Source organism: Sarcophilus harrisii, chromosome 1, assembly GCF_902635505.1.
Source record: "Sarcophilus harrisii chromosome 1, mSarHar1.11, whole genome shotgun sequence".
NCBI lineage: Eukaryota > Metazoa > Chordata > Mammalia > Dasyuromorphia > Dasyuridae > Sarcophilus > Sarcophilus harrisii.
In genome coordinates, this window is record NC_045426.1 from 655545140 (window position 1) to 655689318 (window position 144179).

The 144179-nt window shown below is 38.6% G+C and overlaps 4 protein-coding genes and 1 pseudogene across 5 annotated transcripts; 1 reads left to right on the forward strand and 4 right to left on the reverse strand.

Moving 5' to 3' along the window:
* Positions 1–306: 306 nt before the first annotated feature.
* MRPL54 (mitochondrial ribosomal protein L54) lies at positions 307–7037 on the reverse strand. Its single transcript, XM_012542023.3, has 3 exons — positions 6873–7037; positions 2886–3045; positions 307–806 (listed from the first exon to the last, which is right to left on the reverse strand). Exons 1-3 carry the CDS (start codon positions 6988–6990, stop codon positions 674–676), a joined length of 411 nt encoding a protein of 136 aa, XP_012397477.1. The 5' UTR covers positions 6991–7037; the 3' UTR covers positions 307–673.
* Positions 7038–9648: 2611 nt separating this feature from the next.
* On the forward strand, positions 9649–16847 carry APBA3 (amyloid beta precursor protein binding family A member 3). The gene is made up of 11 exons (XM_031947864.1): positions 9649–9842; positions 10508–11246; positions 11340–11379; positions 11834–11979; positions 12513–12599; positions 13453–13608; positions 13871–14047; positions 15032–15244; positions 15754–15873; positions 16175–16315; positions 16430–16847. Exons 2-11 carry the CDS (start codon positions 10602–10604, stop codon positions 16499–16501), a joined length of 1797 nt encoding a protein of 598 aa, XP_031803724.1. The 5' UTR covers positions 9649–9842; positions 10508–10601; the 3' UTR covers positions 16502–16847.
* A 237-nt stretch (positions 16848–17084) lies between these two features.
* On the reverse strand, positions 17085–76691 carry TJP3 (tight junction protein 3). Of its 2 annotated transcripts, none has more exons than XM_031947863.1 (21): positions 76557–76691; positions 35433–35489; positions 34863–34987; positions 33097–33199; positions 32529–32895; positions 30643–30746; positions 30135–30297; positions 28363–28471; positions 27120–27157; positions 26629–26701; positions 26007–26163; positions 23642–23750; positions 22844–23069; positions 22309–22523; positions 21997–22092; positions 21396–21466; positions 20932–21142; positions 20032–20132; positions 19417–19671; positions 18602–18648; positions 17085–17798 (listed from the first exon to the last, which is right to left on the reverse strand). In XM_031947863.1, the coding sequence occupies exons 2-21, from the start codon at positions 35478–35480 to the stop codon at positions 17696–17698; spliced, it is 2721 nt and encodes a 906-aa protein (XP_031803723.1). In that variant the 5' UTR covers positions 35481–35489; positions 76557–76691; the 3' UTR covers positions 17085–17695. The 2 variants fall into 2 exon arrangements, with proteins under 2 accessions (XP_031803723.1, XP_031803722.1); XM_031947862.1 differs by lacking the exon at positions 76557–76691 and adding an exon at positions 57163–57508.
* Positions 76692–127393: 50702 nt separating this feature from the next.
* On the reverse strand, positions 127394–128247 carry LOC100931211 (annotated as a pseudogene).
* Positions 128248–130661: 2414 nt separating this feature from the next.
* On the reverse strand, positions 130662–131619 carry LOC100930948 (vomeronasal type-1 receptor 4-like). The gene is given in 2 exon segments (XM_003762915.2): positions 130662–130772; positions 130774–131619. Coding segments are annotated over 2 exon segments (957 nt in total).
* Between the last annotated feature and the right edge of the window lie 12560 nt (positions 131620–144179).

The window sequence follows — 144179 nt, forward strand, 5'->3', positions numbered from 1 at the left end:
AGGGAATTGAAGGGCCTTGAACCTCATTATAACCATATATTTCCTCAGGAAACTATCACATCCCCCCAGGAGTCGAAGGGCTCTTAAGTGCAGGAGACTCCAAGGAAATTGGAATTGGTTGGTTCACTGGGGGAACAAGAGAGTGGGGTCTTTGGGGAAGCAGAGGCAGAAGGGAGGGGGCTGTTTCACCATTTCTCCCCTTACTCCTGTGAGTTCTCTATACGCTAGAACAATGAATCCCCCATGGAAGATGATCTCCTTACTCCCAAACTCCAGAGTCACAAGAGAGGATACTATGAAAAGGTGTCATTCTGCTCCCAAAGAAACTACTGAGAAGGTTTTTATTCACCTGCCTGGGCCCAGGTCCTTCTCAGCCAGCCTCAGCACAAGGGGCTGCTGGGACATTCAGAAAGCAAAATGAGAGGGGGGCCTGAAGAATTACAGTCCAAGAATAGAAGGGAAAGCACTCTCTCTTCCACGTCTTGCTCTCTTTCTGCACCCCCCCCCCCCAATACAGAGTTCTTGGGAGAAAACCCTTTTCTCTATGGCCTCTGCCCCCCTCCTCCCCTGCTGCCCACAGTCCTGTTCTGAGGAGAGGCTCTGTTTAGTGAGAGGTCCCCAGAAGATATCCCATCACAGGAACAGGGAGGGATGCTGCCTACAATGTCCTCTGTCACAGTTTCTTGTTTTTGTGTAACTTGTTGTGCCTCCAGATGTTCTGTTTGCGCAGGAGTCGCCAGTATTCCTGGCTTTCAGGATCTAGCTCCTCCAGTGTCTTGGGTGGCCCCAGGTTCATCTCAAAAAGCCTGAGGAAAAAAAGAGAGTTACTACCTGATCAATAATACTCCATGGCTCCCCATAGTCTATAGCAGAGAGGGGACAAATGCCCATCAAAGAATGATTTTTTACATTTAAAATACAATAAAGCTTTATCTAAAAAATGGAAAAAACAAATCCTAACTTGCAGCCTTATTTAAGCAAGAGCTATATTTGGTCCCAGAACTTTCATTTGTTAATCTTTGGGTTATAGGATAAAAACCAAGTCAAGTATTTGAGGTCTTCCACAAGTCAATTTAGTCTGCTCTACACTACCCCAACCCAGCCAGCCTCTTTATCATTCTCTATACATCCCAGGACAAAGCCTGCACTTTTCCCCTATCCAAATCCTTTGAGCTCCAATTCAAGTCCCACCTGCTAGAGGAGACCTTTAATCCAAATCAACAAATAATCATTAAGTACCTACTATTTGCAAAGTACTCTGCTTTTGCAGGTGCTAGGAATACAAGGACAAATAAAATACCCTCAAACACCCTTCCCAAACTCAAAGAGCTTACATTCCATTGGAAGGATTCAACACATAAACAAATGAGGGGCTGCCAAGTAATTGGCAAAAGAAGAAAGAATTTGAGGGTATCAGGAAAGGATTAAAGGAACAAACTTCCATCTTCTCTTAGGGAATATCCCTGTCCTTCCAGTAATTCAGATTTACAGTCACAGAGTCATACTGGACTATTCCCTCTCCCCCACCTCTCAGGTTCAAATGATTGCTAAGTCTGGCCCATTCTGCCTGGGTAACTTCTCTCATCTCCATCCTTTTCTATCTACTCACATGGCCCTCACATGCTTCAGGCCTTCATTCCTTCTGTATCAGACTATTTCAAGACACTCCTTATCAGACTCCTATTTCTCCCCTCTCCAATCCACTTTCCATTCAGCTACTAAAATAACCTTCCTAAAGAAATATGACCATGTCACTCCTCTGCTCAATAAATATGAATGACTCCCAATTGTTTCTATAATAAAATATAAACCCCTCAGTTTGCCACTTAAAGCCCTCTCCAATCTAGCTCTAGTTTACTGGTCATCACTCCCCTTTGATGGGGGTATGAAATTGTGTTCCTTTTTGATCTGTAAAATTAACACTCTGAAATTCTGTCCCCTTTGATTCCTGGCCTCCCAAGCTTTATGGAATCTGTAAGAGAGCTTCTCAGGCAGGGCCATTTCTAAAGCAAATCACCTCCACTAATAGCCCGATATCTATTCAAATAAAGGCTGAAAAAGCCTTCAAAATAATTTCAATAGTGAGATCCTGGTCTGATCAGTTCAAACTGCCCTCAGTCCCCCACCCCACCTCACCCCCCTTAAACCCTCCTCTCAATCTACTCATAAAACAGATTTCTGTTCTCTCATTTCTTTGCAGAAGTCTGGAGTAGGGCTGCCTGTCAGCACTCCTGGCCACTGAGAAGACGTTTTCTTCTCAGTGCCAGACTCCATTTCCTTAATAGGACTTTGCCATTGAAGAAGTCAGTTTTCCTAGCAAATCTGACTCCACATCCAACAATAAACTTCCATTTTTGCCACTTAAAACTCTTCGAGCTTGTGAATTCTTTCACAAAGGACCTGCACCAACCAAAAGGGGATTTCCACAACTCTGACTGCCACTAGAACCCATCACCTTCACTCACTCAACATTCTAATCAAACTAGCTTCTCCATTTCCCCTCTCTTGGCCTCTGTAAGGTCTAGTAAGCCTGCAATTTACTCATCTCCATTTTTTACAATCCCCAGCTTCCTTCAAAGCTCAGCTCAGGAGCTATTTGTTACACAGAGCCTTTCCATTTTGAACTGGATTGGAAATGAGTCTTGAAGGAAACAAAAAGTTCTTTTTAAATTCAGTAAGCATTTATTAAGCACATACTACCGATTCTAAGAGGTAAGGAGGATACACTGCAGGATTGAAGTGGGGGAAGAGCCTGTGCAAAAGTAGGAGACAGAAGGCCGAGTTTGGGAAACAACATCCAACTATGAGTGGTCTTCCCAGTTTTCAGGTACCAAGTAACAGGCATTTCTCTGAGGTTTTTTTTATGGGGCTCTCTCTTGACTCACCAGTCGGGATACTCCGAGTCCGGCTTTAGAGCCACTTCAGGGCCCTCTTTGTAGATGTTGACCCCCATGGCATGAGTAGTGAGCATTACTGGGTCCTTACATACATCTGGGTCCTTCAGGGCCTCTGCAGGTAACCCTTTGCCTTTGCCTCCTTTTACCCCTGTAGAAGAGAATGATAGCTCAACTCAGCAATATGCCAGAATATCCCAGAGCAGAAGTTTAGAAACATTTATTAAGCACTTACTATGCATCAGATACTGTGCTAAGCGCTGCAAAGTTTTTAAAATTTTTTTATTAAAGCTTTTTATTTTCAAAACATATACACTGATAATTTTTCAACACTGATCCTTGCAAAACCTTGTGTTCTAAATTTCCTTTCTTCCCTTCTCTCCCTCCCTGACTTGGCAAATAATCCAATATGTTAAACATGTTAAATCCAATATATACATACATAATTATACAATTATCTTGCTGCACAAGAAAAGTCATACCAAAAAGGAAAAAAATGAGAAAGAAAAAAATGCAAACAACAATAAAAAGAGTGAAAATGCTATGTTGTGATCCACATTCAGTTCCCAGTTTCTTCTGAGTGTAGATGGCTCTCTTCATTACAAGATCATTGGAACTGGCCTCAATCATCTCATTATTGGAAAGAGCCACACCCATGAGAATTGATTATCATATAATCTTGTTGTTGTGTGTAATGATCTCCTGGTTCCGCTCATTTCACTCAGCATCAGATCATCAATTCAAGTCTCTCCAGGCTTCTCTAAAATCTTCCTGCTGGTCGTTTCTTACAGAACAGTAATATTCCATAACATTCATATGCCATAACTTAATCAGCCATTCTCCAAATGATGGACATCCACTCAGTTTCCAGTTTCTGGCCACTACAAAGAGGGCTATCACAAACATTTTTGCACATGTGGGTCCCTTTCCCTCCTTTAAGATCTTTTTGGGATAGAAGCCCAGTAGAAACACTGCTGGGTCAAAGGATATGCATAATAAGGTCTAGATTTAGGGAACCAAAATGAGATCAGGGTTGCTGGTGGTCAGGGAGTTAAGTAATAAGGTCTAATGGCAGGTTTGGGGTTCAGGGAACCAAAAGGAGAGGTTTGGCTCCTCTGCAACCCCTTTGGATTTGGCGCAAGGGTAGGGAGTTTTGGGGACTCCCTTCTGGTAGCGCAGAGATTCTCTGTAAAGGAATTTACAGACCCCAAAACCTACATTGATAAAAGAGGTTTAATTATAGGGATTGGGGAGAAAAGTTAGAAATCCTAGAGAGGCATAAAGTCTTGTTAGGGAAACAGGTGAGGGTAAAGAGAGGATGACACTGGAAAAGAATATTTCAGTGGACAGAGGCTCCTTGACATTCCAAGCATGACATAGCTGGCATGTTTGGAACCCCTGCAAAGAGATTTTAGTTTGGCTCTTTTATATTGAGTATCTTAGTGGGGGCTGGGACAGCAGAAGTTGGCTCATCAGCTTGGGCTGGGATTTGAATAGAATTTGATGAGTGTCAGGACTGAACCGACCCCACCTACATAACAAGAAAGAAACTGGTTGTCTTTTGGGAGGGGTCCTTCATTGAGGCAGAGTTGAAGATTTTCTCCTTCAAGGATTTTTAGAGTTTCAAGGTCCCCTCTTCATGCAGTTTGATAACTCCTTGGACATAGTTACAAATTGCTCTCCGGATTGGTTGGATCAGTTCACAATTCCACCAACAGTGTATTAGTGTCCCAGTTTTCCCACATCCCCTCCAACATTTGTCATTATCTTTTCCTGTCATCTTAGGCAATTTGAGAGGTGTGCAATAGTATCTCAGTTATCTTAATTTGCTTTTCTCTAATCAATAGTGATTTAGAAGTGCTGCCAAAATTTGAAAAGATTAGTCATTCCCCCCATCTATCTTCACTCAGCAAGCATAAGGTGGATGACAATGAAAGCAAACATTTATATAGCACTGCCTGGTAATACACTAAGAGCTTCACTAGCCGGTGGAGGTCGGTATTATCCCCACTTTACAGCAAACCAAGGCTTAAGTGACTGGTCCAAGAACTTCCTGCCTCTAGGTCTGGTGCTCCATCTACCTCACCTCCTTGTTATGGGGTAACTTCAACAACTTTTTCTGCAAAGTGGACGATATGATCTCTACAGCCACTTCAAATTCTGACTATTTGATATGTCCTACAGTTCTTGTCATCCCAAACAGTCTAATACAGGTCCTGAGTGGCTATGGCACTAGGCAGTTGAAGCAGTGAAGTGGACAGAGCAAGCTGGACCTGGAGCCAGGAGGACTTGAATTCAAATCTGCCTTCAGTCACTTCCTAGCTGGGTGACTCTGGGCAAGTCATTTTGACCAGGGGAGACCTCTAACTTTCTCAAGGAGAAAGCCTCCTTGAACCGTGCCTCTGTCCCCTGCCCAGGACAAACAGGATAATCAGCTTTATTCAGTTATCCTGAGACCACCCCCATTGATAACACTCTACTGATTAAGTTCCCTAAAGAAGTAAAGATTAATCTACAGACACCCACCCCTTCAATTCTAAAACTCTCCATTATTTCAATAGTCTCAAGCTCTAGGATCTGCCCATAAAACTAAATATCACCAACAAACCTCTTTACAAAATCTCCTGATTATAGGGGCTTTTGTTCACCAAGAGAGTCTCTTTCTTAGAGATATCCAGAAATAAACTTTCCTATTCTGTGTCACAGATAACTCGGGTTCCTGAATTCTTGCTCTGCCTTTCTTTCCCTTCTTCTCCAAGCTCAGCCTCACACCTCATCACCTTCACCATTGCCTCAGTTTTCTCATCTGTACAATGAGACGAAGGAGGAGGTGGCAAACCAAAAAAACTCCAAATGGGCCAACGATGAGTCAGACACACTGCGGTATCTCCCCTTGGGTCACAGTGGCACAAAGAGCGATGGATTTGGGAATGAACACGTCCCAGTCTGAATCCCAACTTTGTTACTTCCCAGTTTACTGTTTACTTCCTAACGGGTCATTTCACTCTTTCTGAAATCAGCTTCCTTTTGTAAAATAAGATCACTGAACCAAATCATTCCCAATGGAGCAGTAATGAACTGAACTAGCTATGCCCAGAGAAAGAACTCTGGGAGATGACTAAAAACCATTACATTGAATTCCCAATCCCTATATTTATGCCCACCTGCATTTTGGATTTCCTTCACAAGCTAATTGTACAATATTTCAGAGTCTGATTCTTTTTTGTACAGCAAAATAACGTTTTGGTCACGTATACTTATTGTGTATCTAATTTATATTTTAATATATTTAACATCTACTGGTCATCCTGCCATCTGGGGGAGGGGGTGGGGGGAAGGAGGGGAAAAATTGGAACAAGAGGTTTGGCAATTGTTAATGCTGTAAAGTTACCCATGTATATATCCTGTAAATAAAAGGCTATTAAATAAAAAAAAAAAAAAAAAAAAAAAAAAAAAAAAAAACAAACTTGGAAAAAAAAAGTAAAATAAGATCACTGGCCTAAAAGTCCCTTTTATCTCAAAAATCATACGCCCCACCCTTCCAACTGTAGGACGCTTAACAAATGCTTGCAGAACGAGGGGAGGGAACGAGCATTTATTAAGCTCCTACTGTATACCAGATGCTCAAATGATTGGTTAGCGTATCTCCTTCCTTAGGCCCAATGCCCTTAAAGGCCTCTTTCTCTTCTAGCAGTCAAAGCCTCAATTCAGGGGACAAGAGGCCCGAGAGAAAAGGAGCGCGGGCCAATACTAAGGCGAGTTCTGTCGCGTCCCCGCTCCCTTTCCCGAGCCCGAGGCCCACAGCCAGCGCTTGCGTAGTGCGTTGAGCGAGTGTGACCCAGGTCCATCACCGGCGCATGCGCATTGAACTGACAGGTCTCGGTACTTCCGGTCGCGGCCCGGGTCCTCCCGCACGCGTCGGTGCAAAGTCAAAGCTGATCCCCGATCTCTGTTATTGCCCAGTCCGGGCCAACTCACCCGGCTTTTTAGCGTACCCCCGAAAACAGAGGCCGCAAGGGGCGCTGAGACCCCGGAAAGACGATCCACGTAAGCTCCCCAGGCTCCAGGGAGCTCCGAAGACTAAGCGCGCAGCCATAACGTCCTCCCGTCGCGGGTCCTATTAACGTCATAAGAGGGTGCGCAGCACTGAGGTGGCCGCACAGCATTTTGGGAAGTGTAGTCCGTACTAAGAAAGTCGAGTAGTTCCCAGATTACAGAATTGGGAGGGGTCTCCATTAGCTCTCTAATCTCTAACTAAAAAAAATAACAATAAATTGTAAATCGGGCAAAAATCTTCCCGGGTTCCCGAGTAAAGTCTGATATTCAGGACCTTTCATAGTCTGGGAATTTACACTTTACACATTACTTTCCCAGCTTAATTTTTTTTTTGTCCTTTCTCCATTCTTCAAGGGAACTGTCCTGTTCTAAATTATAGGCTCCAATTCTCCGTATTTTTATTCATGCTGTGCCTAAAATGCCTTCCTGCTTTCTTTCCCTCTTACCCACAGGGTTTAAAACCAGAAAGGTTCTATAAATTAGGTCTTTTATTTTACTGATAAGCAAATAAGACCTAAGGAGCTTAAGTGGCTACTGAAATCGGACATCCCCTTAAGTAACGCCTCTCCCAGGAAGTCTTCCTGGGTAACGATCGACCTTTTAAACACTTCGTTTCTTCGCTCCATCATCACCTGAATGAAAAGTCTTTATTAATAGAGCAGTAGTTATATGTGTTTGCTCTCCCCCCAAACCTAGGAATGGTTTTCTCTTTTAGTTCTCCACCAGGGGGCGGACCTGTCTCTGACGCTTGTGGTTTGTGATTATGGGGTATTCCCAGTGCCTGGGAAAGCCCCCAAATTTATGGATTTTGGTGAATCTGATGGATCGTTCCTTTAGAGCTCCCTACATCAATGAAATCAAAATCAGTTTTTTCTTGCTTCTCCCCACTCCCCAAGATGTTTGTATGGAAAAAATGTGTAGAGGCAGAGGAACCCGCCCTAGACTTCAGTTCAAATTCTGCTTCAGACATTTACTAAGCTGTATAAGCCATTTAACTTTCTGCCTTGATTTCCTCAACTATAAACGTGGGGTATAAATAGTACTTCCCTCTGAGGTTGTTCTTAGGATCAAATGAAAAAAATATTTGTGAACCACTTTGCAAATCTTAAAAGTACTAAATTGATGCTAATTATTAGTTACTGAAGAATAAAAATGTGATGACAGGGAATTGAGGCAATTCAGATCTGATTTTGAACAAGACGTTGACAACAGAAAAATTGGTTTCATACCATGAAAAGGAGTTTTTTTGTCTTTTGTTCCAAGTTTCAGAGGTCCTCCTGGCAAATACACACATGTATATATACACTATAATACAAAATAAGGTACATACAAGGTCAGTGCTTAACAAGTTCCAGGACATCCGTGTGATCCAGTGAATTAAGCGTCAGGGTACTTGGGTTCCAGTCCTGGATCTGGAACTATATTGTAGTAGGGCTTGGGGTAATATGGTGGAAAGAACTCTGGATCTGGAACTATATTGTAGTAGGGCTTGGGGTAATATGGTGGAAAGAACTCTGGATCTGGAACTATATTGTAGTAGGGCTTGGGGTAATATGGTGGAAAGAACTCTGGATCTGGAACTATATTGTAGTAGGGCTTGGGGTAATATGGTGGAAAGAACTCTGGATCTGGAACTATATTGTAGTAGGGCTTGGGGTAATATGGTGGAAAGAACTCTGGATCTGGAACTATATTGTAGTAGGGCTTGGGGTAATATGGTGGAAAGAACTCTGGATCTGGAACTATATTGTAGTAGGGCTTGGGGTAATATGGTGGAAAGAACTCTGGATCTGGAACTATATTGTAGTAGGGCTTGGGGTAATATGGTGGAAAGAACTCTGGATCTGGAACTATATTGTAGTAGGGCTTGGGGTAATATGGTGGAAAGAACTCTGGATCTGGAACTATATTGTAGTAGGGCTTGGGGTAATATGGTGGAAAGAACTCTGGATCTGGAACTATATTGTAGTTAGGGCTTGGGGTAATATGGTGGAAAGAACTCTGGATCTGGAACTATATTGTAGTAGGGCTTGGGGTAATATGGTGGAAAGAACTCTGGATCTGGAACTATATTGTAGTAGGGCTTGGGGTAATATGGTGGAAAGCTTTCTGGATTTTAAGTGGGAAGAACAAGTTCTGTGGTAGCAATGTTGAATATATATATTTATATATATATAATGAATGAGCCAATCCTAATCTTTGTTTTGGAAGTGCCAAAAGTTCCCAAGAGACAAGTCATCCAGTCTGAAACTCGTTTTCCTCATCTGCAAAATAAGTATAATTCCCGCAGTATTCATATGTCCCATATACCATAAATTATATATAAAATACATATCACATAATCACGTTATATAACAAATATTGCATATAACAAAAATTATATATGTGAGTGTGTGTGTAAGATTATAATGTGTATATAATATAATACAACAATATATAATATAATAATGTATATATAATCTATAATCTATATATAATATAATATAATCCTCAGTCTGAAGACTAAGTCACACAAAGTTTCAGAGCGCTCTATGAAGTTAGATGCCGGGGCTTCCAGCTCTGACTTTCTCCCCTTCCTTTCCCCAGGCGATTTTCCCTCAGCCTCAGACTAGCAAGGAACTACGTTTCCCGACAAGCCCGGGGATGGCGCCGGCGCAGTGCGGCGCGAGGACCTGGCCTGGCTGGGCCGGGCTGGGGCCGGGCTGGGGCTGGGCCGGGCTGGGAGCGGCTGCGGTGGCGGCTGCGGTGGCGGCAGTGACCCGGAGTCCGGATCCCGCGGGGAAGCCAGCGCCGAGCTCTGCGCCCCGGGTCCGGGACCGGAGCCGGGGCCGCCCCAGGACTCCGGCGCCGCGGGGACGGAATGTGGTCCGGCCCGGCTGGAACCCTGAGCAGGTTTGGGGAGTCGGGGCAGGGGTGTCAGGGAGAGGGGAGGCTGGGCTGCGGGGGAAGGGCGGGGGCCGGGCCGACTTCCGTTCTGCTCCCTCCCAGGAGTCCCTTACCCTCGGCCTCAGTTTCCCCGTCTGCTGTGCACAGAGTGCGGGGCGGGGGCTCGGGGAGACCCGGCCCAAACGTGGCCTCGGACGCCGGTCAGTTCGCCCCGCTTGCCTCCGTTTGCTCATCTGTACGATGAGCCGGAGGAGGGCATGGCAAACCCCAGGATCTCTTCCACGAAAGCCCCCAAAGGGGCCCCGCGGAGGGAGCACCCACCAAACGGGGATAACAACAGCCCCGCTTGCACTGCCTTGTTCCCGGGCGGTCCGGGGAGCCCCCGCGGGGTGCTTTGCTGTCATCTGCACGGCCGGCTGGACGTTCCTGTAGTGCCTTAGAGTCTGCGGAACACGCTGCAGATGCCTGAGAGCCCCCCGCAGCCCAGGGAGGAGGGTACGGTTATTAGCCTCCTTTCGGAGGTCTGCGTGGCGATCAGTGATCGTACAGCTCAGTGTCTTGGATGGGTTTGAACTCCTGACTCCCAGCCCAGGATTGCCACCTGCCCCATCTAGCTGCCCTCCGTTACTCACTGTTGCTTCTATGATTCATCCAGCTTTCTTGCTTTACAGATGGGCCGGCTGAGAGCCAGAGACTTCGCCTTTGCCAGGTCCCCTAGTGACAGCCCAGGACCCAGCCTGCTCCTTTAAATACTAGCGTGAGAACATGGACTCTGGTGTGTCTTCCTCGGGGCCGCCCGCCATGGACCTGGAACAGTCAGAGGCCTCCAATCCTCTCCCTTTTGGTCCTCCACCCCCAGCTGCTACTCCCTCAGAACCTCATTGCCCTTGGGACCTGGCAGTCCCTGAGGCAGCTCCAACCAGTGACCTTGAAGGCACGGGGCCCGAGGCTGTGGGGAGCCAGAACCAGATGGACTTGGACGAAGACCCCAGTGGGCAGGAACTTCAGGACCTGGTGGGCCAGTTCCAGGCTTTGCCTTTAGATTTGCCAGAAGCACCTTCCCAGAATGGACACCCCTGCCCCCTCCACATCGCCACTGGTCATGGTTTGACCACTCCTGAAGCCTCAGAAAATCATGGACTTTTGTCATCTGAAGCCAGGCATGAAGATCTGATCAATCTGCTGTGTGGTGAGGAGGGAGCCCCTTTGACTCAAACAGCACCCCCAAGCCCTGAAGGTCCCCAAGGCCCTGTCCCTTGCCTTCTCCAGCCCCCGAAGGACTGTGCTGAAAGGACAGAGGAGGGGTCTGTGGATGGAGAGGGTAGTTCTAGTAGCTCCCCAGAGCCCTGGCTGGGACCTGGTCCACTGGTCCATTCTGAGGATCTTTCTGCCGATGTTGGCGCCACTCAGGTAAAAATGATTTTCCCATCTCCCTCAGCAGAACTTAGAACAAACTAGGAAATCTTGTTGCTAAGCTTCCTCCTTTCTCATGTCTCCTTTCAGAATTCTGAAGCCTTAGCATCCTATCCTACTTTCCAAGAAGGTGAGTGTCCTCTTCCTCCATTCTACCAACATGGGACCTGATGGGAGGGGTTTTAAAGGGGAAAACAAGAACCATCTCTGCTCGAAGCTTAGGTAGATACTCTGCAGACTAGGTGGGAATGGAGAGTTCTAGATTGGTGAGTAGAGACCACTCAAAATAGACTTTAGTGAGGTTATCTTTGCTTCCAGGACCCATCCACTATTCTCTAGTTGAGTACTGTGAGCTACTTTTAAGTTTCAAAAATAATGCGTAGGTCAGCTTACTCGTGGCGTCTGGAGTCATGGGTGATACAGGTTGCAGTTAAACTTTGGAGGGGTGGAGTGACAGGTTTGGGATCTCAAGGTTCATAGCTCCATGACTACCCCAAAGACTTCAGGGGAGAGCTGGGGACCAAAAGTGGGGACTATGAGGACTCACCTACTTGACCCTTGTCCTTGCCTTTCCTGTGTCTTAGTGGCAGGACCCTGTGACCCAGAAGATCTCCTGGATGGTGTCATTTTTGGAGCCAAGTATCTAGGCTCCACCCAGCTCGTTTCAGAGCGAAACCCATCTCTAAGTGCCCGCATGGCCCAGGCCCAAGAGGCTGTGGATCGGATCAAGGTAAGACTAAAAAAGGTGGGGAAGGAGACAGCAGGGGAAGAATATGATAGGTGACCATTTGTCACCTTAGCCTTGAGATTCTACATACCTTTGGGGAAAATCATGGGGGGAGTCTAGGGCCTTATCCCATTAAGGCTTTGTCCTTGAACTGAATCAATAGGGTAGATGTCACCCAGTTAATTACTTGGTTTTATTTCCCTTCTTTACTGCCTGATGAAAATGAAGTTGCCCTATCCCAATGTTCATTTTTTCCACCTCCATCTCTACCCTGCACTCCCCACCCCCATTTTAATGTCTTGCTTAAAGTCAAACAAGTATTTAGTGAGAAGAGCTAAAACTCCACTAATACAAATCCAATACTCTCTTCTCTCAGTCTCTGTTTTCTTTTATGTCAGAGGCCAGGGACATCTGGGTTCCATTGAGGGAGGAGAGGATTGGATTGTAGCAGTAGCCAGGGCTTCCTGGCTCCTGAGAAGGAGAGAAGCTGGGGTGGAGGATGGCTTGGTCTGGTTCACTCCCCTCCTTTTCTGCAGGCTCCTGAGGGAGAGACCCAGCCCATGACCGAGGTTGATCTCTTCATCTCCACAAAGAGGATTAAAGTCTTGACGGCTGACTCCCAGGTATCTGCCCTGGAGCCTGGGGAGGGAGAAGTAGGTTGGCAAGGAGCTCAGGCTTGAGTGGGGGCTATGAGGGATGAGGGACCTAGAGAGGGAGATTGGGGTCAGGTCATGGAGGGCCTTCAAACTCCAGGTGGAGAACCTTGCACTTAAGCCTGCCAAGTAAGTCACTTAAGCCCTTTGGGCCACTTTCTTTTTCTGTAAAAAGAGGGATTTGGACTGGGAGGACCCCCAAGGTCCCTTCCAGTTCTGACTCTTGAACATATGGCTCTACAAGCAACATGGAGCCAAGGAAGGTTCTTGAAAGGGAGCGCTTGAAAATGAAGAGCTGGACATCAAAGGAAGAAATGGGGGAAAGAGGTCATCCTAACGTGCTTCCATAGTGGTTGAAAGTCTGCAGGGTCCTTTCCTTGCTACAGCTGTGTATGGTCATTATCACATGTGTTAGCCTGTTGTTTTATATTGAGGGAGCTAGCAGTCGATAGAGCCCTGGGCTTAGACTTAACAAGACCTGAGCTCAAATCTGGCCTGACTCTTGCTGGGGGTGTGATCCTGGGCAAGTCACATAACGTCTGCCTGCCTCAGTTTCCTCATCTGTAAAATGATATGAGAATAGCATCCATCCCCAAAAAGATAATGTATTGAGATACAGAAATGCTGCAGTTATTATTCAAGATGGAAACAGCAATGCATGAATGCTGGTTATCATTGTTATTAAAAGATGAGGAAGCTGTAGCTTAGAGGATAAATGATTTGGCCACACAGCTACTTAGTGTCTGAGCCAGGATTCAGGCTTCTGGCCTGGGATGGGCCACTGGGCTCTGAGTCTCTTGTCTCTGGCCTTTGTCCCCACCAGGAAGCTATGATGGATCACTCCCTGCAGACCATCTCCTACATCGCTGACATTGGCAACGTGGTGGTGCTGATGGCGCGAAGGCGTCTGGCGAGGCAGCCTGGCTCACAGGAACGGCGACTCTACAAGATGATCTGCCATGTCTTCCACTCAGCAGATGTGAGCTGCCCGCGGGAGGGGCAGGGACAGGCCCGGGTCTTTTCTGAGGGTGACACAGACTTAATCTGGGGCTCAGCGAGAATCTGGTCTGAACCTACCCTGTGTACTTCTCTGAAGCCCCAGGCCAAGCCTTTGTCCTCAGTGTCCATCCTGAGGGATGATTCCAAGGATGCATGGACAAGGGGCTGCCCAGTGGTTGGGAAATGCCCAGAATTGGGAGCTTAAGGAGAGCAGGTTATCATTGTTCTCTATGCCCTCCCAGGCCCAGCTGATTGCCCAAGCCATTGGACAGGCCTTTGGAGTGGCCTATGGCCAGTTCCTTCGGGCCAGTGGCATTGATCCTAGCCAGCTGAGTACCCAAGACCATGGAAGGCCGAAGGAAGGGGACCTGCACAATGGAGACCTGGCCCACTTCTCCAATCAGGAGAACTGCAGGGATGTGAGTGAAAGTGAAGTCTCCTCACCAGCTAATCATTCCCCCCCAGCCCTTTGCTTCCACAGTCCACTCTCCCAAGATTCATCCCCTCCCTTTTTTGTTCTCATAATTTCCACCCTTAGGTCCTTGGAGTCCTCAGTGTTTTCTGACCTATTATTATTTCTTGACCTTTAGACCACCTAGTACTTCATTTTGCTCTCAGGCCACCTTGAGAAAGCAGTGAGATGCCCTCACCCTTCTGGGCTTCATGTTGCTTTATCTGTGGAATAAGGGCTGAGGGGGGTAGACTTGGACTGATCTCAAAGTTCTGATCAGCTCAGATAATAAAACAATTTAGGGTCTGAACTTCCTCTCAGTTTTGACAGTTTTATGTTCCAGAAGCTTAAGGTTATTTTCACCCTAAGGTTTTGATATAACAATAAATATTTTAAAATAACAGTAATTGACATTTACATAGAACTCATGCCATATAAATTACAAAAATGGGTTCTGTCCATTACCTCATTCTATTCTCTTCTGCCCCAAGTATTACTAAAGCCTCTTGCCCAAGGTTAGACAGCTAGTGATGGTAAAGTTGGGATTCACACTAGAGTTTTCAGAAACTAAATCCACTGCTTTTGTCCATTATACCACAACTACTTCTAGAAAGCCATTTTGTTCTCTTCTCCCCCATTAAAGCAGCATGGTGTGTTGGCAAGAGCCTGATTTGGAGAATATGTGTTCAAATCTGGACTCTGCTCTTTTGACTACCACATGATCTGGGACATGCCCATTAACTGCTTTGAAACTTGATATGACTGTGAGATAGAGGGGTTGGACTGGCATTTAAGATCTCTTTTAGCTCCAAGTATGTGAGAAAGTGATTATCCTAGATCATTCAGTCTCTTGGGCCTCCTGGTCTTTAATCCCATTTGCTCCCCCAGGTCAGGAAGCAGTGAGGAGGGGGGATATGTGGCTCTGTGCCTGACAGCTCTTCTCTCCTGACAGGTATGTATTGAGAAACAACGGGGAGAGTGCCTGGGTGTGGCCCTGGTAGAATCTGGCTGGGGTTCCCTGCTGCCCACAGCCGTCATCGCCAACCTGCTGCATGGTGGTCCAGCTGAGCGCTCTGGGCTGCTGAGCATTGGGGACCGGCTCACTGCAGTCAATGGCACCAGCCTGGTGGGGCTGCCCTTAGCCTCATGCCAGGCTATAGTCCGAGTAAGTGTCCTTTGGAGTTTGGGTTGAGGGCCTGCTGCAGACCCTGAGTCAAGTATAGCAAATAGAGGTTGAGTCCATGTCCCATTGGGCTGAAGAACCTTTGGAAGACTAGGAAGGATCTTGGAAATTGAGACCAATAGTTCTCAAACTTTTGTTTATACGATTTAAATTTATACTATTATACTATCAATTATTGAGGATCTGTTCAGAGGTTTTGTTCATGTGGGTTATGTTTATGGATATTTACCATATTAGAAATAAAAACTAATTTTGAATTTGTAGACTCTGGAAGGGTTTCAGAGACCCCCTCTGGACTACACTTTTGAGAACTACTGATTTAGACCAGCTCCCTCAGTTTTCAGATGGGTAAAGCCCCAAGAGGAGAGGTGACTAACCCCGCACCACATGGTAAAGCCAAGATTAGAAACCAGATTTCTTAGGATCTAGTTCTTTCCTCCCCCATACAGCTGTTGGGGTCTAATTCTGAGCTCTGCCCCTCTCTTCAACAGGAACTAAAGTCCGAGACTTCAGTAACACTGAGTATTGTGCACTGTCCACCTGTCACCACGGCCATCATCCGCCGACCTCATGCTCGAGAGCAGCTGGGCTTTTGTGTGGAAAATGGCATTGTGAGTGTGGGGAGCTAAGGGCTGGGACTGCCCTTAGACTGAAGGGTCCTGGAGGTCCAGAGAAGGTTGGGAGACTCATTCTCTGGTCTATGTGGATACAAGTGGGCTGGTGGGAGTTGGTGAAAACAGACAGATGGCCTGGATCTCTGGGTCCTGGGAATTGCAGGTATTCTACTTCTGGGCAGGATTGGCCTTCTCCTCCAGGACCTCGGAGGATGTAGGAATGCATGCTGGGAAGAGATCTAGATTTTGGCCCTTGGGGAGGGCCCCATAACAGTCATGTCCTGATCTCATCCATCAGATCTGCAGCTTGATGCGAGGAGGCATTGCAGAGCGCGGCGGAGTCCGAGTTGGACACCGGATCATCGAGATCAATGGGCAGAGCGTGGTGGCCACCCCCCATGACAGGATTATTCAGCTGCTTACCCAGGCCCATGATGAGGTGGGCACCTTTCCCTCAGAGCTCCCCGTTTCTTTCCCAGGCCCTCAGACTGGGGTTGGGTGGGGCGAATTTCCTTTATTGGGATATGCACCTGAACCTCCTTTTTCCTACCAGGTCCATATTAAGATGATGCCAGCCTCCACCTACCGCCTCCTCACCGGCCAGGAGCAACCCGTCTATCTGTGACCTGGGAGGGGGGCCCAGCCTGGCCCCCCTGAATGATTACCCCAACATCCACACTCTCAAACCTTGCCTCTCCTGGAAATCTCGTGGCCAAGACTTTCTCCTGGGCTTTGCCCACTGTGCCAAGGCCATTTCAGTGCCTTATGCTCCCGAGGGCCACTTTGGGCCTCAGATCATCAGGCCGGAGCTACCACAATCCTAGACTCAGTTTGCCTGCCTACCTTCTCTCCACCCACCAAAGAGATGTGTCCCTTTCTGGAGGGGAGGGGCTACAGAAACAACTGTCACTCACATGGGATTTTTAACCTATAATTTTGGCTGGTAAAGATTAAACTATGTAGTGGAAAGAGCCTGAGTGCAATAGTGGACAAAGCATCGGATTTGGAGTGAGGCTGGGAGTTCCATTGTCATGTTGGGGCCAGCGGGAGCAGGCAGGGTGAAGAGCAGCTGAATCCCTGGATTTAGTCATGGTCTGAATGGATTTGGAGCAAAAAGAGGTCCCAGAGATTACCACAAGACCAGGGTATGGGGTTTATAAACTCAGAGGGATTATAAATAATTTCAACATACAAAACACACACACACACATAGCATTTGAAACCCATCATCCAGGAGTTGGTACCACACAGCTCATTGTACCTAACTCCCACACACTTAGTCTGGTGAAACTGATGGATTTCTCAGAATATTTTTTAATAAAATAAACAATGCAGGATTACCAAGAAAACCAATTGTATTGAAATATAGTTATCAAGTAATTAAATCCAGAACTTTTTTAAACTTAAATCCAGACCCTTTGTTTCAATGACCTTTGTTTCCCCACACAAAACTCCCAAGAGTTTGCCTTGACTCAGTGGTTCTGGGAGAATGAAAACATGTTCTATTAGTACAGTTTTTAGGACAAGACTGTCCTGGAGGGACTCATGGGAATGTTTTGTGACACTGACAGACGCACCCAGAGAAGGGAGTATGAGGGATGGGGTAGTGTCTTCCTTCCACGTCCTGCATTCCCAAAGGAGTGGGATGTACAAAAATCCAACTTTCTTAGAAGTAGGCAGGTTTGGAGATGGCGTTCCCAGAATGAGGAGGTAGAAGCCAGAGTGAGTCCCCTTCCTTGAGGCTGCTGGAATAAGGCAGGAGGACCTTTCAGATTCCCTGAGGTGACCTTGGTGTTGGACAGGTCAACATGCCCCAGGGTCACAGGTCAGTGGCAGGGCCCCAGTCATAGCCATCATCCTCATCCGACTCATAGCTCCGGGCTCGGGTGAATTTTTTTCTCAAGGCTTCTCGCTCATAGGTTCTGGGGAGGGCAAGAAATGAGAACCTGGTGGCTGGCTATGTGACCACAGATAACCCTTTCTTTGGATCTTTTTTTTTTTATTTATTTAATAGCCTTTTATTTACAGGATATATACATGGGTAACTTTACAGCATTAACAATTGCCAAACCTCTTGTTCCAATTTTTCATCTCTTACTTCCCCCCACCCCCTCTCCTAGATGGCAGGATGACCAGTAGATGTTAAATATATTAAAATATAAATTAGATACACAATAAGTATACCTGACTAAAACGTTATTTTGCTGTAGAAAAAGAATCAGACTCTGAAATATTGTACAATTAGCTTGTGAAGGAAATCAAAAATGCAGGTGTGCATAAATATAGGGATTGGGAATTCAATGTAATGGTTTTTAGTCATCTCCCAGAGTTCTTTTTCTGGGCATAGCTAGTTCAGTTCATTACTGCTCCATTAGAAATGATTTGGTTGATCTCGTTGCTGAGGATGGCCTGGATCTAAAATTTCTAAACACAAAGCTGTTGAGAAAATTTCTCTAGGAGAGAAGGCCTGAATATCAGTGGGGAGATCAAGATGATGTAGAAAGAGCATTGGGATTAAATCCCAATGCTCTTTCTACATCATCCTGGAGTACATGTGATTTGAATGAGTGAATTACTTCCCTTTTTTAAAAATAAATTTTCTTAACTTTAGAAAGAGATTTTTAGCCTTAAATTCACCCTGCCCCTATAGAAATATACTCTCCAGAGTTTCCCTTAGCACCAACTGTGCCCCTTCCCTTTACCCATGTACGAGAAACGGCCTTACCTCATGCTATCTTCTCTCCACTGGCCTTTGGCAGATAGATCCCTGGCCTGTAGGGAGTCAGTGAAGGTTAATGGGGGTAAAAGAGTAGATTTACAGTGGAGATAAGTTGGGGAAATGTGGGCAGGAGGATGGGGGAAGGGGAGAGGATTGTTTTACCACACCCCAACCCTCACTCTCCCTTTCCAGGAAACACAAACTGCTAACAAAAATACATGGGAACAAAACCTGTCAGTGCAAAAGGGACTTGGGTATCAGTGTTGAAGCAGGGAAAGGGAAGAAAGAGCCCATGGTTTTAGGAAGAAACATGCCATTTTCAAACAAGAACCCTATCAGTAAGAACTTCATTTAATATTGAAGGGAGGCTAAAAAGACAGGAAAACATTCCCCCATGTGTGCTTTTAAAGTTAAAACTAAGCACCATCAAAATCATTGAGAAATAAAAATACCAGACATTTGTTTCATTGAAGAAGGGAAAAAAGGAAGGGAAATGGAGACAAAGTGGAAAGAATCATATTAGGGCAAGGAGAGATCTTAGAAACAACCAATAAGGAAAAACTTGTCCAAGGATATATGTACAAGGAGAAGAGAGAAAGAAAGGGATGTGGAAGGAGGGACAGTAAGAAAAGAAAACTTGAATTTATGGAGATATATCACCCCTATCTTTTGACCTTTACAACTCAAGATAAAGAAAATTGTATATTATCTTTTGTGTCTGTTAGATGTAAATGGTAACATTCTGCTCAAGGTTTGCCCCCATACCTAAGAGACTGGCAAAGACTTCTTCCTTCTTGTGAGTGAAAGGAGCTTTGGCTTACCTGGGCTTTTGGGTATGTTGAAGCTGGCAGTGTCTCTTTCCTCAGATTCTCTGCCTCATCTATTTCTACTGGTTCTGATGAACGAGCCAATGCTGGTTCTGTGGGCTCCTCCTCCATGTCATTGTCCGTGTAAAATCCACCTTCTCCATCTGTCTCATAGTCACTATTGACACGACTGTCACAGCTGAGATAGGCATTGCTCCCCCCAAAGTCCTGGTGGGGCAGGTCCAGATTCTCTTCGGCTGCATTGTCAAACTGGGGGAGGGAATGATGTAGGAGATGGACATAAATGGTCTAACTTTGGGAACTCCCATTTAGGAGAAACTGATACAATCCAGGAAAAAGATGTCCTTGGTGATTCCTAACACTGAGCTTAGCTATAGGATCATGAAGAATTCAACTTTTCCCATTGACGCATCATGCTATGTTACATACCAAAGAAAATATGCCAGTCTTCTCATAAGGGTGAAATAATTCAATATAATCTCACCTTTCTCACTACATTAATGGGGTTGTAATCACCATTACTACCATTATTTTCTTTCAGTCATTTTCTTTCCCTTCGTACCCTCTGAAGGCATATAACAAAAGTAGACCCTTGCTAAGTAGGTTTACCTGGTCTTCAGCTGTCCAGATGGGTCGGGATTGCTGGGTTTTGATGATATCTTTGAGCTCCTGGTACCAGCCATTGTTGGTCCCCTTAAGTTGAATGGTAGCTAAAGATAAGTGGATATTGGTAAGAGAAATATAATCCTCTTCTAATGACAAATCCCAAGAGATCAGTCCATTAGAGGGTTTTCTGACATCTTACAGGTTCAATATAAAAATTGTTAATTAATGATGAGCCTTAACAGCTACAATCTCAATGAATCATCATGAGCCCCTTAAGACTTGGGTCTGGATTCTTTATTAGCATTTCCATATTGGGGTTTCATATTAGATAAGGGGAATTCTCTTCCTTTCCCATACCTCAGGAAAAAATAGGCAAATAACTTAACTGCCCCTAGTTCTATTTTCTAAGAAGAGTACTAAGATTCCTTAATAACACTATAATCTTCCATCAAGTACTATCATGCTCATTTTTAGGTAGGGAAACAAGCCCAGAAAAGGAAAAGTCATACAGGAAGTCAATGGCAGAGCTGGAACTAGATGGCAAACCTCCTGGTTTCTAGTCTAGAGCCCTTTTCTCTATGTCAGCCTTCCTCTACCTCCCTACCTCTACCACCTTTGAGTTTCTGCCCAAGCCCTAAACCAAAGAAGTCTTCCTTTCCCATCCCAATTTCTGTTTATCTGTTATGTCACATCCTCCAAAACTAATAATGGTCCTTTGTTATCGGATCATCACATCTCTGAGAGATGGGTGCTATTCTCAGAATCATTTTGTAGCTGAGGAAACCAAGGCAGACAGGCTGAGCAACTTGCCACATAGCAGTAAATGTATGAGGAGGATTTGAATGCAGGTGTTTCTGAATCCAAGGCTGATACTATCCATTGACCCACCTAGCTTGGTCTCACCTGTGAATAGATGACTGTGGTACTTCTTCAGCTTGGTGGCTTGGGCATAGAGACGGCGAGAACTCTTCCTAGAGGTGGGTGCCAACCACTGGCGCAGGGATTTGACGCCTGTCCGGCTTTCAGGGGCACAGAACACCACAATAGGGTAATACTGCACATAATTGAGGCGCTCCACAGCAGAAGGCGTCACATCTAGCAGAGTGTGCTTGTCCTGGTTCAGGGAGAGAACTAGATGCAATAGAAACCCCAAGCTTGGGTCCCAACCATACCCTGAAGCCTTCACTTCAATATTTTTCTTTGTAAAATAATGAAATTGGACCAGATGAACTTCATTGTATCTTCAAAAGTCTGTTTTTTTCTGTAGATCCATCCTATAAAATTCTGTACTCTAATGCCCTTCACAATTCTATACCCTATGTTCTCAGCTTCATATCCTTATCTTTTTCCCTCTCTGCTCTACTCACCTTCTCAGCAATCACCCGCACTGTGTCCAGCTTGACAATCTTTGAGGGACCCTCCATTCTTGTGACACTCTCTGTAGGGATGAAGGCAGCTCCTTCAGTAAGAGTTTGGAAGGGTGGCAATCATTTCCCGCCCCCTCCCTCTCTGTACCAGCTGCTCATTTCAGTCAAGATGGAATCAGTCTTTAGGAGAACTCTCCTATTGGGAATTGTACTGGGAAGCTCCTGAAAATACATGATCATTTGGATTGCTTATTCTTATAGCTTCCTGATGAAACCTTCAGAGGCTCCTTATTGCTCTCAAGATTAAATTAAATCCCAGGTATTCAGATACAAGATCTGTCTTCAGTTCTAATCTCCAGCTTCATTTCATTCTCATTCCTGAAACTCCATAGAAGCACCAGAGTCCTTCCATTGTGTGACAGGATCATTTCAGACTCTTCTCTAAATTCTCTGCCATCTTTTAAATCCTACCTCCAATCCTACCAACCCTACCATCTCACTAACCAGCCTACCCCTCATGCTCTTCTGTGAGTTCCTTTAGCTGAAGGTGGAATAGCTGGTGAAGAACACATGTGAATCAGAGAGGGCCCAGGTTCCTCACCTGCAACTTCAAACTGATCAGGCATCTCAGAACACAGCTTCTGCATGGCAACGTCAGCCACAGGGCCCATGATAACCACAGGACGTTTGAAGCTGGCTGGGACAGAACAGGCAAGGAATTAGCAGATGCAACTCATTTTTTTTCTCAAACCTCCTTTTATCCCTAGCTCTGATCCAAGATTTCCCACAGTATGTCTTTAAGTCATTTAGGTCCACTCCTTGATTACAAGAGATAATTAAATATTCTGGAACCTTGCTGCCCCCCCCCCCCCCCCCCCCCCCCCGCCCTCCAGCTATCCATTCCATAACTAACCTTCCCTCAGTACTACCCGCTCATAGGGTGGATAGTTGCCCTGCTTTGTCAGTGCTGACAAGTCCTCACGGCTTTGGCGCATATGCTTCTTGGCACCTATACGCAGGCCCCGAAGCTTCCAGAATTCAGCTCGGGCTCCTGTGGCAGCTGAGGAAGAGAAAGGCCCTGAGCCCATAGCCCTCTGGGCAGCTTCCAGCGATGCCAATTGCTCAGCCCTGTGAGATAAAAGGGATAGTTAGCCAGATCAGCAGGATCCCCAGGAGCCTAGTCTGTGATTCTCCATTTAGCCATTGCTGAAGTTCTCTTCCTAACACTGACCTTGAGAGTACCACAGAGGAACAGGAGGCAGGCAAATTTCCCTTCTTTTCCCAAACACTCTTGAGTTTATAGGGAAAGGACAGGATAGATAAGAGTCTCCTTGCTTAGATCCTTTTTCCTTCCTCCTCAAACCTTTTCCCTCTCCCACATGACTGTTAACTTGATTGCTTGCTTTTCCCCCCATTTCTGGTCTTCTCCCACCTATGTAGGGTCTCACCTGCTTTGGTTGGGAATAATACCCCGATCCTGTTCTGTCAGGTCCCTGCCCATGCGAACTGCCAGCCAGCTGCCACCTCTTCCCTTCTCAGGGTACAATGTGTCCAAAACATGGAAGACGTCCCCTCGGGTAAAGCCCAAGCCCAGAGGTGGAGTAGGTTCCAGCTCAAAGTGGGTACGGATATAGAAGGAGTCACCTACACCTGACTTGACCATCTTCCTAAAGACTAAGGTTCAAAGAAATCAGGTTAGGTAGCTAGCATTTGTAGAGTGCTTTAAGATCTGCAAACACTTTATACCTATTATCTCACTTGTGTAAAGTGAACTAGAGGAGGAGTGACCCAGCATCTATATACTAACCCAAAATAGACTGGATTATTGGCTTCCATTCCCCATTGAGCTCTTTTTACAGACTTGCTTGACTGGGGACACACAATCTTTCTCCCCTCTCCTAGGAACTGATTCATGGATCACAGGGTGAAGTGGGAGAACTGGGATTAGTCTGGGAATCCAGGCCCCTATTCTGGGGGACTCAAGAGAGTTGAGGAAGGCAGAGTTATTGGTCTCCCCACTTGGGTGTTCCCAGGGACAGTGCCAAAATCCATACTTTCCACTTATCGAGCTCATCATGGGGAAGTCTAAGGATGCAATGGCCTTAGCACATGGTCTGTTTTCAGGTTTAACCCACTCAATGAGGATTTTGACTAAAAGGGTTCCCTGCCCTTTGCCTCTAACTTCCAGTAAAGATGTCCCCAAGTTTCCCCTAGGCAGGACAGCCCATCAGCCCATCCGCACTTACTATCTTGCTTGCGCTGAGTAAGCAGCTCTATTTCCTCTCCTGGGGGCAGCTCCAGTAAATACTGAACAGCCTCCTCCCTGGTCAGGTTCTGGAATGACTGCTCATTCACCTGTGGAGTGGGAATAGGGTGGGAAAGAGGGGAAGGAATAAGGTGATGATAATTCTAAAGCTGGATGATGGCTATCTCCACCTACAGGCAGAGTAGGCTTGGCACAAGTAGGTACCAAAGTGGAAAGAGAGCATTGAAATTTCAGTTAGGAAAACCCAAGTTCAAATTCTGCCCCAGGTTTTCACTGATTGTGTGACCTTAGTCCCTCAGACTCAGTTTCCTCCTCTGTAAAATGGGGATTATAATAGTACCAACCTCCCAGGGATTGGTGAGGATCCACAAACCTTAAAACATTATCAAAATGCTAGTTGTTATTGATTATTATAACTATTAATGTTATTATTATTATTATTCCTGAAGTGGCAAGGCTTGGGAAGGAGGGAGAGAAAAAGAGAATATTACTGTGTAAGGCTTAATGGATATTCTGGAGTGTGGTCCATAACCTTTTTCGGCTATATTAAAAAAAAATAGAGAGGAAGATCAAAGAAACATTGGATCGCTACTCTGGGTGGATGGCAAAGAAGGCCTTGTGAAGGTTGAAGTTTCTCTACTTATGCTGTTGTCATTTTCTCTGTCAAGGAGAATGATCTTGGGTTAGGGGCAGAGCTGTTGTCCCAGGGAAATGGAAAGATGGTAACTTTCTCTGCTCTGGATGTGTGCAAGCAACCACACCCCAAGGCATTGAAACACCTGCTGGATGTGATTTCTTTTTTTGACTTTTAAAAAAGCTTTTAATTTTCAAAACATATGCACATATAGTTTTCAACATTCACTCTGCCCACAAACAACTGACAATCTAACAAGAGAGACAACAAAGTAATATGTGCAAATAAATTAAGTACAGGATAAATAGGAAATAATTTTAAGAGAGCACTAGAATTCAACGCTGGATGGTGATGGTGGTGGTATTGGGCAAAGTTTTCCTGTAGAAGATAGGATTTTAGGTAGGTCAGTAGAGTGATTAATCAGGCAAAGCATTTGAAAAAGTCTCTCATCTTATTCTTGAAGAAAAGATGGAGATCTGTGGAGTGGATAACAATAAAGTTAAATTGTGAACCAGATGAATAAAAAGACTCAAAAAGTAGGCCTCATCCACATCAGTTTGGAAACAGATTTTCAAGAGATACCCATGGATCTGTACTTGGCACTATGATACTTAATATTTTTATCAATGACTTATTTGAAAGTATGTTTGGCAAAATTTATCTAATTTACAGATTACATAAAACTAGTAGTTTAATTAACATCTTACATGATAGGGTCAGGACCTCTAAAAGATCTTTGCAGGCCAAATCTTTTTAAAAAATGAAATGTATAAAGAACCACAAAAACGTTTTTCTATACTTTGACAAAACTCCCAAAACAATCTCACAATTGCCAAATGGGGGAAAGCATAGCTAGAAATTCATTTTTTAAAAATCTGGAGGTTTTGATGTTACTGCAAGCTCAATGTGAGTTAATGATGTGCAATGGGAGTCAGAAAAGCTACTTTAACAAAGTGATAATGTCTAGGGCAAAACCAATGTGTACTCTGCTGCAGTGCCTAGAATATTGTGTTCAATGTTTAGGGTATGATATTGGGGGAAGGAAATGGATAAGCTGGAGAGAATTCAGGGAATGGCAAAAAAGATGATAAAAAGCATCTACTTCATGACATATAGGCATTAATTGAAGACACTGGAAATTTGTAAAGCCAAGAGAATACTGGGAGTTGGGGTGGGGAGGGAATATGATAGTTTTCTCAAAGTGCTGAATGGACTATTACATGGAAGATTAGATTTTTTTTTCCCTTCTGTTTGGCACCAAAGGGCAGAATTAGACTTGATTAGGAATGACTCCCTAATGCTTAAAAGAATCTCAAAGTAAAACAAATGGCTTGTCTCCCAGTGACTAGAGGGAATGGGTTCTCTGCTCCTTGGAAGGAAGTCTTTAAACAAAGGGATGATGGATATGTTGTAGTAGATTCCTGTTCAGGGATGGGTTATAACAGATGAGCTCTAAGGGGCTTTTCAAGTATGAAATTCTAATTTCTATAAGATTCTTTATAGAGAAAAAGGGGAAGAGGGCATTGTATTCCCTCTAAACCAAAATAACTGAACTGACAGAGGCTGAACCCTTGGTCAAGAATGCTTATCCTTTAGGTTGGTCTAATGTGGGGCTTCTACCAGGCTATCAATTTCTAAAAGGATAGGGACAGGGTTTTCATCTAGCTTCCCATTGCCCCATCCTTCTTTGGCTCCAAGCTAACCTATATACCTGTAGGATCTGGTCTCCTTCCTGAATTCCTTGTCCATCTGCTGGGCTCCCTTCTTGCACGCCTGATACGAAAATGCCAACGTCATTGCCCCCAGCTAAACGGAGCCCGATGCTGGCACCTTTGGTGAAATAGATCACCCGAGTGTCTGGGCTATACCTGGGGAGGTAAGGGATTGAAATGTTAAGCTCATCAGGGACTCATCCAGGCCTGTATTGGAAGTTGAAGAGACTGATTCTCTAAGTGTTTCTGAGTAGGTCTTTTCCCTTTCTTGATACAATTTCATCATCTAAAAATTGAGAGGGAATAAGATCTTCTTGACTCTGACTCTCACAACCTGCATTCTACAGGTGCTATTGACTTGGATAGGGGATGGAATGATAGAAATGGGTGGTGCTTTTAACAATATTCTTTATGTCCTCTCTTCTAAGCCTGTTCTGCCATTTGTAAAATGAGGCATTGGACTATGGGATTTCTAATGGCCTTGACTATTCATATATGGATTCTCTGGCTTCCAAGAATAGGTGACCTTTGTACTGGAGTAATAGTAGCAATGGAGAAGTATGAGTATGTGTGTGTAAGGGGGTCACAATGACAGCAGGGACCCTAGATTAGGACACTTACCCATAATCTTGTTTTTGGCTAGTGGGGACCCGATAGATGTCGTAACTGCTTTTTCTCAGGGTCTCCCGAGTACCTAAAAGGGAAGAATCAGTCCCTCCACTCTATTCTTTGTCTCACCACATAATTCCCCTTTCTTTCACAGAATGCCCTGCTCTTCCCTCCATCCTAGCTAGATTCTCCAGGCCCAACTCATGCCCTAAACAATCTGCAAGTATGGCCTGAATAATGCGATTCCTAAAACTTTTTTATTTCTTTTGAGCCTTTTATAGCCTTTAAAATCTGGGCCACACAGTGTCCCTGGCCAGGTTTAGACCAAAGTAGATGGTCTGGGCCTTTGGCCTCAAACCCAGAGAGCTGCTATTCCCTCTCTACTCAGATGAGTAGAAGCCCAAAACTAGAGCTCCAAACCTTCAAACACTCCCAGATAGTACCAGACTTAAGTCTAATGGACAAACCCTACAGAAATACCACATAGTTGCTCTCTCTCTCACCTGATTCCCGAGGGGATCCTGGTTCCACTGACTCCTCCCTGGTAAAACAAAAAATTAAAGTTAAGATGGTATAGGGTCAGCTTTAATAGTACCCCAGGTGTGTGAGAAGAAGAGGTTGGGGGTGAGGGGGGAAGGAAAGAAGCTGAGTCCAGCTGTAACTGCAGTAAGAAATGATTTCTGAATAGATCATTTTGATTGATAAAGAAATAATTATCCCTTCCTTAATACCTTCTTCCCCCTAGAAATCATTGTACCCCAACCTTGTAGACAGTTTTCTCTGTAGCTTTCTGCCTTCTGAGTCATTGCATAGGAGTTGATGTAGTATACACAGACCAAAGGTTCTTTTTTAAAGATGGGGGATGGATACAGGAATTTCTCCCATATTACTAGAGGAGTTTCTAGTTTCTAAGCAGGAGTTACTTCTGTTCATGAGGACGAAGGACCCTAAGTGAGACAGATTCATTTACACAGATTCTTGTACTGTGGCTCTAATATCTGCCATACCTTGCCATCATAGCTCCCTAAATATTGATTTCACTCCATGGGGACAAGGATCCAGGGCACAACCTGTCTGACCAGCTGCACAGGTTGGGCATCCCTGCCCCTTTCTCAATCTAGCACCTGCTCTCTCCCCACAAACACAGCTCAAAACTTATTTACTTCCTCTGAACACCGATATGGTTGGGGTACACACCAGAAATTAAGACACTGTCCAGGAAAATGAACCAGAAGCCCTCCTCTTCCACACCTTCTCTAATTTACACCACTAAGTTCTGAGCCCAACTTGATGACATTCTCATCACAGACTGACCATTTTCTCTGTTTCTAGTCACTGACCCAAAACTTTCAAATCTCTGGATATTCAAAATATTCACCTTGTCATCAGTACCTCAAAAACAGGCTTCTTTATAACCTCTTTATAGATTATTTTTATAATAGCATATCATAAAATAACAGATTATCTTTATAATCTCTATAATTATAGTTCTCTTATAGTTGGGGAGTGGGGATTATGGCATTCTGGAAACTCTCTTCCATATTTCAAAGACTTTATCACCTGATAATAGGTGGAGAAGAACAGGGCTAATATTTCCCTCAAGATCAGTCACTGGCAAGGGTTACCAGAAACAGATTTAACAACCCCCTTCCCCCCAGCTCCCAACTATTGACTATGTTGAGCATCCTGGAAACAAACAAGCTCCAAGACATTAAAAACAGATGAGTGTGTGGTGTTAGCACTTACGGAGGAGACTCTGTCCAGCTGGCATCAGAAACCCGACGTTTGCCACCAGGTGGTGGGGGCACGTGGGATGGGGGTGCCTGGGAAGGCTCGGAGCCAATGTCAGAGATGTCTGTAACAGCAAAAGAGCATTGTCACAAGCAATCACTCCTTGCCTCATTTCCCCAGGCTCCCTGGGCCTTCCAAGATGACAACATCAGTAAAATCAATGCCATCATCCCCAAGAGGAGAGAGAGCTCACAAAGAGGCTGTCTTCTCAATTGTGTATCTGAATTTGATCGGATACAATTCAAACACTTTCAGGGTATCCACTTTGTACTGCAACATGATAGTACTCAGGGACACAAAAAAGATACAAAGTGTACACAAAACTTGGTCCTTCCCTTTAGGTTTGCGCCCAGTAGAGGGATGAAACACAAACACAGAACATTCATTGTATCACATCCTTCACATTCAGCAGGGCAAACACAGTGCTATCTATGTAAAGAATAGCATTACTAGCTATGGACAGCAGAGAAAGCTTTCTGCATTTGACTTAGGGTTTTGAGAGGTTGGGGTTGGATGGAGGCTATAAGGGTGGTTCCAAGAATCAAGTATCCCATTAGCAAAGGCAGAAAATGTGCAGGTGACACAAGGACCTAAGGTGAGTATTCAGATTAGCTAGAATGTTGTTAATGGTGTAAGATAAGGCAAGATAAGGCTGGAAAAAAAGGGGTGCCAGATGGTGGGGGGCCCTGGAAGCCAGGTAATGTAGTCTGGATTTTACTTGGGAAGCAGCCAGGTAGCTGTTAAAGGATTTTTTTTTTTGAGGGGGAGGGAGGAGTGGAAATGACATCATGAGACTTATGCAGGAGGATTAGTCAGGCGGTGTGTAAAGGAGCATTATTATGGAGAAGGGGGAAGGGAACAAGCATTTATTATCTATGTATCAGGCACTGTGCTAAGTGCTTTATAAATATTATCACTTTTGATCCTCACAATAATCTTGGGAGGTAGGTATTATGATCACCAGTGAGGCAATAAAGTTTATTAAGTACCTATGATGTGCCAGGCACTGTGCTAAATACTGGGGCTGTCAGAGATTAAGTGATTTACCTAATGTCATACAATCACACACAAGAGAAAGAACTTTGAATCCAGATATTCTGGGCTTTGAGGCTTGCTCTTTACCCATTAGACCACAAACTTTATGAAAAATATCTTTATTACTGACTTTTCTTCCTAGTTACAAACCCACATCTTTATCTGTTTATAGGTATATAAGGACTTTGTACTATATATAGTACTAAACCATTTATAGTATTGGACTATATATATGGGACACCAGCATGTTCTACCAGTACCATATAATTAACAGAAAGAGGGCTAGACTGGGAATTACTGGTGCTCTGAGTGCTCTAGGTAACTCTATAAGAGTTAAATGTCATTTGCATTATTAGGAGTCTCCCAAACCAATGACCTCTATTAGAAAGGGGGCAGTTGAAAGCTTTGGAGTGATTGAGACTGCCAAAGGAGAGAGCACAGTAAGAAGGAATGAGGACAGATCTTTGGTAAATATAAAGTCACTAGATTGGGGAAGAGGGGAAAATCATTGAAGAAGATTTAGAAGAGAGGATTAGAGAGTTAGGAGAATTTGAAATATATGGTGTCTGGGAATTCAAGTGAGGAAAGATGGTGAAGAAAGGAAGACTAGCTAGGTTAAGAGCAGAGCTAGGAACTGGAGACAAGCAGGTGCAGAGAACATGTTCCTCCCCATTCCTTCCATTGATCCTTACCCTCCAAGCCAGAACTCTCACTGTCACTGTTGACTGCTGGGGGGATGTTCACCAAGAACTGCTGATGATCTCTGAGTACCAATAAGGTCAGGGTCCCTTCTGACCTCTCGATCAATTGTCGGGTATCATTCAGGGACAAGTTTTGGCTCGACACTCCATTTATCTGAAAGGTTCCACCAGATTGCAAGGGTTGAGGAGAGGATGGAACTAAGGCCCTTGAAAAATATTCAGATATCGGGTGATCCTAGGAAGAGACAATCTTCTGGGAGGATCCTAACAGAGACCCTGAGAGGTGGGGGGAGACTATCTTGGCCAGACATGAGATCGGACAAGGAGCTCCAGCCACAGAGTATGAACCCATGAGGAATAGAGTAAGGGGTGGGATATAAAGAGCTCTTACTGCCCAGCTTTCACATCCTGTTTTTAGTGACTGAGGGAGAGTAGAGGGTGGTAAAGGAGCAGCCCCTTAACCCCAAGGAGGTTCCAATTCACCCTTTCCAGAGCTCACCTTAAGAACGAGATCACCCTCCTTCAGCCCCTTGCTCTTGGAGGCTAGGCCTGATTCTGTAATGTGCTTGATGAAGATCTGACTGCCGAGCTTTACGCCAAACTCTGCAGAGGCCCCAGAGAAGAAAGACTAAAGCATGACCAAGGGAGTGTGGGTTAAGCGGTTAAGGATGAGGGATGCCCCTATGGGAAACAGACTCTGTAGACAAAGATTTTTTAGGGAGCTAAGAAGGTTGGGAGTTAAGTCTCTCAACCTCTGAATAGTAGTGAGGAGTGCAGAATCATATCCCTGGATGTGTCTGGGAGTTTGGGTCCTAGCATCTGAGCTTCCTCTTGTCTGAAGGCCCATGCCAGCTACCTGAAGGGTCAGAGAGAAGCTTCAGACAGGTCTTTAATGTTTACTCAAGAGGTTAAAGAGGTCTGGTCTTGCCCACTGAGTAGATAAAGGATGGCCAAATGAATCAAGCTGCTTCCTAAGAGTCAGAGACAGAGGCTTGGGCTTGGTGGTGCTAACTCTGGGGAAGATGATATCAGGGTATTTCTGCAAGATTGGGACCATTCATGGGAGAGGTGAAAAAGACCTGAGAGATCACCACTGGAGGAACAAGGCCTGGATTCCACTTCTACCTTTGAAGTTCACACCTTGACTGAGATTGGGCAAGCCATTTCCCACCCCTGTGTTTCACTTTCCTTTTTTTTTTTTTTTTTTTTTTTTGCAAAATGCAGGAATGAGCCCAGACGACATTTGTGGTCTCTTGAAGATCTGGTCCAAGACCTTTTTATAGAGCAGAGGATGTATAATTGGAAGGTACTGCAGAAACTATCCAAGTACTTATGGTTTTATACTGAGGACTCTGAGGCTAGGGAGGTACCAGAGTGCCCTGCCAAAGGTAAGTCACTGAGAAGAGTCCTTTGATTTCTAAAATGGTATTCCTTCCACTATCTGTTACTCTGTCTCTGCTTTACATGGGGTTCTAGCTCAATCTCAGACCCCTTTCATATAGGGTGGGCTGAAGGCAGACTATCTGAAGCAGCCACTTTGGGGAGCCTTGCTCAACATAGACCAATCTGGCAAGGGAGCTGAGTGGCATTGAGTCAGAGGGCAAGGGAAAAATTTTGCCTTTAGAGTCAATGATCTAGGAGAAGGCACTTAACTGTGTCCCCATGTTTTCACCTGGTCTTATCAAGATAAAATGTAACTAAAGACAATTCTCTTCCCAACCTCAGGGAGAATGACCCAACAAGACACTGCACCTGCCTTCCCACAAAGACACTCCTCTGGTATCCAGAGTGATAATAGCATCTCACATTTATTCACTGCTTAAGGCTTATAAAAATGTTTCCCCAAAACAACCAAAGGTGGTAGGCTGTGTTAACATTAGACCCATTTTACACAAGGAAACAGGGTTAGAGGATAACTGACTTGCAGACTCTTGCTATGTGATCCTGGCAAGTCACTTCACCCATATCAGCCTCAATTTCCTCATCTATAAAAATGGACATAATAACAACAAGAAGAAAATGCATGTAAAGTACTTTATAATTATTTAACTGCTCTATATCTGAGCTGATATTATTACTCATTTATGGCTGCATTATTATTTGTTTATTGTACATACTACTATGTATTAGTATTTGTTGTATTATTACAGATCACAACTGAGTGGCAGAATCAGTTGGGTTCTCCAACTCTTAAAGCAGGGCTCTTTGGCTTGAGGACAGGCAGCTGGGCATTGATCATCATAACATTTATGCCAAATGTAGTACCAGGCATCATGATGTGGGCCGGGGTTATTCTAATGCCTATTCTATTCCTCAAAGTGGACTAAGGCCAGATGTCAATGAACCAGCCCTTTGGTTCACCCATAAATCCAGAATTTTCCTCACCCTCACTCTCTTTTTTCTTCACCAACACCGATTCCACTGGCTTCATCAATACATCATGCCTTGGTAGTCTCTTGAAGCCAGAGACCAGGGCCAGCCCATTGGATCCATCTGGCTGATCTACCCGGCTCTCCCGACTGTGACCTCTGCGGCTACCAGCTCGACTTCGCCTCCGAGAACGCTCAGTCCAGCTGTGGCCTGAGCTGCGCTCACTGGAAGAGTCACCCTCATAGCCCTGGCTGTGATCCAATTCCTCCTGGTCCTGGTGGTCCCATGGTGGCCCCTGATTCTGTGAGTTGTGGCCCAGGCTTGAAGTGGGATAGCTAGTCTTGGTGGTTGGTAGCTGAATTTTTCGAGGTCTTTTTATGGTCTGTTTGGGTAGAGAGGGGAAAGTAGATATAAACTCAAAATCATAATCCCATAATCCTTGCCCCTTAAACATTGACTGTTTTAAGGATGGACCCTGTAGCCCAGAGTAATTTCACACCAGAAACTCTGATACTATAAATTGCCTGCCCACCCACCTTCCCTGTCCCTAATGTCCTCCCACCTAGGACTAGGGCCAACTCACAATGTTGGCAAATTTGGTGCAAGCCTTGAGGGTCTGTATGGCAAAAGTTGAAGACACATTCTCCATGGAAACCCCATTCACCATGACGATATGGTCTCCAGTCCTGGCAGAGGAAGACATGGTTCTGAAAGGCAGCCACTGGCAAGATCTTAGTTAGGGAGTTTTGTGGATTAGAGATCCAGAGGCAGGTAGAGAAAGAGACTTTTCCTCAATGCATTTCAATCAAACTTTCCTTCCATTTCAACTTCAGTTTTTCTTTATCCCCAATCTCCTTTTTCCCCCTTCAACCCTTCTTTTTCTCTTACTTGTTATTTCATTCAGCCCCTTTCCCACCCTTCCCCCTTTTCTTTCTTTCTCCCTCTCCATTTCCTTTTCTCCTTCCCCATCCCATTCTGGGTCTTCTCTTCTCTCTCCCTTTCCGTCTCAGTCCTTTCCTTCCCTTCCTTTTTTCTCCCTCTGTTACTTTTTAACTCTTATTTTCTCTTATGCACTTCCTCTCCCAAGGGTTTGTTTACCAATTCTGGGCTAGCTTGGCAGGGTGGGGCCAGGGCAACGTCACCACCATGGGCCGGTTGCTTTGATAGCCTCAGTTACAGTGGGTGGTGTTAACTGATACCCCATTCTGTCCCAGAGGCCCTCCTGGTAGATGAGATGGAGAGAGAAAAGGAAGGGAATCTGAGCCTACTCATTCCCTTAGGAGAGTCCTAGGTTGATTGTGATTGAGAGAAGACCTTGCTGCTATAAAATAATTAAGAAAAAAATAGCCTTTCAGGGATTCTTGCTTCAAATGTACTCTAGACTTTTATTTTCTCCTGCTTGAAAATCCTTAAAGTGTTGACTGAACTAGAAAAATGCCAGGTAATGGAGCTGAAAGGGATCTTAGGCCACCGAATATTAAAGCTAGGAGCCTTGGAATGTAGATTGTTGGATATGGGAGGGGCCATAGTACATAGAATGCTAAAGCTGGGCCCCACCCTTCCCTTAGAACCTAGAATAGTGTAATTAGGGATCTTGAAACAGAACAAATATCAATGTCAGAAATGAGAGACCTTAGAATGGAGATTGTTGGCTGCCGAAAGGGTCATGAGAACAGAGAACAATCAAAACTAGAGTATGTCATAGTTGGATGGACTTTAGAATGAAGTATATCAGAACTGAGAGGAAGCTTAGAACATAGAACATGAAATATCATTATCTTAAGAGCTTTTAATGAAAATATGGTCCAACCAGTTACAATAGTCTTGTGATAAAGAAAGCCATCTGCACCCAACAAGAGGACAGTGGGAACTGAATGTGAACCACAACATAGTATTTTCATTCTTTTTGTTGTTGTTTGTTTGCCTTTTGTTTTCTTTCTCATTTTTTTCCCTTTTGGATCTGATTTTTCTGATGCAACATGATATTTGTGGAAACATGTCGAGAGGAATTGCACATGTTTAACATATATTGGATCACTTGCTGATTGGGGAGGGGGGAAGGAAAGGGAAAAATTGGAACGCAGGATTTTGTAGGGGTGAATGTTGAAAGTTTTCCATGTATATATTTTGAAAATAAAAAGCTATAATTTAAAAAGAAAGAAATTATGGTCCAACTCTCTTATTTTTTAGAGGAGGGAACAGCTAGCTGCCTAGGAGAGAAAGTGTCCCGCTCAAGGTGACAATCCAGAATTCCTGACTCTTGCTCAAAGACTCTTTCCCCTGAAAGAACATTACATCCTCTCCTCTCAATGGCAATACACTAGGTTATCTCCCACCCTAGGTACTCACTGTAGCCTGCCCATAGCTGGTCCTCCTAGTACTACATCGGATATTACTACTGATCCATTACTGTTAGCACCACTGGGTCGGTCACGGCCTCCTGAAATGGCAATCCCAAAGCCCCTTCGAGGATCCTGGAAGACAGGAGAGTGTTCATAAGAATTCTAAGATTATGATTAGAGCTGAAAGGGACCTTAGTAAGCTCTCTTCCCACCCCCCTCACTTTATAGACAAGATAGCCAAGGCCAATGGAAGAGAAAAAATTTGTCTAGGATAACTGAACAAATGGAGAACTTGGGCTAAAATCCAAACTTCCAAGGATTTTGGATAATTCCAAGGTCTGGGCTTTTTCTGATATGCCCCCATTTTCCTCAGAAAAACCTGTGTCCTTTAAGGTAGGCTCAAACTCTGGTTCCACCATGGTCATCTATTCTTCTGAGCCTTCCTGTTGCTCTCTGTTTTGCTTACTAGGTTCTGATTTAAGGCCTGTGACTGCAGACTGGGCAGGGCCCAGGTATTCCAGCAAGCCCAGAAAGGGTCTGGAAATGAACCACAGAAGGCCCCTTTCCTTTTACTCACCCTGCACAGCGTGGTGGTATGCTGCTCCCAGATGGTCATCTCTTCCATGTCCAAAACCTGGGTTAATGAAAGAGAGACAAAGGGACATATATGAGGACAGGAATGCTCAAGGCTATCTCAGGGAAACCTGTCCAAGGCAGCTTCCAGGGCTGGCTGGCAAATTTCTTCAAGCTGGGAGGAGCCAAAAGAGAAAGAGAAGGGGGAAAGAGGAAAATAAAAGGGATGATGGCTTTCAGAACTTCAATGGCCCAGACATGGCTCTCTGCAGACTCTGTCCCTTGTAATCAGGCCACCAAGCCCAAATCCTTTTAACTTAGCCCTCTATAGCCAACAAGACTCAAGAGTCCCTACTTATCTAGGTTGGGATGTGACATCTGCCATCTTTTCTTCACAGAATAATCAAATCATCTTGATCAGAGGATCAGCTTTAATTGCTACAGAGAAGGGCATGATAATCTACCATTCTATGGCTTCCAAATTCTTTTTCTTCCTCTCAGAGGTCTAAGTGATTTTGAGCCTCAGGCTGCCTAAACAGGTGTTAGTCCCTCCCTTATTTCTCAAACTCACCCAAGTCTGATCTATCTTTCCCACTCCATATTCCTCTCCACCCTCCCCTTTCTACTATGCTTGGAATCTGTTCTATTAACAAACTACCTTTCATATTAGACCTCTTCCTCTCACGGTCCTCCCAGATGACAATGTATTCCTGATTACCTTTTCCAATGCTGAATGAGTCCCTTATTTTTTGCCCCCGGACATACAAAGTCAAAAGAAGCAGACATATTTCTTGCTGCTCAAAGATACTTCTAGGCCCTCTTTCTGTCATTCAGTAACTTCTGCTTTAAGGTTCATCTTATTGAGTTCCTGCAATTATCTACAGATCCTCAGATAAGTCTTACAGACTTGTTTCTGGTCTTCTAAACTTTGACTGTTGGCTTATATTGAAACTTCCTTCAGTGCCTCTTTGCTTTGGATCAACCTCCCACCCACCCCCTGTACTCTGCTCACCCTGAAACATTCAAGGGTTTCCTGTTCTTTCTGTTATGGCTGGCTACCTCCCGACTTCTGACTTCTCCCATCTTCTTTTTTCCCAGTTTCCTTTCATGTATCGTCACCCTCAGCACCTAACAAGCCCCAGCATATAGTAGATATTTAATACAATTTATAAAATTAAACTGGAGATCATCTATACAATCTCCTAACTTTTACAGATGAGAAAACTGACGGCCAGAGAAATCAGGTGAATTTGTCCAATATCACCCAGGTGATATATAGAAGAATCAGAAGCTGAATTTATATCCCTTGATTACAAATCCAGTGCTCTTTCCATCAAAATTCCAAGAGCACAGGAAACTTAGATTTTAAACCTCAGAGATTATTTACTATTTTTTTTTACCCAAGGCCACACAGGGCAAGAAAGCAAAGAGGACTCAGAACTAGTTTTCTTTCAGTCAATAAACATTTATGAAGTGCCTTCTTTGTGCCACATCCTGTACTACCTACTGTGGATACCAAGAAAGGGAAAAGACAGTGTCTGCCCTCAGAGCTCAGTCTAATGAAGGAGACAAGCCAACAACTATATATAAGCAAAATATAAGGATAGAAAAGGGATTAGCATTAATGAGGATCAGTAAAGTCTTGTGGATGGATTTTAGCTAGGACTTGAAGGAAGCCACAGAGCTAGGAAGTGGCCATGAGGAAGGAGAGCCTTCTAGGCCTGGTGGAAAGCCAGGACAAAGTCAGAGAAGGGGGAGAGGGGAGTTTGTTGTTCCAGGAATAGCAAGGAAGCCAGTGTCCCTTTCCAAGAATACTAGTACTCTTTCCAAAATACCATATTGCCTCTTGGGCCAATTCAAATCAATTCAATTAATATTTAATTATCAAGTATTTACTTAATGGAGGAGGGAGGGAAAATGTCATAACTTCTTTGGGCTGTTTTATACTTGTAAAATGAGAGACTTGGTCTAGATGTCTTTTAAGGGTTACATGTATCTATTTCTATAATTGATAATCTGGAACAGTCAACAATCATTTATTAAGCCCTTACTATGTGTGCCAGATACTGGGAATACCAAAAGAGGAGGGGAAATGGTCCCTTCCCATTGATGGGAAATGGCTTAAAAAAACCTCAGTCCATGAATATGAAATTTTACTGAGCTGAAGTTTAAGAAACATTGAACATGATTAACACAGGTAAGCATAGAATGACTTCTGTGAATGCAGTGAAGGAAATAAGTCAAGAAAACAATGACTACTGTGATATAAATCAGGGGTGAGGAACATTATTGCCTTACCAATAAGGCAACTGCAGGGGAAGAACTGGAAACTATGTACAACAACCTTCCACTGATTGAGTTCTATAAGTTAATATTTTCGTATGGCGAGGAATGATGTTATAAATATCTAAATGATCCTTGGCAGAAAAAAAGTTCCCCACCCCTGATAAATAGAAAAATTGACAACATAGAGAAAGTAAATGTTGCAGAATTTCAAGGTTTAAATTCCATGGTTGTGGCACATTACATATATTTTCAGACTTACTTGATATATTGATCGATTTTGCTGAATGTTTTCCTTATTTTTCTTAAAAAAAAAGTTTCTTCTATGGGATAGCTTTCTAAGAAAGGGGAGTGTGAAGGATATTTAGGTGATATTAAAATAAAAGATATCTGAGGTGAATAATGAAGCTGGGACTGTTTCTGTAATTTCTATGTGGTCATATAACCCTGTGTGTATGTTATGAGTTAGAATGAGTAATCTGCAGCTCAGACACTGAGAGTAGCTTTCATCAAGACTGAAGAAGAAAACTCAGGACATCATTCTAAAAATTATGGAGAAAAGTGTAGAAGTTAATCATGTAAAAGAGTTTATGATTGAGAGACCAGCACCTGAATTCTAGGATTTGAATGAAAAGGCATGAGCACTCAAAACAAATTCTCAGTAAGATCCCAGATAAAATCAATGAGAGTAAGGTTCCTTCAGACAATCAAAGATATCAGTAATGCAATAAAAGAACTTCTGGACATTATTAACATCTTTTAAAAGATATCAATACAGAACTGACAAATACTGAACACCAATAAAGTACTCCAAATGTTTCAGTGACATTCTGAAAATCCATATTAAAGATGGAAAAGCAATAATGTGTTCATAAGTGCCAATTGACTAATTCATCATTGATATATCAGATGTTCAAGATTATGCCCTGGAAATTGTATATGTTAATTCATGCTGAAGGTATCAGATCAAGGATGCTGAATGAAATTATTGCCATTTTACCCCATATTTTTCTAAATCATAGCTTAATAATAATCCTACACCGGAGATTTTGCATCACTTTTGCTATTATTATTCTTTTTAAGTCAAAGGAGGTGGAGCCAAGATGGCAGAATAAAGGCTGAACTCAGCCAACATCTCCCCCAAACCATTCCAAATTCCTTTAAATGACTCTAAACAAATTTTAGAGTGTCAAAAAAACATAAAAAGATGGGAGAGAACATTTTCCAGCTAAAAGCAGCTTAGAAGCTCAGCAGAAAAGGTCTGTGACACCAGGGTGGGAGTCTAAGATGCAATCCTGGTTCAGACCACACCAATGTAGTCTTGGTCCCTACCCTTGCCCCTGGCCCTGCCCCTTCCCTGACCAGACCCCAGTGTCAGCAAGGTGGGACCTTTAAATCTGCAGCAGTGCTGGAGGCTTCTGGACCTCTAGGGAGGACTAGGGAGGACTTGGAAGGTCAGCAGAGAAAGTCTGTGGCTCTGGGTGCGAGTCCAGGAAGCAGATCCTATATAGGTCATACCAATGCAGCTTGGGCTCCAGCTCTGGCCCCTAGGTAAGCAAAGTAGGACTCTCTTGCTTTAGCACAAATCTTACAGCTATGGTGGGGTGGGGACCCTCCTAACAGCTCCAGGGCAGAAAAGAGTGCTTGTGGTCAGATTCCTAGAAGGATCTCTGAAAACAGCTGCACGAAACCCCTGAAACTTGGGACAGTGCATCCTCTACCCTGGATACAAAGCCCTACTTTAACAAAGAGTTAAAAGCATAGTAATAGGTTAGGAAAATAAGCAGGCAACAGAAAAAAATTCTGATCACTGAAAGTTATTATGGTAATATGAAAGATCAAAACACACCCTCAGAAGATTAACAAACTCAAAAGTCTTACATCCAAAGCCTCTAAGAAAAATAAGAATTAGGCTCAGACCATGGAAGAACTCAAGAAGAATTTTGAAACTTAAGTAAGAGAGATGAAGGAAAAATTAGGAAAAGAATTCAAAGTAGTGCAAAAGGAAATACAAAAAGATAATGAGGAGAAGAATGCCTTAAAAAGCAAAACTGGCCAATTGGGAAAAGGAGGTACAAAAGCTGAGGAAAATAATTCCTTAAAAATTAGAATAGAGAAAATGGAAGCTAGACTTTATGAGAAATCAAGATATAATAAAGGAAAACCCCCCAAATAGAAAAAAAAAGTGAAATATCTCACTGGAAAAACAACTTTCCTGAAAAATAGATCCAGGAAAGATAATTTAAAAATTATTGGTTTACCTGAAAGTCATGATCAAAAAATGACCTTGCATCAGCTCTGAAGTCAAGAGCACCTGAATTCAAATCTGCTCTTAGACACTTATACATCCTAGCTGTGTGACCCTGGGCAAGTCACTTACCCCCAAATACCTCAACAAAAAAATTAAAATAAATAAAAATGAGCCTGGATATCATCTCTCTAGAAATTATCAAGGAAAACTGTCCTGATGTTCTAGAGCCAGAGGGTAAAATAGAAATTGAAAGAATTCACTGATTACCTCCTGAAAGAGATCCCAAAATGAAAACTCCAAGGAATATTATAGTCAAATTCCATAACTTATAGGTCAAGTAGAAAATATTCAAGCATCCAGAAAAAAAAATCAACTATAATGGAGTCACATTCAGAAGAACACAAGATTTAGCTGCTTCTATGTTAAAGGACCAGCTTGGAATATGATATTCTGGAGAGCAGTGGAGCTAGGATGACAACCAAGAATCACCTACCTAGTAAAACTGAGTATAATCCTTCAGAGAAAAAGGTGGTCATTCAATGAAATAGAAAAATTTCAAGAATTCATGATAAAAAGACCAAAGCTGATTGAAGAATTATAAGGAAATAATTGGGAAAGTAATATAAGGGACTTAATAAGATTTACCTGTTTACATTCCTACATGGGAGGATGATACTTGTAACTTATTAGAACTTTCTCATTATTATGGCAGTTAAAAGGAATGTATATAAAGACAAAAGGCACAGGTGTGAGTTGAATATGAAGGGATAATATCTTTTAAAAATGATAAAATTAAGGGATGAGAGGAAATACTGGGAGAAAATGAAAGGGAGAAGTGGAATGATGCAAATTATCTGTTATAAAGAGGCAAGAAAAAGCCTACAGTGGAGGGACAAAAGGAGGGAGAGGGTAAATGAGTAAACCTTACTTTCATCAGAATTGGCTTGAAGAAATAATATGCATACTCAATAGGGATAGAAAAATCTATCTTATACTGAAGGAAAATAGGAGGGGAATATGATACAGGAAAAAGGGGGAGGGTGATAAATGAGAGTACATATTGGGGGAAGGAGTGGTGAGTACCAAAATACTTTTAAGGAGGGACAGGGTAAAAGGTGAGAGAATAAATGGAGGAGGTGAATATAGTTAGCAATAGTAATTTTAAAAAGAATTTTGAATCAAGTTTCTCTGATATGCCCTCATTTCTCAAATACAGAGAGAACTGAGTCAAATTTATAAAAAATAAGAGTCACACCCCAAGTGACAAATGATCAAAAGATGTGCTCTGTGCCCAAAGGGCTATAAATTCATACATATCCTTTAACCTAACACCACCGCTACCAGGCATGAATAACAAAAAAGATAAAAAAAAAAAAAAAAGGAAATTGAGGGGATGCCCATCAATTGAGAAATGGCTCAATAAATTGTGGTATGTGTTTGTGATAGAATATTACTATTCTATGGAAAATGATGAGCAGGATGCTCCCAAAAAACAAAACAAAACAAACAAAAAAACCCCCAACAACCTGAAAAGTCCTCCATGAACTCAAGTAAAGTAAAATGTACTGTACATAAAGTAACAGCAATATTCTGGGACGATTGGCTGTAAGTGATTTTGCTACTCTCAATAATACAATCATCCACGATTACTCTGAAGTACTTATGATGAAAAATCCTATCCATATCTAGAAAAAGAACTGATTGAGGCTGAAAACAGATTGAAGCATTCTCTCTTTTAACTTAATTTTTCTTGAGGGTTTTTATTTCTATTAGGGTGGGAGATCTATGTTTTCTTTCACAACTTGACTTTTATAGAAATGTTTTGCTTAACTTCACATATGGTTTCTTAATTATAGATGGGGATAAAAGAGAGAACCTGAAAATTAAAAATTTTAAAAACAAATGTAAAAAATTGTGTTTTTTGAATGTAACTAGGGAAAATATTAAATAAATAAATAAATGCTAAAAAAATTTATAAGACAAGAATTTCTATCTTATGGTATCATTATGTCATATTCCTTCAAAGAACTGTAAATATTGTTTGCTTCTCACATTTTAAACTTGAAAACAATGTGCTGAAAGACAATGTATTTAATAATATTTGGTGTCAAATATCCAATACTTTGTATCTGTTAAAAAGTTTTGGGGAGGCAGAGCCAAGATGGTGGAGTAAAGGCAAAAAAAATATTTTGAACAACCAGGTGGGATAGATATAGACATTGGCCCTAGAATCAGGAGGATCTAAGTTTAAATCTGGCCATAGCTGTGTGATTCCACTTAACCCCAAATGCCTCAAAATAAATGAATAAACAAGTGAATGAATGAATAAAATATATTAATTTTTAAAAAATCATTCAACCTGCTCTCAAACCCAATCTAATAACATCTAAATAAATATGCACATACTTTATAGTATATAAACTATATATTAAATCTCAGAAGGAAAGTGTGTGTGTGTATGTGTGTGTTTGTGTTTGTGTATGTGTGTGAGAGAGAAAGAGACAGACAGAAAGTGTCTAAGGACTAAGAAAATCCTCTTGAAAGACAATTGTACAAGATAACTATAAATATGTATACATATATTGTATTTAACATATACTTTAACATATTTAACATGTATGGGACTACCTGCCATCTAGGGGAGGGGCTGAAGGGAAGGAGGAGAAAAGTTAAAACAGAAGTTTTTGCAAAGATCAATGTTGAAAAATTACCCATGCATATGTTTTGTATATAAAAAAAAAGACAGTTGTATTTGAGCTGAGTCATGAAGCCAGGAAGTCAGGATGTAGAAGTGAGAAAGAGGAGATTATTCAAGACATGGGGAAACATGGGAAAAGTCACTGAGTTGGCAGATGGGATGCCACATTCAAGGAAAAGCAAAAAGGAAAGGATTATGGCCGATTTTTCTCATACAGCACAATAAATGTGGAAATATATTTAGAAAAATTGCACATGTTTAACCTATACTGGATTACTTGTTGTCTAGGGGAAAGGGGAAAGGAAGGAGAAAAATTTGAAACACAAGTTTTTGCAAGGATGAATATTGAAAACTATCTTTACATGTATTTTGAAAATAAAAAAGTTATTTTTTTTAAAAAAGGGAAAGATTATGGGATCATAGACAGGGAATTGCCTGTATGTAAAGAGTCACATACATAGATAATTAAGTGCTTCTATGTGTCATGAACAGTGCTAACTGAAGGTATCATGGATGGTGGGTTGCCCTCATAATCAGAGAGTCCCAGGTTCAACACCTACCCCTGAAACATATGGGATATGTGACCTTGGACAAGACATTTAACTTTTCGATTCTCTAAGGCTATGAGAAGAGTTATCAATTAAAGTTCCTTACAACAAATAGAGAAAAAAACTATATTTTGTTGATGTTGTGGATGTTGTTGAGTCACGTCTGATTCTTCATTACCCCATTTGGGTTTTCTAGGGAAAAATATTGGAAAAAATATTGGTTTACCATTTACTTCCCCAGCTCATTTTTTAAAAAAATTTTAATAGCTTTTTATTTACAAGTTATATGCATGGGTAATTTTATAGCATTGACAATTGCCAAACCTTTTGTTCCAATTTTTCCCCTCCTTCCTCCTACCCTCTCCCCTAGATGGCAGGATGACCAATACATGTTAAATATATTAAAGTATAAATTAAATACACAATAAGTATACATGACCAAACCATTATTTTGCTGTACAAAAAGAATCAGACTCCGAAATATTGTACAATTAGCCTGTGAAGGAAATAAAAAATGCAGACAGGAAAAAATATAGGGATTGGGAATTCAATGTAATGATTCTTGTCATCTACCAGAGTTCTTTTGCTGGGTGTAAATGGTTCAATTCTTTACTGCTCCATTGGACAGCTCATTTGAAAGATGAGGAACTGAGGCAAGAAAGTGACTTGCCCAGGATCATGCAGCTAGTAGATATCTGAAGTTGGATTTGAATTAAGAAGTTCTTCCTGAGTTGGCAGTCTTTTATCCACTATACCACCTAGCTTCTCCTAGAAAGTATTAAATAAAATGCTTTGCAGTCCATGGAAAAAGGTTGGAGAGATAGAAGGAAAGCTTCCAGGATTCGGTCACATGAGAGTTGGCCTTTGAGGATGGGTGTGGACTTCAAAACAAGATGCTAAGGAAGGGCCATTCAGGGCACAGGAAGCACTGACAATGGATGATATAGAGTCTATAATGTTTGTGGAAGGAATTGATTAATAACCCAGGAGGATGCTATAGCTATACCTAAATTGCAATGAGAGATAACTAAGGAGAGATATGGGCTAGATAGTAGTATAATTAGGTGAATTCAGAACTGGATGAATGACCAAACCCAATGAACAGTCATTCTCATTGATCCTCTTGGAAGAAAACTCAGTAGTGGGGTTCTCTATGGATTTGTGTTTGACCTTCTGCTGTTTAACATTTTAATCAATATTTTGGTCAAAGGGAAAGATGCTATCTTATCCAATTTGCTAAAAATTAAATAGAATGATGGGTTGAACCTATTAAATGAAATGTAACAGACCCACATCAAATCTTTCTCTTGGGTTAAAAAATTAAAAACTGCAAAACTCAATAGGAATCAACCCACTGGCTTCCAAAAAAAAGTTATGATGATCTCAGGCTACATGAAGGAAAACAATATTCAGGATCAGAGAGATAATGGTCCCGCAGTAATAGCTTGGCCACAGCTTCAGTTTTGATTGTCTCTTTAGGAAGGACTGAAAAATGGACTCCTGTCTAGAAGAATGACTAGGAAAGTGAGAGATATGGAAAGGCTGACTAAAAATCACTGGATAGTTGTCCTGTGGTAGGATGGATGAGCTATGTTTTACTTGGCCCCAGAGGGCACAGCTAGAAACAAATGGAAAGAATTGTAAAGGTAAAAACCTCAACTCCATACAAGAAAAAATTTTCTAAACCCTAGAATTATCACAAAGTGGTATGCACTGCCTTGGAGGAGAGTGTATTCTCCCTCCCTAAAGGTGTTCCATAAGAGGGTAGATGATAAATTGTCAGAGATACTCTGGAGATTCTCATTCAGGGACTCAAAGAAGTCCCTTTTACAATTCTACAACAACTGGGAAAGAAATGGAAGGCAGGGAAGGGAGAAGTAAGGAGTTGTGAAGTTGGAAAATAACTCAATCCCTATTCCCCCACCCCAGGGGAGGCGAGAGGGCCTCTATCAAAAAGCTTATTTCTAACCAGATAAGAGGCAAAAAGAGCAGTGAACCCAATAGTATGAGACCTGAGGAAAGCTGGTGAGCAGCCAGTCCCGGCTGATAAAGTGATTAGAACCCATTTGTGAAAGAATTCACCTTGGTCAGGAAAGGGCAGCTGGTTACTAAAAAACTAAATAAAGCACAGGATCTCACTCATGGTCACAAGACTCTTTCTGAACTATGGACTAATGATTTTATTTCTACTAGCCCAGGTTTCCCATATAAAAAGAGTGTACTGGCTCTGTGGGCCATCATATTGCATTCCTGACTCAGAAAACACAATCCACCAAAGCCCCTAAATCTTTTTTTCAGAACTATTTTTCAACATGCTTACCTATCTTGTCCTTACTCAAAATGGATTTTTTTCAACCCAAGTGTAGGATTTTACGTTTATCCCTTTCAAAGAATTGCTATTTTCCTCATTCACAAAATTATGTTAGAGCTAAAAGGGACCTTGAAGATAATTTAATAATCTCCTCATTCAATGGAGGAAGAAGCTAAGGTCCAGAGGAGAAAAAGTATCTCATGTTACACCATGACAATACTGGAACTAGAAGCCCAGGTTGTCCCATTCCCTTGTAAAGAACTTAGGCAGAACACTATCACCATTACTATTCAATATTGTATTAGAAATGCTAGCTTTGGCAATAAGAGATGAAAAAGAGATGAAAGGAATTAGAGTAGATAATGACAAAACCAAATTACCACTCTGCAAACGATATGATGGTATCCTTAGAGAATCCCAGAGAATCTACTAAAAAGCTATTAGAAATAATCCACAAGTTTAGCAAAGTTGCAGGATCCAAAATAAATCCACATAAATCATCAGCATTTTTATACATCACTAACAAAATCCAACAGCAAAATCCAAAGAGAAATTCCATTTAAAATAACTATCAATAGTATAAAATATTTGGGAAACTATCTGCCAAAGGAAAGTCAGGATCCATATAAGCAAAATTACAAAACGTTTTCCACACAAATAAAGTCAGATGTAAACAACTGGGAAAATATTAAGTGCTCTTGGATAGGTGGAGCGAATATTATAAAGATGACAATACTACCTAAACTAATCTATTTATTTAGTGCTATACCAATCAAACTTCCAAGAAACTATTTCACTGACCTAAAAAAAATAACAAAATTCATCTGGAAAAACAAAAAGGTCAAGAATTTCAAAGGAACTAATGAAAAAAAAAAATCAAATGAAGTGGCCTAGCTGTACCAGATCTAAAACTACATTATAAAGTAACAGTCACCAAAATCATTTAGTACTGGCTAAGAAATAGACTAATTGCTCAGTGGAATAGATTAGGTTCACAGGACAAAATAGTCAATAACTATAACTTAGCTTTTGGGCTAAGAATTCATTATTTAACAAAAACTGCTGGGAAAATTGGAAATTAGTATGGCAGAAACTAGGCATTGACCCACACTTAACACCATACACCAAGATAAGGTCAAAATGGGTTTATGATCTAGACATAAAAAATGAGATTATAAATAAATTAGAAGAATATAGGATAGTTTACCTCTCAGACCTGTGGAGAAAGAAGGAATTTGTGACCAAAGAAGAACTAGAGATCATTACTGATCACAAAATAGAAAATTTTCATTACATTAAGTTAACAAGTTTTTGTACAAATAAAACTAATGCAGACAAGATTAGAAGAGAAGCAATAAACTGGGAAAACATTTTTACAGTCAAAGGTTCTGATAAATATATAGAAAATTGTCTCAAATTTATAAGAAATCAAGACATTCATGTATATTTATTGTGTATCTAATTTATATTTTAATATATTTAACATCTACTGGTCATCCTGCCATCTGGGGGAGGGGGAGGGAAAGGGGAAAAATTGGAACAAGAGGTTTGGCAATTGTCAATGATGTAAAGTTGCCCATACATATAACCTGTAAATAAAAGGCTGTTAAAATTAAAAAAAAAAAATCAAGACATTCTCCAATTGATAAAAGGTCAAAGGATATGAACAGACAATTTTCAGATGAAGAAATTGAAACTATTTCTGCCATATGAAAAGGTGCTCCAAATCGTTATTGACCAGAGAAATGCAAATTAAGACAACTCTGAGATATCCCTACATACCTCAGATTGGCTAAGATGACAGGAAAAGATAATGATGAATGTTGGAGGGGATGTGGGAAGGCTGGGACACTAATACATTGTTGGTGGAGTTGTGAATGAATCCACCATTCTGGAGAGCAATTTGGAACTAGGCTCAAAAAGTTATCAAACTGTGCATACCCTCTGATCCAGCTGCGTTACTACTGGGCTTATATCCCAAAGAGATCTTAAAGAAGGGAAAGGGACCCACATGTGCCAAAATGTTTGTGGCAGCTCTTTTTGTAGTGGCTAAAAACTGGAAACTGAGTGGATGGCCATCAATTAGAGAATGGCTGAATAAATTGTGGTATATGAATGTTATGGAATATTACTGTTCTGTAAGAAACAATCAGCAGGATGAATACAGAGAGGCAAGGAGAGACTTACATGAACTGATGCTGAGTGAAATGAGCAGAACTAGGAGATCATTATACACTTCAACAACAATACTATGATCAATTCTGATGGACGTGGCTCTCTTCAACAATGTGATGATTCAAACCAGTTCCAATTGTTCAATAATGAAGAAAATCAGCTACACCCAGAGAGAGAACTATGGGAAATGAGTGTGGATCACAACATAGTATTTCCACTCTTTCTGTTACTGTTTGCTTGCATTTTTGTTTTCCTTCTCAGGTTTTTTCTTTCTTTCTAGATCTGTTTTTCTTGTGCAGCAAGATAACTGTATAAATATGTATACATATATTGTATTTAACATATACTTTAACATATTTAACATGTATTGACTACCTGCCATCTAGGGGAGAGGGGGAAAGGGGAAAGAGGGGGAAAATTGGAATAGAAGATTTTGCAACGGTTAATGTTGAAAAATTACCCATGCATATGTTTTGTAAATAAAAAGCTATAATAAAAAATAAAATAAAATAAAAACTTAGGCAGAAATCTTAGGGGTCACCTTGTCTAAATTTCTTTGTGGGAAAGGTTTAAGTTTTTTTGATTGAAGAAAAAACTAAACAGTGGAGAATAAATGGGACAAGTCTTTGGAGAAAAATCCTATCTTGATACTATTTCCTTTACTGTGAGATACCCAGGAAACCTACAGAGCAGTCTTGATCATTCATTCCATCTACTTTTATTAAACACCTACTGTGCATAGGAATACAAAGACAAAAATCAAACAGTTTTTGTCCTCAAGTTTACATTACATTACATTACAAGGAGAGTCCAGCAGTTGGGGGATGGGTGAAAGTAAGCTGAGCCTTAAAGGAAGTTGGGGATTCTCAGTGGAAGTGAAGAGTATGTTTTAAGCATGGGTGATCACCTGTGCAAAAGCAGAGATGGAAGATAGAAAGTCATATTTGTGAAATAACAACTGGGTCACAGGGTGTGTTTAAGTCTTTAATCCCATCTTTTCCAGAAGGTTTTTCCCTGATTCCTGCAGTCCTTAGTGTCTCTTTCTCAGCTTCTTTCCTCAGTTACCTTGGATCTAAAAGAGTACACATTTTTCTCCCTCCACAGAACATTGACTCGGAGAGAAAAGAGATTGTTTTGATCTTGTTTATTATCTCCAGGGCCTCAGGCATATAATTGGGGCTTAATAAATACTTGTGGATTATTTGCATGAAGAAGAGTCATGTATGATAAGGCTTGAGGGAGGTAGGTTGTGTAAGGCTTTGCTTCAAATGCCAAATAGAAGGGTTTGTAATTTATCCTATAGCATAATAATAATCCAAAACTCTTGGGTCTTGTTGAGTTGAGGAGTAACACGGGGGCTTTTGCAATATCACTGAAAACTATGTAGAGAAAAAGTAGCAGGGGACAACAGTACAGGTTGAGAGGTAATGCTTGGGAGCACACCTTCTTTAACACTCTCATCCCTCTTCCCTTCAAAACCTTTTTCAAAAGTCTTTTTTGGGACTGAATCTATTACTTTATAGGGAATTGTAGGGAACACCCCATAAGAGACCTTATCCATCAGTTTGGATCATCCCTTTTTGCCACGTTAGTCTTAGAGAGATGATTGGGATACGGTATGACTAAGACAGTTGTCTAGGACTATTAAAGCAGTGCATGAATCACATAGATCTCAATCCCAGGCCTTCAGTTCTCTATCCATTATGTCTCTATCTAGTATTTTCTTTGCTTTCTTCATTAGATTTTTTTCTTCTCTCCATTTTAGAAGGAGAGGTAGACCTCTTCTTGACAAAAACTTATGGGTTACCCTGTTACCAGGGTATGCTGGTAAATGTTTAACTGGCTCACCAGATTTAAAAAAATTAACGTACACACGACTCGCTTTTAAAGTTTACTCTGCACCATTAACATTTTTCTATCACTTTCTTAAGTCTAGACAAACAATAAAGTCCTGATTTAGAACCTTCATAATTTTGGTGGTATAAATCCCAATTTCTTAAAATGTGGTTCTAGACTCCATATGGGTCTCATAATTGAATGTGGGGGTTGCTAACTTATGATTTATTATCAGTAAATGTTTGATTTGCATACCTCTCAAATATATCAGATCACGTAAAAATTTCTCAGGTGAAAAAGCTTAGAAGTAGAAAAAGTTTCAGAAGCCCTGATATAAAATACTCACACTGAAGATTTAACAATGGGCTCTTACTGACTCCAACATCCTCATTCCCACTCCCCACCTCCAATGTCATCACTTCAGTCTCTTTTGGGAACTTGTTCCATTGATCAGTTTGATCTTTGAAATCCTTCAATCATTCCTGCTCCTACTACTGAAACTTCTCTTCCATCACCAATACTTAATTGCCAGACCCAAATATTGTTGTTTAATCCTTAACCTACGTTACCAGCAGTATTAACCCCGCCCCCCCCCCAAAAGGCTGACTAGTTTTTTTCCTCCAAAATTTTTTGCTTTTTGAGACCCCATTCTCTTTACTTTCTCCTCCTATTCTTTCTGTATTTTCTCTTCCTCCTGGCATCTAAGTGTATTTGTAGGAGGAAGGGTAGGATTTCCTCAAAGCTCCCTTTGACTTTCTGTTCTAGCTATACTCTCTCCTTTGGGTAGCTCATCTAGTTCCTTGTTGCAATTATCTCTATGTGGATAACAACACCAGTATTTTTCATTCCAATCTTTTCTTTAAATTTCAATCCTGCATTTCTAACGACCCATTAGACATCTCCCAGAAGAGAATCCTACCAGTATTTCAAACCCAACATATTTCAAACTAAACACATTTCTACTTCCCAGCTCCCTGCCTTTTTTTTTTTTTTTGCAGATGGCATCACTTTGTTGTACTGTTCCTCTCCCTCAGTCCCAGGCATCCAAACACCTGTCAAGCCCAATAAATAATTTCCATCTTTCCTCTTCAGATTCATTGTCATGACCCTACCTAATTCATGGTCCTCATCACTTTAAGAGCTTGGCCCTCCTCTAGTTCATCCCACATGAATTCCAATTGACAAAGGACAATTGAATTCTTTTTTTTTTTTTTTTTTTTTTGCACAATTGTATTCTTAATGCCTAAATGATGTATAATATGGCATGTTGATCTTGGACCCAGGCAGAGCAAGCTTTAAATTTTACTTCTGACACTATTAGTTTTATGAGTCCAGCAGGTTATTTAATACCTCTCGACCTCAATTTTTCCTTTTGTATACGATAGGGATAATATCAGTTACTTCACTGAATTGTTATGAAGACCAAGACTGGATGTTGCAAAGACATCTTAAACTCAACTTTTCTAAAATGGAACTCATAATCTTTTCCCTAAATTCTTTCCTCTTTCAAATTTTCCTAATTCTGTCAAAAGCACCACCATCTTCCTGGTCTCCTCCATTTATAATCATGGCATTATCCTGGATTCTTCATTCTCATTTAAACCACATATTCAATCAATTGCTAAGGCTTGACATTTCTACAGTCATAATTTGATCCCTTCTCTTCACTCAGCAACCACCTTAGTTCCCTCTCTTTCAGATTATTACAACAGCCTCTAATTGGTCTCTCTAACTCAATTCCCCCACTTTTCAGTCCTTCAGACACACTGCTGCCAAAGTAATTTTCCTTATTCCTGGATCTGACCATGTGACTCCCTTGCTGAACCAAATTTGATGCCTTCCTATCACCCCTAGGATAAAATCTAAATGGCTCTATTAAGCTTTTAAAGTTCTATACCGACAGACCCCAACCCTTTCTAACCTCAATGGATACTACTGCCCCTCTCACACTCTTTAATGTAACCAACTTGACCTTCTGTTTTTCACTAATGAAAATACATTTCCCATCTCTTTAACCTTGTACTGTCTGACCCCCATGCTTATCATTCACTCCTTCTCACCTCCATCCACCTCAAAGAATCTCCTATCTTCCTTAAGAGGCATCTCAGGCACCTTTGTCTGCATGAATGCTGTCCCATCCCCTTAACTACTAGTGATCTCCTTCCCAAATTACTTTCATATGAATTTATAGCTACCCATTTTCTATATATGCTATATACGTTTTTATGTCTAGTCAGTTCTGCCATAATGCTTGTTTTGAAAATGTGAATTTATTCCAATGTAATTGATGTATTAGACAATAGTTTGAGCATAACTTGAATTCTGAGTATGCTTATATATGAGACAAGAGGGCAATAAGCTACATCCATCTATATCTGTTATTGTAACTTTCCACCCGATTTCAGATTATCTTCATTCTCTACTTCACAATGACTCACAAACTCAAACCCCTTCTAATACCCAATTCCACAAACTTCAGGTCTTTTTCAAAGTACCATGTCTAGACTTTGAGAGATCTAATATTTCTTAAGCATTTAATATGTATAAAATTGGGCTACCATTTTTATTGGATTCCTATGATTCAAAAAAAAAAAAATGTGTCACTTGATCAACTGTGATGGACTCTACTCTTTTCAACAATGTGATGGTTCAAAGTAATTCCAATAGACTTAGGATGTTAAATGCCATCTACGTATAGAAAGAGAATTATGGAGACTGAATGTGGATCAAAGCAGAGTGTTTTCACCTCTTTTTGGTTGCTGTTGGCTGTTTACTTTTTTTTTCTTGTGTTTTTTTCCCCCATTGATCTGATTTTTCTTGCACAACATGACAAATATGGAAATATGTTTAAAAGTGCATATATTTAAAGTATATCAGATGCTTGCTATGGGGGGGGGGAATGAGGGAGAAAAATTTGGAACACAAAGTTTTTACAAAAATGAGTGTTGAAAATTATTTTTACTTGTATTTGGAAAAAATGTATCACTATCAAAATTTGTGAATGTTATGCCCCTCACCCCATTTCCTTGTACCCAGTAATAAACTCTTTAGTTATATTTCATGATTTTTCTGGCTGCATGTCTCTTTAGACAAGAACTGACAGTACTTGTTTTCTTCATTGGAATGTAAACTCACTGTGAGTAGGGATTGTTTCATTCTTTGTACTTTTATCCATGTGATTAGTTCAATTCTTGGCACATAGTAGGTGATTAATAAATGCTTGTTGATTAAATGATATGTATGTAAAGTCCTTTGGAAATCTTAAGGTGCTTGTAGTATTCCCTCTCCCTCAGTCCCAGACATCCAAATACTTGTCAAGCCCAGTGAATAATTTCAATGTTGTCACTCAATAAGCATTTATTTATAGGATATTTATTTATACCTACTAGTTAGCAAAGTACCAGAGACACAAAGAAAGATAACCTCCTGCTTTCGAGCTGTCTAAGTCTACTATATGCCAGGCATTTTAACAGATAAAAAAACAAAAACAAAACAAAAAAAAAATGAAAAAAAAAAAAAAAAAGACAAAACAAAACAAAAAATTAAACAATTTCTGCACTCAAGTAGCTTACATTCTAAAATCTGAGGTATTATGATGATGCCAGTTAATTACTCAGAAACTTTCAAGGGCTTTTCATTGCCTAGTAATTAAATTACATGTACCCTAGCTTCTTACCTAAGGTCCTCTGCAATCGACATCTTGACTTTGGTTCTCCAGATTTGTGGAATCTGGAATAAATTCCTTTCATTTCTGAATATTGACATCCTTCAAATACCTCTTTTACCATGGATTCTTCCCTGACACTCCTCAGCCCTATCCATGATCCCTCCCTCCTTAATCTAGGCTTCAGCTTGACCTGAGTACTTAGCACTTTCTAACTTGTCTCACCACATAGCAAGCATTTAATATGTTTGACTTGAATGGTTGAGTTGAACTGCAAGTTCCTGAAGAACACAGGCTGATTCAGTCAACTTTGTAAGCACCAGTTTCAAGGAAGGGTCTGTCTACAAGTCACAAACTTAACACTTAACACTTAACAAGGGTACAACAAATCTCAGGGAGAAGGCTCTGTAGGAAGCCAGAAGGTAGGAGGGGGAAAAGGATCTCTCATAAGCATTAAAATTTCCCCCAGGGGGCCTTATTTTTAAAAGAAACCACAGGAGGACCCTGGAGAAAGCAGGTGCCAGGTGTTTCACTTTGTTCTCTCCCCATTCCCCTACCTAATGCTCTAGTCATTGAACTCCTGGCCCCAGCCCAGTGTGCCACCCTCTGGGTTGACTTGCCCAGGCCTGTTTCCCATCCCCAGGGGATGTCAGCTTGTGTTCCTTTTGTGCTATCTTGGCATACCTCCCCTTCTTGGTTTCCCTGGCAGCTTCAAACTCTCTGGGGGTTCAAACAGTTGGGGGTAGCTGACTATAAGGTTATGGGGACAGAGGCTTGTGAATGGTAGTGAGAAACGGATCTCAGGAACAACCAGTGTAGTCTGTGGAATGAAACAGGCAAATAATGGGCACTGGTGCCCATTCTAGTACCTAGAGTAAGGATAGGAATGGTATCAAGGTTGAGCCTAAGAATTCCTGGGAAGGAAAGGAGGATGACATAATGGAAAGCAAAAAAGTGTGTGAAATGGTCATCTATTATTACAGCAATAACAGTTGCACATGGAGGGGAAAAAGGAAGGCAAAGACAAAGAGTGAATCTAAAATAGACAAAAAAAGACGCGGGTGAAACTGAGAAAATGGAAGGAAATCATGTTTAATGAACAATCCAGAGACACAGAAAGACAGTTAAAGTGTGATAGAATGGAGCTGGATTCAGATCTTGCCTCAAGTACTTACTTAACTGGGTGTTCTTTTCTTTCTATGTCTCATCAGTAAAATGAGGGGATTGGGCAGACAAGATTGCTTTCAACTCTAAGAGACACTACAAATAAAGAAGGAAATACACAACCTCTCTTTTTTTCAGTAAAAATGAGCATTGCCTCAGGTAAACTGAGACCTATTAAAGACTTAATTTACAAAGGCCAAAGGCTCTCACTGCATCCAGGGCCATCTCCAGTCATCTTGACTTACATCTGGCCATTGGACCCAGATGGCTCTGGACGATAAAGTGAGGCAGATGACTTTGCACAGCCCTCCCTCACTTAAATCCAATTCACTTACATGTCATAGCATCACCTCCCTGATGGTTCTCTTGGAGAACAAAGGACAAACAATAATAAGTTAGGTAGGTTTCTGTTGATGTTTGTTTTCAAGGAGAGTGGAACTTCTGAAATGACTTTATTGGAAATTGGTCATTAAATGCAATGGTTTGAAAAAACTCCTGTTTAGTGGAAGAACAATTTGCTGTACACCCCCCCTCCACCTCCCCAAGATGCTTGGTACTCAAAACCTCAAATTCAGCTCCACATCCCACTTAGGAAGTGACCAGTTGGCCCCTCCTAGGATCATGGGTCAGTAGATACTACTTAAGCTATTAAAAGGGTTTCTTTTTTTGTTTTCTTCCTCCTCTTCCTCCATGTACCTTTCAGATAGAAAGTAGTAGGATTTTTGGAGTTCTAGTTACACACTCCCCAATCCCTAAAGAAATATATAATCACAGACTCATAAAATAGCAATAATCAAGGGTGGAGAGGCTATTAGTGGAGTTAAGAATTGGTGCTAGTTGCACTCAGCAAAGCAAAGTAGACATGCAAAGACCGGAATGATCTAAACTGTGTTTTGACCAAGAGATTCTACTTCTAGGAATTTGGTGCCTCAAGTATTGTTAAAAAAGAAAGGTTCAATAGGATGAATACAGAGAGGCTTGGAATGACTTACATGAACCTATGCTAAGTGAAATGAACAGAATCAGGAGATCATTATACACTTCAACAATACTATATGATGATCAATTCTGATGGGCGTGGCTCTCTTCAATAATGAGATAATCCATATCAGTTCCAAATGATCTATAATGAACAGAACCAGCTACATCCAGAGAAAGAACACTGGGAAATGAGGGTGAACTACAACATAGCATTTCCACTCTTTCTGTTAGTTTGCTTGCATTTTTTTTTTTCTTCTCAGGTTATTTTTACCTTCTTTCTAAATCCGATCTTTCTTGCATAGCAAGATAACTGTATAAATATGTATACATATATTGTATTAAACATATACTTTATAACATATTTAACATGTATGAGACTACCTGCCATCTAGGGGAGGGGGTGGAGGGAAGGAGGGGAAAAAAATAAAAGCTCTATCCTTTTGCAATAAAAAGAATTGAAAATAAATTGATCAGAAGTGGCTAGACAAATTTGCGGTACAAGCATGTCATGGAACATTATCAGCCTGTAAAAAAATGACCAATTTAAGAGAAACAATGAAAAGATTTATATGAACTGATACAAAATGAAATAAGTGGAATCAGGAAAATACGAGCTTAGTTTACACAATGAAGACAATAACATAAATGGAAGGAACTACTATCCCATAAGTCTTAAAAAAAAAGTGTGAAGTGTTTTGCAGAGGTAGAGGTCCATGGGAGGATTATAGCATGTTAGAATTTTTCAGTGCTTTGCTGTTTTTCTCTTCTACATCTCCCGCCCCCCCCCCCCTCTTTTATTAAAAGAGTGGCTCTTTGGGAAAGGGAGGCAATAGAAGTAGAACAAAGGATAAAGATTTTAAAAGTCTATTTTTTTTTTAAATCACTTCCAAGTTTGAATTTCCTTATAATCAGGGATAATAAAATTACTCACATTCCAATAGAGATTTCTTTATAACTACCCAGCAAAAGGGTAATGTGACCAGGAAGGCAAAAGCCCCATTGAATCTGTAATTGCCTTAGGGTGACCGTGACTTGTCCAAAAACATACAGCAAATACGAAGTTTAGCCTGGGCCTCAGGACTCCAGACTCACAGGCTGAGGGCTCTTAGCCCTAGCTTGCCTTCTAGAGTATTCCCGGAAGCCTAGAATATTTTTTTCCCAGGGGCCTCAGCCCCAAAGCCTTTTCGGCTCTCTCTCCGCCCCTCTTCCCCTTTCCCTCCCACAGTGGCTATTGAAATTCAGGATTAAAATGCAACTGCCTGGGAGAAGGAAAAAAAAGCTTGAAGGCACAAGGGGGGCGGGACAACTAGGTTTAGAGATTTTCCTTAGTACAGGTTCAGCCAAATCAGGGATTGATAATTAGGATTTAGAGCAGAAAGAGATTTGGGAGAACTCGACCTGTTTTTACAAATGAGGAAACTGAGGCTCTGGGAAGTGACTAACCCTAAAAAAAAATATTTTTTTTTTGGGGGGGGGGCACTGAAAAGGAGGGAATTGGCTTGAGGAAAGGGCCAAGAAGGGAGAGAATGAGAGCTCAGTAGTGCATTCTTCAGCTTATCCATAATTGTGTCCTAGAGCTATTTCCTTTTTCCTTTAGGGTCTCAGTTTCTCTAGCTGTAAAATGGGGCAGGATTACCGACAGGATTTTGGTCTTTTTCTGTTCTAATAGTTCGGAATTCTAGTTACTGAGGGTGTTCGTGAGTGTGTGTGGCCCTTTCCAAGAGATCCTGGCTAAACAGCTACAAAGAGGTCAGATTATTCACCCCTCCTCCCTTTGCAATGCCCCAGGGGTTCTCCTTCCCCTTATCTGGTCCGGCACTCACCTGAAATCTCACCGCCATCATACACCCGGGAGGTCCTTCAGCTTCCCAGCATGGTGGGTGGCTAGAAACCCTTCAGAGTTTCCTTTGGGACCCCAGGAAGCTGTTAACTCTGCTGTACGCGAGGGAGAACTGGGGGAAGGAAACTTGGCGCGGGGAGCCCAAATTCTCCTCCCTGTCCGTCTCAGTCTCAGCTACACCTGCTCCTCTTCCTCCTCCGCCCCTGCCCGGGATACCTTGCCCCGCCCCGAGTAGGAGCCAGAGACACGCCTTCAAGATGGCCAGAGCCCTTTCCCAGCCCCGGGGCCGGCCCTAACTTTGGCACCTGTACTCCGAGTGGATGGAAATTCCAGGCCAGGTTTTCTCTTAGCTACTGGCCCAGGGCCAGGGGAGGGGGTGGGGTAGATCAGCTAGAAGAAAGAGTAAGTGGCGAGCCAACCGCTAGCCCCACCTGAGATTCAGCCCCGCTCCCCTCTGGGCACCGTCTCCCACTAGCCAGGTCCCGGCTCACCCTAGCCCCGCTGTGAGATCGGAACTTGGGGGGTTGGGTCTTTGCTGATGTTTGACCAGAGTGGAGAGCGGGTGGTTTGTCTTTGAGGGTTTTCCAGAAGGGTCTAATCGGACCGTCACTAGAGGCTGGCAGTCACCATGCTAGAGTTTTGCTTTGGCTCTGAGTGGCTGGGAAACAACCTAAATTCAACCCTTTCGTCTTAGCAACGGAGAAACAGATTAAGAGGGGAAGTGCCTTGTTCCTCTAGTAGGTTCAAAGAGCCACCACCATCTTCTGTGAGTCTCATCAACATCCTTAAAACACTTTAAGGTTTTAAAGTGCCCCTCATCTTGCCCCTCATCTCCCCACCCACTCTTTCATTCATTACTCAATCCCTTGCTTTCTGCTTTCTAACATCACTCAACTGAAAGAGCACTTTCCAGGACTACTAGAGGCTTAGTCCAATCAATAAGGATTCTTTTGGTTGTTCTCGTTTAGTAAAGTCCGATTCTCAGTGATCGCATTGATGTTCTTGGCAAAGGTGGTTTGCCATTTCCTTGTCCGACGAGGACTATTTTATAGAGGAGGAACTGAAGCAAACAGGCATCATGACTTGGCTAGGGTCACACAGAAAGTACCTGTCTGATGTCACATTTGAACTCAGATCTTCCCGCCTCCAAGCCCGATGCTACGGAAAAAAGGTAACAGTCCCAGCCCCAAAGGAGTTACATTCTTGGAGGGGAAGAGGATGAGAACTCCCACAAAGATAAGTAAATACGAATGCTATACAAGCGGGTGTGGCACTAGTACCAAGGAGTGGATTGGTTAAATCTGGAAATAAGTGGCACTTGAGCAGAGCTTTGAACTAAGGTAGGGTTTTGGAGAGGCGGTAACGTGGCAGAAGTAGGGGTTTTGAGGGCTGCACCAGAAATCGGGAAAACCAAAGTTCAAATCCAGTCTGAGACACTTACTACCTGTGTAATCATGCGCAATTAACCTCTGCCTCAGTTCCACATCTATAAAATGGGATAATAATATTTAGGTTTGTTATGAGAGATTTACAAAGTGCTTTTCAAATCATAAATGCTACATAAAACTGTTATTACTCTAACCTTCTATGTTTTACCCCTTCGAACCCTAATTTTGTGACCTATTTCTACATGCTTCCTACTTTTTAGAGCTGATAATCAATTCTGAATTCACTTTCTTTCCTTTCCCTGTTTGATTTCATAATTAACTAACTTAACTCCATAGCTGTCTTCCTGGAGACCCCTTGCTTGCCTGTCCTATGATTTCTCCATGCCTTGATTATAAGTCAGTAAACATTTATTAAGAACCTACTATATGCCAGCCATTGTGTTAATTTCTGCGGATACAAAAACAGGCAAAAGACAATCCCTGTCCTCAAGGAGCTCATAACCTAGTTGGGGAGACAACAAAGAAATATGTACAAACAAGATATGTATGTATATGTATACATGTATACATATACACACATATAAAAGACATATATAATAAAAATGAATAGAAAGTACTTATAATTAAGAGGGGTTAGAAAAGAGTTCCTGTAGAAGTTGGGATTTAAGTTGGGACTTGAAGTCAGGAGGTGAATATAATAAGGAAGAATATTCCAAGCATGGGCAAAGGTAGAGTTGGGAGATGAAGTGTCTTGTTGCCGGGAACAGCAAAGAGAACATGTAGCAGAGTAAGACCTCTTTAGGAAAATCAGGATGAATTGGAGGAGAAACATGTAGCAAACAGACCCACTAGCATGTCATTGTAAGAGTCCAAGCATGATGTGCTTCATCAGAGGAGAGAAGGGGATATTGCAAAGGTGAAATTGCAATGGGTTGTTTCTTGGCAATAGGTCCAATATAAATGGTAAGAGATAGAGATGAAAACCTAGGGAAACACAAACTAGATAAGCCTGGGGGACTGGGGGGGATGGTGGTGCCTTTGACAGTAATAGAGAAGTTTGGAGAGGGGAGGAGCTAAAGGGGAAAGAAAGAGTTTAGTTTTGGACATATTTCAAACATGCAAGATGTTTGAGAAACTATTGTAGCTGAGACAATTGGGGTTAAATAACTTGCCCAGAGTCACACAGTCAGTGTTAAGTGCCTGAGGTCAAATTTGAACTCAGATCCTGACTTCAGGGTTGGTGCTCTATCCACTGCACCACCTAGCTGCTCCTATCATTTCTCTCTTTATACCAATGATTCTCAAATCTACAAAAAGAGAGAGAGAGACAGAGACAGAGAAATGATGAGGTCACTAAGTGAAGTGGTGGAAAGGAAGAAGAGACCCAGTATAGAGCTCAGTGGACTACCTAGGATTAGTGGGTGTGAGCTAGATGAGGATCCAGCAAAGACTGAGAAAGAGTGGTCTGAAAGATAGCAGAACCAGGAAAGAATAATGCCCTGAAAACCTAGAGCGAAGAGGGTAACAAGGAGAAGAGGGTGATTCAACAGTGTCAAAGACTGCAGGGAAGTCAAGAAGAATGAGGATTGAGAAAAGGCCATTAGATTTGGCAAGAGGAGATCACTGGATAACCAAGAAACCCAATTCAGTATTTCTCCACCCCTCACTCTCAGAGCTTCTATTCCGGGGTTACTGAATGAAGTTAGATACCACCTTTTGGCTACCTCATTGTTTACTGAGAAACTCAAGGCCATTGTCTTTGAACTCCTTTGAATTTCCTTTTTTCTTCACTTTAAAATCCTTGGACATTATTGATGCTCTCTACTTTATTCTGATAAATAGATGGTTGAAACTAATCCCAACCCTTCCAGATACTAATCCTCTTTAGCAGAGTGTTCTCTCAACCATTCCTTTATATCAAATCTTCAATTTCTCCTTATCTATGAGTCCCATCCCTACTGACTTCAAATATACCCAAGGTTTAGCTATTAGTAAAAACCTTCACAACACCCTATTCACTCAAGTTATCAATTGGAACCCTGGACTCTGCCACAGGGTATTACAGGTAAACTTTTGCTCTATCTAGAAAAGTTCTGGCACATGTAGCTCCTTTTTTTTTTTTTTTTTTTTTTTTTTTTTTTAGCTCCCCTTTATATGTCTTCTCATTAGAATGTAAACTTACTTGTATTTTGTAACTACCTTCCACTAATCCCCCCCCCCCCCCCCACTCCCAGCTAATAGAAGTGCTTGGCACACAGAGCTTACTTAATAAATGCTGCTGTCCTCCTCCTCCTCTTTTTTTTTTTTTTTTTTTATTATTATAGTAACTTTTTATTGACAGAATCCATGCCAGGGTAATTTTTTTTTACAACATTATCCCTTGCACTCACTTCTGTTCCGATTTTTCCCTCCACCCTCCACCCCCTCCCCTAGATGGCAAGCAGTCCTATATATGTTGAATATGTCCTAGTATATCCTAGATACAATGTATGTGTGCAGATCCAAACAGTTTTCTTGTTGCATAGGGAGACTTGGATTCAGAAGGTAAAAATAACCAGGGAAGAAAAACAGAAAATGCACACAGTTTACACTCATTTCCCAGTGTTTTTTCTTTGGGTGTAGCTGCTTCTGTCCATCATTGGTCAATTGAAACTGAATTAGGTTTCTTTGTCAAAGAAATCCACTTCCATCAGATTACATCTTCATACAGTATCGTTGTTGACGTATATAATGATCTCTTGATTCTGCTCATTTCACTTAGCATCAGTTCATGTAATTCTCTCCAAGCCTCTCTATATTCATCCTGCTGGTCATTTCTTACAGAACAATAATATTCCATAACATTCATATACCACAATTTATCCAACCATTCTCCAATTGATGGGCATCCACTCAGTTTCCAGTTTCCAGCCACTACAAACAGGGCTGCCACAAACATTTTGGCACATACTGGTCCCTTTCCCTTCTTTAGTATCTCCTTGGGATATAAACCCAGTAGAAACACTGCTGGATCAAAGGGTATGCACAGTTTGATAACTTTTTGGGCATAATTCCAGATTGCTCTCCAGAATGGTTGGATTCGTTCACAACTCCACCAACAATGCATCAGTGTCCCAGTTTTCCTGCATCCCCTCCAACAATCATTATTTTTTCCTGTCATCTTAGCCAATCTGACAGGTGTGTAGTGGTATCTCAGAGTTGTCTTAATTTGCATTTCTCTGATTAATAATGATTTGGAGCATCTTTTCATATGACTAGAAATAGTTTCAATTTCTTCATCTGAAAATTGTCTGTTCATATCCTTTCACCATTTATCAATTGGAGAATGGCTTGGTTTCTTATAAATTAGAGTCAGTTCTCTATATATTTTGGAAATGAGGCCTTTATCAGAACCTTTAACTGTGAAGATGTTTTCCCAGTTTATTGCTTCCCTTCTAATCTTGTCTGCATTAGTTTTGTTTGTACAGAAGCTTTTTAATTTGATGTAATCAAAATTTTCTATTTTGTGATCAATAATGGTCTCTAGTTCGTCTTTAGTCACAAATTTCTTCTTCTTCTACAAGTCTGAGAGATAAACTATCCCATGTTCCTCCAATTTGTTTATAATCTCGTTCTTTATGTCTAAATCATGGACCCATTTTGATCTTATCTTGGTATACGGTATTAAGTGTGGGTCTTTTTTTTTTTTTGCTGAGGCATTTGGGTTAAGTGATTTGCCAGGATCACACAGCCAGGAAGTGTTAAGTGTCTGAGACCATGTTTGAACTCAGGTCCTTCTGATTTCAGGGCTGGTGCTCTATCTACTGCACTACCTAGTTGCACCTCTCTCCCTCTTTTTAAAGCCAAAATCCTTGAAAAAGCTATTTATTTGTTTGCAAAGTATAAAGAAAATAATATCGTTTCCCTTACAACAATGTATGAATAAGTTCATTATGGAAACTGAAGTTATAGGGCCTTGACCTTTGGTCATCTTCACAAAGGAAATATCTTGAGATTAGCAGGAGAGAATAAATTATACCCTTTGGGCCCATCAGGCAATTGAGTAGTTGAAGGTTAGAGTTTAATGTTGGTTTCGATGTTGAAGGTAGTTGTGGAAGAGGACTCCTACACTTTTGCCTGAGGGGATTTTTTGGTCTTCAGAGTTATATCCACTATGGAAGGGGAACAGACACTTTCCAGACAGATATGGCTATAGATAGTAACTATGTCACCTGAGAAAATGACTGATAGAAGACACTAATTGCACTTTCAGTTTACGGAATCCTTGCCTCTGAAGATCTTCACTCTCAATCTATTGCCCTGCCTGGTTTCAACTCCACACAAGTTACCACTCCCAGAATTAGCTCATCACTTCTAAATTTGACACCCAGCTGCTAACTCAAACACCATTTCCCTTTAGCCTTCTCTGTCCTCTGAGTAGCAAGAACTGGAGAGCAGATTCCTTTCTTTATGGGGGTGGAAACTGGACTCTGCTCACCCCAATTTGCATCTGATGCCCTTCCTGGTATCAATTCCATGGAACAAGATTCCCTAGGATCAGGTAGCCCTGATGTCCCATCCCTTTCCCAGCTTTCCCATCTCCTTTAGCATATAAACTCTCTGAGGGCAGGGAAGTCTTTCTTTTTTATTAATTGTATCTCTAGGACTTAGCACATAGTAGGTAATAAATAAATACATATTGGATTGGGTTACCTTCCAGTTAACAACTTGCATTTAAAAAGTACCTACTATGTGCCAGGTACTGGGCTAAGCATTGTTTCCCCATTAGTTCTATAGTTTCCCCATTAGCGTGTGAGCTCCTTGAACACAAGGGATTAGGTTTTTGTCTGTGTATTCCCAAGGCACATAAGTATTTAATAAATGTTTGACTGAATTTTCTTTCTTTCCTTTTTTTTTTTCCTGAAGCAATTAGGAGTGTTAATTGTCTGAGGCCAGATTTGAAGTTAGATCCTCCTGACTTCAGGACTGGTGCTCTATCCACTACACCAACTAGTTGTCCCAACTGAATTTCTTACTTCCTTCAAGATCCAGTTCAAGGGTTACCTTCTACATATTGTCTTCCCTGAGTCTTCCAATTGTCAGTGCCTTCTCTCCCTAAATATCAATAAATATTTTTTTTTATTTTACCTCTGGATCCCTACCACCTAGGGAGTTGAAATCTGACAGGGTAGCAGATGCAAAGAGAAGTGATCTGAGTCTACTTTCTGCACTCGGTAAAGGAAGGTATTAAGAGAAGTTTGTAATCTGTTCTCCAGCCCTCCATTCAGAGGAGAGAGAAGGTTTAGGGAGGTGGCTTTAGTCAAAAGACTTGAGTTAGAAACAATGATAAGTTTAGAAGTGATGAGCTTATTCTGGGAGGATTTTGGAACAGAATGGAAATGGATCATATGATCATACATTAAACTTGGGAAGAAGCTCAGGGGTTATCTAGTCACTTTACTGACTGTATTAAAAAGTTAAATGACTTGTCCAATGTGTAAATAGCAGACCTAGGATTTAGCTTTAAGTCCTCAGATTCTAAAAAAACAGTCTTCTTTCACTTATCCCCCTATTATTAATGAAATAATGTCAGATATGGGAAACAACAAAAAGCTCAGTTGGCTAGAATCTTCAGTTTGTGAAGGGGAAAATGGTATAATAAACTTAGAAATTTAGGCTGGAGCTAGGTGGGAAAGGGCTTTGGAGGCTAAATAGAGTTTGTGTATTTTTCCAGAGGAGACATCAGAGTATTTCAAGCAGAAAATAACAATCAGACTAGACTTTTTTAGAGTCAAATATGGATAGTTTTTCTCAGTCCTCATTTCTCTTTGAAACTGTATCATTTTACTGATGCTGAGTCAAGTAAGCAAGAAACTGGAAACAGTGGATGCCCATCAGATGGGGAATGGCTGAATTATGATAATGGAATATCACTGTTCTATAAGAAATGAAGAACAGGCTGATTTCAGAAAAGCCTGGAAAGACTTACATGAACTGATGCTAAGTAAAGCAAGCAGGAGCAAGAAAACATTATACACAGTAACAGCAAGATTATTTAATGATCAACTGTGATAGACATGGTTCTTCTCAAAAATGGGGCAATTCAAGACAATTTCAATAGACTTGGAATGAAAAATGCCATCTACATCCATAGAGAACTATGGAGACTGAATGTGGATTGAAGTACGGGGTTTTCACCTTTTTATTTGTTTGCTTTTTCCTTCTCCTGTTGTTTTTTTTCCCCTTTGCTTTGATTTTTTTTTTTTTTTTTTGCACATGACAAATATGGAAATATATTTAAAAGGATTGAAAATGTTAAGCAATGTTCAGATTATTTACTGTCTTGGGGAGAGAGATAAGGAAGGGAGGGAAAAAATTTGGAACACAAAGTTTTACAAAAATGAATGTTGAAAACTATCTTTACATGAATGGAAAAATAAAATACTATTTTAAAGAACTCTGGGAGATGACTAAAAACCATTACATTGAATTCCCAATCCCTATATTTATGCACACCTGCATTTTTGATTTCCTTCACAAGCTAATTGTACAATATTTCAGAGTCTGATTCTTTTTCTACAGTAAAATAACGTTTTGGTCAGGTATACTTATTGTGTATCTAATTTATATTTTAATATATTTAACATCTACTGGTCATCCTGCCATCTAGGGGAGGGGGTGGGGGGGGGGTAAGAGGTGAAAAATTGGAACAAGAGGTTTGGCAGTTGTTAATGCTGTAAAGTTACCCATGTATATATCCTGTAAATAAAAGGCTATTTAAAAAAAAAAATACTATTTTAAAAGGTATTTTATTCCCTGGAACAAGATGCTCTTCTCAGGATAAGTTCATCCCTTATAGGAGCTTGTTGACCAAACACTCCTTTTGGGTACTCTTTTCTCCCTGAGATTTCATGGTACTGTTCTCTCATGCTTTTATTCTTACCAGCCTGGCTAGGCTGTCTCAGACTCCCTCTCATTAGTATCATCTGTTTCTCTCCTGTGGCATCTTGTTTCTTTCTACCATAGTTCCAATACAATGCTTTGTATCACCAAATGTATAATGTACATTCCCAAGTGCATGTCCCACAGGGAAAGAGATTAGACCAGTGATCTCACTGGTATAGGGAACAATTCAGGTCATGATGTTCCCTGAAGATGGTCTTTAGGGAGTTTCCTAAATCATAAGTGATTTGCCCAGGATCATACAAATCAGCATGTACCAGAAGTGGGAATTGAATCCAGGTTTCCAGGCTGGCTCAAACTATCCAAAACCCATTACCTTCTCTCATCCAGCCCAAACTCTTCTAAATTCCTTAATCCTGTGAAAGGCACCCCCTACATTTCCATTCTTCTTCATTCAGACTTACAAACTCAGAACCATTCTTGACTCTCCTGTTTCTCTCCCTCTTACCCCTCATAATCAATCCATGGCCAAATCTTTGACTTCAACAACAACTCAAAAATTCATTTTATAACTCTCATCTGAATTATAGTAATAGCCTTTGGACTGGCCTCCCAGCCTCAAGTCTCTGCCCCCAACCTCCACCTGCCAAATTTCTCAAGTGCAGGGCTGACCACATCTCTCTCTTCCCTGCTTTAGCAGCTTTCTGTTGTCGTTAGGCGAAAATATAAACTTTTATTTGGCATTTAAAATAATTCGCCATATGGCACAGCCCACTTGATTTACTGCACATTTTCCTCTTCTGGTCACTTTTTCTATGTTCCAGACAAACCAGCCAGTTTGCTCTTTGTCAAGATGTCCTCCCCTCCCCTCTGTGGTTTTGTACAGGTGTTCTCTGACTCAAAAACTGGAGGGTGGGAGCAAAGCCCTGTACTACATTCTGTTCAAATCCATCCAGAATCCCCAGCTTCCTTCAAGGCTCAGCTTGACAGCCATCTGCACAAGACTTATTCTGATTCATTCCCCTCTCCCCACATTCCAGTGCTCTCCCTCCCCAATTACCTTGCAAATATTTTATCGATACTTAACTATGCATTTATTTTTCACTCTAAAAGAATATAAATTCCTTGAAGACAGGGATCATTTTATTTTTGTCTTGCATTCCCAGAATCTAGTTCAGTGACTGTGCTTAATAAATGATTGTAGATAAATGAACAGAATCAAGACCTCCTGGATGTCCTTCCACAGTAGCATATAGTTTCCTCATTTGTAAAAGGGCAGAAATTATATTTTACTTTCCTTCCCAGGAATGTTTGGAAGATCACTGAATGAGGAAAGGGTTGGAAAAGTATTAAAAATTATACTTTGGCAAATTTCTATTACCATGATCTCCACGAAGTTAGCCATGGCATTCATGTCTTGCAACTGCAAGATTGCAAGTGGTACAGTGGCACCAGGCCTGGATTTGGCATGAGAAAACCTTGTTTGAATCATAACTATTATTTTCTAGCTGTAAAACCTTGAGCAAATCACCTCATCCCTGTAAAGTTCAGGTTCCCCAAAGAATGAGATAATAGTAGTTGCATTACCCTTCAGAAAGGCTGCTTTGAGGGGGGGAAAAAATAAAGTGGAAGGGCTATACAAATCTAAGCTGTTGTTATTCCCAACAAGATTATTTCCTAGGAGATTCACCAGAGCTGACCCAGGAGTCTTCTCCCTGTCCATTTCCTTATTTCCTGCTCTGTAACCTTCTCTCTAGTTGAACCCAATCATAGAATGAGTTATAAGAAATTTCAGGAGCCATCTAAACTAACTCATGAACAAAATGAATCCCTGGCTACATTTCTGCAATGTTAAGGCTGAGTCATCTGAATGGACCAATACCAACATTCTGTTTCTGTTGCCACAGTGAAAAATCCCCTCAGACTTGAGTGAGGTCTGGGTTCTCAGATTGGTGAGGAGCCTTGAAACCCTATGGTTTACAAACTAGGTTATGTGGCTGGAGGAGAGAAGAATTTGGGAAGACATGAGCTATATTTCAAGCAATCATAAGTGGGAACAACATGAGACAAAAGCATTGTCCCAGTTGCCTCTGATACTAGCTTAGAGTTGTCCCACTGCATAGAGTTCTGTGCTTGGAAGCAGTTCAGATCTGGCCTCTGATACTAGCTCTGTGATCCTGGGCTTAACTCGGCCTGTGTCCTTCATCTGTAAAATGAATTGGAGAAGGAAATGGCAAATCACTCTAGTATCTCTACTAAGAAAACTTCAAATGGGTACATACAACTAAAAATGATTCAAAAACAAATTGTCTCTAGGATAAAATATTCTTCTGGGATTTATTTTCCTTTAAAACCCATCATTCTAGATTAATTTCTTTTTTATGATTATTATACCTTGTACTCTCTAAAATCCAATTAGACTTACCTATTTGCTGTTTTCTGTATACAACATTCCATGTTTCTGTACAGGCCAGTCCCTAAACCTGGAATGCTCTTCCTCCCCACATTTTAGAATTCCTGACTCCCTTTTGAGACTCAATTCAAGAATACCTTTAACATATAGTTTTAGTTGATGTTCCCCTTCCTAAAAACTATCATTTATATATATACATAGTCTATGTATTTATTTATCCAGGTATTTGTTGTTTTTCCTTTAAAAAAAAAAAAAGAAAGGAAATACCTTAAAAGCAATTAATGTTTCTTTTTAAAGTCCTTTTTATTCTCAGTACAATGCCTGGCACAGAAAATGTATTTAATAGATGCTTTCTGAATCAAATTGGGGGAACAGACTAGGTGAAGCAAAATCCAAAAGAAAATGAACATAGAGATGCCATGTTAAATAAACTCAAGAATACAATCTACTAGAGGAATAATTCCCCTATTTGACAAATTCCAGTGGGGAATCTAGAGATTGGTTTAGGTAGCATTTCATAAAATATGTCACAATATCCTCCAAATGGACACTTGACCTAAATATAAAAGGTCATATCATTCAAAATAAGAGGAAAATGGAAGAGTTTGTCTTTAGGATGTATGACTCTACTAGAGTATATGGCTAACTAGAGTAAAAGAGTAGCCAGAACTCTTTACATCAAACATAGCTGATAAAAGCTTAATTTATAAGAGATATAAGGAATTGTTACAATTAAGAGCCATTCTCCAATAGATAAGTGAGCAAAAGATGAACAAATGATTTTCAAGAGAAATGCAAACTATTGGCAAACATATAGGACTTAGTTGCTTGGTTTTGTTTGATCTTTTTTCTTAATCTGAAATTGGAAGGGAAGGCATATTTGGGGAATGGAGTCCCACCAGATACAGTCAGTGTTAACTCTATCTCTTTGTTACAAGAGAGGGTTATGTTAGGGTGGGGGAGGAATATGGCATATGACAGTTTTATGTATATCCACACACACACACACACACACACACATATATATATATATTTTTTTTGAGAAAGAAAAAAAAGTGAAAATAGTATGCTTTGATCTACATTTAGTTTCCTTAGTTCTTTCTTTGGAGGTGGATGGCATTTTCCATCACGATTCTATTGTAATTATCTTGGATCACTGTATTGCTGAAAAGAACTAAGTCTATCATAGTTGATTATCACCTGAACAGTAATATTTTTAAAAGTATCAATAAAACAAAAGAAAAAAAAATGCCATTCAGGTCTTACTTAAAAAAAAAAAATCAGTGCAAATGTTTCTCTAGGAATTTTTTTCTCAAGTATCCAAGGAAGTAGGTAGTTCAAGTATTATTATTATTATCATTATTATTATTTTATTCCTATTTTATAGATGGAGAAGTTGACAGAGGTTAATGCAGTTAATGATATGGCCACATTGAAAGCATAAAGATATGGCACATTGATATGGCTTTCTTTATACTATACCATTCTGCCCTCTACTGGAAAAAGGATTTTATCATTTTGCTAAGTCTTGGAAAGCAGAATTGGGAGCTAAGAGGGCTATTCACAAGGGGGTAGATTTGAGTTAATTAAGAAAAACTTCCTAACAATGAGAACCATCCCAAAGTAGAATGGGCAGGCTGCCTTAAGAGTTAGTGAGCTGCCCATTACTGAAGAGCTTTTCGTAAAAACGAGATGACCATTTGTTGGACATGCCATAGAGAGGGTTCATACTTGGGGGTGGGGATGGTGGCTAGACCAAATGTCCCTTGAAGTTCTTTCTAAGTCTGAGAAGGCACTGTAGCCCCTGTAACTCCTCCCTCCTCTTACTCCTATATCAACTGTTTGTTCCCTTTCATTACTCACTGATCGTGATGGTTAGTCCCTCTATCTCATCTTTCCCACTCCAATTTATCCTTCACTCATCTGTCAAATTGGTCTTCCTAAGGATCTAAATACGTTGACTCCCGCTCCTCCATTCCATGAACTCTGGTGGCTTCTTATTCCTTCAGGATCAAATATAAAATTCTCTGTGGGGTTTGGAAAGTCCTTCATACTCTGGCTCTTCCCTACCTTTCCAATATTCTTAAACATTATGCTCCTTATACAATTCAATGATACTCTTCTTGTTCTTCACACAGGACACTCCATCTCCCCATTCAGCCTTTGATACTGTTATTTTGACCCCATTTTCTCACCAGTTAAAAAATGAAGTTGTCAGATTAAATGGTTCCTTTTAGCTTTAAACACACAATTTTATGAAATTCTTATAGCAGAATAAACATGATATTCATTGACCCTTTTTGATAGCATCACTTGGGACAACTCGCTGTCAGTGGGCCTCAGTTTCCTTATCTGAACAATAAAAAGTTGTGCTTGGATTAGATGGCTTTTGAGATCCCTTCCAACACTTAGAGTTTTCTTTGTAGGATGTGGATTTTTTTTTTATTTCTGAAGGGTGAGATTTTTGCTTTGTAACAGAAGAAAGGTAAGTTTTTTTCTCAGTCTTTGCAAATACTTTTTTTCACTTTCTATTCTAGCTAATCACTTACTGTCCTGAGGCAAAAAAAAAGCTGACAGCTTCCAAGGCTAAACCTTAGGAGTGGGGAAGGGAGGAGAGGTGTGGTAGAAAGGCACAAAGCCAGACTCTCAACCTGTCACAGAAAGTTAGGGAGAGAGGGAAAGAGAGAAAGAAAGGAAACTGGCCGTAAGGCAAAGGCTGAGGGGAAGAAAGTAGGGAGGAATATAACTGAGAGGAAACACTGGAAGAATGAATGAGTTAGAGTCCCTGACCCTCCCCACCTCTCAACAATACCCCCGAGGGTTCACTATTGTGGGAATCGATCTATACTTGGGGCAGTTGGTGAAAAAAGTGTAAAGGATCTTATTTATATTCTCTACTATGGCTGATTAGGTTGACTCAATTATTCTTCCTTTGATAATTTCATTTTTCTCTTCAAAATGAAGGAATTGGAGTAGATTATCTCTAAACCTTCCCCCAGTGTTCCATTTCCTTTTCTGAACTTTAATTGCTGCATGGGAGCCACTTAATAAAAAATGAAAAGAACTCATATTGCTTGAACAGTTCCTTGTGTTTTCCTGACAATAACAAGGAACAAGGAAATCCTCTCTAATTTATTAATGTGAAAACTGAAGCCCAGAAAGGAAGAAATTTTCCTCGTTTTATAAATGTAAAAATGGAGACCTACAGAAGGCAAAGGATTTTTCATAGTTCATGACAGCTAGGAGTTGAATCCTGTTCCAAGACCAGTGCATTTTTGGCTCCATTATGAATGCCTCATGACATCTCTACCACTAAGCTGTCTAATCAGTTTACTATTCCTCTCTGAGCCTCAGTTTCCTCATCTGTAAAATAGGAACAATGATACTTGCACTAGGGGAAGCAGCTTGGTCTAAGAGAGAGTAGGTCACCAAGTTAGGAAGACCTGTATTTAATCCTTTAACAGATGCATACTAGTTTTGTGACACTGAGCATCTCAATTAGCTCCTGGGTAAGCAGGTATGGTCCTATATGGAGAGAGGAGGTTTTCTCATTGGGAATTTCCTCTCTACCAATGAAATCGCTAGTTCTGGTCTGAAGAAAAACTTCCTCTCACATAGGACTGTAAGCTCTCTGAGAGCAAGGATGGAAATTTTACTTTTTTATGTATCCCCAGTGCTTAGCATAGTGCCAGATCATAATAGTTAAGTAATAAATATTTATTGATTGATTGACTTTTTGGGGGGAAAGCTTCCTGTGAACTTCATGTATTCTAGGAAACAAGAGTAGTTATAAGCAACGATAATGTGCGTCATTCTTAATTATGGTGTGATTGTATTATTACAATTATAGACATTATAATCTTATCGATTAGAGCAGAGGGAATTTTAGGGAAGCTCAGGGATGGGATGTGACTTGCCAAAACAATTCCTTAGTTCAGAACTGAGGCTCAATCCATCAATTTTTCTCTTTCCCATTCTACTTCACTGCCTTTGAGCCTGAGTGGGGACTTCCTGATCAAAGGACAAAGGAGTTAGGGTTAGCATATATGCTATAGATTAGACTACTCAGCCAGCAGAGATCAGGGCCAGTCTGCCTGTAGGAGCAGGTTCTTTTTGGGGGAAGTCATGCAGCTAGGAGAGCCAGGGGCTAGAAGCCAAAAGACTTCCCACCCCCAGGGATTATTGGTGCAGAGGGCAAGAGAAGCAAGAGTCAGAGGAGGAAGTTAAGCAAAAGGTTTATTCACCAGGAGTTGCCCCAGCTGGCCCAGGTACAGCCAGGCCAGGACTGCCTCCTCAGTTCTTATCTAACAGCCAAACGAGTTTGACAAGAATCCAGGAACCCAGAAATGAATCTGAGAGGCCTTTAGGGCCAGCAGGCCTCCAGCTTCTGGAGCCAGTCATAGGATCATTGGATTAGAGCTAAGAAGGGATTTGGAGATCAACCTGTCTGATATCTTCACTTTACAGATGGAGAAACTGAGGCCCAGTGAAGGAAAATAACTTAAGGACACCAAGTTAGAAAGTAGCAGAACTCAAGATATAAACCCATGTCTTTTGATTTCAATTCAATCTTCTTTTCATTCTGCTACACCACCTCTCATTAAACCCCATTGTCTACAAACCTTATGAGTGAAGAAAAATGCCCTGGTAATTAATTTTGGCCCTCACTTTCTCTAGTCCATCCACCTTTTAAAGAGAACAGAATAAGGAAACTCCAAAATTGAAAGGCCCATCAAAATCAAATAGATCTTTCCCCAAAAGATATTCTTGGGTTTTTGCTTGAACACTTTTAGTAGTGGGAAATTCACTATCTGTTGAGTTAGTCCCTTTTATTATTGGACAGTTATTTGGAAGCTTGGAGTATTGTCCTGGAGATGAGCTCTGTAGCTGTGATCTAAGGATCAGTCTTTTTGAGTTTTATGTTTTTAGCATCAGAGTGTACGCTCTAGGAGATTAATTTAGGTCATGAAGCTGTCTGTTAAGATATGGAGGGGCTGCATCTCTATCTGTGTAGGGAGTGCCCATAGTAAGGAAAACAGAACTCTTTCAAGAATTGACTTATATGCACAATGTCTGGCACATAACAAACACTAAATAAATGCCCTATCTCCATCCATCCATTCATCATTTCACCCATCCATCCATCCATCCATCCACCCATCATCCATCCATCTATCTATCCATCCATCCATCCATCTATCTATCTAGAAAGGTATTATGGTTTTACTACTACAGAGAACTTCTGGATGAGAACTCTTCTTTATCAATGCAGGAAAGCACCTAATCTGCAACTTAAACTCATAAGAGAGTTGCTTGGGAGAACTAAGAGTTCAAGTGACTTGCTTAGGGTCAAACAATCATTTTGGGTCAGATATGAGACTTGAACTCAGGTTCTGTCTGTGAAGCCAGCTTTCCAATCACCCTGCGTCACTGCTTCTCTTTCTTTTGCTGAGCTGAAGCATGTTTTTCTCTCTGACATGTTTGTTAGTAGCTAAATAATGTAATGGATAGAGTGCTGTGCTTGGCGTTGGGAAGATCCAAGTTCAAAACCAGCTTTAAACATTTACTGGCAGTGTGATCCTGTGGCAAATTTATTTTGGTTTCCTCAATTGTAAAATGAGGATAATAATAATACCTCTCAGAGTTGTGAAGTCCAAATGAGATCATATTGATAAAGTGCTTAGCACACAGTAGGTGCTTAATGTACTTGTTTCTTTTCCCTTCCCCCACATTGGTCTTAGAGAAGTTGTAATTGTTTTAATCTCAGAGCTATCTTGCAACTTTAAACCCAATTAATTGAGCATTATGGTCCAGAAGGAGTCTGACTCAAGCAAAAGCTAGAGTTGTCTTCATAGGAAGACAATGGCCAAGCTTGCCTATTATTTGATTTAGGATTGATTTTTCAAAATCATGATGATAATGGTCAGGACGTTGCAGTGGCCCTCCTCCCTGGAAACAAGGAGCATAGGGACTGCTAGGCCAGACCAACCCCATTCCAAAGTCTGGCTCCTCCCTAATCAAACACACAGTTAGAACTAAAGCCCTCCCCATGGACTTTTCCCTACACCCCTACTACCAGGAAGTGTGCCAGGCCACTTACACTTTGCCGGCCACCAACCCTGGCAAAAATTTTACAAACTACAGGAATGTCATTAGGAAATGGGGGATGGATAGGTTAGGGGACCAGCGCTCCTCCCACCCCCAAACCCATAGATCCAAGCCTACAAACCTGTTTCTCTATGTGATCACTAATAGCTCCGTATTTTGAGTACTGCTAGTCTTGCTGTTTGATTAAATATATTTTTAGAGCCATGCTTAATTTCTAGCAAAACAAAGGTCTCTTCTCTATTCCCACCTCCCTTCCCCCAAGATTACTTCATTTTCAAATCCTCTCACTGGGGACTTTCCTCCCTTCTCTCCCTTGTACCTTCTAAGGTTGGTGCTGAGACCAAATAAGCCAATGAGTAAATTCCCACTCAGGTTGCATTAGATGACCTTTACAATCAGCTCCTTTGTCCTCTGAGATTCTGTGTTTTTCTTCAATCTGACAGACAAAATTGGAGGCTGGAGAAGAACTCTGGATCCAATTGATGAGTTTAGCCTTGGAAAGAAGAAGCTTGGGTTCTAGCTCTAGGTCTGACACATATAACCATGGACAAGGTTTAGTGTGTGTGTGTGTATATGTTTGTTTTTTAACCTGAGACTCATTTCAGTAATTTTAGTAAAATGAATTAGATGATTCATTTCAGCTCTGAGATCCTATGGTTGTCCTCTGAGCCTCAGTTTCTTTCTCTGTAAAATGGGGGTGATTCTGCTGACTTTGGCTACCTCCCAGGACTATCTTTAAATGATTTAAGAGAATGGATGGAGAGGTGCTAATAAGAGATTAGGAAGCCTTATGAAGATATGAGGGACTATTGATGTTGAGTCCAAGGAGGGGGGACATTTACTCTCTGTCACTGAGCCAAGAGGGGAAAATCCATTGAGAAGGGGATCCAAGACTACTGGTGAAAGAGACTCTGAGGAATGGTGTTTAGGGATACTGGCACTGTGCTTCTAAAAATAGGAAAAGGAAAGGGAAGACCAACTTGGAGCTCAAGCCTCTGGACTGGAAAAGGGAAAATAAAGTCTCATCTCAGAACAAGAAGCCAAAGAGAAGATACTCCTTCAAAGATGATCAGCCTTCAGCTAAGTCTCTAGAGGGGCCATAGGATTAGGGTAAATGATTTCTGACAGCTCTAGGACACAGTGGAGAGAATGCTGGGCTTAAAGTCAGGAAGACCGGAATTTAGAAGTGACCCTAAATCACTTAATCTCTGCCTCAGTTTCCTCAATTATAAAATAAGGATAATAATAGTACCTATGTCTCAGACTTGTTGAGAGGATCAAATGAGCTTGTAGTGCTTAGTAAATGCTTATTTCCTTTTGAATAGATCAAAATTCTGGTGGGAAGTGGGATCTTAGAGATAATTTAGAGATAGGGGCTAACCTAGGTGAACTGCACAGAGGAGTGCCCGAGTGTCCATTTTCCCAAGCCTAGGTTTTGACCGGGTCCTTGTCCCTAGATTTGTGTCCCTAATACTGGCCCCTGGACTCTAAAATCCAATCACCTTAGAATAGAAAGGAGGTACTTTCCTGAGCCTCCTTGGCCCTGCCTCCCCTGGGGACCAGCCCAGGTCTCTGTTGACCACGGTCAGGTTGCATCTTACAAAGCCAGCTTGTGATTGAAATCAGCTGCCCAAGGGAGCTACCCCAAGAGCTTGCTTTGTCTTAACCATTCTCCTGACAGTTGAGGCAGGGGCCAGATGGGATATCAATACAGACCCCCTGGCTCCGTTTTAGCACAAGTTTGGGGCCCTGCCCCAGAAAACCTAGAACTTGGGTTTGAGAGATAGAGTTCCCCACCAGTTTTGGTTTCCTTTGGGCAAAGTATCTTTCATTTTGCCTTTTAGCCAAATAAGGATATTTTCTGTACAGAAATCAAGACAGAAAAAGTCACTCTAACAATGATATCTCACCAATCTCCATCTCCCATGCCTGCTCCTGTTTCTCCAACTATCATATTCCTAATCTGAGCTGCTTCTCAAGGCAGGATTGGAGAGAAGTCCTGCCTTTCACTTCCCTTGTTACCTCAGTCCTGCCCTTCCACTTCCCTAGGAGCCAAAGAGCTCTGTTTGCAGCCAGAGTCTCTGGGAAGATTCCAAGAGACTCCTGGGAGTAGACAGGGTCAGCTTCCCTACACCCTTCGTTAGATTCAGTAGACATTTCCCATTGCCCATCTGGAACCCTTCCCAAGGTTGCAACTATCAACCAGCAACATAGAGGGGGCAAGGGTCTGGTTCCTCAGTCCCGAGTTCCTGGCGAACTGCTAGCCCTGGGCTGGCAAACTGATCCTTTGCAAAATCATGTGAGATGCCGGGCAGGAGTCTCTGTTTCCTCTTCGGGAGAGGAGGTTGTAGGACTCGGAAGAACTAGGATCTACAGAATTATTGTGTGTGCCTTTGAGGAAGGCGGGATGTAGAACTTTCATCTCAGGCAGGGACCATCTCCTACGATCTTGGGGCGGGGGGGGGGGACAAGCTAAGGATGGGAGGAAAGGCAAGATGTACGTTATGTAGGGAGGGGGTTGGTACGCGCGCGTCTCTGTGTTTGGGGGCGGGGTGGGAGTGCCGGGGGGGGGGAAAAAGTTCTTACCTGTTTGGAGAGATGACGTTGGGCAAATAGGAGGGGGACAGAACATGAGCGGAGGGAGTGGGAAACCAGGAGGCTTCCAGCTGCTGCTCTTCCCTGCTGCGTCTCCTTCCCCAAGATGGGTCAAGTCCTGGAAGAATCGGCTCCCTAGGAGTGGCAGTGGGGGCGTGTGAGTTAGCTAGGGAGGGAGGGGCTGCTTTTGCACAACTGCTTTCACTTTGAAGCACCTGATTTTAACCCTTGATTTCCCAGAGTTTAACCCCTTTGAAGTTTCTTCTGGCAAAGGAAAAAAGATGGTAGGATGGATGAGCTGCAAATCTCTACGTCTGTCCATGGGGATAGAATCCTGAAAACCCAGTCCACCCTCTCCACCTCCTTTCTTTCACATCTTTCCTCCCCACTTCTCTCAACTCCTTTTTCCAAGTTTCTAAATCTGAGCCAGAAACCCATTTATTCTCCCTTAGGCTTTAATGGATTGATTGATTCGTCCATTTAATCAATCAGTCAATTAATTAATGAGAAGGCAGATGGTTGGGTGAGAAGAAAGTCCTGTTTCTATATAACTTTGTTATTAGGTGAGCTATTTCTGTATTTGCACACAATTTTCAGGTCACGTACAGGGACTATTTAAAGGCAAAAAAGTACTACTGAAAGGTCCTTGGATTGGTAGTCTGACACTTTGGTCTCCTGGAGGATTTTAGATGAGTCTTTGGGATTAGAGTTCCCCATCTTCATAATGAGGAGCTGGAACTCTATGGTCTCTAAGATCCCCTTCCAGCTCTGACATTCTGAGATCTATTTCATTTTAAAGTGAGAATTTGGCATTACTTTTTCCTTAGGACTGTCACTTCATAAGATGACAGAATGCTCAGAGGATTCAGAGATAGTCTAGTCTAACCCCTTCAGTTTAGCAATAAGGGTGAAGATTTCTTGATTGAGTGCCCTATCTTTCTTATATTCTATTTACCCATTCACAATCACTGGGCCAGAATCAAAGACCAGGGAAAAAAAGAGATAATGGATATTAGTGGGAGGAAAGAAGGGATGTTGGGAACGGAGGAGACTACTGAGTCATTAGAGGACAACTAAAAGACTTTCTTAGGTATTTTGGGACATACATACAAACCCAGACTTGTGTTAAATTTTTCTCTAGTTGGCCAGAAGGAACAATTAATTCAAAGTAACAGAATATGGAAGAGAATTCTAATATTCTGTATTTTAGGCACAAGCCTTTTGGGAACTAAAGAATTTAATTTAGATTATTTGAATCAAAACAATTCTGTAAAAAAAAGTAGAGGGAGAGATAGAGGAGATGAGGAGAGGGACAGGAGACGATGGGATGAAGGGAAGGGAGGGAGAGAGAGAGACAGATAGATAGACAGGCAGACAGACAGATAGAGAGAAACATTTGAAACTGAGCCATCCCCTATTTCTGAAAATCTTGTTATAAATCAAGTCCTTTAGTCCTTTTTGTAGTTCCACCTATAGCATTCCAGGACAATACACACAGTTCCACAAAGATATGAAACATACAGCCCTCAGGGTAAAGCTCAGTTAATTTTTTTGTTCTGCCATGAACAATAGTCACTTAGATTACGCACCACTTCTGAGACTAATTTTCCTAAAAACGATTCAACATCCTCTTTGACTATTCCTTTTAAGAATTTGCTTTACAGCGGATCAAAGGTGAACACAAAATATAGTTCTATTAACTGCTGTAATCAGAGACTTTTCTCTTTGGCTGCTCTTTTGCCATTATGTTCAAGTGGATCAACCCAAGGTCCTCTGCTCTAGTCTGGTCATGACCCCAATGACTTCTGGGAGCAATCTTTCTTAGTCTCTTTGGAAAGAGTGAAGCAAGACATTATTTCCTAAATGGTAGTTAAATCAAGACTGAAAGGATTTTTTCTCTTTTAGATTAGGTCAAAGACTTCAGAGTGGTGTAATTGTAAATTCCTTATTAATATTTTTAAAAGGAGAGGGCTTTGGGTCTACTTTCACAATAATTACAAGTTTTACAATAGGACTCCCAATCCTCATAAACCTTTCATTAATATATGCCCCAGCAGCGGGGAACACACACAGTGAGCATGCCTAGAAATGAAATATATAGAATCAAATGTGGGTTATTACATGGGAAATACGTGTTGAGAGAGAAATAGAGCCATCCCCAGCCATACAGTCTCAGACAGTGCTTTGGGGTTTACTTTTAAAAAATAATATTAAAAGTTTAACAATAAATACCAATAGAATCAATCAAACTTTCTTAGTAATTATTTTTATTTAAATTAACTAATTTTCTTCCATTAATAACAGCTTTTTGGGGTAGCAAGTGGTGCAGTGGATAGAGCACCAGCCCTGAAGTCAGGAGGACCTTAGTTCAAATCTGGCCTCAGACACTTAATACGTCCTAGCTGTGTGACCTTGGGCAAGTCACTCAACCCCAATTGCCTCAGCAAAAACAACAAAACAACCCTCCCCCCCCCTCAAACCCCAGCTTTTTATTTTCAAAATACATGCAAATTCAAAGATAGTTTTCAGCATTCACTTCTGCAAAATACTGTGTAACAAATTTTTCTCCCTCCCTCCCAATCCCCCTTCCCTAGCCAGCAAGCAATATGATATAGATTAAACATGTGCAATTCTTCTATACATATTTCCATTTTATCATGCTGCATAAGAAAAATCACAACATAGTAACTGAATCTCTCCAGATAGCTCTCTACATCACAAGTCTATTGGAATTGGCCTGAATCACCTCATTGTTTTTTGTTTTTTGTTTTTATTTAATAGCCTTTTATTTACAGGATATATGCATGGGTAACTTTACAGCATTAACAATTGCCAAACCTCTTGTTCCAATTTTTCACCTCTTACCCCCCCACCCCCTCCCCTAGATGGCAGGATGACCAGTAGATGTTAAATATATTAAAATATAAATTAGATACACAATAAATATACATGACCAAAATGTTATTTTGCTGTACAAAAAGAATCAGACTCTGAAATATTGTACAATTAGCTTGTGAAGGAAATCAAAAATGCAGGTGTGCATAAATATAGGGATTGGGAATTCAATGTAATGGTTTTTAGTCATCTCCCAGAGTTCTTTTTCTGGGCGTGGCTGGTTCAGTTCATTACTGCTCCATTGGAAGATTTGGTTGATCTCGTTGCTGAGGATGGCCTGGTCCATCAGAACTGGTCATCATCTAGTATTGTTGTTGAAGTATATAATGATCTCCTGGTCCTGCTCATTTCACTCAGCATCAGTTCGTGTAAGTCTCTCCAGGCCTTTCTGAAATCATCCTGTTGGTCATTTCTTACAGAACAGTAATATTCCATAATATTCATATACCACAATTTATTCAGCCATTCTCCAACTGATGGACATCCATTAAGTTTCCAGTTTTTAGCCACTACAAAAAGGGCTGCCACAAACATTCGTGCACATACAGGTCCCTTTCCCTTCTTTATAATCTCTTTGGGATATAATCCCAGTAGTAACACTGCTGGATCAAAGGGTATGCACAGTTTGATAACTTTTTGAGCATAATTCCAAACTACTCTCCAAAATGGTTGGATTCGTTCACAACTCCACCAACAATGCATCAATGTCCCAGTTTTCTCGCATCCCCTCCAACAATCATCATTATTTTTTCCTGTCATCTTAGCCAATCTGACAGGGAATCACCTCATTGTTAAAACGAGCCATATTTATCAGTTAATCATTACATAATCTTATTGTTGCTGTGTACAATGATTTCCTGGTTCTACTCACTTCACTTAGCATCAGTTCATCTAAGTCTCTCCAGGTTCTTCTGAAATTATCCTACTGCTCATTTCTTATAGAACAATAATAGTTCATTACATTATATACCGTAGCTTATTCAACCATTCCCTATCTGATGGGCATCCACTCAATTTCCAGTTCCTTGCTACTACAAAAAGGGCTGCCACAAACATTTTTGCACACATATCTCCTTTTCCTTTTAGGATGCCTTTTGGATACAGACCCAGTAGAGACACTGCTGGATCAAAGGGTATATACAGTTTGATAGCTCTTTGGTCATAGTGTCATATTGCTCTTCAGAATAGTTGGATCAATTTACAATTCTCCACCTTCCCCCCCAACATTTATCTTTATCTTATTCTGTTATCTTAGCCAATCTGTGTAGTAGTACCTCGGAGCTGTCTTAATTCTCTAATCAATTTTCTAATCATTTCTCTAATCAATAGTGATTTGGTGCATTTTTTTTTAATATGACTAGAAATGGCTCTAATTTTGCTGTCTGAAAATTGTCTGTTTATATCTTTTGACCATTTATCAATGGAGAATGGCCTTTATCAGAATCCTTGGATTTAAGTTCCTCCTCCACCCCTTCTAATCTTTTTTTTTAAATTATTTTTAAAAATTTATTTAATAGCCTTTTATTTACAGGTTATATGTATGGGTAACTTTACAGCATTAACAATTGCCAAATCTCTTGTTCCAATTTTTCACCTCTCACCCCCCACCCCCTCCCCCAGATGGCAGGATGACCAGTAGATGTTAAATATATTAAAATATAAATTAGATACACAATAAGTATACATGACCAAACTGTTATTTTGCTGTACAAAAAGAATCAGACTCTGAATTATTGTACAATTAGCTTGTGAAGGAAATCAAAAATGCAGGTGTGCATAAATATAGGGATTGGGAATTCAATGTAATGGTTTTTAGTCATCTCCCAGAGTTCTTTTTCTGGGCGTAGCTAGTTCAGTTCATTACTGCTCCATTGGAAATGATTTGGTTGATCTCGTTGCTGAGGATGGCCTGGTCCATCAGAACTGGTCATCATCTAGTATTGTTGTTGAAGTATATAATGATCTCCTGGTCCTGCTCATTTCACTCAGCATCAGTTCGTGTAAGTCTCTCCAGGCCTTTCTGAAATCATCCTGTTGGTCATTTCTTACAGAACAGTAATATTCTATAATATTCATATACCACAATTTATTCAGCCATTCTCCAACTGATGGACATCCATTCAGTTTCCAGTTTCTAGCCACTACAAAGAGGGCTGGCATAAACATTCGTGCACATACAGGTCCCTTTCCCTTCTTTAAGATCTCTTTGGGATATAAGCCCAGTAGTAATACTGCTGGATCAAAGGGTATGCACAGTTTGATAACTTTTTGAGCATAGTTCCAAATTGCTCTCCAGAATGGTTGGATTCGTTCACAACTCCACCAACAATGCATCAATGTCCCAGTTTTCCCGCATCCCCTCCAACAATCATCATTATTTTTTCCTGTCATCTTAGCCAATCTGACAGGTGTGTAGTGGTATCTTAGAGTTGTCTTAATTTGCATTTCTTTGATTAATAATGACTTCACCCCTTCTAATCTTGGCTGTATTGGTTTGTTTGTACAAAAATTTTTAAATTTAATATAATCAAAATTTTCCACTTTGTATTTCATAATGTTCTCTAGTTCTTCTTTGGCCATAAATTCCTTCCTTTTCCATAAATCTGATAATTAGACAGACTATCCCTTGTTCTCCTAATTTGCTTAGCATTACCCTATATATCTAAATCATGACCTCCTTTCAACCATATCTTGGTATAGGGTATTATCATAATTTAACTAATCATAAATTAACTAATTTTAACTAACAATATATCCTAATAGTTTTTGAGTCACTATGTTTAAATCCTTATCTGAATTCTATGTTCATTCCTTCTCATTCATTTTTCCTCTTATTGTAGTTTATTCTCCTAGTTCTGTTTTTTTTTTTCCTCTGCATTATTTCATAAATCTTTTCAGTTTTTTTCATTCTTGGTCTTAATTATTTCATTTTATTTCTTTTATCTCCATTATTACAATTGATTTAACTATCCTACCCCTCTATTCTTGGGTATTTAGTGTATATTCATATTTTTTTTTAAATCACATGTAATATGGCCAAGAGATAGTTCATTGGAATGTACAGAGAGCAAAGCTCAGAATTAGAAAAACGTGGATTATGTCTATTCTGAAACATACTCACTATGTCATTTGGAGCAAGTCTCTAGGATCTATATAAGCAATGCTCTCAGTCTACAGATTGAAGGGTAAATCAACTAAATTGGTAGCTAGAGTTTCCTCATAGAAAGTTCTCTATATCCAGGCCTGGTCCTTTCCTTCCATCCACTCACCCCTTCTACCTCCAATAATACTACCTTGAAAATATAACTCTTAAAAAAATTTTTTTAAGGCATTATTGGATTAAAGGACATGATTTTTTTTTTTTTTAAAGTCCTATGATGTACTGCCAGAATGCTCTCCCAACAGCCATGGATGAAGGTATCTGTACTTCCAAATTTTGTTGCTTTTAATTATTTTTGCCTATTTGAAAGTAGAAGATTAAATTTTGGAAGTTGACTAAATTTGCATTTTGGGCTTTGTGAAAAGGAACACTTATTTCTTTTCTTGTTTAAAAATTATATTTGGAATTTAATAATACTCAATAAAATGGACATTTCCATGTTCCTAGTAGAACAGAAAAAAAAAATTGCATGCAAAGTAAAGATCCTTTATTATGTACAGTTTGCCTTTCTTTTAAAGTAAGTTCATCTTGAGGGTTTCAAAACTGTCTTGCTTGTCTGCCTTTCTTTCTGGCTTTTCTTTTCTTTTTTTTTTTTTAAATTAAAAAAAAATCCTAAGACTCTTTACACTCCCCCCCTTCCTTTCCTATATGTCTTTCCCTTCCCTTTTTTTTTTTGGGCTAACTTATCCTTATCACTCCTAATCCTTCTACCTCTCCCCTACCCCCCATTAAAAAAAGAAAAAGAAAAACAAAGCCTTTGTAAAAAAAATATGCATAATCACATTCAAATAAATTTGAAATTCATATAAATTAAAATCAAATTTCACATTGACCTTGTCTGAAAATGTATCTTATTTCTCATTTTAAATATATTATCTCTTTGTCAGGAGGTAGCTAGTATGCTTCTTCATTAGTTCTCTGGAATTAAGGTTAGCCATTGATTAGAATTCACAAGTCCTTAAAAGTTCTTTTTATTTAGAATGTTGTTACTTATATATTTTTTCCTCCTGGTTCCGTTTACTTCAGTTCATAAAGGTCTTCCTATGTTTCTTGGCAACCATACACTCTATAAAGTTCAGTGGTACAGTAAATAGAGTTCTAGACCTGGATTCAGAAAAACCTAGAATTTAAATCTGGCCTAAGACACTTACTGGCTGTGTGACCATGGACAAATCATTTAACTTCCATCTATTTCAATTTCTTCATCTGTAAAATAAAGATGCTAATAGCACCTACCTCCCAGGATTGTTGTGAGGATAATATTGTGAGATTAATAAAGTGTTCATAAAATACTTTACAAACTTAAAGGGCTATATAAATGCCGGCTGTACTCATCATCATCATTGCAATACAATATTCCATTATATTCATATGCAATAATTTATTTAGCCATTCCTTGATATGTAGGCACTCCTTAGTTTCCAATTCATTGCTATTATGAAAACAGCAGCTATAAACATGTGTCCTTTTCTTTTTCTTTGCTTTCATTAGGGTACCACAACTTATGGGTCAGACAAGGCAATCTAGCCAAAGCAACAAGGTTCCTGAGTGAGGGAGATGAGGAGAAATGTGCTAGGCAAATCATAACACCATGTAAATCACTATCTCTTCTCAGATCCTGATGGAAATATCTTAGAATTTCTGAGATCAAGAACCTGGAGATTAGCAATGAGCCCCTGATCCCATCAACCCACCCTATTTTCTGCCAATGCCCCATTACCATCATTCCCAAATACTGTTATAGTAGCTACTGAAGGATGAGAAAAGAAAGTTCTCACCACCATGGTCCTTGGCAGTGTCAAAGGATTCAGCCTTAGAAATTTATGGAATTTTATCAGTTGAAATGACATTAAAGAAGCTGCATTATCATCTGTTTTTACTGCTACATCCTAAGGACCTTGGGACCTTTCCATGTGAAATTTATAGGTTGTTTTCCCCATTAGAATGTGAATTCTTTGAGAGTGTGTCTTACTCTTTTATTTGTATCCCAGTGCTTTGCATGATTCTTTGCATATAAGTTCCCAGTAAATACTTTTTCATTTACTCAATAGGTGGGTTAAAGCATAGTTGAGTGACTTGTTGGGCTCATTTGCTCAAATCAGAATTCTACCAATACTGTATTAGTCATTCATTAAATCAACTAACACTTATTAAATACCTAATATGTTCCAATAACTGTGATAAGGTCTGGGGATACAAAGAAAAGTAAAAAAGAGGCTGTGCTCTCAAGGAGCTCACAATCGAATGGGGGAAACCACATGAAAATAACTGTGTACAAATAAACTATGTAAGGGATAAACTGGAGGTAATTAGCAGAGGGAAGTCATTAAGGTGAATGAGGAAAAGAAAAGGGAGGATTTTAACTAGGACTTGAAGGAAGCTGAGGGAATTCAGAAGGCTGAGATGAGGAGGCACAAAAAATCTCCAGTGAGAATTATGGTTTGAGGAATGTGCATGGTGGTCATGTCACTGGATTGCAGAGTATGTAGAAGGGAATAAGAAGACTGGAAAGGTAGGAAGGGGCCAGGTTATGAAGGGCTTTCAAAGCCAAATAGAGGGTTTTATATTTGATGTTGGAGATATTAGAGAGCCATTGTTTATCAACTAAGGAAGTGATATGGTTAGACCTGTGTTTTAGGAAGATCACTTTGACATCTGAGGGGAAGATGAATTAGAAGGGGAGAGGCATAGAGACATTGGAGAATGGCTGAACAAGTTGTGGTATATGATTGTGATGAAATGCTACTGTGAAATGATGAGCTCGATAATTTTAGAAGAACATGGATAGACTTGCATGAAATAAGAGAAAAATGAACTGAATCCAGAGAACATTGTATACAGTAACAACAGTTTTAAGTGAATAAGTTTTAAGTGAATTCACTTTGAGTGAATGTATCATTTTCACTTGTGATGACTGTGTATTTTAAAATCGGCCGGAGTCAGGAATTCAGGTTAAGGGAAAATCTTCAATCTTTATTCTCAGTAGAGGTGAAGAAGGATTGGAGGTGAAGGGGGATCACGATAGCAATGTGTGCAGCTGCATCAAGCACCCAGCCAGACAAGAAGCCAGCCAGCTGTCTCTGCCCGCCTCTCTTCCTGCCCCTCTGCCTCCACCCACCAAAATCGTCATTTCCTATACAACACATCAGGACTTGCACAGAGAGTGGGCGGGGGCCATTCTTTCTCCAAGCATATATATTAATAGAGTATGGTCCAATTACTATTTAGCCTCACGTTTTTGGGACTCAGAGCATCAACTCAAGCTTCAGCCCATTACATTCACTATTATAAATACCCAGATTAACTACAGAGAATATATGAAAAAAGACACTATTTGCATTCAGAGAAAGAACTGATAAATAAAAATACGCATAGAATAATTTTACATATACAAGCATTTGTGTCTAATGGTAGCCATCTCTAGAGTGTGGAAGGGAAGGGGAAAAAGGAAAAATTTACATTAACTTTATAAAAATTTAAGAGGAATAACAAGTATACATAATGAACTTGCCATTTCATATACAATTATCTTTTTTAAACATTCTTTTTTAAAAAATAATTTTTTAAAATTAATTCATTCATTATTTATTTTTAGCTCATTTTGATTTATGAATCATATTAGGAGAGAAAAATCAGAGCAAAAGGGAAAAACCATGGGAGAAATTTAAAAAAAAAAGAAAAAAGAAGTGAATATAGTATGTGTTGATTTGTATTCAGTCTCCTTAATTCTTTTTCTGGGTGCAGATGGTACTTTCTGTCCAAAGTGTATTGCGATTGCTTTAGATCACTGAACCACTGAGAAGAACCAAGTTTTTCATAGCTGATCATCGCACATTCTTGCTGTTATTGTGTACAATATATTCCTGGTTCTGCTTGTTTCACTTAGCACTTAAAAAAAATTCTATAGAGATGCTTGTCTTTTTCATAAATTAAGAATAAAATAAAGTTTTGAAAAGACCTTGGGACCTTTCCATTTGAATTAAGAGGCAAAGTATTCAAGAAATGTTATGAAGGTAGAAACAATAGTATATGACTACAGATTGGTTATGGGGGAATGAGAGAAATAACATCTAAAGATGATAACCTAGATTATAAGCCTGAGTGACTGGGAGAATTGTGTTTTTTAGACACGCTGTATTTGATATGTTTGACATGTCCAATGGATAGTAAGGAAAAGAGAGACAGGAGGTTCAGGGACAGATTAAGGCAGGATAAAGAGATCTCAAAGCAGTTCACAAATCCATCAACAATGCATTAGTATTCCAATTTTCCCACATACTTTCCAACATCCATCATTTTCCTTTTCTGTCATATTAGCCTGTCTGATAGGTGTAAAGTGGTACCTGAAAGTTGTTTTAATTTGTGTTTCTCTAGTCCATGGTGATTTAGAGCATTTTTTCATATGAATAGAGATAGCTTTGATTTCTTTGTCTGTAAACTGCCTGATTATATCTTTTGACCATTTATCAATTGGAAAATGACTTATATTTTTATAAAATTGACTCTTTTTCATATATTAGAGAAATGAGGCCTTTATTAAAAATATCTTTTGCAAAATTTTGCCTTCATTCCTATTTTCTGATTTCCTTGTAATTTTGGTTGTATTAATTATGTTTGTTCAAAACCTTTTAAATTTTATATAATCAAAATGATCTATTTCACATTTTGTAATGCTCTTTATATTTTCTTTCATCCTAAATTCTAAAGTTCTTTAATATGGAAGCTGCCAAATCCTGTGTAATTCTGACTCTAGCTCCATGATTTTTGGCTGCTTGATCCTTGATCTATGAACTTTGGAATTTGGAATACCAAATTTGGAATTTGGTAATGTTCTTGGAAGTTTTTGGTTTGGTATCTCTTTCAGGTGGTGATTAGTGAATTTTTAAAATTTCAATTTTGTCGTCTGGTTCTAGTATATCACTACAGTTTTCCTTGATAATTTCTTGAAAGAGATTGTCCAGGTTTTTTTTTTTTTTTTTTTTTTTTTTTAAATCTTGGTTTTCAACTAGTCCAATAATTTTTATATTATTTCTCCTGGATCTATTTTCTTTCTTTATTTTTTAAACAATAGCTTTTTATTTTCAAAATACATAAAAAGATGATTTTCAATATTCACCCTTGCAAAACCCTGTGTTCCAAATTTTTCTCCTTCCCTTCTCCCATCCCCTCCCCTAGACAGCAAGTACAATATGCATATATACAATTCTTTGCTACCATAAAAAGAACTGCTATAAACATTTTTGCACATATAGGTCCTTTCCCCTCCTTTATGATTTCTTGAGATATAAACCCAGTAATGGCACTGCTGGGTCAAAAGGTATGCACAGTTTTATAGCCCTTTGGGCATAGTTCCAAATTGCTCTCCAGAATGGTTGGATCATTTCACAACTCCACTAAAAATGCATTAATTAGAGATTCTAATGAAGAGAGTTCCTCTTGCTAATTAGAAAAATGCTTTGACGGAGCAATTGTTATTGTTCAGTTGCGTCTGACTCTTTGTAATCCTATTTGGTAGAAATACTGGAGCAATTTGCCTATTTCTTTCTCCAGTTTATTTTACAGGTGAGGAAACTGAGGCAAATAGGGTTAAGTGATTTGCCCAGTGTCACATAGCAAGTAAGTGTCTGAGGCCAGATTTGAATACAGGAAGATCATTATTCTTACCATGTCTTGGCTCTCTATCCACTATGTCACCTAGCTGCCCACAATCAAGCCATGGCCAATCTACCTTTCACAGTAATTGTGGGGGGGGGAAAGATGAACAAGTTTCCCAGAAATGAAAAACAAAAGCATGCAGTTTTCAGATAGGGATTCAGAATTATTTATCAAATTAGAAATAATAATGTGAACACAGTCTTGGGGAAGATGTCTTCTTGGAAAACTTTCTCTCTTTTCAGTGAGTCAACAATCATTTTTTCAGTACCTACTGTGTGCCAGACACCTTGTTAAGTTTTGGGGATATGAAGAGAGGCCAAAAAGGGTCTTGTTTTCAAGGAACTTACAGTCATGCAAGTGTCTATATAGAACAAAATATATACAAGATAATTTAGAGATAATCAATAGATTATTATCTTTTGATTTGATACATAATAAACTAAGAAGACCTAATAATAGAACAAGAACATTGCTGTAATATTAACCCTTAATTTAAAAACACAATGGAGGCTCTAAAACAATAAGCTTCCATATTTCCCTCCCCCCCCCTTTTTCTTCCATATTTTTTCTATGATCATTAATTCTAGTAAAACAAGTGCCTCTGGGCTTACTCTACCATAATGAGGGTATCTATGTCCCTCCATAAGGGTTTTTGGGGTACCTTAATTAGGCAGATTGAACCTCCAGATTAATCTCTTCTTAAAATGAAAAAAACAAAACAAAACACTGAGGTATGTCAAAGAACTAGATCTATTTTCATAAGATTACATGCCATCCTTGGAGGGGAGAGGGCCTAAAGCCTCTCTCTCTTTATTGCATTGTCTCTCACTAGATGTTATCAGTGAGTTAAACCAAAATCAGGGTCCCATCAAGAGAGAGCAGTCAAAAAAAAATTAATGACTGAACTCAGTTAAGGCCTTTCAATGTTGTCCTCTGTCTTGGTTCTGCAATTGTGACAAATCAAAGTCTCCCATTCACATAGTCAGCTGATGGTTACAGAATTCTCTCTCATACGCCAAGGCACTTTCATGATGTGTCATCATGAGTTTCTCAGAGCAGGTTCCTAGTCACTTCTACACGGAGAGATTGAATAAAAGATGATAGTTTTCATTTTGTACCTGTTATTTTCATACTTTAGGCTGCATGTAATGGTCATCAAGATACATTGCTCTAGTTGGTTCAATATAGTCTGAATATTTTTTCATTGTACTTTAATACAAAGGATGTAGCTAGTTCAACAACCAAAAAGTGAATAATTTATTAAGCGCCTACTATGTCCATTTTGAGGAAAATTCAATGAATAAAAATACCTATTTGCTAGGACCTTGCATTCTAAAGGATAAAGCAACAGGGAGACTTCATTTACCCTCCAGGATAAACAAATAGATTAATAGAAGGTATTTTGAGAGACAGGTACTAGCCTTTGTGGGTATTCAGAAAGGCTTGATGTAAAAGATGTTGCTTAATTGTATCTTAAAGGAAGAGAGAAATCCTATGCGGGTGGGAAATGAATGCATCTAATAGGTATGGGCAAAGACACAGAAGTGGGTCATGAAAAGTCATGTGACTAGTGAAGAGCTAGTTTAACTGGAATGTTAGAGTCATATCCCGTGAAGCTGGAAAGAAGGATCAGGACTAGGTTGTTAAAGACTTTAAAAGTACTTTGAAAGAGAAGTTTCTAACTGAGTCTAGAGGAGTTGGATTGAGCTAAGGAGTCATATGGACAGATCTACACTTAAAAGCACTTTTTAAAATAATAATGTTTAAGATAGACTGAACTTGGGGAACTTGAGGCAGGAAGATCTGTTATTGCCATAATCTAGTAGTAGTAAATAAGGAGAGAAGGAAGGATGTGAGAGATGTTGTGAAAGCAGAAAGAGCAAGAGTAGTCAACTGATTGGATAAGTGGGGAAAAAGAGTGAGGAATTGAGTACAATGCCAACATTATCAATGTGGGAAGAATGGTACTTCTGATAAAATTAGGAAGTTTGAAAGAAGATGTTTAGGAATTAAAATTTGGGAGGAAAGATAGATCTTTGCACATTTTGAATTTATGATGTCAAAGAGGAAAATTATTTATGACACTGTAACTTTATGCTAAGTGCCATCATAGGGTTGATGCATTGCCTTGAATACTTGGTGGCCAATTTCAGTGAAGGTACAAAAAAGAACTGTTCAGTGAGTTCAGAGAAAGATCCACTGTTTCAAATCAAACATGTTCTATAAAACAAGACTTTAAATCTCCATTTCTTTAATAACCTGAACAATAGATGTAACAATAAGCAGGTTATTGAAATTAATAAATTGTTTGGGATCAGGATGATATGATTAAAGAGAATCTTTAATCTATCAACAGGCAAACCAGAAGGTAATCTAATTCTCCTTGACCATAGCTTTTATAAAAAGGACATTCTGAGTTCTAGTACTGATTTCTCCCATCCAACTATCATTGGCCCAAAATACATTTTGTTTAGAGACTGTACTTTCTATTCCTTGTTCAGCACAGCAAACCTTTCTTATCATAAGCCTGCAGAAGGTCCCCATCTCTAATTTTTCTACACACTTCATTTGGGGTGATCACAAATACCAGAAAGTGCACTGATATCTCATTCCATACAAATTATCTGATGTTATTCCAGCAACAAAGGAATGTAGGTGAAACTTTCATCAGGGTTTGATTGCCATTTTATCACAGTGTATTACTTACTCCCACATACATACCCAGTTATAGGACCTGAGTAGGATCCTTAAATTGGAGTCCAGTTTTCCTTAGTGAAACTATAGGAATAGCTAGTTCATTTTGAATAGTGACACTCTCAATCCCAGAATTTCTAAGAATAATTCTCTTGTCATAAGATAAGAGGGACTTCCGAATAACTGTTTAAACTACTAGATCAATATTAATGAATGAAACTATCATGTATAGTCTGCAGCTAGTCATTCAAGAAATCATAGACTTCAGAAGAGGATGTGAAAGATTGTGATGGAGTAGGAATATGGGTAATGAATGACAGTGAGAAATTAAGAATGGCACTTAGGTTATAAATATGGAAAAATGGTGGTATTCTTGACAGTAATAAAGACATTAGGCAGTTTATAGGGAAAGATAATTAATTCAGTTTTGGATATACTGAATTTAAGATGTCTTTAGGACATCCAGTTCCAGACGTCTGAGAAGCAGTTGGAAAAAAAGACTGGAGTTTGGGAGAGGAGCTGAACAAGTGAAGCTGAGATTTGTCTATATTGAGATAATAATTGAATCTCTGGGAACTGATGAGAATCCCTAAGCAAAAGAGTATAGAAGAGAAGCTAGCCTAGGATAGTGCCTTAAGGGGCACTTGCAGGTGGAAGGCATGATCTGGATAAAGATGCAAAAAGAACAAAAAGAGAGTAAGAGGGGCTAGTTGGACATGTAGGAGGAGAACAGTATTGTCAAAACCTAGAGGAAAGAAAGTATCAATGATATGAGGATGATTGACAGTGTCATAAGCTGCAGAGAGATCAAGAAGAATATTGAGAACAGATCATTAGATTGGGTAATAAAGAGATTATTGGTAACTTTGAGTGGGGAATTTCAGTTGAATAATGAAGTCAGAAGTCATCCTTTAGGGATTTAAGAGAATGAGAGGAAGGCATCAATTTTATACGGCTTTCTTAAGGAGTTTAACCACAAGAAGGAGATAAAATAGCTCAAGGAATGAGAACTAGTGGGATGAATAGATCAAGTGAAGGATTTTCGAGATCAGAGTAGGTAAAGATATTTTTGTAGGTGATAGGAAAATAGCCAGTAGATAGGGAGAGAGTGAGTTAGTGAAAGAGGAGAGATGACTTAGGAGGCAACCTGCTGGAAAAAATGAGATGGAAAGGTACTACCTGTACATGTAGAAAGGTTAGCCCCAGAAAAAGAGTCACCTCTTCCTTATGAAAGAAGGGTAAAGGAAGAGGTAATGTTAGAAAGCATCTGATTAATGTGAGATAAAGAGAGGAGAAGAGGGACTTTTTATTAAACTAGCCTCAGTTATTTTCCACTGTGTATGTGGCAAAGCTCTCAGCTGAGGAAAAGGAAGTACAGCTACAGAAAGTTTGAGGATGGATGAAAAGGTTTGGAAAAATTGTAGCGGTGAGTGGGATACTGAGTTAATTAGGGAAGTGTAAAAGTATTGCCTTGCTTTGGTAGGACCCAATTTAAATTGTGTAACAAACATGTAGTGGGTCCAGTCAGAAATATTTTGTGATTTTCTCTAGCTTTGTTCAACTGCACATGAGGGAAAGCAGTGGATGGTGGGAGTAATCCGAGGCTGAGACTTGACAGTGCAAGACCAAATATAGGATTGTGGAGAAGGGAAGATAAAAGTGTAGAGTTTATATTGGTCCACTAAGGAGTCAAGTAAGGGAAGGGAAATGATAATGTGGTTAGTGTGTGGGTGATGGCTTATGAAAGAATTGAGAAGTGAAGACATTAGACGTCATGATGAGAATGAAAAACAGAGTTAAGTGTTAAAAAGCAGGAGATAATGATTAGATAAAGCAATTTCAGAACTCATGTAGATGGAAGTAGAACACTTTAGGTAATATAAAATCAAGGATATATGATCATCTGTATATATTGCTAAGATAGAATAGAGTAAGGTTATGGGAAGTGAATAAATTGAGGAACTAGAAGCTTGACTGTTTGGAGGATTATCCAATATGTACAATGGATAGCATTAGATAGTATGTTGAAGTTCCCTAGTATGAGTTCAGGTACTAGGGAAGACTGTGAACCAGCCACTGAACTCATTGAAGAAGAAAAAACGTCCTGAAGTTCAGTAGATTAAAACTACCAGAATCTTGATTGAATGATAAATATGGATTAAATGAACATCAGAGGAGAACAGGTTGACAAGTAATGGTAGTAATAGGAGAAACTTAAAATGGCTATGGGGAGCAAGAAGTATTCTAACTTCCCTACTATGTGACTAGTGAGTTGGAGGAGTTGCTATGTGTGAAAGTTCAGCCAGTGTTGGAAAGGATGGTCAGGGAAGTTGAAGAAATGAACAATCTTAAAATGAAAACAAATTTGTAGATCAGATAATAGCAGGTTTGGCACAATTAAGAAGTAGGAGGAAATAGAATTTGTAGCCCTTAGAACTTGAACAAACAAATTGATTCCTTGCCAGATTTTGCAATAAGTAATATAGTAGTTTTATAAAGACTAGTCATTGGAATTTTAAGATCTTGTTTTAGAACAGGGGTTCTCAAAGTCTGGTCCAGAGCATCCTGGGAATCTCTGAAATCTTTTTAGAGAGTCTACAAATTCATAATTAGTTTTTATTTTTAATGTGATCAATATCTATAACTATAAACCACATAAACAAAAACTCTTTGGACAGATCCTCAATCATTTTTAATAGGATAAAGATATTGAGAACAAAAGTTTGAGGACCACTGTTTTAAAAGGTCAGAAATAACTGACCTGATGCCATTCTCCCTCTTTGGCTATAGAAAGTAGAGGAGGACTTGGGGGTAAAGGCTTTTTTAGAATTCCAATGATGCTGAACTGATTTTTCCATTAACATATGTCTGTCTTTATTTTTCTACTAAAACTACAAATTGGGTGCCTTTTATTTAAGAATCAACTTCAGTAATTGTTCAGAAGCCAATTAAGAAGGCGATAGCCATTCCCATAGAGTTGCCAAGATAGTACATTAATTTTCTGCTGGAGAATGAAGAAAAACAAGGAAGGAATACAAGAGACTGTGCATTAATTTGGAACTATGCTCAAAGGACTATAAAACTATGCCTACTCTTTGACCTAGTAATACCACTACTAGGTCTATATCCCAAAGAGATTAAAAAAGGAAAACAAAAAAGCCCTATATATGTTCAAAAATATTTATAGTACCCCTTTTGGAAGTTGAGAGGATGCCCATCAATTGGGGAATGGCCAAAGAAGTGGTATATGATTGTGATGGAATACTATTGTGCTATAAGAAATGATGAACAGGCTTTCAGAAAAATCTGGGAAGATTTACATGAACTGATGCAAAGTGAAATGAGAACAGCAATATTTTACTAAGATCAATTGTGATGACTTAGCTATTCTTATCAATACAATGATTCAAGACAATCCAGACTTATGATGAAAAAATGCCATCCATCTCCAAAGAAAGAACTGATGGAATTGAATGTGTATGGAAGTATGCTTTTTAAAAATTTTCTTTTTCTTTTTTTTTTTTTTTTTTGTATATTTGTTCACAACTTGACTAATTTGGAAATGTGTCTTGTATGACTGCATAATCTTTATCAAATTGTTTTCTTTTTTAATGATTGGGGAGGGTAGAAAGGGTGGAAGGGAATTTGGAACTCAAAATTATATTTTAAAAAAGGAGGTTAAAATAGTTTTTACATGTAATTGGAAAAAAAATTAAAACTTTAGGGAAAAAAAAGAGACTGTACATTTCAGCTTGTAATGTAGTGTATTCCAAACAAAAGGTTTTGAAAAGAATTGAATCAAAAGATATGCTGGTTGGAAATAGATGTAATTAGTAACAGAATGAAGTTTATTAACTAGGTGAGTAACTGCTTGCTAATGCCTATGGCATTGACTATATTGTCTGAAAGCTGACTGTTAGGGAAATCTTGGGTACTGAACAGGGAGCTGCTAGTTCTGGTATCCACCAGACAGCATCTTTTAGAGTCATTTACCAAGTATTCAATATAGGTCATCTTCATCAAATGGCAAGAATAGAAGATGATAGAGTAGTTATCCTCAGATTATTCTAGTGGTGAAAGTTTTGAAGATGGGATTGAAGCTCAGGTTGTTTTTGGATTGTTAGGGGATTCCTTTTTCCAGTGATCAAGTTGACTGAAATGAAAGACAAAGTGTATTTTAAGAGACAAAGCAATCATAATATCCTAGTTTTATTGTTGATCATTATATCCTCCTTCCTCACAGAGGAGGAACAGAGAAATTAACTGATTTGCTCAGAGTCACAAAGCTAATAAGTTTATGAGAGTTTGAACCCAAGACTTCCTATTTTTTATTTTATTTTTCCAATTACATGTAAAAACAGTTTTAAGCATTCATTTTTGTAAGATTTTGAGTTTTATTTTTTTCTCCTTCCCTCCCTAATCTTCTCCCTCACAAGACAGCAAGCGATCTGATATAGGTTGTACATGTACAATCAGTATTAACAAATTGCCAGGAAATTTTTTTCTTGTCATTCTGTGATCTCTGACTTTATTGGGCTGGAGTCTTTGCAACTGAAGGGCCAGTATTTGGCTTCAGAGATTCTCTTCCCTTCTTCCCTACTCCTTCCCTTCTCCCAGCCCACCTTGCTCCCTTTTTTCAATAAATAATACTACTCTTTCTTGAAGATCCTTCGTCCACCACCCCAATGCTGATGGTATGCAATTCTTTCTAAAATCTTGAGAAGTGATCATCAACACAGGAATGCCTTTTGAAAACTTCTTTTAGACAATGAAGCAATCTGCTGGTTAGTCATCCTTATCTTGCTTGTAATTATTAAGCTGGTATTCTGTTTTCATGTTACAGACTGTCAGAATTATACTGAACAATTCCTACCAAGTCAGAACAAGGTTATGATGTTTTCAGAATCAACATTGGGTCACTATGTCTCTTCCAGAATTCATTATCTAAATTCATTAGCTAGCATAGCAACTGAGGCCTCTTCAATATCTGCCCAGATAGAGTTCATGCTATCCTATATTAGCTAATTTTTCTCTAAACTAAGATTCTTCTGTATTCTTTAATATCATTGTAGAGTTCAAGGGATTTAAATGGTGATCAAATCCCCATGCTTTCCTAGAAGTCATAGTCATCAAGTCATTCCCTCCCACTAATTCATTATATATTTAACAAATGGTCACTCCTAGATTGATCCACAACCAAGGAAAAGGCCTGGAGAAAAATGCTAGAATAAAGGAAAGTGGTAGTCCTAGAGGGATAAAGGGAAGAAGAGAGGGAAGAAGTATAAGTGCTGTACCATTATTTCAAAACTTTCCAGTCCAACCAAATTAGGGACCAGGGAATAAAAAAGTTCCATTTTCCTTTCCCATTTTCCCCATATTAGTTGTAGCTAATTGAGGATTGAGAGAAAAAACAGAGGAAAAATGGATTGATTAGGAAGGTATATTTGTTTTAGAGTTTGGAATTTAGTTTTTGTTTACTGTAGTCATTAAGATGCCTAACTTGAGATATGCTATTCTTTAGAAGTTTCAGCATATCAAGCAAAGAAAGTTTACTCTTCAGCCTATTTAATTTTATTCCTGCAGGATTCAAATGTTAATTTTTTGAGATGCAATTTTATTTAAATCAATAGATTCTTGTTTCTGAAACTAGTCAGATCATCTCTAGCATAATAATTCTAGCATAATAATTGTTTAAGAATTTATAAGTTTCACGGGTCTATATTAAAAACAACAACAAAAATGTTGATATTGCTATCCTAGTGCTGTGTCCCATTCTGCATATTCCATCAGACTTTCAGTTGGATGTTTCTAGTTTTTTCCTTTTGCATGTCTCAAAGCTAAACAACTTGTGGGAGCCTTGTTTGAGTCTAGACTTCCCAGGGAACCTGTTTTACATCTCTGCTGATCACCAGGAAACTGGTTTAAGTCTCAACCTGAATAATTTGTATAATCTTTCTGCCATCTCTTCACATATCTCATGCTCTATTTTCTATGATCTTAGTAGTATTCTGTTAGCCTTCTGAATTTAGACCAGTGTTCTTCAAAGTGGGCTGCATGAATCCTGGGAAAGATGCAAGATACTCTATGGGAGGGCTTGGAAATATATAAAAATTCAAGAGAAAAACACAGTTGTTCAGCTTTTTTTTTTTTTGGTAGCAAATGTCTACTATTAAGTTTCCCTAGCTGGGTTGCATGGTGAGTTGTGTGAGACTCCTAGCTTAGTCATAAAGGCCAATGGAGATTACAATGCAGTTGTGATCATTGTTTTTAAAATATCAGTTTCTTCTGTAGCCTACTCAAAGGTTCGATCACAGTTTTAGAAATGGAAAAGATCTTTGAACTTATCTAATGCAATCATCTCATTTTTACAGATGAGGAGATAGCCCTGAGAAATGATACACCTTACTCCAAATCATCCAGGTTACTATTGGAGCTGGAATCTGAACCTACATCTTCTGATTCCAGATTTATTTTATCTTGCATTGCCATGATACTTCATCCCAATTGTGTAGTCGATTGCTTTACAGATTCCTTTTAATTTTATATTGTTTATTTTAATTATCCCATGGTCTGAAAATACTATATATGTAATTTCTGCCTTCTTGAATTTATATACATTTTTTTCTATAAGAAAGTATTCTATTTTTGTGCAAACTTGAAAAGGATGTGCATTTTGTTTAGTTTTCTCATTATGTAGCTATTTTAATTTATTAAGTGATTTCTTTGATGTTTTACTTTTTATTTTATTTATTGAATTCTTAAAGAGAAGTTTTGAAGTCTTTTACTATTGTTATTGTGGAAGGAAAATTTTGTATTGTGCATTTTTAGCAAATGTCTTTCAGAAAGTTTATCGTATAAACATTATTGCTTTGAGGGACATTTTAATCAGAAAAATTTCCTCTGCTAATTGGAATTCTTTCTCATCTAAAGAATGTCTTCTTTCATTTAATTGTAACCATCTGAAAGACAAAAATTTCACAGCAAAACGAGACAAGGATACAAAGCCTAGATTAAAGTTTTCGATTCATCGAATAACTATACAAGTGTTAGTATTGCTATACCTTCCAAAAAAACCAATTACTCTTTCAACTAATCCTTGAAAGGATTCCCTTTTCAATTCAAGCAGAGAGGAATGTCTTAATTGGATAAGGAAAAGAGGTTCCCATTCTTACTTTGTTCACCATCCCATCTTGAATTCCAGGAACCTGGATTCTTTCCTAAACTTTATTGAGTCTTTTACAATAAGAAAAGATTAGGTCTTTGATAAGAATGCAAGTAAGAACTCCAGATAAGAAAGTTGACTTCTCAATACTGATTAAATCTTCTATTCAAGAGATATCTAGAAGTTTTCATTTAGGAGAGACAAATAGTTTTTAGAATACTAAATGTAAGCACATAGTTTAAATAAAAAAATATTTTTTGACTTTTGATTGTCATAATAATGTTTAAAATATTTCCCTTAAGAAAAAGAAGCTTTATTGAAAATGTTCCCATACTATTATTTTTTCTTGTATTTTTATTAATCCATCCAGTTTGCTTGTATTGGGTTTAGGTCAATGTTTAGCAATACATGCTTTATCTATTCTAAGTATACATATTGATGCATGAACTCTAGTTTATCCAACTATTTAGAAAATAGATAGTATAGATACTATATCCTAATTTAGACACTAGATCATAATTTAGACATTAGAGAGTTTAAGACAATAAATATTCCTTATTTGGGCTAGCTAGGTAGTGCAATGAATAGAGCCCTGGATCTGGATTTAAGAAGTCTTGCCTTCTTGAGTTCAAATCTTGCCTTAGACACTTATTAGATATATGACCCTTAGCAAGTCACATAATGCTGTTTGCCTCATTTTCCTGAGCTCCAGTGAGCTGGAGAAGGAAATGGCAAACCACTAATACTAATATTTTTTGCTGAGAAAAATACTAATTGGATCATAGAGCATTGCACATGATTGAAAAACAACTGAACAACAAAGTTTTCATTTGCTTGATTTTTCCTTCATCAAAGAAATGGTATGATTAGGAATCTCATTTTGAAGTTTCTGCAGTATGATAATAATTGCTACTCTTGCTATTGACATTAAGCACTTGCAGTGCTAGGCATGGGGTTAAGCACTAATGATATATATGTAAGAAGAAATACAACCACAGTCAACAAGATGTACAAACAAGATGTAAACTGGATAATTTAGAAGTAATCTCAGAGACAGAACACCAGCATTGAGGACAGAATGGGTAAAATGGGATTTAAGGTGAGACTTGAGAGAAATCGGAGAAGCCAGGATTTTGAATAGAGGAGAGACAGCATTCCAGATATGGGGGATGGCCAGTGAAATAGTGCATAAATGGAAGGTGGAGTGTGTTCTATGAGGAACAGCAATAAGACCATTGTAGATGGTTTGCAGATTTGGGGAATAAAAGTAAAGTAAACTGGAAAAGTAAGAAGGATCCAGGTTGTTTAAAAGTTCTATAAATGAGCCTAGAGCTAATAGGGAGCTACTGGAGGAGGGGATGGGGTGACATGATCAGACTTGTACTTTCAGTTGGAATATCAGTTTGATAGCTGAATCAGGGAGGGACTGGATTGGGAGAGATTTGAGGCAGGGAACCCAACCATTGCACTATTAGAGTTATCTAGGTGGGAAGGGATAAAGATCTTTACTGAAGAAGTAACAATGTCAGAGGAAGGAAGGGAACTTCTATGAGATATTACTAAGGCAGAATTGAAAACACTCGACACACAAGAATTTCAAGGGAATTAATGAAAAAAAAATCAATGAAGGTGACTTAGCTGTACCAGATCTAAAATTATATTATAGAGCAGCAGTTACCAAAACCATTTGGTATTGGCTAAGGAATAGATTAGTTGATCAGTGGAATAGGTCAGGTTCAAGGGACAAAACAGTCAACAACTATAGCAACCTAGTGTTTGACAAACCCAAAGACCCCAGCTTTTGGGATAAGAACTTACTGTTTGACAAAAATTGCTGGGAAAATTGGAAACTAATATGACAGAAACTAGGCATTGATCCACACTTAACACCGTACACCAAGATAAGGTCAAAATGGGTTCATGACCTAGGCATAAAGAATGAAATTATTAATAAATTAGAGGAACACAGGATAGTTTACCTCTCAGACCTGTGGAAGGGGAAGGAATTTATGACCAAAGAAGAACTAGAGATCATTACTGATCACAAAATAGAAAATTTCGATTATACCAAACTGAAAAGTTTTTGTACAAACAAAACTAATGCAGACAAGATTAGAAGGGAAGCAATAAACTGGGAAAATATTTTTACAGTCAAAGGTTCTGATAAAGGCCTCATTTCCAAAATGTATAGAGAATTAACTCTAATTTGTAGAAAATCAAGCCATTCTCCAATTGAAAAATGGTCAAAGGATATGAACAGACAATTCTCAGATGAAGAAATTGAAACTATTTATAGTCATATGAAAAGATGCTCCAAGTCATTATTAATCAGAGAAATGCAAATTAAGACAACTCTGAGATACCACTACATACCTGTCAGATTGGCTAAGATGACAGGAAAAAATAATGATGATTGTTGGAGGGGATGAGGGAAAACTGGGACATTGATGCATTGTTGGTTGAGTTGTGAACAAATCCAACCATTCTGGAGAGCAGTTTGGAACTATGCTCAAAAAGTTATCAAACTGTGCATACCCTTTGATCCAGCAGTGTTACTACTGGGCTTATACCCCAAAGAGATCATAAAGAAGGGAAAGGGACCTGTATGTGCACAAATGTTTGTGGCAGCCCTCTTTGTAGTGGCCAGAAACTGGAAACTAAGTGGATGCCCATCAGTTGGAGAATGGCTGAATAAATTGTGGTATATGAATATTATGGAATATTATTGTTCTGTAAGAAATGACCAACAGCATGTATACTTATTGTGTATCTAATTTATATTTTAATATATTTAACATCTACTGGTCATCCTGCCATCTAGGGGAGGGGGTGGGGGGTAAGAGGTGAAAAATTGGAACAAGAGGTTTGGCAATTGTTAATGCTGTAAAGTTACCCATGCATATATCCTGTAAATAAAAGGCTATTAAATTAAAAAAAAAAAAAAAAAAAACAAAGAAAGAAATGACCAACAGGATGATTTCAGAAAGGCCTGGAGAGACTTACACGAACTGATGCTGAGTGAAACAAGCAGGACCAGGAGATCATTATATACTTCAACAACAATACTATATGATGACCAGTTCTGATGGACCTGGCCATCCTCAGCAATGAGATCAACCAAATCATTTCCAATGGAGCAGTAATGAAGTGAATCAGCTATGCCCAGAGAAAGAACTCTGGGAGATGACTAAAAACCATTACATTGAATTCCCAATCCCTATATTTATGCCCACCTGCATTTTTGATTTCCTTCACAAGCTAATTGTACAATATTTCAGAGTCTGATTCTTTTTGTACAGCAAAATAACAGTTTGGTCATGTATACTTATTGTGTATCTAATTTATATTTTAATATATTTAACATCTACTGGTCATCCTGCCATCTGGGGGAGGGGGTGGGGGGTAAGAAGTGAAAAATTGGAACAAGAGGCTTGGCAATTGTTAATGCTGTAAAGTCACCCATACATATAACCTGTAAATAAAAGGCTATTAAATTAAAAAAAAAAAAAAAGAAAACAGTCGACACAGATTATTACTGGGGGAAGGTGAGTGAGAGTGAGGAGCAATGATAATACCTAAACTGAACTTAAGCCTGAAATAATGCTGTGGTCTGTGATTCATTTTCTCATCTGCATAATAAGGGGATGAGGCTTCATTAAGGTCTCTAAGGTCCTCACCAGTTCTGACACTCAATGACAATTAGTTTCAATCTTAATTTTTCTGCTTCCTTAATATTGCCATGGATCTCTGTGTTTTTCCCCCAGTTATAAAAGGAGGGTGTTCCATTATAGATTAATGGAGGAAAGAATTTTAGAGATTGACTATTTCAGTTCTCTGATCTAGAGAGGGACTAATTGATTTGCCAAAGGTTACCCAGCATGTGAGAAACTGAATTTGAATCCAAGTTCTCTGACTTCTATCTGGAGTTCTTACCACTGTGTCACACTGCCGCCTAGAAAAATGGATTGTATTATTTCTTGGTTATTCCTTAAAGCCATTATTTGAACTTGGGACAGAAAGGGAGCTAAACTTGGAGGGATGAAGGCATTAAAGTCAAATTCTACCTCAGACGATTATTAGCTGTAAATTCACTTGGACAAGTGAAAAAAAAAACTCTGACTCAGTTTCCTTTTCTGTAAAGTGATAATAATAATAATAATAGTACCTTCCTCAAATGATGTGAAAATCCAGGAGACTATATTATTATTACTGTCATGACCAAAGGGATTTTTGCAGATAAAACTTTTCCTGCTTCCTTTGTGTAACTCTTATTCCTATAGAACTCAGTTCTCTTCCCTCCTGGATCTCTCTCTACTCCTGCTGCTAGTCAGCAGATGGAGTGATGATGTTGAAATGTGGAATTTTTGATAAGTGGTCCTTGGAACGCTTTGGTTGGTCAGGGTTTTTCTACTCTCTTCTACCATCTACTGGTTTTATGTTGAATTGCAGCTGCAATGTAGCCTTAGAGAAATGTGTCAAAGATTTTAGTAGCAACCTCTGACCAGTATTTTCAGTATTTGGGGTGTGTGTGTGAGTTCAGCCATAAAACCACTTTCATCCAGAGAACTGGAGCTACTGGAATTGGACTTAGATTTTGGGTTTCTTTGCTTCCTAGCTTCATATTCAGTTCCTCAACTTCATTCTACTATTTGACTTGTCTTTCTTTTCTTTTTTAGTTTTTAACCAAAATCTTAAGACAACATAAAAAGGGCATTTCCATGTACTAAGTAGAATATAAAAGGAGGATTGCATGTGAAACTATTAATCTTGATTTCACGCAGAATACTTTAAAAAGTAATAAATTGAGCATATTGTTTCAAAGTTGTCTTCCTGAATTTCCTTGTATTTTATGAATTAAAAATATTTCAATTTCCCTTTTTCTTTTTAAATTTTTTTATCATCATTATCATTAGTTCCTTCACCCACCCACCTCCCATTAAAAAGGAAAAATAAAACATAACAAATAAGCTTAGTCAAGCATAGTGGACATGTCTGACAATATTTGTCTTTGAAATTTCTGTTTCTTGAATCCAACATCTCTGTCAATTCTATATGTCACCTTGCTTCATCACAGGTCCTCTTAAGTCACTGAAATCACTGTGATGATCAGAGTTCAAGTCTTTCAAAGTCATTTTTCATTATTATGTTATTCTTGTTGTTTAAATTGTTCTCCCACTGCTGCATATTTTATTTCTGTAGCAGGCATACAATTATTTTTACAATTTTCAGAATTCCTGTCGTTGGTTACTTATGATATAATAATTATATATCATATTAAGATACCATAACTTGTTCTGTTATTCCCCCAATTAATTGTCACTCAATTAATTTCTGGTTCCTTGCTTTCCTTCCTCTCCTTTAATCCTTCAGAATCATTTCCTGAAGTTGAAGATTGTTATGCTTACGACTACTCACTCTTTCTGATTCTCCTCCTCCCTTTCCCTCAGCCATCCTTAATCCAATTTAGAGTGAAGTTTCTCTGAAGTCCATCCCCCAACCCATTCCTTCACATTTTCATACTTTTCTCCTACACCTAGATTTTAATTTTATAAGAAGCCAAAAAGTTTAATTTTATTAAAGCAAGTTGACTTTGATTTTATATCTATCTATCTATCTATATATATATGAGCTTTAGATCATAATAATTCAAATATCAATTAATTATTAGGAAGATTGTAGTTATATTTTAGCAAAGTTAAATCTGATTGCTATAGATATCTTGCAACAATTATAATACAAAAGCAAAATTAAGCCAACTCAGTTGTATTGGAGGGATTGCGATGGACTAGAAGGTAATTTATTTTTTAGAAGGTGGGAGCACGTTTGCATTTAAAGGGGTAAAGTCAACATAAACTTTAAAGAAAGTCATGGGAGAGAAACAAATATATTATTTTTTAAAAAGTGAGGTAGGGTACTTGAGAATATAGTGGATATAGCACTGGCCCTGGAGTCAGAAATACCTTAGTTCAAATCCAGCTTCAGACACTAAAAACTTACTTGCTGTGTGACATTAGACAGGTCACTTAATTAAATAACTCACAGACAAAAATAAATAAATAAATAAAAATCCTACTGCAAGAAGTGAGACCAGCCAAGATAGCAGAGGAAGGAACACATTCTGCTATACTACTCTACAAAGATCCAGAAAATACCAGACTGAATTTCCATCTGGGAATGATTTTCCTAAAATACCATTTCAACCATCTTATGGCTCCCTATTACCATAGATTAAGTAAAAAACCCTCTGTTTAGTGTTCAAAGCCCTTTATGAATTATCTCCAATCTACTTCATCCCCTTTGTAGTTTACTTTATTCCTTACACTTCCTTCCTCCTTAATCCAATGTCATTGTCCTCTTTGCTCTTTTGTGAACAAGACACTCCATCTCTTAGCTTTGGTCACTTTCTCTGGTTATTTCCCATTCCAAAAATTCTCTGCCTCCTTATCTTATATCCTTTTTAATTGTTGGATTTTTTTCAAATCCAAGCTAAAATTCACCAGCTACAGGAAACCTTTCTCAACCCCTCTTAATTCTAGTGCCTTTCCTCTATTAATTATTTTCTATATCTCCTATATGTAGCTTGTTTGTACATATTTGTTTATTTGTGATCTCCCCCATTAGATTGTGAACTCATTAATGGTAGGGTCTACTTTTTGCCTCATTTTGTTTTCTCAGTACTTAGCATAGTGCCTGGAATATAGTAGGAGGTAAATCAATATTTATTGATTAAAATAGAAAAAAAATCCATTCATCACCTCCAAAAAGATACATCAGAATGAAAACTTCTAGGAATATTAGAGACAAAACCCAGAGCTTCTAGGTCAAACACAAATATTTCAAGTTAGAAAGAAATAATTCAAGTATCAAGGTGTTGCAATCAGATTCAGACATGAATAAGTAGCCAATACTGGAATGGAGTGGTAGTTCAACAGTATGGAGTATGATATTCCAGAAAGCAAAAATGTACATGTTTACAGTCCAGAATAATTTACCTAGCAAAACTGAGTATAATCCTGTAGGGGGAAAATGATTTTTTAATGAAATAGAGGACTTCAAAGCATTCCTGTTGAAAAGATAAGAATTGAATAGAAACTTTGGAATACAAAGACAGAAGTCAAGAGGAATTTTTTAAAAAAAGGTAAATGTGAGCAATCATAAGGACCTACAGAAGGACAAACTTTGCATTTTAATATGGATAGATGATACATGAGTGCTCTCAGAACCTTATTATCATCAAGGATCAGAGATGAAGTTTAATAAAAATAGTGGACCTAGGAGTGGTTTTGATGATTTTAAAAGAAGAAAGGAAAAGGAAAGAAAATGAATACACAAGAGATGTGAAGAAGAGGGAGGGAGGATGGAGGAAATAAAGTCACATAATTTGAGTGTGCAAAAAAAAGACTTGCAACAAAGAGGATGGGGCAGGGGAAGGAAAAACACTTGAACCTCACTTTAACAGGTCAGAGGAGGAAAGAATACACAACACACACACACACACACACACACACACGAATACAATTGGATGTAAAATTAGATTTCACTCAACAGGGAAACTGTAAGGAAAGGAGAAGAGAATAAAAGAAAGGGTAGGTTAAGGGAAGGATTACTGTTGTTCAATTGTTTTCAGTCATGTCCAATTCTTCATGACCACATTTGGGATTTTCTTGCCAAAAATACTGGACTGGACTTTTCTAGCTCATTTTACAGATGAAGAAACTAAGGCAATCACAGTTAAATGACTTGCCCAGGGTCACACAGTAATGAAGAAAGCAAGGGAGTTATATAAAAACATCTATTTCTGCTTCAGGGATTACACTAAAACCTTTGACTATGTGAATCATAAGAAAATGTGGTTAAGTCCTCAAAGAGGACTTTGTCCCATGAGGAACCTGCATGAGAGTCAGGAAGAATCAATTGGTTTAAGAATGGAAAAAGAATGCCACAAGACTATATATTGTTAAGCTATTTATTTAACTTATATGCAGAGTACATCCTGCAAAATGCCAGGATAGATGATCAAAAACTGGAATCAAAATTGCCTGGAAAAATATCAGCAATTTTAGGCATGCAAATGATAACAAAAAGTGAAGAGGAATTAAGAAGCCTCTTGATGAGGGTGAAAGAAGAGAAGGTAAAAGATCTGTCTTGAAGTTTAACATTAAAAAAAGATCTTGGCCACTGGTTCCATAATTCCCTGGCAAACAGAAAGGAAAAATGGAATCGGTATCAGATTTTGTATTCTTAGGCCCAAAGATCATTACAGATGATGACTATAGTCATGAAATTAAGAAATGCTTGATCCTTGGAAGAAAAGGTATGGCAGATCTGGAGAGCTTACTAAAAAGCAGAGATATCACCTTGCAGACAGGGGCTGAATAGTCCAAGTTATCATTTTTCCGGTAGCAATGTATGGCTGTGAGAGTTGGACTACAAGGAAAACTGAGCCCCACAGAAATGATGTTTTTAAATTGTGGTGCTGGAAAAGACTTTTAAGGTCCTTTGTATAACAAGGAGATCAAATCAGTCAATATGTAAATAAATTAATTCAGGCTAATCACTGGAAAGTTAAATACTGAAGTTGAAGTTTAAATACTTTGGCTACATGATGCTACAGCATTGGAAAAGACCCTAATGTTGGAAAGATTGAAGGGGAAAGAAAAAGGGGATGGGAGAGGATGGGATGGATAGATTGTGCCATGGAAACAACAAACATGAACTCGAACAGACTTCAAGAGATAGTGGAGAATAGGAGAGCCTGGTGGAGTTTCTGTAAATCATGTAGTCACCACTGACTCTGATTGAGTCCCATATAGAGCACATGGGTGGTAATGATCACATGTATTACTACAATGCTTTTTGGAGTACAAAACCCAACACCCATGTGTTGATTCTTCTCCTTAGGCCTCTCACATATCTATACTATTAAAACACTTTCTAACACCAGATAAAGGGGTCAATAGAAGAGACAAGTAGAGTTTTTGCACTTGTACTTCGGTTTTGAACTCTGCCCAACTGAAGACAGGAGGACTAATGGTGGTGGCCTGAAAAGTACCCAGAAAGATAATGAAGGAAATTGAAAGCCCTTAGTTCACTCTATGAAGGAAGAAAATAAATTTAAATATGATATTATTCAGAAAATTGTTTAACCTCAAAGCTTGCAATAGCTTGTGGGATTCCCTTGCTTATGCAAACGAGCAGGGTCAGAGATGGGTCAATTTTATGATGAAGAAGAGGCAGATGAAGCAGAAGCAGAATCAGAAGCAGCAGAAAAAGAAGAAAAGAGGAGGAGGAGGAGGAGGAGGAGGAAGAAGAAGAAGAAGAAGAAGAAGAAGAAGAAGAAGAAGAAGAAGAATGAGGAGGGAAAAGAGAAGGAGAAAGATGAGATGATGATGAGGTGGAGGTATCGGAGGAAGAGGAAGAAGAAAAGGAAAGAAGAAAAAAGAGGAAGGAGGAAGGGGAAAAGGAAGAAGAGGAAGAATAAGCTGCAGCTTTTAACAAATATAGGGTATATAGTGTCTTAGTGTAGTTGTTATTGTATACATTCTATAGCTGTTTTTGTATTTCCTTCAGAATATAGGACAATTTTTTGGACACACATAGTAGGCACTTAATATTGAATTGAATTGATGTAAAGTTGAGAACTTCCATTCTCTTCCTTTTTGAAGGAAGCTGCGTGGAAAGGGACAGTCCAGAGAGACAATTGTAGTTAAGGTCAAGGATGTGCTAGAGCCAACTAGACCAAGAGCCCATTGTTAAATTATCACTGTGAACATTTACATTCTAGAAGTTGGCAATTCTTACTCCTAAGGTCTTAATTTATTGTTGATTGATTATCTAGACTTAAGAAGTGGTAAAGAGTTAATAATGCAGATTAAACATAAAAGTGTGTGAGGTATACATTTTTCCTCCTCACCAGAAACTGGTTTACTGGTTCCTCCATATGTTTCTATTATTATTTTTGTTATTATTATTATAATGACAATAATAGCTAGAATTTATATAGTACTTACTATGTGCCAGACACTATGCTAAGCACTTTACAAATATTATATCATTTGATCCCTAAAACAACCACGTGAGGTAAAAACTATAATTATCTGCATTTTATCAGTGCGGAAACTGAGGAAGACAGGTTATATGGCTAACTCAAAGGTCTCCATAGTTGGTTCAGTAAAAACATTGCTTGAGTTCAGTAGCCATGCAGTAGAAAACTGAGGAAAGGAAGTCATCTTCAGACTTCCTTTGGTGACTGGTAGAATAATTGGCAACAACATCAACAACTGGTAGCTTTTGTGTCATTTGCAAAGTACTCTACATCCATTATGTCATTTGAGTCTCACAAATCACTATTGTGACAAGTCATTTAATCCTGTTTGCTCTATAAAATGACTTGGAGAAGAAAATGGCCTGAGACTTATTCTGTAAGTGAGATTCATAAAAATTCATTAGAGCTCATCTTAGTTCAACTACCTTAATTCTACAACTTAAAAAAAAAATGTTCATGTTAAGCACTTCAGATAGTAGGATTAAGATAAAATGATTATGTTTTCCCTTAAAGGACTTATAGTCTAATGGTGATGGAGGATGTAACACATACTTCTTCATATATAATGGGGACAGCACAGAGTCAAAGGTTTTTGGCAGAGTGATGACAAGTAAGATTTGAGTCTTAGGAAGAGTATTTTTGGAGATGTGCTGAGGATGGATAGACTTGGGATAAGACTAGAGGCAGGAAGAAAATGATTGGCTTATCACCATGATCCAATAAGAAGAAATTCAAGTGAATTATATTGAATAGATGTGACCTCAGTCAAACTGAGACCTATTGAAGTCCTAGATCAAAAAGGTCAAGGTCTCCTGTTGCACTCAGGAGCATCTCGCCATTCTGATCTATATCTGGCCACTGGACCCAGATAGTTCTGGAAGAGAAAGTGAGGCAGGTGACTTTGTACAGCCTCTCTCACTCCAATACAATTCATTTACTTGTCATGGCATCTACCTGATGTCATGGTCCTCGTGGAGAACAAAGGACAAACAACAAAAGTTAGGTACTACACAAAGAGCTTTCCACAGTCTGGCCTCTGGGGGTGGCTAGTGCAGAGAGACCTGGGCTGTCAGTAATCAGAATAATTGCCGGTAGAAGGTAGGTGTGAACAGGCAGAGGAAAAGGCCTAGCCACAATTACAAGGATTGGATTCCCAGAACTCATGGTCCTCAGAGATGTGTGATTATGTCTTTTATGTGACACTGTCTGTATAGGGAGTCACCATCATGCTGACTCTTTCAGGTATAATTAGCAATTATCAACAATGAATAAGAATTTCCAGCAAAGGAAAAGGGAGCAGCTGGAAGGAAAACTTTTGTAATCCCTGAGAGGGTCAGATGAGGTTTACAGGGAAGGTGAAAAAGAGAAATCTGAGGCCATTATGGTCCTAGACCCCAATCCCATGGATAGCTCTAGGCTCTGAGTTCCCCCACTGTTGCCCTGTAATGGGGCAACTTCTGACCTTTCAGGCCTTGAAGTATACTCCTAATTGTGGAGAAGAGATTGGAGGCAAACACCTAAAATGTCCCATTCCAAGGAGGGGGGCAGATTCTCTTCAGTTGGAGAGTCCTTTCCATGTAGGACCATATAGGATGAATAACTGAGGCCAGAACACTCAATTCTGTTCTTCATTACTTGATTAAGAGCTCTGACAGGGTTTTAAATAGGACGGGGGATGATCTAGTCATATGATAGGAGTAGAAGATATCCTAGAGGTCATCTATCCTAACTTTCTCATTTTTTTTATTATAATTTTTTATTGACAAAATATACGCATGGGTAATTTTTTTTACAACATTATCCCTTGCACTCACTTCTGTCCCGATTTTTCCCTTCCCTCCCTCCACCCCCTCCCCTAGATGGCAGGCAGTCTTATACATGTTAAATATCTAACTTTCTCATTTTATAAAAGAGAAACCAATATCCAGAGTAGTACTTGTCGTTTAGTCATTTTATTTGTGTCTGACTCTTCATGACCCAGTTGGGGTTTTCTTGGCAAAAATCAATTCCCACCAGAGCCTAGTATAGTGTAGAGTAGGAACTTACTAAAGATACCTAATTGATTGATTATCACACCAAGAATTAAGTAAATTTCTAATCTAAAACATCACATAGACCCCAAATTCTCCCAATATATGTCATGCTGTACTTTTTTTTCCTTTTTCTTTCTTATCAGATCAAATTCAATAGAAAAGATGTAAAGTTTATGCTTAGATTCATAAATCAACTTCACAAGTAAGAAATAGGGGAAGTAAGATTAGACAATAATTGTTTTGAAAATCATCTGGAAATGACTAAATATGGAAATGTTTTGTATAATTGTACATGTATAAACTATATCTGATTGCTTCCTGTCTAAAGAAGGGAGAGAGGAAGGGTAGAATTTAGAAGTGAAAACATCAACACAAAAAGCTGATTGTTGGAAAAAGAGTTCATAGAATTCTGAGGGCCTTTTGTTCCAAATAAATAATGTAAAGAGTAAAGGTGGAGTTGAGTGAAGGTGGCTCCAAGATGCTTACCAGCCACAGGTTGGTTTGCATGGCTCTGATCTCAGCTGGGGTTCTGGGTAAAAGCTTGTACTATGTTGCAATATCTTGGATTTGGAGAGGTGTTTGTATAGGAAAGACACTTTGTAAACACTGGCCCAGACCATAAGCCCCATACTGAGCTCATTTCTGAGAATAGTAATAATTACAGAAATACCCATAATACTTAGAAAACAATACACAATATAAAAATTGCTGGTAATGCTTGTGCTGCTCCTAGACACTGATTCAGAATTTCTATCTGTATGTCAGAGATTCAGAAGCAAAAGCAGGGGAGCTTTCGTTCTCTGGCTTTGCATTCTGTGCTCCCTTGATTTACTAGGGCTGATAGTGATGTCCTGGAAGCTACACTAGACACAGGACCCTTGGCTCACCCTATGAAGGAAAAAGACAAATTTACACCTAGCATCATCAGCCAGTCATTTGAACCTAACACATTCAGTATTTCTGGGTTTCTTTTGGAATAGAGAAATGTTGACTAGGATCAAGTGGGAAGTTCAGGATTATTGGACAGATTTTGTGGCCAGCAAGGAAAGTAAAATAATAAAGAGAGAGAAAAATTTATGCTTGCTAGTATCTGTCTCCAATGTATCTTGAAAAGAAGATTTGAGCAAGAACATCACAGAAAGAAACAGAAGAGTCATGTAACTCATATTCAAGTCCATGGAAGAGTTTCAAACCAATGTGTCTGTCTGATGCTGACTATTACCATTAAAATGGGTTACACAGAATTTCCTTGATCAAATTTTTATTCATCTGTTTTGAATGAAAAATATCAATTAAATACTGAACATAAAAAAGGAAAAGTAGTCAGTCTTCAGCTCTTAAGGACTCAGTTTCTTCCCTGCCCTGATGCCCAATACATTGAGTTGTGATAATCTTGGAAAAGAACAAATCATTTCTTATTTCCTCCAATGTTGTCCAAAATGAACTGTGAAGCAGTTTTGATAGGGTGGGAGGATGGAAGTCCTATGATGCTGTTTTTGCTACCAAGTTGTTAACCACTTGTCTTAATTTTGCAGATTCTATGCTCCATAGTCCTGTCTTCATGTTTTAGGTGGATAGATCTAGTCTTAGGGATTTCCTTGGAGCACTGGTTTCTGGATATACTGTCTGTTCTCAGCATTCTACTGTGTACCATGCTCATCATCTTGATTATCCTTCTGTTTAGGTCCTGAACCCATTTCTCTTACTCAAGTTTGTACTTTAGCAAATAGTCAAAACCAACACTGATTTTTTTTGGATGTTTTGGGAGTATTCTCCAGCATCTCCAGCTGATGCTATGTGGTTGTTGTTGCTGTTATTAGTTGTGTTGTTCACCAAGACTAAAAATGGTTTTATTTGTGAAAATGCCTTGACAGAAATGGTTGCCAAGGTTGTAATTCTTTTCTGATTTCAGGTTGCCCTGGTATCTCTACTGCAAAGTTACACCTTATCTCTGTTTACTTTGAAAGACCTAGTCCTCCAAGACCATTGTCTTGAGACTGAGAGAAAGAGCTATATTCCTGCTTATTATTATTGAATGCTGATTAGTTATGGTATGTATTATAACTTTAACAACAATATAAAGTTATTGAAATCCACCCATTGGTCCTAATGATCATTTAACTAACAATAATTGGCTAACTATTCTTGAATTGTTTCATTCTTCCTGAATATTTGTGACCTCATTTGGGGTTTCCTTGGCAGCTCATTAAACAGATGAGGAACTAAAGCAAATAGGGGTCACACAGCTAGTATGTGTCCGAGGTCAAATTTGAACTTAGGAAGTTGTCTATTTACTGCACCACCAGCTGCTCCTATTGGCTAATATAAGCCACATTTTAACAACAAAAGTACCTGTTTTTCCTAAGGATTTCAGTATGGAGAAGCTGCCAAAGAAACAGTAATGATTATACACAAAAACACAATAATAAAAACAATCTTTAACAAACTGAGCCCAACTTTCCACCCTGCAGGTAAAATCTTGGAAAACAGATTCCTAACCTGATTGAAGTCCAGTCCCAATCAATAAGTCTCCAGGTGAGACAAAATCTTACCCCAGTGGGAGGTCTGGGTATAGGCTGCTCTGATCTAGGTAGGGAGAAGTAAAGTCAAAGTCCCTTTGATGGGCTGAAATGGTAATAGGCTTTTGTTCAGCCACAAGCCTTTTATTATTAAAGGATCCCAGGCCACAATTTTATTTTTATCTGGAAGACATGGTTTCTCTCCTTCATCTCTGATTAATGAGAGTGACAAACTGAAAGTCTGGATCCAATTGATTGATAGTAGAGAGAATGCATATTCCAGAATAATTCCTTTACTTTGACTCTTCAGAGGAGGCAGGGGCCAGGAGCTAGATTGTTGTTGCTGTTTGTAATTCAGTCATTTTCAATTGTGTTCTACTTTTTATTACACTATTTGGGGTTTTCTTGGCAAAAACACTGGACTGCTTTGCCATTTCCTTCTCCTGATCTAAGACACTACCTGTGTGATCCTGAGCAAATGACTTGACTCAGAGTCTTAGATCAGCTTTGAATTCAGGAAAAGGAGGCTGCATCCACCTACTCCTAAAGGGACCTAGAAATAAGCTCTCATTCTCTTCTTAGCTTTACTGTCTGGCTTTCAATCTCATTACATAATGGAAACAGCTCTTTCCAAAGATCCAGTGATTTCTTAATTGCCAAATCTAATGGTCTTTTCTTTCTTTCTTTCTTTCTTTTTTAAATAACTTTTTATTGACAGAACCCATGCCAGGGTAATTTTTTACATTATCCCTTGCACTCACTTTTGTTCCGATTTTTCCCCTTCCTCCCTCCACCTTCTCCCCGAGATGGCAAGCAGTCCTATACATGTTAAATAGATTACAGTAGATCTTGGATACAATATATGTGTGCAGAACCGAAGTTTTCTTGTTGCTCAGGGAGAATTGGATTTAGAAGGTATAAATAACCTGGGAAGAAGAACAAAAATGCAAGCAGTTTACATTCATTTCCTAGTGTTCTTTCTTTGGGTGTAGCTCCTTCTGTCCATCCTTGATCAATTGAAACTAAGTTAGATCTTGTCTTTGCTGAAGAAATCCACTTCCATCAGAATACATCCTCATACAGTATCGTTGTTGAGGTATATAATGATTTCCTGGTTCTGCTCATTTTGCTCAGCATCAGTTCATGTAAGTCTCGCCAATCCTCTCTGTATTCGTCCTGCTGGCCATTTCTTACAGAACAATAATATTCCATAACATTCATATACCACAATTTACTCAACCATTCTCCAGTGGATGGGCATCCATTCATTTTCTAGCTTCTGGCCACTACAAACAGGGCTGCCACAAACATTTTGGCACATACAGGTCCCTTTCCCTTTTATAGTATCTCTTTGGGGTATAAGCCCAGTAGAGACATTGCTGGATCAAAGGGTATGCACAGTTTGATAACCTTTTGGGCATAGTTCCAAATTGCTCTCCAGAATGGCTGCATGTGTTCACAATTCCACCAACAATGTATCAGTGTCCCTGTTTTCCCACATCCCCTCCAACATTCTGCATTATCTTTCCCTGTCATTCTGGCCAATCTGACAGGTGTATAGTGGTATCTTAGAGTTGTCTTAATTTGCATTTCTCTGATCAATAGTGATTTGGAACACTCTCATATGAGTAGTAATAGTTTTAATTTCATCATCTGAAAATTGTCTGTTCATATCCTTTGACCATTTATCAATTGGATAATGGCTTGATTTCTTATAAATTAGAGTCAATTCTCTATATATTTTGGAAATGAGTCCTTTATCAGAATCTTTGACTGTAAAAATGTTTTCCCAGTTTATTGTTTCCCTTCTAATCTTGCCTGCATTAGTTTTGTTTGTACAAAAACGTTTCAATTTGATATAGTCAATTTTGTAGTCAATAGTGATCTCTAGTTCTTCTTTGGTCATAAATTCTTTCCTCTTCCACAGGTCTGAGAGGTAGGTAAACTATCCTATGCTCTTCCAATTTATATGATCTCATTCTTTATGCCTAGATCATGAATCCATTTTGACCTTATCTTGGTGTACGGTGTTAAGTGTGGATCAATGCCTAGTTTCTGCCACACTAATTTCCAATTTTCCCAGCAATTTTTGTCAAATAATGCATTCTTATCCCAAAAACTGGGGTCTTTGGGTTTGTCAAACACTAGATAATTAAAGTTATTGGCTGTTTTGTCCTTTGAACCTAACCTATTCCATTGATCAACTAGTCTATTTCTTAGCCAATACCAGATAGTTTTAGTAACCGCTGCCTTATAACATAATTTTAGATCTGGTACAGGTAGGCCACCTTCATTTGATTTTTTTTCATTAATTCCCTTGAAATTCTTGACCTTTTATTTTTCCATATGAACTTTGTTGTTATTTTTTCTAGGTCATCAAAACAGTTTTTGGGAAGTCTGATTGGTATAGCGTTAAATAAATAGATTAGTTTAGGTAATATTGTCATCTTTATTATATTTGCTCGCCCAATCCAAGAGCATTTAATATTTTTCCAGTTGGTTAGATCAGACTTAATTTGTGTGGAAAGTGTTTTGTAGTTTTACTCATAAAGTTTCTGATTTTCCCTTGGCAGATAGATTCCTAAATATTTTATACTATCAGTAGTTACTTTAAATGGGATTTCTCTTTGTAACTCTGACTGTTGGATTTTGTTAGTGATATATAAGAATGCTGATGACTTATGTGGGTTTATTTTATAACCAGCAACTTTGCTAAAGTTGTGGACTATTTCTAATAACTTTTTAGTAGAATCTCTGGGGTTCTCTAAGTATACCATCATATCATCAGCAAAGAGTGATAATTTGGTTTTCTCATTGCCTATTCTTATTCCTTTAATATCTTTCTCAGCTCTTATTGCCAAAGCTAGCATTTCTAATACAATATTAAATAGTAAGGTGATAGTGAGCAACCTTGTTTCACTCCTGATCTTATTGGGAATGGTTGCAGTTTGTCCCTAATGGCCTTAATTCTCATCCTTCTTGACCCTTTGTCAATTATCCTTTTCTCCTCGATCCTCTTTACTTTATAGGTTTCTCTTTAGTTTCTTGGAGTCTTGCTTGTCTTCTACTTTTGAGTTGCTAGATGATTTGCCTTAATAGATATATATGTTAATCTAATTATTATATTAAGTACATGTTATATATATGCAAAACTTGTATATATATGCATTACATCACATTACATCATATATCATTGCACTACATAGTATAGTCAGTCATTTAATAAAATTTTATTAAGTATCTTCTTTGAATCAGGCACTGTGCTAGGTTTATAAAACATAACATGGTGATACAATATAATATAAGTTGCTCCAAAAGTCTTAGTGCAATTTTAAGCTTTAATATATAACTATTCAATAAATAGCTATTAAAGTTAAAAAATGAAGACTTTTGGAACACATAACACTATATAATATAGCAATTTAATGTAATATAATATAATAAGATATGATATAATATACCAAATAGTATAATATCATTGTACAACACAATATTAATGATCTAATCTAATATAAGCCAACATGATATAATATCACATGATACAATATAATAGAATGTAAATTATAAATCAGATGTGATTGGTTCAGTTTGCCCTAGGCATTTCTTATGAGGTGTCAGTTATCTATTCAATGGGCAATGTTCCATAATTTTCTTAATTTAAGGAACTTCTATAACACACTCATGGCCAATGAACAGTCATATAGAATGTATATATAGACAGATCACTTGTAGTCAGTGGCAATATACTGAGAGGAAAAGCACAGATGGAACTTTTGTTACCCAGAAACTCAAGAAGCTAGGTTAAATCCTGTTCTTTCAATTCTGCCTCTGAAGCTGCTGGTTCCTTCTCTCTACCTGGACATGTTGATGTCATGACTGGTGATGTCTTCAGACTGTGCACATAATAATTTTCAGACAGACTGATAACTGTGGTCCTTGTTGCTATATCTGCTGGCTCCAATCCTCAGATTGGCTTTGGCTCTCTAGTGCCATCTGCCATGAACTATAAGGATATACAAATTCTTGCTATCAGAATGGAGATCTAGCTTCTTTAGTCAGAGCCTTAGACTATCTCAATTCTTGTTGCTGTCCTTCCTATGCTAATATAAAATTTTGTTATTTTTATTATTCTAGTCTACTAGACGAGACTATTTTTTATTATTCTAGCCTACTAATTGATTTCATTGCTTGCAATTAAAAAATTTTAATAGTATTTTATTGTTCCAAATACATGCAAAGATAGTTTTCAACATTCGTCTTTACAAAACTTTGTGTTCCAAATTTTTCATTTTCCCCCCCTTTTCCTCCTTCCTCAAGACAATTAACTATCTGATAGAGATTAAATGTGCAATTCTTTTAAATATATTTCTATATTCATCACAGTGTGCAAGAAAAATCAGATCAAAAAGGAATTAAAAACACATTAAAGAAAAGAAGAACAAGCAACAACAAAAGTGAAAATACTATTCTTTGATCCACATTCAGACTCCATAGTTTTCTCTCTCTGGATGTGGATAGCACTTTCCCTCACAAATCTACTGGAATTGCCTTGAATCACTTCACTGTTGAAAAGAGACAAGTCTGTGACAGTTGGTCATCACATAATTTTTTCTTCTTGGTTCTGTTCACTTCATTCAGCATCAATTCATGTCAGGCTTTTCTGAATTCAGCTTGCTCATCATTTTTTTCTTTCTTTTTTAAAAAATTTCTTTCCTCCTCTTCTAATCTACTTTATTTTTTTCACATTTTAGTAGTATTTTATTTTTTATTTTTCCAAATAGATACAAAATAGCTTTCATCTTTGCAAAATCTTGTGTTCCAAATTTTTCTCCTTCTCCTCCCTCCTCCCTCTGCCTCAAGACAGCAAGCAATCCAAGATGGGTAAACGTGCAATTCTAAACATATTTCCATATTTGTCACATTATGAAAGGAAAATCAGAAAAAAGAAAAAAGCCATGAGAAAGAAAAATTAATCAAACAAAAGATGAAAATATTATGCTTTGTTCCACATTTAGTCTCCATGGTTCTCTCTCTAGATGTAGATGGCATGTTCCATCACAAATCCATTAACATTTTCTTGGATCAGTCTGTCATAGTTAATCATCACACAATTTTGTTGTACTTGTTGTGTGTACAATGTTTTCTTGGTTCTACTCACTTCTCTTAGCATCAGTTTATGTAAGACTTTTCAGGATTTTCTAACATCAGCCTGCTCATCATTTCTTATAGAATAATAATATTCCATTATACTTATATGCCATAATTTATTCATCCATTTCCCAACTGAGGGACACCCATTTAATTTCCAGTCCTTTGCTGCTACAAAATAGGCTGCTACAAACATTTTTGCACATGTGGATCCTTTTTCCTCTTTTTTAATCTCTTTGAGATACAAATCTAATAAAGACTCTGCTGGATCAGAGGGTAAGGACAGTTCGATAGCTCTTTGGGCATATCTCCAAATTGCTCTCCAGAATGGCTGGATCATTTCATAATTCCACCAACAATGCATTAATGTTTCAGTTTTCCCACATCCCTCCCCAAAACATTTATCATCTTTTCCTGTCATCTTAGCCAATCTGAGAAGTGTGAAATGGTACCTCAAAGTTTACATTGTCTTTCTTAATCAATTTATTCTCCACACACTGAAAAATAATATTCCTAAATAACTCTCTTGATCCATAACTTTCAGTGACATCTTCTTTATAAAATCTACTTTTTGGGGTAATTCTATGACTAGTTTTCACTGTACACAACATTTCATTTCTCCCAAGTTGATAAATAATTAATTCTTGGAAGATATCTAAGCAATCATGAAAAAAAAAATGCTCCTTATCACCAATTCATTAGATAATTTCAAATTAAATCCATTCTGAGGTTTCATCTCACAAACCTCAGATTGGTAAACTTAACCATCCAAAATGACAAATGTCGGACAGAGGATATGAGAATCAATGCATATTGATGCATTGTTTATAGAGCTGTGATTTGGTTCAGCCATTCTGGAAAACAATTTGGAACTATATCAACATATTTATTGAACTGTGCATATTTTATCTAGAGATCCTTCTTTTAGAACTATATGTGCCCTAAAGATATCAAAGAAAGAGGAAAAGATTCTGTATGCACAGAATATTTATAACAGCTCTTATTGTGATGGCAAAGAACTGGAAACTAAGGAGTGCCCATCAATTGAGGAGTAATTAAACAAATTACGGTATATCAATATAATGGAATGCTACAGTGCTCTTAGAGATGTCAAAGGGATGGTTTCAGAGAAACCTGGGAAGATTTTTTAAACTATCACAGAGTGAAATGAGGAGAACCAGGAGAATGATTTATACTCTAAGAACAATATGGTAAAGACAAATAACTTAGACTTAAGAATTCTGATAACCCAATGATTAGCCATGATTCCAGAGAACTTCACCTTATAATGTGAGGGTGATGGACAAACACTTTTGGATGTGGTCAATGTAGGAAATTGCTTTGCTTGACGATTCACATTTCTTATAAGGATTTTTATTTCTTTTTTCAGAGATAGAGTTTGTGAGAGAGAAAATAAATTTTTATTAAATGAGAAAAATTATTAAAGAAAAACCCAGATAACAAAAGATTCAAGTTTCTTCCACGTTGTCTCAGCACTAACTGTTACCATATCTAGAATGTACTCTTTCATCATTTAATACTTTCATGATCCTTTTCATTCTTCAAGGCTCAACTAAAGTACTGCTTTTGCTGCAGTTTGCAATAATTTTTTGTAGTTCTTAGTGGTCTCTATCTCTTAATTTGGGTGTGTGTGTGTATGTAAAAGTGGATGTCCATCCCCACTTGATTAATTACAGATATCTCTCCTTCATCACTAAGTGAATCAACCACAAAATATGAACCTGAAAGCATTAATCTGAAAGCATCATAGAGATAATTGTGACTTTGGAGAAGCAATGATTGATGGCGATAGCTGGATCTGCATCAGAGGTTGAGCTTTACAAAAAGGGAAAAAGGATTTCCAATAATGAGCATCTGTGAGTTAAATCTTTGCTATGTGGATTCTGTCTATATTCCTTACTACCATGTTCCTATTTTAGCCTCTCTACTCAAGGGCTTTTTTTTTTTTTTTTTAATTACAGCTTTTTATTTACAAAGCATATGCATGGGTATTTTCAAGGGCTTTTAAGGGAAGAAGAATATGCCTCTTTTTTGAGGGGGGAATTGTTTCTGTAACAACTGCTTTTGTTATATCAGTTTAGTAAGTAACTTTTCTAAAGAGTATTTGAGATTGCTAGCTAGTTATCTGTAATATTCTCTCTAAAATGTATTGTTCTCTTGTTGGGGTTTTCTTGGGGTCTCTGGAAGCATCCTTTGTTTCAATTCAGTAATCACCACAAGTAAAGCCAAGGATTAAAAAATTTTTTATTGTCTCTTTCAAAGTCTTGTCTCCTTTCTTGCGGCCTGGTTAGCTTATAGTCCAGATCCTTTATTATCTCGTTCCTGGGGCTGGACAGCTTTCTGGGGAGCCTTTCAGTCTGGCCTTGATTTCAAGAGCTTGAGCTCCTGCCTGCCTTCTCTGACTTCTGAATCTCCCTGACTGAATCCCGGCTGAGACTCCTAGCTTATATATGCTTTCTTATCAAAGGTGTGAATCTTGTAGAATTAACTATAGTATAGAACTAACTATAGTAAGTACTAAGTACATGTACTGAACTAGAGAACTGTTAAACACCATGTTAAACAACCATTGTCTCTATCAATTCCACTGAGTTAGCATCTTGTTTCAAGTTCTGGCCCATAACAGTTATCAATGAGGACTGCATTAGAGGGACCCAAGTGAGGGAAAGTACTAGAAGTCTAGTAACCTCCCAGGGTTACTCCCAGAATGCTGAAGATATAATAATATACAGCTACCTTCAGATTGCCACTTTAGAACCAGAGGAAAAACTTGAAAAAGTTTCTATATATAGCAAAGCCTTCAAAGGATCCTCTATCATTATGAACAGTTTGATCAGGGAAATATTTGCTGTAGGAAGAGTAACAGTGAAATGAGGATCTCAGTTTCAGGAAGTATTGAGTATTAGAATCTAGAATCCAAGGAGATTATAATATGCTTATTTATCTTTCAGAGGAAATTAACAAAGACCTAGGCAAATAACTTTAATAGTAATTATTATTATTAACATTTATATAACACTATGCTATGCACTTTGCAAAGATTATCTCATTTGATTCTTAACAACAACCCTGGGAGATAGGCGTTGGTATTAGTATTTCTATTTTGTAGTAGAGAAAACTGAAAAATTACTTATGATCACATACCTCCTAAGTGTCTGAAACTGGATTTAAACTTAGATTTTCCTCTGTCCTAAGGCAGTTAAGTGGCATAGAGGATAGAGTGCTGGGCTTGGAGTCAGGAAGCTGTTCAGTCACTTCCATCATGTCTGACTCTTTGTATTTCTTACTTCAAGCCTGGCACTCTTATCTATTGCACTGTCTAGGAAGAAACCTAGACACTTACTAGCTGTGTGACTCTGTACAAGTCACTTTACTCTGCTTCAATTCTATAAAATGAACTAGAGAAGGAAATGGTAAATAACTCTACTATCTTTGCCAAGAAAACCCTAATGACATTATAAAGATTTGGATGCAATTGAAAACTATCACATAATCATAACTTTTTTTCCTTTTTTTTTTTATTATAGCTTTTATTATAAAGAAGGTGGTGTGATGGAAAAGAGTGCTGGACTTGTAAACAGGAAAGCCTGAGTTCAAATCCTGGTTTAGACTTTTATTAGATCCTGTGTAAATCTATTAGCTTTTCTCAGTCTCAGTTTTCTTCCTTATAGGGATAATAATAGCATTTAGTTCACAGGGCTGTGTGATTATTAGATTATATTAGGCAGTTTATATAATCTACTTACACAATTTAAAATCATAATGAAATGATATAATCTCAAATAAAATTACCCATGTAAAGTGCTTTGCAAACCTTAGTTCTATATAAATTCCAGCTACTATTATTATTATTTTCTAGATAAGACCTTTCTCTTAAACTCTACAAGTAGTGTCCATGGTAATTGCATGGTTTCCTTTGTGATAACTGGCCATTCAATCAACAAACATTAAAAGAGTAAGATTAGATTCTTGGCTCTCATAGCCACTGCTCTGATCATTTTCTTTGTTTTTCTTCTAATTGCTTTAATTTCTTTCCCTCCACTTTTATTCTTTCCTTTTCTTTTTTCTTTCTTTCTTTCTTTTGCCAAGGCAATTAGGGGTAAGTGACTTGCCCAGGGTCACACAGTTATGTTAAGTGTCTGAGGCCAGATTTGAACACAGGTCCTCTTGACTTCAGAGCTGGTGCTCTATCCACTACCCCACCTAGCTGCCCCCCTTCTTCTTTTATAATAATAGCTTTTTTATTTTTCAAAATACATGCAAAGATAGTTTTCAATATTTGCCCTTGCAAAACCTTGTGTTTCAATTTTTTTCTCTCTCCCTTCCCCACTCTGCAGACAAGAAGTAATCCAAGATAGGTTAAATATGTGCAGTTTTACAAAACATATTTCTACATTTATGACGTACATGAAAAATCTATTCTGATGATTTTCAGCAAGAAAGTCCTCCTTCCGGGAAAGGGACCTGTATGTGCACGAATGTTTGTGGCAGCCCTTTTTGTAGTGGCTAGAAACTGGAAACTGAATGGATGTCCATCAGTTGGAGAATGGCTGAATAAATTGTGGTATATGAAAATTATGGAATATTACTGTTCTGTAAGAAATGACCAACAGGATGATTTCAGAAAGGCCTGGAGAGACTTACACGAACTGATGCTGAGTGAAATGAGCAGGACCAGGAGATCATTATATACTTCAACAACAATACTAGATGATGACCAGTTCTGATGGATCAGGCCATCCTCAGCAACGAGATCAACCAAATCATTTCTAATGGAGCAGTAATGAACTGAACCAGCTATACCCAGAAAAAGAACTCTGGGAGATGACTAAAAACCATTACATTGAATTCCCAATCCCTATATTTATGCACACCTGCATTTTTGATTTCCTTCACAAGCTAATTGTACAATAATTCAGAGTCTGATTCTTTTTGTACAGCAAAATAATGTTTTGGTCATGTATACTTATTGTGTATCTAAGTTATATTTTAATATATTTAACATCTACTGGTCATCCTGCCATTTAGGGGAGGGGGGGGGGGGGTAAGAGGTGAAAAATTGGAACAAGAGGTTTGGCAATTGTTAATGCTGTAAAGTTACCCATGTATATATCCTGTAAATAAAAGGCTATTAAAAAAAAAAAAAAAAGTCCTCCTTCCTTAACTTTTTTATCTGTAAAACGGAGATAACACATAATCCCAAGATTGGTGTGGGGGTATCACTTGTAAACCTTGAAGCATTTCTAAAAATGTGTCATGAAGACTTTTTTTCAGGAATAAGTATTCCTCCAAAGGAATGTTCCCTTTCATCTTCAAAGGTCACTGAGGTCTCTTTTGTTGAAAGAAAAATTCCTTATTTGGGTTTTCACCCTTATTAATGAAGCAAAACTCAGGACAAAGAGAATTAAAAGGATTTTATTATAAGTAAATCAAGATAGCAACACATTGATAGACTGAGCAATGAAGATCATCAGTGGCTTCAAAGGGAAGGCAGCTTTTATATGTAACTTTAAGACAATATAGAGAGATCCACCTCAGTAAAAAGGATGGGCCCTTGAATCTCAGTTCCTTCCCAAGGTTGCAAGAATGTGACAATTTGCAGGTAGGGGCACTGATAAAGAGTTGATGATACAAGAAGCTGAAAACTTGGTGTTTTCTTCCCCACCACTGTCTCCCCCGACACTGGCTGATAAGCAAAACTGGGATTAATGGGTAACTAAATCAACATAACTTTCAATACCTTCAGATTTGGAGATTCTGCAATTCTATGGATGATTCACAGAATCATAGATTTAAAGATGGAAACAGTCTCAGAGATAATCTGGGCCACCCCCCTGATTTTAAAGATCGGGGGTGATCTTTAAATTAAGTAACTCACTTAAGTTGATAAATTGGTTTCAGTTTAACTCTTGGATTTAATGTTCTTTTTACACCAAGTGTGTTATTGTTATTGTTCTTAGCCTGGTATAGGGGGAAAGCTCTGGATTTGGACTGAGGATACCTGAGTTCAAAACTCTTGTTTACTGTGATACTGTCTTTGTGGCCTTGAAAAATCACTTCATCTTTCTGAGAGTCAGTCTCCTTATCTTTAAATTACAGGATTTAACTGGGCGAAATCACAGGTGAGGTTTGACAAAACTATTAATTGTGAATGGTGATGACAGAAAATTGTTAATACTGATTGTAATATGAACTGCCTAAACCTCTTAGTCATTGTAAACTGAGGCAGATGCTCTCTTTAAATAATTTAGATTTCTCTTTCCCCTAAAGGGAGAAGACACCCAGAGAATGCAAAGGCTGGTTCTTGAGATCTGATTCCCCCTTTTCCCTAAAGGGAAGAAAATCAGACATGATGCCTTTGAAATTAAAGAAGATTTTTATTAAGCAGCGAAGTAAAACATGTACATGGGAACAACCAACCTAATGCTGAGCAGCTCACTTTTGTAATGGACACGAAAGATATTGTGTGTATATATACATGTGTATATATACACACAACATATATGTGTATGTATATATTATACATATTATACATACACACATATACAAATATATTTATTCACAAATATATATATATATATATATGTGTGTGTGTGCTGAGTGGGTAATGCACACCCACACATTTTCAAATAAAGGAAGACAGGAAAATGGGGAGAGAGGCAGAAATTGGGCATGTCCTTGAAAGGAATGAGGCAGGGAGCCCCATTTCCAAGGAAAGGGGGAATGAGGAATTCCAGGTGTCAGAGCTGGGGCCCTTTGATACACAAATCAGAAAGGTATTTCTGGTAATAAATAGATCTGAAAACTTAAGATTTGAACACAAAAAATAAGATAAGAAGATATATCCCCAAACCGTAAAATAGGATGTGTCTGAGAGTCCCATAATTAAAAATTAGGAGAATCTTTGAAGATAAGGACTTCTTGAAGGTCAATAAATCACTAAATATCTTGGGATCTGCTTCAAAACTGTTATGAGCTTAATTGTCTTCAAAGTTGCTGATTGTCTGCAATCCAATTAGATTTATCCTCTTACTACAAAGAATTATTATGTCAAGCCACTCTATCTCTTAGCTAGTATAACCAGTGCTCAAACACCCCTTTGCAGTTACCTGAATAGTTGGGGGGGGGGGCTAAAGCTCAAATTCACTTGTACATCACCCCAGCTATTTCAGAACTTTTTTACAATCCAACTTTTAAGATAATGAGAATAGGTTGAGGAGAACTACATTCTTCCCCTCCGTGTTGTTGCTTTTTGGGGAGCCCATCTCAAGTTGGATCTCAGTTTCTAGTGTCCTTGCCTCCTTCTATTGAGATTCATGGCATGAAGGGCAAAACAGCTAGAATGAAGTGGCTTTCCTTGTTTAGACTGCCAGGGTCTACTGGGTATCTTGTCACCTAACAGTATTTCATTCTCCTAAAACTATAAAAAACTTTTTTTATGGATCTCTTTGGTTGGCAAATCCACTCGTAATCTCCCAGGATAGCAAGTATGCTACCTTATCTCAATTAAAAATATTTTATTCCTCAACTAATGGCTTTGATTTATTTCAGGATTTGACAGATTCCTTCCTTTATATCCTAGAATTACTAGAAGTAACTCAAGCTTTCTATTTCTCTGTGTCTCTAATAATCCTCAAACACTTTCCTTACAGCTTACAGGAGATAAGAACTCTATATATCTTTAAGGGATATGAGGATGTATGAGTCATCCCCATACCCAGAACAATAACTCTGACTTCTTGAAAATCATTAATTCATTCCTTCATTGAATAAATATTTATTAAGTGTCTATTATGTGCCAACATTGTGCTAATTATGAGGGTACAAAAAAAGGCAAAATGTTACTTTATTTAATCTTCACAACAACCCTGGGAGGTAAGTTCCTCCCATTGGTCAACGTAAAAATAAAAAGCTGTCAAGATGTTAGGAGACACCCTGTTTTCCAGAGCTAAGACTCAGCAAGCAGGCTGTGCCCTGAGCTTGGCGTAATAACAATCCTTTGCATTCACCTTATGGCAAAACTACGTAATTATTGTGTTGCTTTGACCAGCAACAGGTGTTCTCTGAACTCAGTTTGGACAAGTACCCATGTACCCATGGTACTAAAGTTCTGTTATGAATCAAACTTGTCTCACTATTGCTGTTTCCCTTCACTGTTTGGGCTATAGCTCACTGTGTAGTTATTGACATAAGTATTAAAGTTTAGCTATAGCAGAGTGAGTCCCCCCACTAGGGGGGATTTTGTGTAATCTGTGCTTTCAATCCATTTCCCTCACTTTGAAATTAAACATCTTTTTGATTCTTGACTTTACTGTCTCTAGCCTGCTCTATTTTGCTCTAGTCAGGTTACAAGACAGTTCAGCTTGGCTGACAAAACAATACCAGTTTTTGTTCTTCAGGAGCTTATATTCTTTTAAAAAAAATTTTAATAGCTTTTTATTTATAAGTTATATGCATGTAATTTTACAGCATTGGCAATTGCCAAACTTTTTGTTCCAATTTTTCCCCTCCTTCCCCTCACCCCCTCTCCCAGATGTCCGGATGACCAATACATGTTAAATATGTTAAAGTATAAATTAAATACACAAGTATACATCACCAAACCGTTATTTTGCTGTACAAAAAGAATCGGACTCTGAAATATTATACAATTAGCTTGTGAACCGCCTGCATTTTTGATTTCCTTCACAAGCTAATTGTACAATATTTCAGAGTCTGATTCTTTTTGTACAGCAAAATAACGGTTTGGTCATGTATACTTATTGTGTATCTAATTTATACTTTAATATATTTAACATCTACTGGTCATCCTGCCATCTGGGGGAGAGGGTGGGGGGGGGTAAGAGGTGAAAAATTGGAACAAGAGGTTTGGCAATTGTTAATGCTGTAAAGTTACTCATGTATATAACCTGTAAATAAAAGGCTATTAAATTTTAAAAAAAAAGAAAAGAAAAGAAAAGAAAAAACAAAAATCAAAAAAAAAAAAATGCAGGCGGGCAAAAATAGAGGGATTGGGAATTCAATGTAATGGTTCTTAGTCATCTCCCACAGTTCTTTTGCTGGGTGTAGCTGGTTCAGTTCATTACTGCTCCATTGGAACTTATTTGGTTCATCTCATTGCTGAAGATGGCCACATCCATCAGAACTGATCATCATATAGTATTGTTGTTGAAGTATATAATGATCTAGGAGTTTATATTCTAATGGGTAGACAACATCTAGGGGGAAATGTGGACATGAGATCTTTTAATTTGTAAATAATATTAAACTTCTCATCTTATGACATCAGAGGATTTTGGTTCCATTTATTGTGTCATTGATTTCAGTGACATATTTTCTTTCTCTTCCCTGTGAAAAGATACTTTATGATTGTGTGTGTGTGTGTGTGTGTGTGTGTGTGTATGTGTGTTGGGAATGATGGACTCTGGGAGGAATATATGTCTGGTGTTTAAGACAGTGCTTGGTACATAGTAGGTGTATAATGAATATTGAATGTTTAATTGATTTTAGTGATTGAATGGTTTCGCAAAAGGTCAGCAGGGGGTTTGGGCTGTTTAGTTTTCCAGAAAACACAGCAGCAATAATGGACTTGGGGGATAAATACAAAAGGACTAAGAGTTGGGAAAGAAAGAGACAGAAAAGCAGAAATGGGCGATAGCCAGACATCTCTTTGATCTCAGGGGAGGCTGTGGGAGAGAGCCTGGTGCTGTGGATATTCTGGACCTGCTGGTGGTATCTATACAGGAGAAATACCATATGCCCAGTGGTGCAGATCATGAGTCCTACAAAGCACACATTTTTGAGAGTGGTTATGATTAAATAAGTCTTCAGAAATCTTCCCAAAGAACAATACACAATATTTGTCCTATATGTAACATTAGTGCTGATCTTTGGGCTTCTCACAGTTACTGGTACAGGAATTTCAATCAGAAGATTGAGGCTCCAAAACTAGATACAGGTGAGGGCAATGAATTCTGAGTCTCTGGCTTTGTACTTTGCCCACCTGGAGACACCAGGACTGATGGTGATTGCTTGAAAGGTACTAAGGAGGCAAGTGAAGGAAACTGAAAGCCCTTGGCTCACTTTGCAAAAGGAAAACACAATTTTACATCCAACTTCATCCAGGAAATTGTTCCACCCAAAAACTAACAATGTTTGTGGGATACCCTTGCTAGCAAGCATGGTGACATTGGCCAAGATCAACTGGGTAAGAATCAGGTTTATAGGTGTCATCTTCTGACCAGCAAGGACCTTTAAAATATGAAGAGACAGGAGGAAGACATTTGCCATGATCCCAGCTACAGTCTCACAGAGGAAAACAATCCCAAGACATATATTACTTGAAAGCATTCTTTGGAATTTGAAGAGAAGACTTGCCTAAGGGATTAATTTTTATCAATTCCTCTGCTAACCACATCTAACCATGAAGACTTCATCATTTCCCCATTCTTTTAATTTATTAAAAAAATCTTTTAAAAAGTGGATTGGGGATTACTGAAATTTTGGGGGCCAAATCCTGGGATACTTGTTAAATATTGTTCAGAAACTGGGAGTGAAATACATTGAGAGGTCTATAGCGTTGGAGTGTTACAGAGATAAACTGAAGCCAAAGTTAATGATATCACAGGGATACAAAGTTAGTTAATAAGGGCTAACAGCAGAGTCTAATGTAAAGTCAGCGTCTTGCTGGAGGCCCCCTCAGGCATTGGGTGATATTTTTTAAAGGTCTGTTCACCCCAACAGTCAGTTTCCCTCCAAACATATAAAGTCCAAAGTTTTTTGGGATATTTGGGATGAGGTAATGCTCTCATCTGCTGAAGCTACTACCTGCTAGGAATTGATGTAGAGCTTTGGAGGGGTGGACCAGGAACTGATTAAAGAGAATCATTTCATGGGAAAGATTTTAACCAATACTGCCATTTCATTTATATTGCTATGCTGTTGGATCTTACTGGATTCATCCTTTTTTTGGCCAAATATTTGTGCATTCACGAGTCTCATCATTTCAACCCATCTGAGTCCACAGGTACTGTGAGAAAAATTATACAGTCTCTATTCTGAAAGTGTTTAGTATGTAGTTAAGGATAAAACAACATAAATATAAGTATAAATCAACATTAAAAATAAATTATGATGTTGACAAAATAGAGCCAGGCAATGTGTTTTGATAAACTTGAGGGGGAAAAGCACTTTTTTTCTTGTTTGAAGGGGTAATTTGAAAGAAGCCCCAATGATGGAGATGGTATCTCACTGCATTAGTAGTAATAATATTCAGATAGTGCTATGTGTTAGACACTGTTGTATGAGCTTCACAAATATTATCTTATTTATCCTCATAGCAAATCTAGGAGGTAGGTGTTATTCCCATTTTACAGATGAAGAAACTGAGGCAAAAGTTAAATGCTTTGTGCAGGATCATAACGCTTGAAAACAATATTAACTTAGGTCCTCCTAACTCCAGTCCCATTACTGTCTCCATGTGTCACTTAGATACATAACCCAAAATGTAAATCCATAGAGAGAAGGTGAATTAATCTCTTAGTGAAAGCTTTAGCAAATGCAATGGAATATATGAGGTTGTATGATGCACTTCAAAGGAAGGTGGAATTTGGAGCTAAAGAACCTGGTTTGATTGATGGCTCTGTTCCTCACTTTCTGTATGGCCTTTAGCACATCATTTTCCCTTCTGTGTAATGAGGAGGTTGTGCTCAATGACCTTTGAGGCCTCTTCCAAATCATAAGGGATTTAATAAAGTTTCTCTCCTTACATTCCTACATGGGAGGATGATGCTTATAACTCATTAGGCCATTCTCATTATTATGGCAGTTAGGAGTATATATAGACAGAGGGCATGAGTGTGGGTTAAATATTAAGGGATGATATCTTTTTAAAAAAATGATGAAATTAAGTGGGGAGAGAGAAATGTAGTGGGAGAAAAGGAAAAGGAGAAGTGGAATAGTGCAAATTATCTGCCATGAAAAGAGACAAGAACAAGCTTTTACAGTGGAGGGGAAGGGGAGAGGGAAAGGGGGAGTGAGTGAACCTTACTCTCATCAGAATTGGCTCAAATAGGGAATAATATACATACTAAATAGGGGATAGAAATCTTACCCTGGAGGAAAATAGGAGGAGAATGGGATATGGGAAGGGGAGAAGGTGATAAAAGAGAGGACATATTGGGGGAAGGAGTGGTCAGTAGCAGAAGGAGAAGATGAAGTTCACATGGTTGGACAGAAATAGATTTGGGGGTTTTCATGGCTTAAAACCTCAAAATAAGTCACCTGCATGATGTGGTAGCTAGAAAAGAGAATTTGCTCATAGACTGCAGTGAGAGAAGTGTGGTATCATGGACTAGGTATGTATGATAATCCTCATATGTATTGGCCAAACTACATATGGAATCTTGTGTTAAATTATTGAAAGACTGGAGAACATAGGGAAAAGATAATCAGAATAGCAAGCATCTTCCTCATAATATCAGAATCACTTAAAAGGCAAGGAAACATTAAGCCTGAAAGAGAGAAGATTAAATAGGATCATGATAACCATCTTTAAATATTTGAAGTGATGTTATAGGAAAGAAAAATTAAACCTATTCTGTTTATCAGCAAGGCATCTTTCTTCATATTTGAGATCTGTTTAAACTGTGCTGTGACTCTGATGACATCATAATGAGATTTTGGTTTGACTTGATCTTTCTAGATTAGAAGCCACTTTGATTAATCCCAGTTTCAAGAACTGTCAGGAAGCAGATAGAATTAAGTCATTGAGGTTCTATTGATGCCTCCATGATTAGAGTTGACACCAATGTGAGAATGAGGATTTTTTTTTTGATCCAGACAATTGAGGGATTACTGAGAACTCTGGGTATTAATCAACACAAAGGGACTGATGGTTGGATAACATAGTGACATAAAAATAGCAGTAGGCAACATCCAGGAAAACTTTTGATTCAAATAACTGAGACAAAGAGTAAAAATAGAAGTGAACACATAAAAGCTGACAAATGTGTTCATCAGTAAAAGGATAGTTTGGATGGCTCTGATCTCAGGGTGCTTTCCAGATGAGAGGTTGGTGCTCCTAATTTTCTGTGCATGCTGGTGGTGTTTGTGTAGGAGAAGCACCATGTAGCCACTAGCAAAGCCCATGAACCCCAAACAAAGCACATTTCTCGAAATGGTCATTATCAAATAAATATCTATAATGTGTTCTAAAGTACAAAATACATCATCAAATGCATTTATAATGTTGCTATTGCTTTTTGGACCTCTTACTCTTACTGGTACAGGAATTTCTATCATCAGATTGAGAATCCAGCAAAAGAGATAGCAGTGGGTGGTATGTTGTATGACTCTGACTTTGAACTTTGTCCATCTGGAATTACCATGACTGATGGTGATGGCCTGAAAGGTACATAGGAGGCAAGTCAAAGAAATTGAAAGGCCCTCACTCACTTTGCGAAGATAAAATACAACTTTACAACCAACATCATCCAGGAAATGCTTCCTCCCCAGACCCTGCAATATTTGAGGGATTCCCTTGGTAACAAGGAGAATGGTGTTCACCAAGGTCAGCTGAATGAAAATGAGAATAAAAGAACTCATCTTGCGACCAGCAAGGACTTTTAACATATAAGAGGTAAAGAGGAAAAGGTTTGCTATAGTTCCTACTGTGGTTGCAATAAGAAACATGATCCCCAAACAGATATTTTTTGGAAGCATTCTATGTCTTAAAGAGAAAATTTTGGGTAGAAAAAACTAGAGAAGACACAAAAAAGTTGTATGACTATCCTACTTTGACATTCCTATTCATAAGTTCAAAACATTACATGTGTCTCATCCCTATACTTATATTAGTGGATATTACTATTTTAGGAAAGTTACACAGTCTTTTTTTGTTGTTGTTGTTCAAACCCTTATCCAACAATTCCTCCAAGTGAGGAAATACTGAGAGCAGGGGATAGAGCTGAATTCAATTATGGAGAATGAGTATTTCCTATAGAACTGGAATTTTTACATTTACAAGATAGTTCAAGATAGTAGCCTCTAATTATGTAAAAATTGACATCCAGCAGTTTGCACCATGGATTCACCTTCAATGAGTCCTGCAGATCTTGTTTGAAGGACCAAACCAGTCTAGTACATAGTCCAATGATCTTTTTGTAGTCTGCTGTGTGAAGGGAATAAAAAGAAAAGGGAAAAGAATTGAGTTTAAAGGGGTTTAAAGGCTCTCACATTACCATTTTCTTTATCTTTGAAATATGCAACATAAATAAGAAAGATCTTTGTGTTCTTCTAATTCAGTAGTGTTAAATTGAAAGAGAAATCGATCTATGCAGATTGCATATTGACATGTGTATATTGCATTAATCAGGAATATCCATATTGTGTTATATTTTTATTCTTTTGGGGAAACATCTCCTAAGTACATATCAATTGGTTTCACTTGGAAGTTTTACTGGCTGCATGGGGCCTATAGGGAGCAAGTTTTATACCTCTGTTTCAGTTTGTTACCTTAACCATGACTTCTATCTACACTTATCTTTTTGTTACTTATTTCCTAGAAGAGTACTCTGGGCATAATGTACACTTGATGCTTTTTCATTGCATTGAGATACTTGTTGTATAACACCTTCTCCTCTGGATTACTCCCTTATTTTCAATTTTTACTCTTGACTTGGGACACTCAGTGTGGCTGGTTAATTTTTCCTTTGAGTTCCTAACAGTAATTGAAGAGTTGTGGATTATTAGTAAAGTAGCTCACGATCTCTCCATAGTAGATCAGGGTGGGAAAAAATTTATGATCAAACAAGAGTTAGATAAGTTCCAAGTGAATAAAATGGATAATTTTGATACCATCAAATTGAAATAAAATTTTTGCCCAAACAAAGCAAAACATTTAAATTAGAAGAAAAACTAAAAACAGGAGGGGGGGAAATCACTGTTGTAATTTTCTTTGATAAAAGTCTAATTTTTAAAATGTATAGTGAACTGTCAAATTTTAAAGAAAAATGAGCCATTTCACAATTGATAAATTAATTTAATTTTATTTAATATTTCCTCCACTTACATTCAAAACAATTTTTTATATTTGTTTTTAAAATTTTTGAGTTCTATATTCTCTCCCTTAACCCCTCCACAATTAAGAAACCACAAGTAAAGTTATGCAAAATCACAATCGATAAATTGTTAAAAGATATGAATAGATATATTTTATTTATTTATTTATTCATTTATTTATGGGAGAATGAATATTCTCCCATACCAAATATCAAATTGGGATAAAGTAACTTGTCTAGAGCTACACAACAGGTAAGTGTTTGAGAATGGATTTGAATTCAGGTCTTCTTGACCCCAGGATTGTGCTCTCACCATTGACAAACCTATCTATTTTAACTGGCATACTTTATTTATGGGAGAAAAAACATAATGGTGGAACTATGGGTAAACAGGTACTAATGCACTTTTGACAAAACTGTAAGCTAGTCTAACCATCCTGGAAAGTAGTTTGGAAGTATGCCAAGAGGTACCTTGACTCAGCAGTACTGCTACTAGGTCCATAAACTAAAGAAATCAATAAAAGAGATAAAGGAATATCTATAAAAATATAGTAGCTCTTTTTTTTTTCTGGTGGCAAAAATTGGAAATTGAAGGACTGTCCAAGTGGGTTAAAACTGAAAAAAATAATTTTATTCATTAATAATGTGAAAGGGATGGAATACTATCATGCTTTAAGAAATTATGAAAGGGATGTTTTCATGAAAATCTGGGAAGAATTATATAAATGGATGCAAATAAAATGAGCAGATCTATAAGAATGAATTGTAATATAACAGCAATATTGTAAAGATAATTGATTTATGACCTTTAAAAGACTTAGTAATTTTGATCAACAGAATAGCTAACCAATTGTGAAAGGAATTTTTCTTAATTTGGGATTTTAATTAAGTAATTAAATAACTCAATCAATAACTTAAGAATTTGTTTTTAAAAGTGCTTTAAGAATTAGTAAAAGAAGGATTTTCATATTATTATTGTTGCTCATTGGATACCTCATCTCTATTATGAGAAAAATATGTGCATACATGCAAATATACAAATATGCACAAAAATAAGCTAGAGACAGATTTCTGACATATGATCACTAGATCTCTAAAGCAACATAGGATATTTGATAGCAACCAGTACAGAGTCTAAAAAGCTAGGATTACAACAAAAATATATAATTTTCAGGGAGAAAATGGCTATTTAATGAAAAAGAGAACTTTTAAACATTCCTGAGGAAAATTGCAAAGCTGAATCAAAAGTTTATCATTCAAACATAAGACTCATGAGAAGGAAAGACAAAGATGAAAAAGAAATCACAAAGGACTCAATAAAAATTAACTTTTTTATGTTCTATTTGGGACAGATTCAGCAAAGGTACAGCAACGGGAGAAGGAAGGATGGTTTTGGAAGAATAAAAGGAGTCTGACACAGTGGGAAGAGCATTGAATATAAATTTTAGGAGGCATGGTTCTGATTTTTAATTTCTATGTAACCTTGTTTTCTCATCTTTATACTGAGGGGAGGTGATTGCACTGGGTGAAATCTCTTCCAAATTCAGACTGATAATCTTAATTCAATTTTGTTTATAATATAGAGACTATGAAATAGAGTAAAAAGAAACAAGTGTGCAGTCAAGATAAAAGGGTAGAGACAAGAACCCAGCCAAACTCACCCAGAATTGTCTTCTACACAACTTTAAAACAACACCTCATCAAATTTTGGAGCATCAGCATGAACAAAAGGTAAGGGCAGCACATTTTTTTCCAGCCTAAGACATGAAAGGGGAAGATTGTTACACTGGGATGGGAGGCCATGGAAAGACTAGTTGTTAGCCTTTGAGGTGGCCATGACAGTAACAGTAGCAGCAGCAGCAGCAGCTTTAGAATCTTGGCCAGGAGATCATCAGGAGATCCAAAAACCGGTCAGAAAGAGATTGTATGAGACCCTTTGCTAGAATTAGATGAGAGATCTACAGCTGATTGGCAACTCTTTTGCCTATATATAATTCTGGATTGAAGGTCCAGTGGGAAAGACATTTTGTTATTGGGGCCGTAGTCATAGGTCCAAGCCAAAGAGAAGCTCTAGCATTTACAGTTATAAGGAAATGGGGGCCTTTTATGGATAAAGACTAAAGTGGAGGCCAGAGGAGTGGTGACCTCACTTCTCTCTGAATCATATCATCTTAAAAGCACTGAAAATTTTGCACATCCCCACAATTAGCTCTGAAATCTAAGAGTTTGGGACAGTGCTTTCCCAGTCCCAGTTGAGGAGAGAATTGTAATATTCTCTCCAAAATGTAATGTTCTCTGTTGAAGTTTTCTTGGGGTCTCTGGGAGCAGCCTTCATTTCAGTTCAGTAATCATCAAGGGTTAAAGTCCAAATCCTTTATTGTGTCCTTCAAAGTCTTGTCTCCTTCACTTGGGGCTCGGCTAATTTTTCTGGAGGCCTATCTCTCTCCTTGGTTCGAAGAGCTTGAGTTCCCACCTGCCTTCTCTGGCTTCTGACTCTCCATGACTGTCCAAAGGTTTGTGCTTCAGCCTCCAGCCATAACAAAGGTGGATGATGTAATGAATCTGTCTCAGCCTCCGAGAGCTTCTAGTGCATTTGTCCTTCCTTGCCCTGACAGCTCCTCCTTATATGCCCCACGCTGAGTACAAACCAATCATTACATCACTAGGAAGCTATTATTTGTTGTAGGATTAAATCAATGCTAAACTAGATTTAACCATTGTCTCCTCAATTCCACTTAATACCTTGTTTCAAGTTCTGGTCCATAACTTTATTTGTTGTAGGATTAAATAAATCATACTGAGCCATGCTAAATTAGATAACTATTGTCTATCAATTCCACTGACTTAGTACCTTGTAAGAGTCCTTTGTTTCAGGTTCAGAGTTCTGGCCCATAACAGGGAATAATGTTAATACAAGGTTCAAAGTAAAAAATTGGTTGGCAAAAAAGAGTAAACAACAACAAAAAGGACTTGTTATGAAAAACCTCTATGGTGTCAGGAAAGACTAAGAGACAAACTCAGAAGAGACAATAATAAGCAAAGCCTCAAAGATTGTGTTGGACATAAGCTAAATAAGAATTCCTGGAAGAAATTGCAATGGCGCGGGGGGGGGGCGCAAGAATATGAAAAGAAATGAGTGATACAAGAAACTTATGAAAAAATAACCTTTTTTTTGAAGAGGCACAAAAATGTTACTGAACATAACACATTAAGAAAGAGAATTATCTACTGAAGATAAGAAATCCTTAAAAAGCAGAATTAGCCCAATGTTGAAAATAGATACAAAATTGCATTGAAGAAAATAACTTAACAATTAGAATTGGACAAATGGGAGTTGATGATTGCATGAGACATATTTTTAAAAACCCCAGTAAAACAAAGTCAGAAGAATGAGAAACTAGAAGAAAATGTAAAGAACTCATTGCAAAAAAAAAAAAAAAAAAATGAAGTTAAAAATGGATTAAGGAGAAATAATGTAAGAATTATTGGGCTACCTGAAAGCTATGGTCAAAAAAAGAGCCTGAACATCATATTCCAATCTTTCAGGGGGAAAATGAAAAAGAGGACCTTAAAGCATTCCTAAAAACAAATTGCAAAGCTGAATTAAAAGTCTATCATTCAAACACAAGACTCAGGAGAAGGATAAAAAGACAAATATGAATAAGAAATCACAGGGGACTCAATAAAAATAAACTTTTTTACATACTGTATGGGAAGATCATACATATAACTCTTTTTTTTTATTTAATAGCCTTTTATTTACAGGTTATATGCATGGGTAACTTTACAGCATTAACAATTGCCAAACCTCTTGTTCCAATTTTTCACCTCTTACCCCCCCACCCCCTCCCCGAGATGGCAGGATGACCAATAGATGTTAAATACATTAAAATATAAATTAGATACACAATAAGTATACATGACCAAACCGTTATTTTGCTGTACAAAAAGAATCAGACTCTGAATTATTGTACAATTAGCTTGTGAAGGAAATCAAAAATGCAGGTGGACATAAATATAGGGATTGGGAATTCAATGTAATGGTTTTTAGTCATCTCCCAGAGTTCTTTTTCTGGGCATAGCTAGTTCAGTTCATTACTGCTCCATTAGAAATGATTTGGTTGATCTCGTTGCTGAGGATGGCCAGGTCCATCAGAACTGGTCATCATATAGTATTGTTGTTGAAGTATATAATGATCTCCTGGTTCTGCTCATTTCACTCAGCATCAGTTCGTGTAAGTCTCTCCAGGCCTTTCTGAAATCATCCTGTTGGTCATTTCTTACAGAACAGTAATATTCCATAATATTCATATACCACAATTTATTCAGCCATTCTCCAACTGATGGACATCCATTCAGTTTCCAGTTTCTAGCCACTACAAAAAGGGCTGCCACAAACATTAGTGCACATACAGGTCCCTTTCCCTTCTTTATGATCTCTTTGGGATATAAGCCCAGTAGTAACGCAGCTGGATCAGAGGGTATGCACAGTTTGATAACTTTTTGAGCATAGTTCCAAAGTACTCTCCAGAATGGTTGGATTCGTTCACAACTCCACCAACAATGCATCAATGTCCCACATACATATAACTCTTAAGAATTTTTTGCATTATTAAGGTAATTAGGTAGAATCTACATAGAGTGCAAGGGTGTGAATTTATTATGTTATGATGATCAAAAAATTAAGTACTGAAAAAGAGGGATGCATTGAGGAAAGGGGGAAGGATGAGGGAGAATGGGGAAATGATATCACACGAAAGAGATATACTAGGAGTGCATGTTACAGTGGAATGGAAAATTGAGGATATATTTATTTATATGTATATCATCTATATATTCAGTTGGGTATAGAAATCTATCTTATTCAAAAAAGAAGTAGGAGAGGAATGCAGTAAGAAAAAAGGAACTGAATAAAGGAAGGATGGATTAAGGGAGACAGTGGCAAGAAGCAAAACAGACTTTTGGGGAAGAACATGGGAGTGAAGGGGAAAGAGAGAGAGAGACAGAGAGAGAGAGAGGGAGGAAAGGAGGGATTAAGGGAGGGAAAGAAGAAAACAAGAAGTATAGAAAATACATACTTAGTAATCATAACTCTGGATGTGTATGGAATGAACTCATCCATAAAAGAGAAGTGGACAGTAGAGTGAATTAAGAAACAGAATCGAACATTATATTGTTTAAAAGGAACAGACTTGAAACAGAAAGACATACACAGAGTTAAAGTAAGGAGTTGGAGCAGAAGCCTCCATTGACTAAAAAAGGCAGAAGTAGCAATTCTGATATCAGACAATCAAAAACAAAAATAGACTTAATTAAAAGAGATAATTTAGGAAACTTAATTTTACTAAAAGATATTGCAATAATGATGCAATATTAGTTTTTTTCCTCAGTAAGTTTCTTTGATAGTGGTCTTATTTCTCAATATGTAGGAAACTGAGTCAAATTTATAAAAAATAAGAGCCATTCCCCAATTGATAAATGGTTAAAGGATATCAATTTGAAGTATCAAAAAAAAAAAAATCAAAGCTACCTCTAGTGAAATGAAAAAACATTCTCCAAATTGTTATTAATTATATGCATAAAAAGCATTTGACAAATTCCAACACCCATTTCTATTAAAAACACTAGAGAGCATAGGAATAAATGGAGTTTTCTTTAAAATGATCAGTAACATCTATTTAAAACCATCAACAAGCACCATATGTAATAGGGATAAACTAGAAGCATTCCCAATAAAATCAGAAATGAAACAAGGTTGTTCACTATCATTATTACTATTCGATATTGTATTAGAAATGTTAGTTTTAGCAATAAGAGAAGAAAAAGAAATTAAAGGAATTAGTATAGATAGTGAAGAAACAAAACCACTCTTTGCAGATGATATGATGATATACTTAGAAAATCCTAAAGAATCAACTAAAAAAACTAATAAAGGGGCAGCTAGATGGCACAATGGATAGAGCACCAGCCCTGAAGTCAGGAGGACCTGAGTTCAAGTCCGGCCTCAGACATTTAATCCTTCCTAGCTGTATGACTCCAGACAAGTCACTTAATTCCAATTGCCTCAGCAACCCTCGCAAAAAAACAAAACTAGAAACAATTCACAGCTTTAGCAAAGTTGCAGAATACAAAAATAAATCCACATAAATCAATACTATTTCTATATGTTACTAACAAAGTCTAGCAATGAGATACAAAGAGAAATTCCATTTAATATAAGTGTAGATAATATAAACTATTTGGGAATCTACCTGCCAAGATAAAGTGAGGAAATATATGAACACAATTACAAAACACCTTCCACACAAATAAAGTTAGATCTAATCAATTGGAAGAATATCAAATATTCATGGGCAGGCTGAGCTAATGTAATAAAAATGACAATTCAGTGCCATACCAATCAAACTGCCAAGAAATTATTTTATAGAGCTGGAAAAATAATAACAAAATTCATCTGGAAGAATAAAAGGTCAAGAATTTCAAGGGAACTAATGAAAAAAATGCAAATGAAGGTGGCCTAACTGTACCAGATCTAAAACTATATTATAAAACAGGCATCATCAAAATCATTTGGTACTGGCTAAGAAAGAGAGAAGTCAATCAATGAAATAGGTTAGGTTCACAAGACATAATAATCAAGGACTATAGTAATCTACTGTTTAATGAACCCAAAGACTCTAGCTTCTGGGATAAGAACTCACTATTTGACAAAAATTGCTGGGAAAATTGGAACAGTATGGCAGAAACTAGTCATTGACCCTCACCTAGCATCCTATACCAAGATAAGATTGAAATGAGTTCTTGATTTAGATATAAAGAGTGATACTATAAGCAAATTAGAACAAAGGATCTCTCAAATCTCTGGAAAAGAAAGGAATTTGTGGCCAAAGAAGAATTAGAGTACATTATGAAATGCAAAATAGATAATTTTTATAATATTAAGTTAAAAATATTTTGTACAAACAAATCCAATAAATTTGTGATGGAGAGAGCCTTCTGCAACTAGAAAGAGAATTATGGGAACTGAATGTGTGAATGTGTATCACACTGTGTGTGATGTGTATCACACTGTGAATGTGTATCACAACTTAGTATTTTCACTTTTTTGTTGTTGTTTATTTGCTTTTTTCTTTCTCTTTTTTCCCTTTTGATCTGATTTTTCTTGTGTAGCATGATAAATGTGGAAATTTTTCTAAAATAATTGGATTACTTGCTTTCTAGGGGAGGGAGTGAAGAAAAGGGAGGGGAAAATTTTGGAACACAAGGTTTTAAGGGTGAATGCTGAAAATTATCTTTAGATATGTTTTGAAAATAAAAAACTATTATTAAAAACTCAAAGCAACCAAATTGATATTGATGAGAAAAAAAGAAATTAAAAATACTCTGAGGTATTATCTCATACTTATCAAAAATGGCAAATACTGAATGGGAAGAATGTGGGGAAAATAAGTACATTAATGAACTCTGTGGAATTATTAACTTCACTGCCTATTCTGAGAATTATTTGGAGTTATGTACCAAAGGCTATAAAATTGGTCAAGTCCTTTGATTCAGCAATGTCACTACTAGGCCTATATCCAAAAGAGATGTAAAAGGTGGGGGGGTGGGGGGAGAAGATCTATGTGTACAAAAAAGTGGCATAAGTTGGAAGTTGAGGGGATGCCCATTAATTGAGTAATGGCTAAAGAAGTAGTGTTAGATGATTGTGACAGAATACTATTGTGTTAAGAAATGATTAAGGGGATGGTTTTTGAAAAATTGGAGTCCCCAACTATACTGTGAGCCCTATGAAAACAGATTCTGCCTCAGATAATCTCACATAATCTAGGAAAACACTATATTCACCATAGACCTAAAAATTATTTTTCCCCTCTTCTGCCATAATTTTTTTTAATAATTATAACTTTATTGACAGAACCCATGCCTGGGTAATTTTTTTTTTTTTTACATTATCCCTTGCCCTCACTTCTGTTCCGACTTTTCCCCTCCTTCCCTCCAGCCCCTCCCCTAGGCAGGCAGTCCTATACATGTTAAATATGTCATAGTATATCCTAATTACAATATCTGTGTGCAGAACTGAACAGTTCTCTTGTTGCACAGGAAGAGTTGGATTCAGAAGGTAAAAATAATCTGGGAAGAAAAACAAAAATGCAAACAGTTTACATTCATTTCCCAGTGTTCTTTGGGTGTGGCTGCTTTTATCCATCACTGGTCAATTGAAACTGAGTTAGATCTTCTCTTTGTCAAAGAAATCCACTTCCATCAGAATACATCCTTATACAGTATTGTTGTTGAAATGTATAATGATCTCCTGGTTCTGCTCATTTCACTTAGCATCAATTCATGTAACTCTCTCCAAGCCTCTCTGTATTCATCCTGCTGGTCATGTCTTACAGAACAATAATATTCCATAACATTCATATACCACAATTTACCCAACCATTCTCTAATTGATGGGCATCCATTCATTTTCCAGTTTCTAGCCACTCCAAACAGGGCTGCCACAAACATTTTGGCACATGTGGGTCTCTTTCCCTTCTTTTGTATCTCTTTGGGGTATAAGCCCAGTAGTAGCACTGCTGGATCAAAGGGTATGCACAGTTTGATAACTCTTTGAACACAATTCCAGATTGCTCTCCAGAATGGTTGGATTCATTCACAACTCCACCAACAATGCATCAGTGTCCCAGTTTTCCCGCATCCCCTCCAACATTCATCATTATTTTTTCCTGTCATCTTAGCCAATCTGACAGGTGTGTAGTGGTATCTCCGAGTGACCTGGAAATTCTTATTGATGATATAGACTAGCATGGTCAGATTCTCAGGATTTTTCTTGAGATCTTCCTACTACCCAGGCCCTAATAAAGTAACAGACTTTGCAAAGTTAAGTTTCCTTCTCAGAGAAGAGATAAGAACATGGAAGTTTCTTATTTGAAGCCTTACAAGTTCTTTTGTAACTCTGGGGCAATGAACACTGAAAAGATTTACTGTGAAGATATCTCAGCTGAAGTTATGAGACTTGGATTCAAATCTTGGGCAACTTGCCCAAGTTGTCTGAGGCTCATTTTTTACACCTATGATATGGAGATAATAGTAGTTACTTTATAAGTATATTTTAAGGAAAGCATTTTGAAGTTAATGAAAAGTACTTTCTCCCATGTATTTTATATGTTTACATATATACTTATATATGTGTGTGTGTGTATATATATATATATATATATATATATATATATATTTGGGTCTGAATGTAACTTCACTGGTGTAGTTCAGGGGTTAACAAACTACAACCTACAGACCAAAAGGTCTGTAGATAATGTAGATTAAAGGGTTGTATAACCACTTGCAATGATTTGGATTTGTTTCATGGATCAATTTGCTTAGTGAAGGGAAATCTTTATGAGGATATTAAACATGTTATAATTATTAAAGCTTCATTTAATCTCTTTCTCTCTGTCTTTATTCCTTCTTTTCTTCCTCTCTCCATACATGTACATATGTCGTATGTATATGTGTGTATATGCTTACATACATATGCATATATGTACAGGTTTGGATACAATGCAATAATTTCTTTATTAGAGGAAATTTCCCTTAAAGAGCTTTCATCTATTGGTATTCATTGACATTTGTTCTATTTTCATATTAGAGAGTAGTTTCAATCAGTGAGATTAAATAACTTCAGACTTTCAGAATGCCAGATCAAGTAAAAAACTTTGCCAAATAGGCAATATGGAGACATTTGATTTGATTTTTATATATGAGAGGTATAATAAGTAGAGTGGTTTGGATCCATATGGATTCACATGATCTCTCCAAAGTCATCAATGGTCTCTTAATTGCTAAATCTAATGGTCTTCTCTCAAACACTAGCTCTCTTTAGCTCTCTAGCTTTTGACCTTAGTGATCACTTTTTTCCTCCTTTATGTTTTCTCTTCTATAAGTTTTCTTAACATTGCTCTCTCCTTGTTCTTCCAAATGCATGGTTGCACTTTCTCAGCATCCTTTCTTCATCTAGGTAATGCACACTAATTGTGGAGTTTCCCCAGTGTTTGTTTCTGGGGTTTCTTTTCTTATTCACTCATATCATCTTGCTCAGTGATCACATTAACTTCTATAGGTACAATTATCATCTATTTTGGCCACATAATGAGAAGATGGGATTCAATGGTAAAGACTTTCATGCTGGAAAAGATTGAAGGCAAAAGTAAAATGGGGATGGTACAGCCTGAGATGGATACATAGTATCATGAAAACATGAACATGAACTTGAACAGATTTCTAGAGGATAGAAGTTGTGTACTGCAATTTGGAACTATGCCCAAATGGCTATAAAATTGTGTATATCCATCCATCCAGCAATACTACTTCTGTGTCTGTATCCCAAGGAGATCACACAAAAAGGAAAAGGACAAAAATATCTATAAAGTTCTTTTTGTGGTAGCAAAGATCTGTAAATTGAGAGGATGCCAGTCAATTAGGAAATTGCAGAACAAGTTGTAATATATGAATGTAATGGAATATTATCAGTCTATAAAAATTGATGAGTAGGCAGATTTCAGAAGAATTTGGAAAGACTTCCATGAATTGATGTATAGTGCAGTGAGCAGAATATCCAGAGGATTCGGAAGTGTGAATGCAGGATGGTGAGCAGGTCATGTCATTAGACAAATCAGATGAAAGAATGGTAGTTTTATTATAAAGAGAAGAGAATATCTTCTAGGTGGGAAATTATTTCTGTTTTCTAATATTTGAAGTTCTGTCAAATGGAAGAGGTACTAAACTTCTGTTTTATTCCAGGAGTAAGCATCAGGAGAGTTGGAAAGTATAGAGATATTGATTTAGCCTTGATGAAAGGAGAAAAATTCTAAAAATTAGACCTACTATGAAATAGGATGTACTCCCATTCAAAGTAGACAGTTCTCCTCGCTAGAAGTCTCCAAACAAAAGTTTCAAACAAAAATGAGCTCTTGCTTGATATGCTATAGATGGTTGCTGAGATTCCTTCTAATTTTGAGAGACTATAATTCGCAGATGATAAGGAATGAATGAATGAATGAACATTTACTTACTATATTCCAAGCCTTGTTACTAAATTACAGAGATCTTTTCTAGCATCTTGGCTTTTTTTTTTTTTTTTTTTTTTTTTTTTTTGGCTGAGGCAATTGGGGTTAAGTTACTTGTCCAGGGTCATACAGCTAGGAAGTGTTAAATGTCTGAGGT

Bases quoted from the DNA above. Each gene is read 5' to 3' on its own strand.
- MRPL54 (XM_012542023.3), bottom strand. From the start codon at position 6,990: ATGGCTGCGCGCTTAGTCTTCGGAGCTCCCTGGAGCCTGGGGAGCTTA. The intron at 3,046-6,872 runs GTGAGTTGGCCC...TCTCTTCTACAG, and splicing joins GGGGTACGCTAAAAAGCCGG to GGGTAAAAGGAGGCAAAGGC. The intron at 807-2,885 runs GTGAGTCAAGAG...TTTTTTCCTCAG, and splicing joins GACTCGGAGTATCCCGACTG to GCTTTTTGAGATGAACCTGG.
- APBA3 (XM_031947864.1), top strand. From the start codon at position 10,602: ATGGACTCTGGTGTGTCTTCCTCGGGGCCGCCCGCCATGGACCTGGAA. The intron at 11,247-11,339 runs GTAAAAATGATT...GTCTCCTTTCAG, and splicing joins CCGATGTTGGCGCCACTCAG to AATTCTGAAGCCTTAGCATC. The intron at 15,245-15,753 runs GTAAGTGTCCTT...TCTCTTCAACAG, and splicing joins CATGCCAGGCTATAGTCCGA to GAACTAAAGTCCGAGACTTC.
- TJP3 (XM_031947862.1), bottom strand. From the start codon at position 57,183: ATGATGGCGGTGAGATTTCAG. The intron at 21,467-21,996 runs GTGAGGAACCTG...TCATCCCTACAG, and splicing joins TGATCAGTTTGAAGTTGCAG to AGAGTGTCACAAGAATGGAG. The intron at 20,133-20,931 runs GTGAGACCAAGC...ACTTATCTTTAG, and splicing joins CCACAGTCATCTATTCACAG to CTACCATTCAACTTAAGGGG.